The sequence below is a fragment of the Anomaloglossus baeobatrachus genome, chromosome 3 (genome assembly GCF_048569485.1).
Source record: "Anomaloglossus baeobatrachus isolate aAnoBae1 chromosome 3, aAnoBae1.hap1, whole genome shotgun sequence".
NCBI lineage: Eukaryota > Metazoa > Chordata > Amphibia > Anura > Aromobatidae > Anomaloglossus > Anomaloglossus baeobatrachus.
The window spans coordinates 506022651-506166829 of NC_134355.1; the positions used below are offsets into that span (position 1 = coordinate 506022651).

Below are 144179 nucleotides of genomic sequence, written 5' to 3' on the forward strand. Positions count from 1 at the left end.
CAGTATTCAGCTCAGTATAAATCTCCTACACCACTGATTGACAGCTCTGTGCAAATGAAGAAAGCAGCGAATACGTGGTGGGGGGTGGATTTATACAACCAATGAATATGGAGGTTTGCTAGTCCTCGGTGATAAGACAATGCATGATCAGTGGGAGATCAGAACTACACCAAGCAGCTCATTGAGTGACACACGGCTGGGATCAGGGCCCCTACAGCAGGCTGCCCTCAGATGGCACAGCAAAGACCTGGGGACACTCTTTTTAAAGGGTTATTTCCATAATAGCAAGTTATCCCCTATCCACAGGATAAAAGAGTACTTGTTTACAGAAGGGGGTCTCAATGTCAGCCCCCAACTATCCTGAGAACAGGGCTCTGTGGAGACCCGTCTTGAAGGAAGCAGAGATGTGAATGCTCGACCTCCGCTCCATTCACTCCCTATGGCACTGCCGGAAAAAGTAAAGACGCGCTCAGCTATTTTCTCGTGCACCACCGCTTTATTCAACACTGGCTCCTAAGGATAAGGAATAACTTCTGACTTCTCTTAGCGTATTGTATCAGATTAGAAAAATTCATTTCCTTTTGCCAGAACCGTTTCATTCTTGAACACGGCCAAATCCTGTACTGTACATCAGCATAATTCAGTTTAAAGTAATACATAATCTGAAGCCAGTAGGCTGTAAGGGTTAACAAATAGAATTTAGCAATGCTCTCCAATCACACAGTGTGTTGCCGTTTACCTGCAATGATTGTTTTACCACTAGTAACTTATTGCTATGACTAGCTGGGCACTCGCACTTTCCAGCACACTCCCTGCTGTGATGTGCAGATGTGAATACACTTTGTAGATACAGAGGGTGTGTGGGCAGGGGCAGTTTTCCCAGCTTTGCAAAAACCAAAAACTGTCACAACTGCTGCACCCATTAATCAAAGTGACACATTGTTGAACTCTGGATCTCTTTGCCTAAATCAAGCTGTATACAGATGAGGTATCAAAAACCTGCTGATAGATTCTCTTTAAAAAGGTGTTGTCCAGGACTTTTACATTGATGGCCTATCCATATTTGATTGCTAGGGGTGCGACATAGCACTCCCACCGAGCAACTATTCCCAGTGCATGTGGCTGGATGTGCTGAATTACAGCTCTGTGTAGCTCCATCAATGGCATAGTGGCTGCAGCCGGGTACCGCAGATATACCCTTTATTCCAATCAATAGTACGCAGATATGCAGTACCTGGCCACAACCACTATGCAGTGACAAAGCTGTGAAGCTCAGCACATCTGACCACTGCTGGCACTGGGTTAACAGTGGTTATACCACATCGATCACATTAACAACCTATCCTAAGAAGAGGTCATCAATATAAAAGTCTCGGACAAGCCCTTTAATACCAGGGGCCAGCCATGGACTAGCTTAATGCAGTTTCTGGGGGTGGGAAGAGGAGGAATTTGTTTTTTCATCTTCTGATGAGTTAAGCCTAGGTCACACGTAGCGACGCAGAAGCGATCACGATGACGATCTGACCTTATCAGGATCGCTGCTGCGCCGTTACATGGTCGCTGGTGAGCTGTCAAACAGGCAGATCTCACCAGTGACCAGCCCCCAGCGACGCGTGGAAGCGATGCTGCACTTGGTAACTAAGGTAAATATCGGGTAACCAAGCAAAGTGCTTCGCTTGGTTACCCGATATTTACCTTGGTTACCAGCGCACACCGCTTAGCGCTGGCTCCCTGCACTCGTAGCCAGAGTACACATCGGGTTAATAAGCAAACCGCTTTGCTTATAGTTACCCGATTTGTACCTTGGCTACGTGTACAGGGAGCAGGGAGCTTCAAGAAGCTGCGGACGCTGGTAACGAAGGTAAATATCGGGTAACCAAGCCTTTGCTTGGTTACCCGATATTTACCTTGGTTACCAGCATCCGCAGAAGCCGGCTCCCTGCACATTCAGTTGTTGCTCTGTCACTGTCACACACAGCGATATGTGCTTCACAGCGGCAGAGCAACAACTAAAAAATGGTCCAGGACATTCAGCAACAACCAGCGACCTCACAGCAGGGGCCAGGTCGTTGCTGGATGTCACACACAGCGACATCGCTAGCAAGATCGCTGCTACGTCACAGAAAATGGTGACTTAGCAGCGACGTCGTCGTCGTCGTTGTGTGACATGACAATTAGGCCTTGATCAGATAGCCATGTTTAGAACACAATGAATATGTACATTTTAGAATCTATAATCTTTGTATTCGACTAAAACAGATGCCAGATTGATGGTAAAGAGACAAAAAAAATATATGAAAATCAGATCTAGCACACTGATGGAAAACGATTAGGGATGATCGAATATCCCAAATATTCGGCTACCCCCATATTCGACAAATAGGTCGCCACTATTCGCGAATATTCGATGCACAATGTAAGTCAATGGGAAACCCGAATAGTTGCCGAATAGCAACTATTCGGGCTTCCCATAGACTTATGTTGCACATTGAATATTGGCATAGCGGCGACCTATTCGTCGAATATTCACAAAGCCGAATATTTGAGGTATTCGATCATCCCTAAAAACGATCCATTTTTTTAGTATGCAAAAAAAACCAAAAAAACCATAATATATGTATGTATGAAGCCTTTCAGCAGGAGATAGCACGCACTAAATATGATACTAGCCCACTATCTACATGGTTTTTGGTTTTTTTTATTCTGACAAGTGACTACACTTTTAAACATCTGCTAAAAAAATACATGACATTTGATCCCCTGCTGCCTATCAAGACTGATTTATTGCAGATTAAAAGGGATTTTCTCAATATCAGTAGGTTCAAATGTGGCCAAGTTTTAGGATTTTTGGACTTGAAATCCAGGCATTTTTTTTTTTACTACATAAGGTTGGAGATTTGTGTTTTCAGTATGAAGACTCATTTTACCAGAAAAGAAAAAATACCATAGTCTACAGTCTGTTTGGGATTTTAACTAAATTTGCAACGGAACTGGGCACACACAGATAGTAGACCCATGGCTCGGCCGCCAGCTCTCCCGAAACACCAGCACATGCTCCACTACTTGTACAAGTGTTCTGTAGGGGCAGAGTGAATCACTGCCGGACATCCATGGTGGAGGCATATCAACCGGAGAACAGAAAGGTGGAGTGAATCAACGCGCCCCATCCTCCAATCCCCAGTATCTCCCAAGGGGGTCTCTGGGTCCTGTACATACTGGATGGTTGTCATGTTCCACCGGCTGCAGTGTCAGGGGTCATCGCTTCTATATAACGGGGCACCGCCTGCAGTGTCAGGGGTCATCGCTTCTATATAACGGGGCACCGCCTGCAGTGTTGGGGGTCATCACTTCTCTATAATAGGGTACTGCCTGTAGTATTGGGGTCATCACTTCTCTATAATAGGGCACTGCCTGCATCGTTGGGGGAAGGGGGGGTCATCGCTTCTCGATAACGGTGCACCGGCCTCTCACCTCATGCATCTGCGCGATCCGCCCAGTATAGTACAGGATACGCTCCGTCACCGTGGTTTTGCCGGAATCGATGTGGGCAGAGATCCCGATGTTGCGAATCTTTTCATTGGGGACGAAGCCTGACGAGCAATGTCTGTAGATGGTCAGAGGCAGCTGCAACACAATAAAACAGATTTAAGGCCAGAAAAAGTACCACACACATGCTCAGACACGAGCCCCAGCATGACATGAGCCACACTGTGCTGAGACTTATAGTTCTACAGCCCCACAGTCCCCATAGATATTACGAGCGTCTCACCTGACACCCGGCTGTCACCCCCACGTGACGTGGTACCCGGGGCCCGATCACTGAGGCTGCCCGCAGGAGACTCATAGCTGCCAGGCTCCCTGTGAAAGTCACGCTGATCTCTGGCAGCGGAAGAAAACCACTTCCGGGTGTCCGATGCCGGCAAAGGTCAAACCGCGACAACTTCCGGCAGGTGGAACGCACACTACTATCCCGGAAGTGATGCACAGCGTGAGGCGACTCTCCAGCACTCCTCCTGTTGCTCCTTGTGCTGTGTCCTTGCTGGCGGCCACTACTAATCTGCTGCTCATGGAGACGCTGCTGCAGAAAGGACCTTGTTCTCGGAACCCCGGCAGTGAGGGGGGTTTATTCTGTTCTGAGAGAGCGCCCCCTAGCGAGGAGGCTGCAGAAGACTAGAGCAGCCCCGGGGCTGTGTGCATGGGAAGCTCTGGCGAGCTGGGCCAGTCACATCAGCTCCTTCACTTTCTTTGCACTTATTTAGGCTGCTTTCACACATCCGGTTTTTTCTGTGCGGCACAATCCGGCGCTTTGCAGAAAAAGCGCAACAGTTTTTTTTTTTGCCGCCGGTTGCGGGTTTTTTTTGCATAGACTTACATTAGTGCCGCATTGTGCCGCATGGGCTTGCATTCCGTCCGTTTTTTGCCGCATGCGGCAGATTTAGCCGATGCGGCGGCCGGATGGAACGTTGCCTGGCACGTTTTTTTGTCCGGCAAAAAAAAACCGCATCCTGCCGATGCGGCACGATTTGCAATGCATGCCTATGGACGCCGGATGCGTTTTTTGGAAGTATTGGAAGAGCTTAGGGGCACTGAAGCTGATCCAACGTTCTTGCCAGCTTCAGAGGAGTGCTTCTATGCTGTATAGCAAAGAGATTTCAAGAATTGCTCTCTTTTCTCTGTAAAATGGCCACCGCTGATAGACCTATTAGATTAAAATGTCCTTCGTTTTACAATCACTTTGCAATTTTAACAATTTGTGAGGATGAGACAATTCCTATAAGGATTATAATGAAGGTAAACATGTTGTATCATTTTCTTATCTTAGCAGCTCACACCCAGTGAAGCTCTGGAACCTAACATGAACAACATGAATGATGATCAAAGCACCAGTATTGGTAAGTTACTACTTTTCTTTGTCCAGATAGAAAAAGTGGGGTTATATGTAATGATGATTTTATGCAATAAATATACAGGGTATTCTATTTATATGGTCTTATTTTGCAGGGTACTTCTCTTACTGCTTTCCAGGTGTCGTCCCCCCCTTTTAGCCTCTCTTGTACTGTCTCAGTATTAAAGGGGTTGTCCACTACTTGGACAATTCTTGGTTAATTACCATATTTTTCGTTTTATAAGACACACTGGATTATATGACGCACCCCAAATTTAGAGATATAAAAGGTAAAAAAAAAATAATGGTGTCGTCATATACTCCGGTGTTATCTTACCAGAGGGGTGCGGCAGTGGTGGTAGAGCGGGGTCACAGGAGGCAGAGGCTGTGCGGCAGCGGTGGCGGATCTGTGCTGGCAGAGGCAGTATGTCAGTGCTGGCACCAGAAGCTTCGGTAGTTGTGTGGTTGAGCAGGCCAGTGCGGCAGGTGTCCCAGATGCTCTGTTGGCGGTTCGGGCTTCAAAACTCCATCTGTGCACGTGCTGACTCCGGGCGCCATCATTTGAAGCCCGGACTGCAGACAGACCATCTGGGACTCCTGCCACACAGCCATCGCTGCCAGCAAGGCCGCCTGCAGAGAGTGGTAGCCAGCAGGGCGCCGACCACCTGCTCAGAGAGTCAGCCAGCCGCTGGCACAGACAGGCAGCCGGCCGACGGCACAAAGAGGCAACTGCCCACACTCACCGACAACCGCCCGCACACACCGACAGGCACCCGGCTGCCCTCACAGAAAGCCGCACAGACAGGCCTCGCCAATTCTCCACCTTCCGGTAAGCTATATTCGGATTTTAAGACGTACCCCTCATTTTCCTCCCAAATCTTTGGGAGGAAAAGTGCATCTTAAAATATGGTACTATGTTTCTCTCAGGTAGTATAACACTTTTACTCTCTTCCGGTTCTGGCTTTGTTCCAGGGTTGTCAGCACTTGCTCACACAGGGCTCCCTGTGGCCAATCATTGGCCACTTTCCTGTCCCCTCCGTCAGATGTAATTGACATTTGAAAGTAGTGAGAGCTGCTGCAGCTCTGACTTCCTACTGATGTCTGATTTGTCCAAGGGCAGGGAAAGTGAAGCGGGCACTGATTGGCCACAGGGATTGCGTGACATAATATCATGTGAGTCCCGGCAGAGCCAGTGTTGACACTGCTAGTACAGTACTGTCATCTAAGGTGAGAATGGATGTTATTATTTTATTTGGGGGAAACATAATAATTAAATAGGGGTTGTCCGAGTATTGGACAACCCCTTAACATGTTTATGTCTTAATAAAGCGATTTCCCTTTTCTATTTAGCTTTCATTTTTTTTATTGGTGCTGTAGAAAAAAATGTAGTAGAAAATAACCTGTCATCACCAAATACACTATTTACCTACACTTGTATTGCTAATCTGCAGTGACTACAGTGATTCAAGGAAGTTATAGTCTCCCTGTTACTCAATTCTAATCATCAGGGCATTGGAGAGAACGGTTATAGTCACTGCTAATCATACAGTGAGCGTGCTGTAATCACGCCTCCTGCATCTTGATTGACAGACTTTCCTGCAGAATATGTGTGCAAAGTTGTCCCCTTTAAATTTGATTAAATTAGGAAACGTTCCCAAATCTTCATCTACCACTAGCTACAGTCCCAAATTCAGGTAGGTTCTCCTCTGGTCTCTGCCTGACACATGACACCATTTGCTTTTATGGTCCATGACCACATTTGTTTGGGAAGGTAGCTGTTGGACTCCTCATCTCATTCAATTACTTATCCAGCCCCCTTCTCTGTATATACAGGGGCAAACATACTTATAGTACAACCTGTGCAGTCACACAATGGTCCAAGAGGTAAGAAGGCCCACTTCCACCTCCAATGTAGGAAGCAGCTTCTGTCACAGACACAAAGAGGGGCCAGTCATGCAAATATAATAAGCCAAATATGTTTTCAATTGTCTTAAGAGCTGGCACTGACCCCCCCCCCCCTCCCTCTCAGGAACTTGTAGGCACAACCAAATAGTTTACATGACAGATGTGGAAATGAGAAAAGTTAATTTCTTAATTGTAGTTCTGGACCCCTGCGGTGTTACAACGTTAAGGAAAACATACAACCTGGGCAGAGAACGGGCTTCCTAGTGACTTCAGGGTGCTGTTTTATAAAGATATCCTCAGACATATCAGCAGCAGTGGAAAATATGAAATATTGAGCTGTACATAACTCACACAAATATGGCCTACCTTTCTTAGGCCTCAGGATTTTGAAACGCATGTAATACATATTTTACTTTAATTGTGAGATGTACATTTCAGCCTCAAATTAATAACTAGCCTCTGGAAGACAGTAGACATGTCATATTTCTAGCAATGGACCTGTAAATTCATAATAGGAAATATGACAGCAATTTCTTTTGTGTGGGATTCTCAGGCAAAGATATGAGGAAAGCTGGGATTTCATAATTTTTGGGAATTAAAGGCCCCTACCAAATGCCACCCCACAAAAAGTCACTAGAGGGGAGGTGACTGGGGTTCCATTAAAGGTACACATCACAATTCTGCTGTATATTGGATTGTCCGTGTTTCTTAAGGAGTACCTCCCTCCATATATCAGAGCTATTTCAGTGACCAGGGTGTAGTAATTTTTTTTCATTTACCCATTTTATTTTACGTGTTGTCTATATTGTACTGTATTGCTTCCCTTTTGCAAAATCTTGTATATTTTTATAAACTCTGCCTATTCTTTTGGATTAAATATATAAAATTTAATAGTTTCAATACTCTAACTCTATAACCTATAGCCTCAAATCTCACGTTATTGTGTTATTGTAGTGCTTGTTAATAACTGTACCGAGGTATGTATATATATATATATATATATATATATATATATATATATATATATATATATATATATATATATATATATATATATATATATATATTATATATTCCATGAGCTGAAACCGGTGATATACAGCACAGACCAAAAATCTGGACACACCTTCTCATTCAAAGAGTTTTCTTTATTTTCATGACTCTAAAAATTGTAGATTCACATCGAAGACATCAAAACTATGAATGAAAACATGTGGAATGAAATACTTAAAATAGTGTGAAACAACTGAAAATATGTCTTATATTCTAGGTTTTTCAAAGTAGCCACCTTTTGCTTTGATTACTGCTTTGCACACTCTTTGCATTCTCTTGATGAGCTTCAAGAGGTAGTCACCGGAAATGGTTTTCCAGCAGTCTTGAAGGAGTTCCCAGAAATGCTTAGCACTTGTTGGCCCTTTTGCCTTCACTCTGCGGTCCAGCTCACCCCAAACCATCTCGATTGGGTTCAGGTCTGGTGACTATGGAGGCCAGGTCATCTGGCATAGCATCCCATCACTCTCCTTCTTAGTCAAATGGCCCTTATACAGCCTGGAGGTGTGTTTGGGGTCATTGTCCTGTTGAAAAATAAATGATGATCCAACTAAACGCAAACCGGATAGAATAGCATGCCGCTGCAAGATGCTGTGGTAGCCATGCTGGTGTAGTATGCCTTCAATTTTGAATAAATTCCCAACAGTGTCACCAGAAAAGCACCCCCACACCGTCACACCTCCTCCTCCATGCTTCATGGTAGGAACCAGGCATGTAGAGTCCATCCGTTCACCTTTTCTACAAAGACATGGTGGTTGGATCCAAAGATCTCAAATTTGGACTCATCAGACCAAAGCACAGATTTCCACTGGCCATGAAGGCCTGCTGTACAAAGTCTCTTCTTAATAGTTGTTCTAGAGATGAGAAGGTATGTCCAAACTTTTGGTCTGTACTGTATATACACAATACCTTCACTCCAAGAGCCCCAATAACAATAATCGGTATAATAGCAGAACAGCCACAGCCTCATTTACTTATTGTCTGTCAAGTTCGTAATTGTCCTGACTTTAAAGGGGGCTTTACACGGTAGCGATATCGCTAGCAATTTCTAGCGATATCGAGCATGTAAGTAACCCGCCCCCGTCGCGCATGCGACTGTTTGTGATCGCTGCCGTAGCGAACATTATCGCTACGGCAGCGTCACACGTACTTACCTGGTCGGCGGCGTCGCTGTGACTGCCGAACAATCCCTCCTTCAAGGGGGAGGGATGTTCGGCATCACAGCGACGTCACCGCAACGTCACTAAGCGGACGGCCAATCAAAGCGGAGGGGCGGAGCTGAGCATGATGTAAACATCCCGCCCACCTCTTCCTTCCGCATTGTGGCCGGCAGCAGGTAAGGAGACGTTCCTTGCTCCTGCGGTGTCACACACAGCAATGTGTGCTGCCGCAGGAGCGATGAACCACCTGGATAAACAACCCTTACCGACTTTTGACTTTGAGACGACCTCTCCATGGTGAACGATTTTCACCATTCTGAGGGTATGTGCGCACGTTGCTTTTTACCTGCTTTTTACCTGCTTTTTTGCTGCTTTTTCTTCTGCGCTGTTTAATGCCAAAATGGATGTGTTCTTCTATTCAAGCAAAGTCTATGGGATTTTGGGTTTCTTGTTCACACTATGTTGTTCAAAATGCTGCCTTTTTGTGGCAGAACTTTGGTCAAAAACTCAGCTTTGCAGTGCAAAACCCAAATGGCAAAAACAATTGACATGTTGCTTCTTTGAAAAGCTGAGTTTTTGACCAAAGTTCTGCCACAAAAAGGCAGCATTTTGAACAACATAGTGTGAACAAGAAACCCAAATTCCCATAGACTTTGCTTGAATAGAAGAACACATCCATTTTGGCATTAAACAGCGCAGAAGAAAAAGCAGCAAAAAAGCAGGTAAAAAGCAGGTAAAAAGCAACGTGCGCACATACCCTTAAGGTCGCTGGTAAGTGTCACACGCTGCGATATCGTTAATGACGCTGGATGTGCGTCACTAACAACGTGACCCCGATGATAAAACATTAACGATATCGTAGCGTGTAAAGCCCTCTTAAGGGTGCTCCAGAGGGCTGTTTGTGACAGGGCCTATATACGGTTCTTGCACAGGGGCCGCTTACTTGTTTGTATCCACCACTGACTAGAAGTTACAGAGAAGGAACAAGTTTAGCTAATAAAATAGTTAGGTGGCCTCTTCAGCTCTGGTCACATACTGACACATCACACTGACAATCCTGTACCAGACACAAACTGTAAGAAGACCAATAGGACCCGTTACTGAACATCAGGCATGAAGTACCGGCATGTTAGTAAGTTGCATGAAGTACATGATGCATAGGAAGTTACCAAGTGTTATGAATTTGACACTGAATTTTGAGCCTATTTTGATAAAAAAAAAAAATCTGTAACGTGTCTTATTGTCTGGTTAGTATGTGTCCAATGTTATGGTCCCTAGTAATAGATAGATATAACATTTAAGATAGTCTGTAATTTTTTTTCATAGAACCTGATCAGAATGATGACACCACCAATGATTTGTATGACCTGATTGAATCATTAGATGGAGTTCATCCTACAAGGAAATCAGAAGTTTGTTCTGTAAAAGAAGTGCCCAGTGATGAAAAAGATACTGTCTTCCATCCAGTTTTAGAAGATGAGGACTGGACATACCCTGAGGAGAGTAACAACTACCGGTATATAAACGGAGATCCATATGAAACACAATACCACAATCAGCACATGCATCTATCCAATGTGTTGGAAAGGAACTTAACTGAAATTCATTCGGAACTATGCCAGCTCAGTAGATCCGTGCTTCAATTAGCTTATGGCTTGAAGGAATGTGCCGACACCATGGGATTTTACACAACCAGGATGCTGGCATTCCAGCAGGAAATTAATAACACCACCTCAGATACAAACATTACCCTCAAAACTGGAGTTCACCTACTACAGGATCTCATAGCAAAACATGAACCCTGTCTTGCAAACTATAACAACCGGGATGGCAAATCAGGCCGGCCTGATGAAGGCAATTCCAAACGATGTTATAGGAATATCCAACCAAAATCCTCTAACGCTAATAGTTTACGTTATTCTAAAAGACAGAAAAAGTAGATATGTAATTAACGCTTATTAAAACATTTTTCATCCTTATTGGTTGTCTTTATGGATACATTACTACAATTGATTTATTTTTTTGGTGTTAAAGGGTGATGGGGTTAGGTGATCAGTAGTCGGGGGGGCTTTGCCTTGCTGCATGGCTTCTGTGGGGCATCGGATTTCTCCCACTGCTGGTGCAGTATTGCTCCTGTAATGGTAAACGCATGGCATTGCACCTGTAGGGTTAGGGATCCACTTAGAGGTTTGCCTTAACTTGCAAGTGGACTTCATGCAGTCTGATCAAAATGTTAAATAAAAAAAATTGTGTTCAGGTTTGTAGATTTTTGCTTATCCACAAAAGGTTATAGTTACTTAGGTTGAAAGAAGACCTAGGTCCATCTAGTTCAACCTTCCTCCACCTATTCTTCATTTTGGCCCTAAGTCACTTATAACCATCAATGTTGTGGGTGCTGAGGAAATCATCAAGCCCTTTTTTAAAAGCTGTTATAGTATCTGCCATCACTACCTCTTGTGGTAGGGCATTCCACAGTCTGACTGCTCTAACTGTAAAGAACCCTTTCCTATTTAGCTGCCGGAATTGCTTTTCTTCCACTCGCAGTGTATGCCCCCCGGTCCTTAGTACTGTCTTTGGAAGAAATAAGTCATGTGCCAGTCCTTTATATTGACCACACATGTATTTATACATATAAATGAGATCTCCTCTGAGATGTCTTTTTTCTAAGCTAAACATAGCTAACTTTCAGGTCAATGCATACATTTTTGGATGTCTTTTTCTAGAGTTATGTTAACCCCTTAACGACCTTTGACGTACTGAGTACGTCATGGTGACATGGTGCTAAACGACCCATGACGTACTCAGTACGTCATGGCGAAATCGCGGTCCCGGAGCACCGGTGAGTGAAATTTGTTTACTTAAACGGTAGATTCGGGAAGGAGGGGACCTCTGCCTGACCTCAGGAGGGGTGGTGCCTCCTCCCCGAACCTACAGAGGCTGTGATTGGCTGACGAACGCCGCTCAGCCAATTACAGCCACTGTAATGTTCCAGCCATTGAAAATGGCTGGAACATTGAAATCCAGCCCTGATCAGTGCTGCTGTAGCACTGGCCATTGGCTGGAGCTGGGTGATCGATGCTTCACCCGCCCCCAGCTCTGATTGGAGAGACCGGTCTTGTGACTGCTCTCTCCAATCAATGTGGATCTGCGGCCTGTGACCGTCCCTGGAAGCCGAGGAGAGCGGTAAGTTGCTGTCCCCGCCGCCCGCCCCTGTCCCCGATCGCCCCGCCGCTGCTCCCGCTCCACCGCTGTCCCCGGCGCCACGCTCCTGATCCACCGCTGTCCCCGGCGCCATGCTCCCGCTCCACCGCTGTCCCCGCCGCTGTCTCCGATCGCCCCGGCGCCATGCTCCCGCTCCACCGCTGTCCCCGCCGCTGTCTCCGATCGCCCCGGCGCCATGCTCCCGCTCCACCGCTGTCCCCGCCGCTGTCTCCGATCGCCCCGGCGCCATGCTCCCGCTCCACCGCTGTCCCCGCCGCTGTCTCCGATCGCCCCGGCGCCATGCTCCCGCTCCACCGCTGTCTCCGATCGCCCCGGCGCCATGCTCCCGCTCCACCGCTGTCCCCGACGCTGTCTCCGATCGCCCCGGCGCCATGCTCCCGCTCCACCGCTGTCCCCGCCGCCGCTCCCGCTCCACTGCTGTCCCCGCCGCCGCTCCCGCTCCACCGCTGTCCCCGCCGCCGCTCCCGCTCCACCGCTGTCCCCGCCGCCATGCTCGCCACTGTCCCCACCGCCGTCGCACCCACCTTTTTCAGCCGCTGCTGCCCCCGAATCGGCCCCCACTGTTCCCGATCGGCGGCCGCCTCCTTCATCGGCTGCCCCTTCTCCATCGCCACACCTCCTATCCCTCCATGTGCTGCAAGCCACCCTCCCCCCACGTGGGGGGAGGGTGGCTTGCAGCACATGTGGGGGGAGGGTGGCTGGCTTGCAGCACATGTGGGGGGAGGGTGGCTGGCTTGCAGCACATGTGGGGGGAGGGTGGCTGGCTTGCAGCACATGTGCTGCAAGCCACCCTCCCCCCACATGTGCTGCAAGCCACCCTCCCCCCACATGTGCTGCAAGCCACCCTCCCCCACATGTGCTGCAAGCCACCCTCCCCCCACATGTGCTGCAAGCCACCCTCCCCCTACATGTGCTGCAAGCCACCCTCCCCCCGGGGCCCCCCCTCCTCCATGTGCCATCTCTCTCTCCCATCAGACTCTGCCCCCCTACCCGATCTGCTGCCTGCTCACTCCCATTTTCCATCTACTGCCCCCTCTCACCCTCCTCGATCTGTTGCCTCCTTCATCTGCTGCCTCTTCTGTCTGCTGTGATCCTGCTGCCTAGATCCATCCTGTAAGGTAGGTATCCCCATCTCACCTCTCCCCCCCCATCCTCTGCCGCTCCTCCATCCGCTGCGCCATTTCCCATCCATCCGCTGCGCCATTTCCCATCATCCATCCTCTGCGCCCATACCCATCCTCTGCCGCTCCTCCACCCGCTGCGCCCTTTCCCATCTTCCATCCGCTGCGCCCTTTCTCATCTGCCGCCCCGCCCTCTCGCATCGCATTATCCAGCGCAGTTGCTCGCTTCCAGACTGCAGTGGATGATGCGATGCGAGACTCGTGCATTGCTCTCACGTTTGGCACTGGTCTTAGTGGCAGGCGCTCATTTTTTTTTATTTTTTTTTTTTACTGATGTCTGTATTTTTTATTTCGCCAAACTAATTTTTTTTGTATGGGGGGGTCTAGTTTCCAAAATGGGATCACATGTGGGGGAGCTCCATTGTTTAGGCACCTCAGGGGGTCTCCAAATGAAACATGGCGTCTGCTAATAATTCCAATCAATTTTACTGTGAAATGGCGCTCCTTCTCTTCTGAGCCCCGCCGTACGCCCAAACAATTGATTTCCACCACATATGAGGTATCGTCGTACTCAGGAGAAATTGCACAATACATTTTATGGTGCATTTTTTCCTGATACCCTTGTGGAAAAAAAAGCTACCTGTTTGAAAAAACAATTTTGTGGTAAAAAAAAGAATAAAATATTTTCACGGCTGAACATTACAAACGTTTGTGAAGCCTCCAGGGGTTCAAAGTGCTCACTAAACAGCTAGATAAATTCCATGAGGGGTCTAGTTTCCAAAATGGGGTCAATTGTGGGGGAGCTCCATTGTTTAGGCACTTCAGGGGGGTCTCCAAACGCAACATGGCGTCCGCTAATAATTCCAACCAATTTTGCTGTGAAATGGCGCTCCTTGCCTTCCGAGTCCTGCCGTGCGCCCAAACATTTGATTTCCACCACATATGGGGTATCTGCGTACTCAGGAGAAAATGCACAATACATTTTATGGTGCATTTTTTCCTGATACCCTTGTGATAAAAAAAACTACCTGGTTGAAGCAACAGTTTTGTGGTAAAAAAAATTTTTTTTCTTTTCACGGCTCAACGTTATAAACTTCTGTGAAGCCCCCAGGGGTTCAAAGTCATACCTCCCAACTTTTAAAGAAGGAAAAGAGGGACAAAGTTTGCGGCGCGCGTAGCGCGCCGTAGCAAATTTTTAGGCCACGCCCCCTAACCACACCCATTTCACAGTCACGCCCATATCCACTCCCCATCCACACCCATTCAGCACAAACACGCAGGCAGCCGGCGGGCCTCCAGCACGGACACGCAGGCAGCCGGCGGGCCTCCAGCACGGACACGCAGGCAGCCGGCGGGCCTCCAGCACGGACACGCAGGCAGCCGGCGGGCCTCCAGCACGGACACGCAGGCAGCCGGCGGGCCTCCAGCACGGACACGCAGGCAGCCGGCGGGCCTCCAGCACGGACACGCAGGCAGCCGGCGGGCCTCCAGCACGGACACGCAGGCAGCCGGCGGGCCTCCAGCACGGACACGCAGGCAGCCGGCGGGCCTCCAGCACGGACACGCAGGCACCCACAGTGAGGCGGCCGGTCGCCTTCACAGACAGGCGGCCGGCCGCCTTCACAGACAGGCGGCGGGCCGCCCGCACAGAGAGGCGGCCAGCCGCCCGCAGAGAGAGGCGGCCGGCCGCCCGCACAATGAGGCGGCGGGCCGCCCGCACAGACAGGCGGCGGGGGGCGCCCGCACAGACAGGCGGCAGGGGGGCGCCCGCACAGACAGGCGGCAGGGGGGCGCCCGCACAGACAGGCGGCAGGGGGGCGCCCGCACAGACAGGCGGCAGGGGGGCGCCCGCACAGACAGGCGGCAGGGGGGCGCCCGCACAGACAGGCGGCAGGGGGGCGCCCGCACAGACAGGCGGCAGGGGGGCGCCCGCACAGACAGGCGGCAGGGGGGCGCCCGCACAGACAGGCGGCGGGGGGCGCCCGCACAGACAGGCGACAGGGGGGCGCCCGCACAGACAGGCGGCAGGGGGGCGCCCGCACAGACAGGCGGCAGGGGGGCGCCCGCACAGACAGGCGGCGGGGGGCGCCCGCACAGACAGGTGGCGGGCCGACCGCACAGACAGGCGGCCGGCCGACCGCACAGACAGGCTCCGGCCGGGGGTGAGGGGGGAGGGAGGGAAATCAGCGCTGGGGAGATTAGTTTACTGTACCAGCAGCAGCACAGGCAGCGCTCCTCTCTATGCCACTTCTACTAGGATGGTAGGAGGGAAAAGCAGGGAGGCGGAGAGAGAGTGGGTGGGCGGAGCCCGGGAGCCGGCCGTCCCGCCCGTGGCAACGGGACAAACAACGTAAAGCGTGAAAGTCCCGCTGTATCCGGGACGGTTGGGAGGTATGCAGCATGTTAGAATGTGTACATAAGATCCCGCTGGTGGTGGCCGCAGCTTATAGGCCCCAAATCTGGTGACAGGTTCCCTTTAAAGTGAACCTGTCAGGTGCAATATGCACTCAGAGCCAGGAGCAGTTCTGGGTACATATTGCTAATCCCTGCCTAACCGTCCCTGTATACACTAGCATAGATAAAGAGATCAAGAACAAATATTTTTAAAGATCTTATATCTTATGCTAATGAGCGCGGGGACTAGTCACAAGGGCGTTACTTCACTTGGCTAGTCGGCTCGCATAGCATGTTAGCATGTTATTACGCCCATGTGTGAGTACTAACACGCTATATGAGCCGACTAGCCAAGTGAAGTAACGCCCTTGGGACTAGTCCCCGCGCTAATTAGCATAAGATATAAGCTCTTTAAAAATACTTTTTCTATAGATGCCTTTATCTATGCTAGTGTATACAGGGACAGTTAGGGAGGGATTAGCAATATACACCCAGAACTGCTCCTGGCTCTGAGTGCAGATTGCACCTGATAGGTTCCCTTTAAAGGGAACCTGTCACCAGAAATTTAGCAAAAAAAATAAAAGATTCCCCTCTGCAGCTCCTGGGATGAATTCTGGAAAGGTTCCTGTTGCTATTGTGCCCCCTTTGAGACCTAAAATAATACTTTATGAAGTCTTACCTTTTTGTATGCAAATCTGTTTTTATGGTCACGGGGGCGGGCTGCCTGGCGTCCGTTATTCCCCCTCCTGCCGCTGTACGCCGTCCCCCATTGCTCATTTCCATACATGAGGACGCCTTCCTCATGTAACTGTCCTCCTGAAGTTTTGTGCATGCCCAGTGCCACTCTCGCGGGACTGAGCACTGTGCAAAGTGTGAACGCTTTTGAGGTGATTGCGCAGGCGCGAGATTATGGGCGGCGCTGTGATTGTCATCAGCAGCGTCATCCAAGTACCTGCCCATAATCTCGTGCCCGCGCTTCTCACTCTGCCTCCACCGTTATGCACAAGCACTGTCCATATGAACCACGTTACCTATTACCATGGGCGCGAGATTATGGGCGGCGCTGTGATTGTCATCAGCAGCGTCATCCAAGTACCCGCCCATAATCTCGTGCCCGCGCTTCTCACTCTGCCTCCACCGTTATGCGCAAGCACTGTCCATATGAACCACGTTACCTATTACCATGGGCGCGAGATTATGGGCGGCGCTGTGATTGTCATCAGCAGCGTCATACAAGTACCCGACCATAATCTCGTGCCCGCGCTTCTCACTCTGCCTCCACCGTTATGCGCAAGCACTGGCCATATGAACCATGTTACCTATTACCGTGGGCGCGAGATTATGGGGGCGCTGTGATTGTCATCAGCAGCGTCATCCAAGTACCTGCCCATAATCTCGTGCCCGCGCTTCTCACTCTGCCTCCACCGTTATGCGCAAGCACTGGCCATATGAACCACGTTACCTATTACCATGGGCGCGAGATTATGGGCGGCGCTGTGATTGTCATCAGCAGCGTCATCCAAGTACCTGCCCATAATCTCGTGCCCGCGCTTCTCACTCTGCCTCCACCGTTATGCGCAAGCACTGGCCATATGAACCACGTTACCTATTACCATGGGCGCGAGATTATGGGCGGCGCTGTGATTGTCATCAGCAAAGTCATCCAAGTACCCGCCCATAATCTCGTGCAAGCAGTAATAGGTAACATGGTTCATATGGCCAGCACTTGCGCATAACGGTGGAGTCAGAGGGAAAAGTGCGGGCACGAGATTATGGGCGGGTACTTGGTTAACGCTGCTGATGACAATCACAGCGCCGCCCATAATCTCGTGCCTGCGCAATCACCTGAAAAAGCGTTCACATGCGCAAAACTTCGGGAGGACAGTTACATGAGGAAGGCGTCCTTGTGTATGTAAATGAGCAATGGGGGACTGCGTAAAGCGGCAGGAGGGGGAATAACGGACGCCAGACAGCCCGCCCCCGTGACCATAAAAACACATTTGCATACAAAAAGGTAAGACTTCATAAAGTATTTTTGTAGGTCTCAAAGGGGGCACAATAACAACAGGAACCTTTCTAGAAGCAGCCCAGGAGCTGCAGAAGGGAATCTATTACTTTCATTGTGAAATTTCTGCTGACAGGTTCCCTTTAACTGGTAGAGGAGCCAGGATAAAGCAGAGCTGAAGCTGTTGGGAAGCTAGGACCCAGCAGCTCTGCTCCACAGGCAGGAGACCACTGATCGGTAATAGAAGCCTGCAGATGCCACTCTGCATAGGTTATTGTCACTGCTATCTGCAGGAGATAAGTGCTGATTGCACGGTCTCCTCAGCTTCCTGACTCCCCGCGTGTCTGCAGCAGTGAGAAGCCGCACACAGGGAATCAGAGAACAGCTGCAGACAAACGCAGGCTCCGGGACTGGGGGGGTCGGCTCTGCTGCAGGGGGGGGTCGCTCTGCTGCAGGGGGGTCGCTCTGCTGCAGGGGGTGATTCATACCTCAGCAGCAGTCACAGGAGTAGGTGCGCGCTCGGCTCTGTAGAAGGGAGAAACAGCGAGGCGGGGCTACAGTGGGTGGGTGGAGCCGGGAGAAACAGCCTCACGGGCGGGACCCGGGATCAAAGGCTCAGAAGAGGGACTGTCCCGCTGTATCCGGGACGGTTGGGAGGTATGCAAAGTGCACATCAAACATCTAGAAAAAATATTTGAGGGCTCTAGTTTCCAAAATGGGGTCACTTATGGGGGAGCTCCATTGTTTAGGCACCTCGGGGAGTCTTCAAACCCGACATGGCGTCCGCTAATTAGTGCAGCTAATTTTGCACTCAAAAATTCAAATGGCGCTCCTTGCCTTCCGAGTCCTGCTGTGTGCCCAAACATTTGATTACCACCACATATGGGGTATCTGCGTACTCAGGAGAAAATGCACGATACATTTTATGATGCAATTTTCCTGATACCCTTGTGAAAATACTAATTTTTATGGCTAAAGTAACATTTTTGTGTTTAAAAAAAGTAAAATTTTCATTTTTTCGTCTACATTGCTTTGGTTGCTGTGAAGCTCCTAAAGGGTTAATAAACTTCTTGGATGTGGTTTTGAGCAGAGTGAGGGGTGCAGATTTTAGAATTGGGTCACTTTTGGGTATTTTCTATCGCCTAGGTTTCTCAAATCACTCCAAATATGATGTGGTACCTAAAAAATTTTTTTTTTGTAAATTTTGTTGGAAAAATGAGAAATTGGTGATGAACTTTGAACCCTTCTAACTTCCTAATGGAAATTTTTTTTTTTTTTCAAAAATTGCGCTGGTGTAAAGTAGACATGTGGGAAATGTTATTTAGTAACTTTTTTGTGTGACATATCTCTCAGATTTATGGGCATAAAATTTCAAATTTTGAAAATTGCAAAATTTTCAAAATTTTCGCCAAATTTCCGAAATTTTCACAAATAAATGCAAAACATATCGGCCTAAATTTACCACTGACATGAAGTACAATATGTCACGAAAAAACAATCTCAGAATCGCCAGGATCCGTTGAAGTGTTCCAACGTTATAACCTGTCAAAGTGACACTGGTCAAAATTGCAAAAAATGGCCGGGTCTTTAAGGTGAAAACAGGCTGGGGGCTGAAGGGGTTAACAAATATATTAAAAGTAAATAGTGAGGAAAATAAAATATCACATAAAATTATTCAAAATCCTGTTTAATCAGACAAGGTAGGTCAGTTAAAAAAAAAAACGCGTTTTTGTGCGTTTTTCAAGTGCGTTTTTCTTCACCAGCAAAGTCTATGAGTTTTCATTTTTGCTGTCTGCACACAGCGAGATTTTTTAGCTGTGTTTTTGTGGTGCCTACAAAAACATGTCATGTCAATTATTCCTGCGTTTTTCACCCATTGAGTTCAAGGAAATGTTCAAAAACGCAATGAAAAACGCAAATTGCAAATATAGCTGCGTTTCTATGACTAAAAACTCAGCTATAAACGCAAGGGGTGGGTAGTACTGTGGCGTGTACAAGAAGAGGATTCCTTCTGTTGGTAAACACAGAAGCGTGAATCCTCCCGATACCGCCACCGCTGCTTCCACCTCCCGTCCGGCGCCATGTCCGGACGGGAGGTGGAAGCAGCTACGAAATAAAAGAAAGAGAAAGTGAACAGTAAAAAAAAAATATATATATATCATACTCACCTGTCTGCAGACTTCCAGGACACGTCCGATGGCTGAAGGACCTGCCGGTGATCAGCTGATGCGGTCACCTGATGCGGTCACTTGACGGCATCAGCTGATAGTATAAGGCCAGCTGTGAGGCCGGCTTTTACCGCCCGGATGGCTTAAACTATCAGCTGATGCCGTCAGGTGACCGCATCATCTGATTACCGCTGGGTCCTGCAACGATCGGACGGGAGTCTGCACAGAGGTGTGTAGTTGGTTTTTTTTTTTTTTTCTACTGATGCATCAGCTGATTGTATAAATGCCGTTTATACAATGAGCTGATATGTCATGTGATTCAAATCCTTGAACCTGACACATCATCTGATCGCTTTGCCTTTTTTCCGGCAAAGGTCTAGCCAGGTCTTTCACCGGGAAGGAAAACCACGGGAAGGGCAGTCTCTAGTCAAGGAGACCACCTATGGTATTCATCCACAGACAGCTGTTTTGGGGTATTTGCCCCTCATCAGTGTGGAGTAGGAAACTGGCCAGTGGGAACAATGCCTAGTAGAAGACTACATAGGTAAGGATGGTTGACCTCGGGGAGATCAACATCCAACACCACGGAGACACCATCACGTGTTTATCAACGTTTCCCGGTGAAAGACCTGGCTAGTTTCCTGCCAGCATTGAGAAACATGTGATGGTGTCTCCGCGGCATTCTTGTTTTGCATATTTTCCCAGGGGGCCTTGTTCTAGTGTCACTGCGTTGAGAAACACGTGATTGTGTCTCCGCGGTGTTGGATGTAGATCTCCCCGAGGTCAACCATCCTTACCTATGTAGTCTTCTACTAGGCATTGCTCCCACTAGCCAGTTTCCTACTCCACACTGATGAGGGCCAAATACCCCGAAACAGCTGTCTGTGGATGGATACCATGTTTGGCATAGGTGGTCTCCTTGACTGGAGACTGCCCTTCCCGTGGTTGTTCCTTCCCGGTTAAAGACCTGGCTAGTTTCCTGCCAGCGTTGAGAAACATGTGATGGTGTCTCCGCGGCATTCTAATATTGGTGGGACACCATGAATTTCGGGTTTAGGGCCAGTTGATAATACACAGCTAGCCTAACCTCATTATTACCCAGTGAGCCACCCGGCATCCGGGCAGCTGGAAGAGTTGTAAACAGCGCCAGAAGATGGCGCTTCTATGAAAGCGCCATTTTCTGGGGCGGCTGCGGACGCAATTCTCAGCGGGGGTGCACAGAAAGCTTGGGCACCCTGCACTGCAGATTCCAATCCCCAGCTGCCTATTTGTACCTGGCTGGACACAAAAAAGGGGTGAAGCGCACGTAATTTTTTTTTTTTATTTCATGAAATTCATGAAATAATGAAAAAAAAGGGCTATTCTATATTTTTGGTTCCCAGCCAAGTACAAATAGGCAGCTGAGGGTTGGAGGCAGCCGTACCTGCCTGCTGTACCTGGCTAGCATATAAAAATATGCCAAAGCCCACGTCACTTTTTTTTTTTTTTTTTTTTAACGTTTTTGGGCAAAAAACTCCTGCATACAGTACTGGATGGAGCATGCTGATCCCTGTAGTGCTGCAGCTGCTGTCTTCTCTCCTGCATACACTAGTGGAGAATGAAGGAGAACAGATTGAAGCAGGAAATTACATCAGATCTTTTTTTTTTTTTTCACCAATCTTTAATGGCATTGTTCACTGGTAAAAATAAACGCATAAAAACACAGCATAAAACGCACCAAATCGCCGTAAAAACGCATGCGTTTTGTTATGCGTTTGTGTGTTTTTTAGCGGCCAGAAACACAGCGTTTTTGATGCCACAAAAAAAGTTAGGTGCGCACATACCCTTTATATCCTGTATGTGGTTTGTACAGAAAAATGCTTATCGGGCCTCATTAATCAGAACTGTCTACAGTGAAATTATCTTTTTACCTCAACTTTCATTTTACCAGAGCAGTTTAAGAAACTCATGAGGTCCATGGTATCTCCTTCTTTTCCAGTCAAGTGGTATCCTTGTGTAGGGCAGTAGTGTAGAGTGTGCCAAGCATGGCTTTTTGGCGTGATGAAATCCCTCTACAAGATGGCTCCCAACACACTGCAAGAGAAACAAGCTGTGGGCATGGAGGTAAGGCAGATGCCTGGAGGCACTGACAAACTAGGGTACAAGGGCAGAGTATTGATTATAAACTGCTGGCCAGTGAAGTGGTAGTGTAGCACCCATGGGGCAAGGGGTTAACTTTACTCTTCGCTGGGCTCAGTGATGTCAGATCTGGGGATGTCACAAGTGGCTCTGCCCGGCTTCATGGCTCCGAGGCGTACAATAAAAGGAGGGAAGGATGATGGAGGATGGAAGTAGTAGTTGTAGATGAAAGCTGTCATTACGCCACCTGCGGTACGCGGCCAGGGATTTAGCCGCCGCTGCTGTTGCTGTCTTCCGGGGTTTATGGTAGTAGCAGCTAAGGTGTTTCTGCTCTCCACAGGTGAAGCAGGTCCCGGGGAGGATGATGAGGGGAGTAGTAATGGCAGGCGCCGAAGCGCAGGGCGACGGCAAGGAAAGACGGACACAGTCTCTGCTGGTTCAAGGTCTCTTTACTCACAGTCCTGATTGTTGCCCGGAAGATGCCACCGCCGTGATGGGCCCCGGTCGATCCCGAATCCGTTAAAGGTCAGAACCGGTGCAATGGATGGTGGGCCCTTCCTCCTTGCATGTCTAAATGTGAATCCCCGTGGCTTGAAGCTTCTTGGGCACCCCGGTTCTTGGTAAGTGTCTTTACTCCCATCCCGTATGCAGGTGCCGTGGTTCCGATGTGAGGCCTGCCTCGGATACTTTGTAGCACTGTACTCTGTGAACTGTGGTGGCCGGAGGGACGTGTAATCCCCCTGGCTCACAGATTTTGTTGAACAACCTGAAGTAATGTCCACCCTAGGATTCTGCACCCTGCTGTGTGCCGATCCTGAGGGAGCAATGAAGCTCTCCCCTCGGCGACCGTAAAGACTCCTGCGTCCCACCAGAGCCACTGTTAAACCCGACTGTTCCTGACCTCTCCTGATGGAGAACTCCCTTTAACTGTCGTGTTGACTCCTAACTCCCCCTGGTGGTCGCCCCTCCCCTCCCAGGTTCCCGCCACCAGTGGACCGGGGGCCCCACATGTGGTGGCATCCCATAGACCCAACCATGGTGGTAACCCCTCGACTCAAATCTAGCCCGGTCCTCGGCAGAGGAGGGGGAAACTGGCTGTCTGTATGAATGGTGGGTGTGTTGGAACCGGCACCGACCTCCTCTGGATTCAGGATGAATACCGCACCCTAAATGAGGTGCAGTACCCTGTGGCAACTGAAGCCTCAGGGGCACCACAGTAGCACATCTAGGCCAAGATGTTAGAATGAACCTGTGAGGTCCAATATGCACCCAGAACCACAAGCAGTTCTGGGTTCATATTTCTAATTCCTCCCTTACTGTCCCAGTATTTACTAGCATACATAAAGAAATCTTTAGAAAAAGTTTTTCTAAAGATCTTTTATGATTTTATGATATGCTAATGAGCGCAGGAACCAGTTGCAAGGGCATTATTTCCCTTGACTAGTCTGCCCTCTTAGCATGTTAGCACGCCCGCAGGGTTGTGCTAATGTAGCGCCCCTGAGCCACTCAGGGAACTACTAGGTACTGCATCCCCACAAGGATGCAGGGCCTACCCTCTGGGACCTGGAACACCAGTGCCAGTAACACCTGCACACACCAAAATCCTAGTTCCCACACCACACCAGGGGCATTAACTAGTTAAATAAGTGGAGGGCCACCCAGTAGGCAGAGCCTGACCAGGGAACTACATAAGCAAGAATGGTTGACCTTAGGGAGATCAACATCCAACACCACAGAGACACCATCACGTGTTTCTCAACGCAGTGGTTCTAGAGCAATGCCCCCTGGGAAATATTAAAAACAAGAAAGCCTGTGGAGACACCATCACATGTTTCTCAACGCTGGTAGGAAACTAGCCAGGTCTTTCACCGGGAAGGAACAACCACGGGAAGGGCAGTCTCCAGTCAAGGAGACCACCTATGCCAAACATGGTATCCATCCACAGACAGCTGTTTCGGGGTATTTTCCCCTCATCAGTGTGGAGTAGGAAACTGGCTAGTGGGAGCAATGCCTAGTAGAAGACTACATAAGCAAGGATGGTTGACCTTAGGGAGATCAACATCCAACACCACGGAGACACCATCACGTGTTTCTCAACGCAGTGATTCTAGAGCAATGCCCCCCCGGGAAATATTCAAAACAAGAAAGCCTGCGGAGACACCATCACATGTTTCTCAACACTGGCAGGAAACTAGCCAGGTCTTTCACCGGGAAGGAACAACCACGGGAAGGGCAGTCTCCAGTCAAGGAGACCACCATCACATGTTTCTCAATGCTGGCAAATACCCCGAAACAGCTGTCTGTGGATGGATACCATGTTTGGCATAGGTGGTCTCCTTGACTGGAGACTGCCCTTCCCGTGGTTTTTCCTTCCCAGTGAAAGACATGGCTAGTTTCCTGCCAGCGTTGAAAAACATGTGATGGTGTCTCCGCAGGCTTTCTCGTTTTGACCAGGGAACTAGACAGCCTGGTGGGTGTGGATTGGGAGCAGTCTGCAAGAATGTAGTGAAGAGAGCAGACGTGCCTCTAGCTGGGTCTGTGTAACGGTGACCCGGGAGCACAGGAGTAGGTTACCAGAATAGGAGCAAACGAATACCTCTGGAACAGAGAGGGTCGCCAGGGATGGTACGAGGGAGCACCACTGGAACCTGGGCCCGCGCGGGGCACAGGGCCCTAGGTCAGGCGACAGTTTCATATGGCCTGGCAAATTCCTGCATGGTGAGGGTCTTTCACAGGCCTCACTGACCTACAGATCCGGGCATCAGCAGTAAAGCAAGGATCGGGGTTCGTTTATATACCTCCCCACAGGGTCCACATTGCCAGCCGAACGGACAGACCGCTGTATCACAGCTGGGGGACCCCCAAAGTTCCAAGCTTCGAGGTCTCAACTACACTGAGAGTGCTGGGGACAGAGCAACAGAGTCACTAAACTGGCACTGGAAATACAGGGACCTGAACCAGCCATCCAAGGGTTAAAAGTGAATAAGGACTGTTCATTACAACTTCGGTGTGGTCTCGTTCATTATAAAGTGCAGAAGCTCCCATCCCATACATCTCCCAGACTCTGCCCTACCTGTGGAGGGCCTACCACCACAACTGCCACTACCACCAGCCCTGGGAGTACCCACATCAGCAGCAGTGCTTCCACAATCATAACAGCAACCCGCAGGTGGCGTCACAGGAACATTAACTCTTATCGCCCCTGTAAATACTCCCTTTATAAAAAGCACCCAGGGAAAGGGACCGGGCAACGGCTACTACAGTGACTTCCTGTATATACTGCCCGGGACCGAGTACCCCATTCCCTGGGCGACACACTAACATGCTATTCAATGCCCAACGTCATCGGCGGTGACTAGAGTAACTGCGACCGTTGTCAATGCCTCATACGCTGGGTTTAGGATCAGCGCGCATGTTCAGAAGTCTCGGAACTTCCGGTCATACGCACTATAAAGCCAGATGTACACAATGCCGACACTTCTGATTATGCGCACTGAGCCTATACCCAGCGTCTAAACCCAGAATTGAGTAGCATGTTAATAAGCCCCTGTGGGTATGCTAACATAACATAAATAATGCCCTTTCGACTAGTCCCTGTGCTCATTAACATATCATAAAGTATATTTAGAAATACTTTTTCTAAAGATCGCTTTATGTATCCTAGTAAATGTTGGGACAATTAGGCAGGAATTTCTGCTTGTAGTTCTGGGTGCATATTATACCTGACAGGTTCCTTCTAAAGACTCCTTGGCAGCCAAAGTACAATCCTCCCGAGCAGAGCTGCATCAAACAGTCAGGTGGCATGGTGACAGGCTTATGGATGCTGAACAAAGGATTTTAGAGGCAGAGGACACAGTATTATCACATGAACAACAATTAAATGAGCTAAACAAACTGTTACAAGCAATGAGAGATAAGATGGAAGAGTTGGAAAATTGCTCCAGAAGAAATAATCTGAGGCTAGTTACATAGTTACATAGTTACTTAGGTTGAAAAAAGACCTAGGTCCATCTAGTTCAACCTTCCTCCACCAGTTCTACATTTGGTCACTAAGTCATTTATAACCAAAAATGTTTTGTGTACTGAGAATCATCCAGCCCTTTTTTAAGAGCTGTTATAGTATCGGCCATTACTACCTCTTGTGGTAGGGTATTCCACAGTCTGACTTCTCTAACTGTAAAGAACCCTTTCCTATTTAGCTGTCGGAATCGCTTTTCTTCCACTCACAGTGAGTGCCCCCTGGTCCTTAGTATTGTCTTTGGAAGAAATAAGTCATGCGCCAGTCCTTTATATTGACCACACATGTATTTATACATATAAATGAGATCTCCTCTGAGACGTCTTTTTTCTAAGCTAAACATGGCTAACGTTTTCAACTTGTCATCATATGGCAAGCCTTCCATTCCTTGTAGTAGTCTAGTCGCCTGCCTTTGAAATAACTCTAACTTCTGAATGTCCTTTTTAAAATGTGGAGCCCTAAACTGGATCCCGTATTCCAGATGTGGCCTTACAAGTGATTTATAGAGGGGTAAAAATACGTTGGGATCATGGGATCTAATCTCTCTTTTTATACACCCTAAAATCTTGTTTGCTTTAGCAGCTGCTGCCTGACATTGAGTGCTGCTGCTCAGCTTATTTGTAATGAGAATACCCAAGTCCTTCTCCTGTTTTGTAGTCCCGAGTTTACTTCCATTTAATGTATACGCAGCTATAGGATTACTCCATCCTAGGTGCATTACTTTACATTTATCAACATTAAATCTCATTTGCCAAGTATCTGCCCATTCTGACATCTTATCCAGATCTTTTTGTAATATTGTACTATCAAGGTCAGTTTTTAATATCCTACATAGTTTGGTGTCATCGGCAAAGACTGACACTTTACTATCAATCCCATCCACAAGGTCATTAATAAAGAGATTAAAAAGAATCGGTCCTAGCACAGATCCCTGCGGCACCCCACTGCTGACTATAGCCCATTTAGAGAATGTACCATTTATGACTACTCTTTGTTTCTTATCTTTTAGACAATTCCTTACCCAGTTGCATATAGTTTCCCCTAGTCCTCGCTGCTGGAGCTTTAGTATAAGGCTATTATGTGGTACAGTATCAAATGCCTTTGCAAAGTACAAATAAATCACATCAGCTGCATTACCAATATCCAGATTTGCACTTGCCCCCTCATAGAACCCCAACAGATTGGTTAGACACGACTTATCTTTCATGAATCCATGCTGTTTTGTCAGTTAGCATATTATTTTCTACAATATATATTTGCATGTCATCCCTTAAAATGCCCTCAAAAACTTTGCATACTACTGATGTCAGGCTTACTGGACGGTAGTTGCCTGGATCTACCCTCTTACCTTTCTTAAATATCAGTACCACATCAGCAATCCTCCAATCCTGAGGCACCAACCCTGTTACAAGCGAGTCTAAAAAGATGAGATACAGCGGTCTGTCAATTACGGAACTCAATTCCCTCAATATTCGTGGATGAATGCCATCTGGCCATGGGGATTTGTCAATGTTTAATTTACTCAGACGTAGGTGTACTTCATCTTGTGTTAAATTAATTATATCGGGTGGTGAACTTTGATTTTTCACTTGTTGAATGATCCCTGGTACAGTCAGTTCCTTGGTGAACACAGATGAGAAATGCCTGTTTAATATCTCAGTCTTTTGTTTGTCCTCTATAACTAATATGTTATTATATTTTAAGGGGCTGATGTTTTCCTTTTGGCATTAATGTATTTATAAAATATTTTGGGATTTATATTAATGTCATTGGCGATTTTTGTTTCAGTAGCTAGTTTTGCTTGTTTGATTTCTTTTTTGCGTTTCCTATTGATATCTTTATACTTCTGAAATGCTATTTCTGTATTTTCAGCCTTTAAGATTTTAAACGCCCTTTGTTTTTGTTTATTATACTTTGTACAGTCTTATTTATCCATAGTGCTTTCTTTTTATTCCTGGACATTTTATTACCAGAGGGTATAAGTTTTTTACAGGACTCTAGTAGTATATCCTTAAGGCACCAAACAAATAGAAATAAATTCTACAAAAAAACGATTAAAGGTCAAACAAAACTTCATTTATTAATTACATAGAGTAGAAATATAAAGCGTAAAGCCACAAGGCAGGAAGACCAAGCAAAAATGGTGTCACATGTAGATATAACCATAATGTGAGGGCAAGGACTCCATGTCAACTATACAGTATTATGTGAGCAGGAAAAGAGGAGAACAACATGGTTCAAACAAGCAGTACAGTGTGGGGAATGAGATACCAGTGCCCAAGGTAAAGCATCAAGTGGCAGAAACATATAGGCATCACATCACACCACCCACACTGTAACAAGGTTGTGCATGTAAGGAGAAATGGTTAAATGATTTACCTGATCACTGGGGAGACCTGGCCCGTACATGTGACACCAAAAACCCGACGCGCACGTTTCGGCGTCACCTTCGTCAGGGTTTTCGTCACCTGCACTGGCATCTCATTCCCCACACTGTACTGTATATCTTGATCTCCTTTTGTACTTAGTATATCCTTAAACTTACCCTATTTATGTTCGGTATCCCCAGTTACCATGACTTTGTCCCAATCTACACCTTTAAGCTCTTCCCTTAATTTGTTGAAATCAGCTTTCCTAAAATTCCAGGTTTTAGCATTTCCCCTTTGAAATGTTCTATTGAATATTACGTTGAAGCTTACCATATTATGATCGCTGGTGCCCAAGTGCTCCAGGACCTGTAGATCTGAAATTGTATCCGGTCTATTTGACAGGACCAGATCTAGCAGATTATCTCCCCTTGTCGGTTCATCTACCATCTGAGAGAGGAAATTGTCTTGAATAGTAGATAAGAACTTACAGCTTTTAGCAGAACCAGAAGATTCTATGTCCCACTGTATGTCTGGATAGTTGAAATCCCCCATAATAAGAACCCGATTATTATTATTAGCTGCCTTTTCAATTTGTTCCAGCATTTCACCCTCTATTTGTTGAGGTATGTTAGGAGGCTTATAGCAAACACCAATCAGCATTTTTCCATTATTCCCCTCCCCATGTACATTTACCCATACTGACTCTACATTGTTGCAGTTCCCCCCAATGTCATCATACAACACAGGTTTTAGGTTAGATTTGATAAATATACACACCCCACCAAATTTTTGGCCTTTCCTGTCCTTCCTAAATGTACTATAACCCTGTATGTTTGTCACCCAGTCATAGTTTTCATCCAGCTAGGTTTCCATAATGGCCACCACATGATAATCCATGGTTGACATAAGAGTCTCCAATTCATTCATTTTGTTTGCAAGACTTCTTGCATTTGCCAGTAGACATTTAATACTATTAACACCTTTATTACTCCTAGCCTCCCTACGTTCCTTGCATGTCCCATCCCCCCCTAATCCTTCATTGACCCCTACCGTCTCACTGTCTCTATCTACTCTATCCCCTTATTTGCTCCACTACACTCCCTCCCCCCAGATCCTAGTTTAAAAGCTCCTCCATCCGTCTGACCATTTTCTCTCCCAGCACAGCTGCACCCTCCACATTGAGGTGCAGCCCGTCCCTACCGTAGAACCTGTAGCCGACTGAGAAGTCGGCCCAGTTCTCCATGAACCCGAACCCTTCCTTCCTGCACCAATTTCTAAGCCACATATTTATCTCCCTAAGCTCCCGCTGTCTTTCTAGTGACGCTCGTGGCACCGGTAGTATTTCTGAAAACACCACCTTGGAGGTCCTGGACTTCAGCTTCTCTCCTAGCTCCCTGTAATCATTTTTAAGGACCTTCCACCTGCCTCTAACTTTGTCATTAGTGCCAATGTGCACCATGACCGCTGGGCTTTCCCCAGCCCCCCCAGCAATCTGTCTATCCGATCTGCAATATGCTGAACCCGAGCACCCGGCAGACAACACACTGTTCGGCATTCACGGTCTCGGCGACAGATGACCCTGTCTGTCTGCCTAATTATAAAGTCCCCTACCACCAACATCTGTCTGAGCTTTGCTGCACTCCTAGTTGGCCTGCCTGAATCTATTATCATATCATAAATGAAAGCAAGAGAAACCTTCCACCAACCTAACCAAGGAGAGAAGAAAGGTGTTGAGAAAGTAAAGAAGAAAACACAAAGACAACTGTCTCTGTTTAGCAGGCAAAATCCATTAGTTGCAGGGCTTGATCTTCTTAGCAAACATCTACCAGGAACTATAGCCAGCAAGGAAGGCTGGCACGAGTTTAATAGAAATAGGTTGAAGTGCCTTGTGTGCGCGAAACTGCCGCTGTCCATGTGTGTGCCCCGCATCCTTCCTCCCAATGTTCTATGTGACGTGAAGATAATTTCAATAAAAGTGCTGCATTTCACCGTTGAGTGCCATCCCTTTTGTGTTTTTGTGGATTGTGCTTTTCTACGCTTGGATTTTTGCAACGCTGTCTGTCAGTTGATCTTCATATGTTCCGTCTCCTGCCTATCAGTCAGAAGTCTGGATGTAACGTAGCAGTCCCAGTGCCTTCTGTTTGAATCTCTACAGAAGTAGTGGGGCCCGCTCCTTCCTGACTTCCAAATATTAGTGTATTGCATTGATTACTACTAGTGAAGGGCGGATCTGGACTGTAAAAGTCCGGATCAGCACTGTTTCACACTTACCCGAGTGCCAGGTCTTGCCATCTATTCCCGCTCCTGTCTGCCTGCACTGGAATTAACGTCTATGATGGTGATGAGAGTAGGAAGGCCAGGCAGCAGACAGGGGTGGGAATAGATGGCAAGACCCGACCCACATATTCCCATCCCTGTTACACCTGTCAATCAAATAGCAGCACATTACTGGAACTTTACTTGCATATATTTCTTAAATAAAACATCCAATCTCATATCCCGAAGGTATGCCTGGATTCAGCATCCTAGTGCCAGTATAGCACTGGCTTTACTTTTTATATGAAAATCCTGCTGGTTGGTTCCCTTTAAGCCTCCCCTTAAAATGTTTTAGAGACTCATCCATGCAGATGGTCCTTTGGGGAATGTACACATCAGCAAATTTGTTGCTGAAGTGATCAATGACAGGTCGAATTTTGAAAAGTCAGTCAAAGTTGGGGTCTTCTTCGGTACGATATTGTGCATTATTGTTGAAATGCAAAAATTGCATAATGTGGAAAACTAGAGTGTTATATAAAACATCAACAGTCCCATATTGCCAAACTTTCGGTAACTTCACTAGCCCTATGTGAAAGACAAGGACCCAAAATCTCGTAATTTCCACTGCATCTATAGGAGTCCAGATCGCAAATGATGAAGTGGAGTTTTGGGCCAAAAATTGTTGGGTACAGTGCTGGATTTCCCATTATGTAGGCACTGTCCCTAGGGCCTACAAATGTTTTAGGGCCTACAAACTGTAGAAAAGAAATATCCTGAGGTAAAAAAAATAATGTGAACTAATACATTTTTATGTGATTTTAATTAGAGATGAGCGATGTTCGAGGTTCACCAATTTCATGTTCGAGTGATTTTAGGGGGTGCTCGAGATCGAACTCGAACTCAAGCTTTTTGCTAAAAGCTCGATAGTTCGAGTTACGTTCGAGAACGGCTCGATCAGCAAAAAGCTTAGCTATTTACTAGCTGGCTTTTCACTGTAATAGTGTGAGTCACTGTGATTCACGCGATTACCAAATTTCAGCGTATAGTGTGGGGGGGTGACGCGGTTTAGATCTGTGCTGCAGCTGAGTGCTAAGAAAATGCTGATCGCCATTTTTTTTTTTTTTTTTTTCCTAAGCGCACGTGCAGTTTGGCGGGCCAGGATGTCAGCTAATCACAGACACACACACAGCTAAGTGTACTTTTTGCCAGACATGCAAGGGCATGTGTCATAAGCTGTGAATGTCACATGTCCTTACCTTATAAATACGGCCATTTACCCTCACGCCACCATTATCTGCCTTCTGCGTGTGGGTGACAGTCACCGCTCACGCTGCTGCTGCCGCTGGTCCTGCTGAGTGCACTTTAGACACAGCGCTGTAGAGATTAGGGACTGCTGTTTATTTCAGCCCTTTTCACGGCTGATTTTCAGGTGCTCATGGCCATAGCTGCTAGGCAGGTCCGTGCAAACGCTGTACACAGCTTTAGATAACAGCGTCTGTGTACCTCAGCTCTGGGAATTCCTTGCTGCATTTCATCATTAGGAGGGATAGAAAGTCAGACTTCCTTTCCTGTCCTGGTACCCAGAGAACTCGGGCACTGTACCCACCTGCCCAGTTTTGCCACGCTATTTTATTTGCCCAAAGAGCTGACACTTTTTCTGCCATCCTAAACGTGTCTGCAATACTAAGTTACTGTTCCTTTCCTGTCCACTGACCCACAGAACCCGGGCACTGTACCCACGTGCCCAGTTTTGCCACGCTATTTTATTTGCCCAAAGAGCTGACACTTTTTCTGCCATCCTAAAAGTGTCTGGAATACTAAGTTACTGTTCCTTTCTTGTCCACTGACCCACAGAACCCGGGCACTGTACCCACCTGCCCAGTTTTGCCACGCTATTTTATTTGCCCAAAGAGCTGACACTTTTTCAGCCATCCTAAAAGTATCTGGAATACTAAATTAGTGTTCCTTTCCTGTCCACTGACCCACAAAACCCAGGCACTATACCCTCCTGCCCACTTTTGCTACGCTATTTTTATAGCAAACAGTGCTGAAACTTAGTGGGATCCAAAAAGTGTCTGCTATACTAAATTAGTGTCCCACTGGTGCCAAGCAAGTTCCACCACCTCTGCTTTCTACCCTCCTGCACATTTTTGCCAAGCTATTTTTATAGCAAACAATGCTGAAACTTAGTGGCATCCAAAAAGTGTCTGCTATACTAAATTAGTGTCCCACTGGTGCCAAGCAAGTTCCACCACCTCTGCTTTCTACCCTCTTTCACATTTTAGCTACGTGATTTTTATAGCAAACAGTGCTGAAACTTAGTGGCATCCAAAAAGTGTCTGCTATACTAAATTAGTGTCCCACTGGTGCCAAGCAAGTTCCACCCGTCTCTGCTTTCTTCCCTCCTGCACATTTTAGCTACGCTATTTTTATAGCAAACAGTGCTGAAACTTAGTGGCATCCAAAAAGTGTCTGCTATGCTAAATTAGTGTCCCACTGGTGCCAAGCAAGTTCCACCACCTCTGCTTTCTACCCTCCTGCACATTTTAGCTACGCTATTTTTATAGCAAACAGTGCTGAAACTTAGTGGCATCCAAAAAGTGTCTGCTATACTTAATTAGTGTCCCACTGGTGCCAAGCAAGTTCCACCACCTCTGCCTTCTACCCTCCTGCACATTTTAGCTACGCTATTTTTTAGCAAACAGTGTTGAAACTTAGTGGCATCCAAAAAGTGTCTGCTATACTTAATTAGTGTCCCACTGGTGCCAAGCAAGTTCCACCACCTCTGCTTTCTACCCTCCTGCACATTTTTGCTACCACATTTTAAGTGACCAATCTTATCGCTAACAAAATAAGTGGCAAAAGGACAGATGCTGGTGGAAAGGGGAACAGGCGTTTTGGAAAAGGAAAAAAAGTTTGTGTCCGTGGGGAAGGTGTGAAAGGTACTCTAACATCTGCTGAAGATAGGCCATCTTCGAGCAAAAGTAAGATATCTACTACTTTCTGTGGCCAATCTGATGTGCTCCCTTTTTTACGGAACCAAACATCTGGAACAAAGGTAGATGATGCACAAAAAAAACACATGCTTGAATGGATCTCAAGTGCTACAAAAAGTGGCCTCTCCTCCACCTCAACTTCTAAATCCAAAAAACAACATTCCTTTGAGTTGTCATCCCAATCGCACTTGCTTTCTCCCAGATCTCAAGTCTTCACCCGCCCTGCAGAATATGGTGTAAGAGAGATGGCTGAGTCTGCAGAGCTGTTCAGTCACACTATAGGCTGGGAATCAGAGGTCTGCTCCCAAGCTACAGTGAGTCCAGACCAGGAAATGGTCTGCAGTGATGCCCAGAAGCTTTGTGAGTCAGATTCAGGCCCTGATGACCAAGTTTCTGAGCATAATGTGGCCCTCATTCCCAAACTGTAACACCTGTTGGTGGAGACAATGAGGAACATACAGATGACGATGAGACGCAGATACCAGATTGGGATGATAACTTAACTAATCAGTCAGGGTAGGAAGAGGTTAGGTCTGAGGGCAAGGGGAGTGCAAACACAATGCTTAATGATGAAGTTCTAGATCCCACATACTGTCAACCCTCAGTCGGGCACTGAAGGAGGTCACCAGAGGCTGTGGAGGAGGATGCAACTGACGACGAAGTAACCTTGCGCCTTCCTGGACAGAGTCAGAGTACTGGAAGCACGTCAACAAGTGCATCTTCAGCTACCACTCTGCCCCGGAGCACAAGTCGGGGTGGCTCTGCAGGTCACATGTCCTCTAAGCCTTGCCTAGCCTAGTCCTTTTTTGACCTTGCAAAGGATCTCCCAAATCATGTGATCTGTGAAATTTGTCAGCAATCTATAAGTAGAGGCCAAAACCTTACCAGTTTGACAACTTCTTCCATGAATCGTCACATGAATAACAAGCATAAGTCCCAGTGGGAAGCTCACCGTGCTGCAACGCGGCCTAGTGGAGCGGGCCATCCACCGCCTGCCCCTTCCAGTGCATCCGAGCGCTCTTCATCTTCTATGACTGTAGGGACAGCTGTCAGACCTCTTCTTCCACGCAGACCTTCCACCACTTTAACCACAACATGCAGTTTGCTTGGTAGGTCGTCAGTTGGTTTGGAAGGGGAAACAAGTGCTGGTGTACAGCTCTCTCAGACATCGAGAGCACCAACTTTGGATGAAGGCAACATCATGTCTCCGCCTGCACTTTCCTCACAGACCTGCAGTTTTGCAGCGACACCCTACTCACCACCGTCTCCACACAGCAGCCAGATCTCGGTCCCTCAGATGTGGACAAATAAAAGGCCATAAAGGTTGACTTTATCCCTCTGTAAGTGCTTGGCTACCGAAATGCTGCCTTTCCGCCTGGTGGATACACAGGATTTTCGAGACCTTATGTCCGTCGCAGTGCCCCAGTACCAGATGCCCAGTCGCCACTACTTCTCCAAGAAAGGTGTGCCTGTGCTACACCAGCATGTCTCACACAACATCACCGCTTCCTTGAGAAACTCTGTGTGTGACCGGGTGCATTTCACCACCAATACTTGGACCAGTAAGCATGGACAGGGGCGTTACATGTCGCTGACTGAGCACTGGGTAACTATGGTGAGAGATGGAGAAGGGTCTGCTGAACAAGTCTTGCTGTCCCCAAGATTTGTGCGTCAATCCTCTGTATGTCGAAGTTCCTCCACTGCTTCTGCCTCGTCTGGGTCCTCCACCTCCGCCCCAAGCCTGCCTGGTCAGGCCACCTGCGTTGCAACTGCGCACAGGGAATCCTGCACACCTCCTTACTATGCTGGCAGCAGAGCTCAACGGCATCAGGCGGTCTTTAGCTTGAAATGTCTTGGAAATAAGAGTCACACAGCGGATGAGTTGTGGTCAGCTCTGCGGTCTGAGTTTCGTAAATGGTTGTCTCCACTCAACCTGCAGCCAGGGAAGGCTGTGTGCGACAATGCTGCAAACCTGGGTGCGGCCCTTCGCCGGGGCAAGGTGACACACGTGCATTGTATAGCTCACGAGTTGAACTTGTTGTCCATCAATTTTTAACTCACTATCACAGCCTAGATGGGCTTCTGCACAGGGCACGGTCACTCTCTGTTCACTTCCGCCGTTCAACCGCCGCAGCTGACCGACTTGCATCGCTCCAGAAGTCATTCGGCCTGCCGGTTCATCGCCTGAAATGCGATGTGCCGACACGCTGGAATTCGACTCGCCACATGTTACAGCGACTGTGGCAGCACCGCCGAGCCCTGGTGCAATACGTTATGACGTATAGCCTGGGCCAACAAGATGCAGAGGTGGGGCAGATCACGCTGATGGAGTGGTCTCAGATCAAGGACCTATGCACCCTTCTGCACAGTTTTGACATGGCGACGAGTATGTTTAGCGCTGACAAGGCCATTATCAGCATGACAATTCCAGTCATTTACATGCTGGAGCACACGCTAAACACCATTCGGAGTCATGGGGTGGGACAAGAGGAAGGGGAGGAAGTACAGGAGGATTCATATGCACAAGGGATAACAACATCTACAAGGTCCAGACGTTCATCATCACCAAGGCGGCAGGCATGGGACGGTGGGGGAGAGGGATTAACAAGGACGCATGGTAGCAGCCAAAATGTTGAGGAAGGGGTGCAGGAGACCAGGAAGAAATGGAGGACGAACTCTCGATGGACATAGAAGACTCAGAAGAAGAGGGAGACCTTGGTCAAATTTCGGTTGAACGAGGTTGGGGGGAGATGTCAGAGGAAGAAAGCACGGTTAGCACCTCTATGCCACAAACACAGCGAGGACTTGGTCTGCATGGATGCGCAACACACATGAGCGCCTTCTTGCTGCACTACATACAACATGACCCTCGGATTGTCAAAATTAGAAGTAATGATGACTACTGGGTTGCCACACTATTAAATCCCCGGTACAAGTCCAAATTTTGTGAAATAATTCCAGCCATAGAATGGGACGCACGTATGCAGGAGTATCAGCAGAAGCTGTTAATCAATCTTAGCTCAGCTTTTCCACCAAACACCAGTGGTGCACACAGTGAATCTCCCAGTTGTAACTTGACAAACATGGGACTGTCTCGTCATCAACAGTCTAACCGTATCAGCAGCACCGTATCTGGTGCTGGTAACAGCAATTTTATTGAATCATTTCATAATTTTTTTTAGACCATCCTTTGCAAAGCCACCAGAGACAACAAGTCTGACACATAGTCAACGGCTGGAGAGGATGATACAGGAGTATCTCCAAATGAACATCGATGCCATGACTTTGCAACTGGAGCCTTACTCATTTTGGGCTTCAAATCTTGAAAAATGGCCTGAGCTCGCCACTTACGCCTTGGAGATCTTGTCGTGTCCCGCAGCCAGCGTTGTCTCTGAATGTCTTCAGTGCTGCTGGGTGTGTGCTGACAGATAAGCGCACGCGTCTGTCCAGTGACAATGTGGACAGACTAACGTTCATCAAGATGAACAAGTCATGGATCCGCAAGGACTTTAGTACCCCTGTGTCCTCCTGTGGAGAATAAAGGCTTGTGGATTTGGAATGTGCTTGATGCTAATGTACCTGTCAAATTTGCAACTGGGACACAAGTGCTGCCACTTAAGTGGTGTCTGTGTGGCCCAATTTTTGGAAAAAAGGGAGACTCTGCTTGGAGTCCCCTTGCTGTGTTTTTAAAAATGAGCCAAGATGAACAAGTCATGGTTCAGCAAAGACTTTGCTGGACCTACCCCGGTGTTATCCTGGGGACAGTTAAGGCTGGCGTATTTTTTGAATGTGCTTCATGCAAATCAACATGTCCAGTTTGCAACTGGGGCACAAGTGATGCCACTGAAGTGGTGTGTGTGGCCCAATATTTGGAAAAAAGGGATACTCTGCTTGGAGTCCCCTTGCTGTGTTTTTAAAAATGAGCCAAGATGAACAAGTCATGGTTCAGCAAAGACTTTGCTAGACCTACCCCGGTGTCATCCTGGGGACAGTTAAGGCTGGTGTATTTTTGAATGTGCTTCATGCAAATCAAAACATCCTATTTGCAACTAGGGCACAAGTAATGCCACTGAAGGGGTGTATGTGTGGCCCAATTTTTGGAAAAAAGGGAGACTCTGCTTGTAGTCCGCTTGCTGTGTTTTTAAAAATGAGCCAAAATGAACAAGTCATGGTTCAGCAAGGACTTTGCTACCTGCTACGGTGTCATCCTGGGGACAGTTAAGGCTGGCGTATTTTTGAATGTGCTTCATGCAAATCAAAACATCCTGTTTGCAACTAGGGCACAAGTAATGCCACTGAAGGGGTGTATGTGTGGCCCAATTTTTGGAAAAAAGGGAGACTCTGCTTGTAGTCCGCTTGCTGTGTTTTTAAAAATGAGCCAAAATGAACAAGTCATGGTTCAGCAAGGACTTTGCTACCTGCTACGGTGTCATCCTGGGGACAGTTAAGGCTGGCGTATTTTTGAATGTGCTTCATGCAAATCAAAACATCCTGTTTGCAACTAGGGCACAAGTGCTGACACTGAAATGGTGTCTGTGTGGCCCAATTTTTGGAAAAAAGGGAGACTCTGCTTGGAGTCCCCTTGCTGTGTTTTACATGATTTTAGAAGGGCATGCCATGCCTATATCTGTGTCTCCTCCTCTTTTTCCTCGTCCAGCTGTTTAGTTTTCGCATGAGTATTTGTCCTTGTCACTTTCCCATGTGTTTGTGTTGTTTTGGGAGTTGTTTGTCACCTTTTGGACACCTTTGAGGGTGTTTTCTAGGTGTTTTTATGTGTTTGTGATTGCCTCCCATTGTTTTCAATGGGGTTCGAGAGGTTTCGTCGAACGGTTCGCCGAACTCGAACGCAGCCTCCGTTCGACGAACCAAACCGAACTCGAGCCTCTAGAGGTTCGCTCATCTCTAATTTTAATTGGAGGTTTCAATAAACTAGAATCATACAATATTTGACGACAAATTTATTTCTCTTTCAAACAAGATATTTATTTAGCATTTTCTGTCTAAGCTTTGTTTATATTCTGCATTTGGAAGAAGGTCTTTTGCAGTGTTTCCAAACTCATTGAATTTTTCTTCACTTTGAATATTAGCCAAGTATTGCAAAAGTTCGTCATATAAGTTAGCGATTGTGCATAATTTCATTACAGGTTCTTGAATTGCTTTGCTTGCCAAGTTGATGTTCTAGATATCTTCCCAAATGATGGTCATTAAAACCATTTTAAATCTGTTCCAATGTGTTAAGCCTGCTTTACACGTTGAAATTTCGCATACGATATCTTATGCGATTTGCAACGCCCCCATCGTATGTGCAGCACGTTCAATTTGTTGAACGTGCCGCACATACGATTAACCCCCCGTCACACATACTTACCTACCATACGACCTCGATGTGGGTGGCAAACGTCCACTTCCTGGAGTGGGAGGGACGTTCGGCGTCACATCGACGTCACGCAGCAGCCGGCCAATAGAAGCAGAGGGGCGGAGCTGAGCGGGACGTAAACATCCCGCCCACCTCCTTCCTTCCGCATTGTGGGCCGGTAGCCGCAGTAGGCAGGTGAGATCTGTTCATCGTTCCCGGGGTGTCACACACTGCGATGTGCGCTACCCCGGGTACGATGAACAATCTGACGTTCAATTCGTCAGGAATGAACGACGTGCATGCGATGAACGGTTTTTCATCCAATCGCAATTGCACGTCGCTGTCACACGCTACAACAAAACTTACGATGCCGGATGTGCGTCACTTACGACGTGACCCCGCCGACACATCGTAAGATATCTTGTAGCGTGTAAAGCGGGCTTAAGTAAAGAATTGAGCTCGTGACCAACTGCTGTTTTTGTCCTTCACTGTCAGCAATATGAACTAATACTGTTTGTTAATTTACAGCCTAAAATTCTCTGTTTTTAATTTGTAATTACAATGAAGCATGGAAACTTTCCATACATTTTGTATTTAAGTTGGTGTGCCTTAGCCTACGAAGACCTAAATCCAGCCCTGGTTGGGTGAGTAAACTTGTCTTAGAGAAAAGACTTTCAAAAAGTATTTTTCTGTGAGGCAGTCAGTATCAAATTGTATTCCTTATTGGGCCCCAAAATCAGTAATCTAGGGTTCAATCTTGGGGAGGGTGGTAAGATCCATAGGGGGTCACTAGCTGTTGATGCTGGCTCATTTGCTGATCTGGGGCATCTGCATGGGGGATCGTTATCACGGGAGGAAGAAGAAGAAGAAGAAGAAGAAGAAGAAGAAGAAGAAGAAGAAGAGGAGGAGGAGGAGGAATAGACGCAGATGGGATCCTCTCGCTCACTATCAGTATCGGAGGTAAAGAAGACGTATGGCTCGTCAACTGAATACTGTCTTTGGAACGAGTGGGATGTTGTATTTTTCACGTGTGGTGTGTGTAAAATAAATTTTTACTTGTGTGTGTTTGGTGTAAACTTTATTTATTGGACTAAAGGGAAAAAAAAAAAAGAATAGAAGAAAAATATCTAGAACGATAAAAATAAAATAAAAAGGAGACTAAAAATTTGGTGATATAAAAAAAATTACTAAATGGACGACAGTAAAAACAATTACTGAGCGACTGCAAATAAATTACGCTAACCATAGTTCTATGCAGTATAAAAAAACTGCAGTACAAGTACTTAAAGGGGTTATCCGGCTTATTTTGCTTTTTTTTTTATTTCACTATTGCACTACATAGGGACATGTAGGTAGATAGCAACAACCTACCTGCCCTGTTGTCAGCCCCTCTCCCAGGCTCAGAGTGGTCATATGACCATTCCTGATGCTACTTTTTACTTACTGTGAGGTCACGGCAACAGGGCCAGAAGCTTACGCTCGCCTTTGTTGATGGGCATCACAGCCGACTTCATGTTGCTGCCCTGCTGCTTAGTGGGGCAGGTACAGTGCATCGGAGTCCCGCCGCCTCCTTCCCCCGCATCCTCCCACACATTCCGTAGTGCAGTGGTCTCAAAGATGCAGGCCGCATGAGGCCCCTGATGCTTCTTGCGGCACGTATGCTTTCAGCCCCCTTGATGATTGCTGCCTGTGCTAGGGACCCACACAGTGAGCGCTTTGTTTCAGATGACAGATTTCTGGGTGCTGCGCAGATGCGAACTCTCTATACAGCTACTCCTATAACAGCTATCAGCCAATCAGAGGCCAGCAGTGGATCATTGGAGTAGCTGTATATAGAAAGCTCGTCCCTGCACAGCGTCCGAAAATCTGTCATCTGATATAAAGCTTTGTTTGCAGCGACCCCCTGCACCAGCAGCGATCATCAAGGAGGCTACGGGCCGCATGAAGCGAGGGAACGGAGGAGAAACATTTGTCTCTGTTTTTTGTGTGTGTGTGAAGAATGGCACAATAGGGGACAAGTCTACAAGATGCATTGCTACAAGAAGAGGACCAGGAAAGGGGCATTACCACAGGATGAGCATAAGGATGGGCACATTATTACAGGATGGGCACAAGGATGAGCACATTACTACATTATATGTGCCCATATTGTCCCCTGTAGTAATGTGCCATTATGGTCCTCTTTAGTAATGTGCCCATATTGTGCCCTGTAGTAATGTCCCTATCCTTTAGTAATTTCCTCATTCCGGATCCCTTCTTGTCCCCTATTATGCTGTTGTTCTCACACACACACAAAAAATTATTCCCACCTGTCCTCCATTCCTGTGGTGTCCTCTTACCTGCTTCTTGCGGACCGCAGACACATAGTGCCTCAGTGATTACAGCCAGTACACGGGGCCGCCGCTGTTGTCTTCAGCGCTTTAATTCAGTTGAATGATTTGCGGCGCCGCAAATTTAAGAAAAACAACAAGACAACCAAAGTGTACAAGGAGGTTTATTCGGTTTATTCTGCAATACGTTATAAAGCCTGAAAATAGAAATATGATTAACATATTCTTAGATCAGGAGACCGAGAATTTCGACCAAAATAAAAACGCATTACATACAGCCTTGGTAATAATAGACTAGCTTTTTTCAATTAGCCAAGTTTAGAAAAAACATGGGGAAACAAAGACGAATGAATGAATGATTGATGAATAACTATTGTACCTCTCTCATGTCATACATATGATCACAGTGCACTGGCTTAAGAGTAATAACTTGGTTTACTTTGATTGTGATCAAGTCTAACACTTTATATTTTAATGGTATATATACAGGGATGACTTTACATGAACAGATCTATATACATGAAGATAAAATGTAAATGAGTTTGATAGGCTGTGTTCACATCTGTACATATCCCTCTGTGGTCAGTGTGGCGATAGCAACTTATGTCAATCGTAAAATCACAAATGTAATTTATGCAGCATACTTTTGTTTGCCATGGCCACTGTATGGGAAAATACATCACCCTGATGGAAGCCAAGAGGACAATCATTCAGCCTCAGTTGGGTAATTGGGGACCTATGGCTACCTTTGTCATATGCGCTGGTAGAATCTCCAGCACATATGCTGAACAGGTTTCTTTAACAACATGTGAACAGAGCCCTAAGTGGTCACCTTTCCATTTTCAAAAATGGTAACAAAAATGCTGCAGTAAAACAGTTTTGAAACCCAGTTTCTGGGCTCCTAATCAAGAAGTCAGGAGCTAAGGTTCGAAATGTGCAAGAGTCAAATAGGTTTTTTGTATTTTTGGCTTTTAATATGTTTGAGTAAATGTAATTCTTATTAACATTTTTTGGACATGTCAGACAATTTTGTTTCCTGAACTAACTCTCCAATATGCTCCCTTCACTGACATTATAACCTGACCCTTGGAATTCCATTTAGCAGGGAGTGAGATGAAAGTTTTTGCCTTTTTTTTATAAACTCAGTCAGCACTTGCATATGAATATCATTTGTGTGCATACTTAGTGAGACTAGTTATTTTGTTCTGTGTTATTGCCTTTATAGCAGCAACGTATTTTGTAGTGCTGACCAATACATAGGTTATAAGCATTTTATTGCTGCAGAATTCTGTGGTTAGCTCTGTTCTGTCACCACTGGGTTTCTGGGTCCACAATGAAAAAAAGCAACATCTGCATGGAGATAGTATGTTCTCCTTCCTACTGTGTATGTTTCCTTGAACCTCCCAAAATCTAGGTTGAGGGGAACCTGTCACCAGATTTGGCGACTATAAGCTGCGGCCACCACCACCAAACACTTATATACAGTATTCTGGAATGCTGTATATACAGTAAGAGCCCAAGCCGCACCGTATAACGGAAAAGCACTTATATAATACTCACCCAAAGGGCGGTCTGGTTCTATGAGCATTGCTGCTCTCCGGTCCAGCGCCTCCTCTCTGCGGCGATCGCCATCCTCCTTCTTTGCAGGCTTGTGTGCCTGATGCGTACTAAGTCATCCACACTGGCTGGCATTGAGGCCCTGCACAGGCGCACTTTGATCTGCCCTGCTGAGGGTAGATCAAAGTACTCTAATGCGCAAGCGTGAGGAAAGGTTAAAGACCGCCCATGCATGCACACTACAAAACGTTGATCTGCCCAGAGCTGGGCAGATCAAAGTGCACCTGTGCAGGACGACAATGCCGGCCAGTGTGGATGACTTAGGAAGTGTCATGCACATGGGCCTCAAAAGAATGAGGATGGCGATTGCCACAGAGAGGAGGCTCCGGACCGGAGAGTAGCAACACCCATCGGACTGGACTGCCCCTTAGATGAAAGGGTTTTTTATATTTTAGACAGTGGCCTGGGCTCTTATATAAGGTATTCTAGAATGCTGTATATAAGAGCCCACTGGTGGTGGCCGCAGCTTATAGTCGCAAAATCTGGTGAGAGGTTCCCTTTAACTGACTTTCCGAAAAATGATTTTAGTATGGAGATAAGGATTTAAATTAGAGTTGCACCGCAGACAGGGACTGATGTGAGTTAATACAATCTATGTACAGAGCTCTGCTATAAGCTACTATATAACCAACATGAACCAATATAAATATATATACAGTATGTTATAACCAACATTAAATAATTAAAATGTATATTCTTGCCCAAAGAGGGAAATATTCTTGTAAACAAGCATGGGGACAATTTGCAGATGGCAAGGGGGGCTATTACTGTTAGCTTAAATTTGATCTATTACTAGGATGCTTCATAAATAGGATTCTGTACCTTACCATTACTAATATCACCTGCATGGTTCAATATCTAAAACACACAATGAAAAAGACTCCAAAACAGCCATATTACCATCTATTATCGCCAGTCTTTGCAATGTTTTAATTATTGGAGTCCAAACATTCCTAATCCCTCAGGTATATCCCATACTTTAACCTAATGTACCATGCTTTTCTTCTTTTATCTCTGAGATCTTTTAAGATCTCTAAACACCCAAGTTTTGGCATGAATGGGGTACAATGTCCATGTGTATTAATTCTGGATATCTTTAGATATTCTAAAATATTAGGGCTACAGTATATAGCAAAGTGTCAAGGTGCTCAAAAGAGCTCACAGCTCATAGACCCCCAATGTAGGTCTTGACTCATATGAAAATTAAGTGATGAGCTGTAACTACAGTAATAGTAAAGATGCATTGGACTGCACACTTCACCTATTACATAATTCCTTTTGGTCTCAAATTTGAGGCTAACAGAAAGTAATGATTTCCCCTCATTAACCTAATCACGACACATGACATACTGGGTACGTCATGGATCGTGTCCGGTTAATCCCTACCAGCTGCCGTGGGCAACCGGCAGAGATCCTTGCACATGTTAGCTAATTTGAAAAGCTGACATATGCGGTTATTAGGCACCAGTGGGTCCAGGACCCACTCACACCTGTTAACCCCTTGCATCTCGCCGTCAATATGTGACAATGAGATGAAACCGCGTGCTGTGTTAAGCACTTACCTGGCGCCATCGAAAGTCATGTGATGTGATCACATGACTTCCGATGGTTGCAATTATAGCATAGGGTCATGGTATGACTCCTGTAGCTATCATGAGTCCTTTCCTCTTACACCCGACATACTGCTGTGTGTGAGAGGAGAGCAGTTTTTCAGCAGATCTCAGCTCTGAAGCTGTGATGTTCAGAAAGGAACAAGCAATCAGACTGCTAATCCTTTTAGTCCCTTAGGGGAACTAATAAAATATAAAAAAAACAGTTAAAAAAAGTTTTAAAAAATAAAAAAAAATTAAAAGTTCAAATCACGTCCCATTGAATATTAACGGGTTAAAAAAAACCAAAACATATATTTGGTATTGCCACGTTCAGAAATGCCCGATCTATCAAAATATAGTCAATTAATTTGATTGGTAAACGACGTAGCGGCAAAAAAATTCTGACGCCAATATTACGTTTTTTGGTTGCCACATATTTTGCACAAGATGCGATAACAGGCGATCAAAACATAGCATCTGCGCAAAAAAGGTACCATTAAAAAAATCAGCTTGAGACGCAAAAAATAAGCCATCACTGAGTCATAGTTCCTGAAAAATGAGAACACTACGGATAGCGGAAAATGGTGTAAAAAAGTGCGCTTTTTTTGGGACAAAATTGTGAATTTTTTTTTAACCCCTAGATAAAAGTAAACCTATACATGTTTGTTGTCTACAAACTCGCACCGACCTGAGGCATCACACATACACGTTAGTTTTACCATATAGTGAACATGGTGAATAAAATATCCCAAAAACAATCGGGCAGTCACACTTTTTTCGCACATGGAATTTTTTTGCCATTTTGCAGTACACTATATGGTAAAACTAAATTTCATTCAAAAGTACAAACTTCTCCCACAAAAAACAAGCCCTTATATGGCAAGATTGATGGAAAAATAAAAAAAGTTATGGCTCTCGGAAGAAGGGGAGGAAAAAAATAAAACGGAAAATCACCCGGAGGTGAAGGGGTTAACATGATGCCTGTGATTATTGCCGTAAAAGGTCACCCAACAAATGACTTTTTTTAAGCTTTTATATTAGGATTTATTGCTATAGTGATAAGTCACATTATCTAAAAAATGTTGCAGGTTACAAAATGCATACATCTATGGTCATTGTTCTGACCTTTTGTGTTTTTTTTTTTTTTTTTTTCAAACATCGCCCATTTTATGATCACAGTGAAATGTCACTAATGGTAAAGCCATCCCTGTAACAGGTCTTCATTACGATATATAAAATTCATATTATATGTATATGGAGAATTAGTGAACAATAGAGATATTGACCTTGGTACTAACAATTTAGACACTTCTGATTCACAGTAATAATTACAGTATATTACATTGCTAGCATCTTAATAAAGTAGATAATAAGATTTAGGACAATTGCAAATGCAAAGTATAGCTTTAGTTTAATTTTCTACATCTTTTACTGAACCTGGTAAAGTGCATTTTCAGTTATAAAGTATGACATTGGCAACCATGATAGAGAAGTGCTGATCTGTCCTACACGAAGCTTCGCACAACACTAAGCTGGCACAGGAGAGCAGGCACCATCAGGACTCAATGACCTTTCAAATAAGATGCAGAACCAATCAAATGTGCATGTCTGGTTTATTTAAGAGACCCCGTTACATCTTGCATGTCCCTTCAAATGCTTCCTAGTTGACCTGGAAATATTCTTGTAGTTATTGATGTCATATTCTTCGACAAATCTTCTAGATGACCATTTTTGAGATGCACCGCTCCCTAACATAATATAAAAAAATGTAAAGGTAATGTTATAACTGCAGACAGCGCTTTGTCTATTCATCAAAATATTCAGTTTAGAGAAATGAATAAATACACAAGGATCCAAAATAGAATAATCACTCGACCTCTAAATTATTTGTTATATACATGTATTGAAACACATAAGGCATTAAAAAAAAATAAGCTACGGCGTCATACCCTCCGTTGGTAGGCAGGACTCAGATCCCATAGGGCACTGTATGGATCCCATCTATCTAGTCCATTCCTCCATATTGTTCCCGTTTTTGCACAGGGTGTTGTAATTTTAAATTAAATTAATAAAGAATAAAAATTTTATTAGAACCTGAGGATTTTCAGTACTAGACACTAGACTCAGTTCAATTGTATTGTTCATTGTTTTGTGTCATTATCCATGAACATTTGGACATGAGGAAGCTATCTGCAAAGTGGGACCCCAATGTTTGAAAACAGATCAGAGAAGCATGCGAGTGAAAACTTCCAGGTCCATTTGTCAGCGTTTCCAGACTGATAAGAACTTCCTGGATTGACTGGTCACCATGGATGAGATTGGATTCATTTGTATGACCCTGAAAACAAGGAGCAGTTAAAAGAGTGGAGAAACAGTGGTTTTCCTCGTCCAAAGAAGGTCAGGGTGCAAAAATCAGCCACTAAGGTGATGGCACTGCGATGGGCGCGGCCTGTGCGCCTTCGTACGCCAATTTATTCCTGGGTTTCTGGGAACGGACCATCTTTGGCAACGGAGGCGTGGGGGCCTGCGCCCATGTGCAGTGCTGGCTAAGGTACATTGATGACATTTTGGTAATTTGGCAGGGCACGACGGGGCAGCTTGAGGACTTTATGAGATCATTGATCAGCAATGATTATAACATCAGGCTCACCTTCAGGCATAGCAGCAGTAGCACTGACTTTCTTGACATCAAGATAGAGGTAGGTTTGTCCCTGACAACCCTAATGCCCCCGTCACATTTAACGACTTACCAGCAATCCCGAAAACGATGTGACCTGATAAGGATCGCTGGTAAATCGCTGGGAGGTCGCTGGTGAGATGTCACACATTCAGATCTTACCAACGACGCAGTAACGATCAGCAACCTGTATAACGATCTCGGCGGGCGTTGGGACTGTTAGGAGGTCGTTGGTAGGTGTCAAACATAGCGATACGTCCTGCCCAGCAGGATATCGCCTTTGAAGAAAATGGTCCCAACCATTCAGCAATGACTAGCGATCTCACAGCAGGGGTCTGATCACTGGTAGGTGTCACACATAACGAGATCGCTGCTGCGTCACGAAAACGGTAACGTAGCAACGATCTCGTTGTGTGTGATGGGGCCTTAATACGATTATGTAATTGCTATATTACCATTCCCATGGTATCTATCATGACTCATTGTTCTTACCTGACACATGCACTTTGGTAGATATGATATCCAGTTACATTTTATTCACAGCACTGATTCACCTTTTTTCTATTACATTGTGATTTATTATACTGAATATCTTTGCTTACCTTCCATGGATTTTCAATCTTTTCTGTAACCCCATATCAAGTGTTTTTTCAGGCTTCTCAAGAGTCCCCCAGAATTATTACCCTTTCATGTGGTTTTAACCCTTTTTAATCATGGCCCTGATTGTTTGTGTTTATCAATGCATTTCAATAAACTTTGTCATAATGTTGTACCATATATACTCCTTTCCTCTGGTCTTTTCATGTATTCCATGGAGTAGGTGTTTACCACAGGGCCCCTCACTTGAGGAGGTCTCTGATGGTTATATATAATTATACTGGTTATGAGGGCTTTTGTTTCTCTCACTAAGGTGATGGTGTCTGTGTTCTGGGATAAGGAGAGCATGCTGCTAGTGGACTACCTTCAAAAGGATTCCACCATTAATGCACGGTATTACATTGAACTTTTGGACCAATTGAAGGCAGCTCTGAAGGCCAAAGGAATCTTGTTCCTGGAAGATAACGCCTCCGCTCACACTGCACAAGCAACCACGGCAAAACTGGGAGAGCTGGGCTTCCAGCTGGTTGACTACCCACCTTATTCACCAGATCTAGCTCCCTCCGACTATCATCTGTTTCCAAACCTGAAGAATCACCTCAAAGGTACCAAATTTCACACCATTTCTGATGCCATGGCTACTACGGATGTCTCCTTTGAGGCACAACTGAAAGCCGTCTTTTTGCTAGGCTTACAGAACTTGGAATACCAATGTAAGAAGTGTACTGACATCAGTGGAGAGTATATGGAATAAATGTAAAGTTTCATCATCTTATCTCATTTATTTCTGGGTAAAGCCAAAGACTTATCAGCAGCACCTCGTATATGCATCTCAGAGGGAAGAGACTGTAAAAAATAAATTACATATACAAGTGCCTGTCAAAATGTATGTGGTAGCAAAAACCTAATGGGGTACAGTAACTGAACTGATGCTGAGCCCTGTATAATCCCACCACACACACTGATTGGCAGCTTTCTGTGTACACTGCACATTGACATAAAAATGCTAATTGGTGGTGGGGGTGAGGGTAAACATAAGATGACTAGGAGGCAGGAGGAACCTAGTCCTGTAGAGATAATCTGCCGATAAAACACTAACACAGTAAGTGACACTTCTGTGGAACACACCACCACATTACTGACATTGCACATATTACTGATACTTTTACACAATTGCTTTTCACTCTTACCTTTTAGGCAATTTGGGAAGTCCTATTTTGGTAGAATACTGGACTTTTTGGTGTTTTGGGGCTTCTATGGAGAATAGTCTTTCATGCGGCTTAAAATCTGAAATCACTCGTTCCCATTCATTGTCAAATGATGGTGCATCAGCTGCAACAGAAGAAAGTAGAGTTACAGCCCAACAGCTACACACTGCTCAGTTCTGCTATATAACGTCCTCCATGCAGATGCTGCCTTTGACAGTTTGCTACATAAAGACAGCAGGACTCCATCATGTGTCTATGTGTCGTGGATGGGAGATATCATGGCAGCTTTTCTCCATCCATAAGCTCAGAGACAACTGTAAACTATTAACGATAGAGCCAATAGGAAAAGTTGTTGAAAAATGCAAGCTACAAGTCAGATAATGGCCAGAAATAGAGTATTCCTTAAGCAGCCTAAGGCTATGTGCGCACTAGTGCGTTTTACCCGCAGATTTACCCGCGGATTTGCAGCGGAAATTTCTTGAGAAATGTCTGCAATCTTTGTGCAGACATTTCCCAGCAAATCCTATGTGAAAAAAAATAGCTGTGCGCACACTGCGGATTTTTCTCAAGAAATTTCCTTGAGAAGAATTTCTTGAGAAAATTTCTTGAGAAAATGAGCATGTCAATTCTTTTCCGCAGGTACCCTGCAGATTTCGGCAGTATAGCCTGCAAAATCCGCAGGGAACAACCTTCGGGGAAAATCGCGGCAAATTCGCGGCTAATCCGCGGATTTGGTGCGGATTTTTTCCGGAGGTCCGGAAATCTTCCACTCCCAGAAGTTTCTCAAGAAATTTTCTTGAGAAACTTCACAGTTGTAGTGCGCACATAGCCTAAAGGGTACAGATTCTCTTTGTAAAGTTAGCCAGGTTGGAGAAGGGAGACCCTAGGCCATGCAATGCTTCTCTGGGAATGTAAATATGCAAATAGCCTCTTTAGATAGAAAGAGGACTGCAGCGGTAGTGTCAACTATTGGAAGCAGCAATTCAAAAAGTCAATATCGACCCTTTAAAAAGGGCCTTACCACATGACAAAAAAAACCTCGGTGGGTATGCCGACATCTGAAAGATGTCATTTGTACCTACTCCTAAAAATTAATGTTTTTTCTTTTGGAAAGTGCAGAGTTGGTGGCTTATAGTTTATAATTTTGACCTAGGTGGTGTTCAATGGGTTAATAATGCACGCGGCTTAAAGACCCCCTCCTTCAGATAATCCAGTGAGCCACGCCCCCTGTAATGATCGTACAATTTGTAGTGTATAAATAGTATAGCGCATCACTAGAACTGTATGACAAAATAAAAAATAATAAAAGCAAAACAAAGACAGCACAAAAAACAAACCAAAAACGATCAAAACTGAGTACTCAAGGAAGCAGTAGAAAGAAAACAGGAGCAAAAACATATGCTACAAAGCTATAGAAAGGTCCCTTTGAGAATAAACTTTAACAATGTTCATCGAGTCTACATTGTTAACACTATATTATTTTATGTTCTATAAAAGCCTTGAAATCAGTATTGTCAAGACTAATCTAAATACCAAAAGGTGCAAAATATCTAGAAGGATCTGAAAGAAAACTAGGACTCACATTCATCCATATTTAAAAATTCCTGGTTGAGTTCTTGATCTCCAGTCTTGTTGTTCTTCATTTGCTTGACAATGTGGGCTCGGTCTTTAATGTGATGTCCAACAGCCATTTGTTCCACTCCACTTTCAGAGTCTTTGACAGATTTCTTTGTTTCTTTTATCTGCATGGAAATAGTAGTTTTCATTAGGACTACTATTACAACTCCATTAGGGTAGGTGCACACATTTAGGGGTACTTTGTACACTACGACATCGCAGCTGCGATGTCGGTGGGGTCATGTCGAAAGTGATGCACTTCCTGCGTCGCTCTCGACATCGTAGTGTGTAAAGCCTAGATGATACGATTAAAGAGCTCAAAATCGTCGTAATCGTATCATCGGTATAGCGTCGGCGAATTCCATAATTACGCTGACGCGACGGTCCGATGTTGTTCCTCGCTCCTGCGGCAGCACACATTGCTGTGTGTGAAGTCGCAGGAGCGAGGAACATCTCCTACCTGCGTCCCGGCCAGCAATGCGGAAGGAAGGAGGTGGGTGGGATGTTTACATCCCGCTCATCTCCGTCCCTCTGCTCTCCTATTGGCCACCTGCCGTGTGACGTCGCAGTGATGCCGCACAACCCGCCCCCTTAATAAGGAGGCGGTTCGCCGGCCAGAGCGACGTTGCACGACAGGTGAGTGCATGTGAAGCAGACGTAGCGATAATGTTCGCTACGGCAGCTATCACAATGATATCGCAGCTGCTACGGGGGCGGGGACTATCGCGCTTGGCATCGCAGCATCGGCTTGCGATGTCGTAGTGTGCAAAGTACCCCTTAGAATTTACAGCAGATTTTTTTAAAACCAGAGTGTTGGCAGGAAAAATGCTGTGTAATATACATGCATATTGTGAGTATTTTTAATGCATTTCTACTGTGTTTTTTCCCCATGCATTTGAATTGGTGAAAAACGTTGCAGAAACACTGAAAAAATTGACATTATGCAGAAAACATTTTGAAGGTTCAAACCTGGAAGGAAAAGATAAGCGGCATGTGCGGAGCATGAGATTTCAGAAATCTCATTCACTTTGCTGGTACTATAAAACACTGTGGGGGTTTTTCACGAATTTCCCCCCCCAAAGGCATAGAATAAACACAAAGTGAACAATCCCATAGTGGTGTAAGATTTTTTTTAAAGGTACATCCACCCCTAACACCTACAAGATAAACACCAAAGGTTAGAGAACAATACCCATATCACGTCTATAAATATGATATTGCTAATAATATTGTATAACAATCATAAGATTATAATCAATGTCAGGGTATATTGGACCAATAGGACCATTCGGATTTAAATATAAATCACCAATAGAGAAACCGAACAATGGTCATAAAATATAAAATTTTTATTGATATCCGTTTAAAAACAATTCATGCATATACAAATAATTTGTTTAAAATACACACACAGTAACTGGAAGAACGACGTCACAAAAAATTGTATAAGATAGCATACAAAACAGGGTGTGGGTGAATTGTAAAGAGGTAAGTTTTTATCATTATAGTTAGAATCTAAATATATAAAAAATAACTGCTTATAATTATTGTTATTGTTATAATTATAAGGGTAACAAGCACAAGAAAAGGTGCAGCCAGAGGTCAGGCCACAGAAAGTCCAGCGCCCATTGCCCCAGAATATATCAGAACAATTCACCCAGACCACAGCAAGTGTTTGCAGTTCATAAGGAAAGCAGAACTATAAAAAAGCAAAACATTCAAAGTGTCAGAATCGACACAGGGATACACATGGTAGTGAGATATTTACGCGCGCACGTTTCGTTGCAGTCTTCTTCAGGGGGTCCCCCCTGAACAAGACGGCAACGAAACGTGCGCGCGTCGGGGTGTGGGCGTCACTATCTACTCAGGAAGCAGTTTCCTATTATTTGCTGAGTAAATATCTCACTACCATGTGTATCCCTGTGTCGATTCTGACACTTTGAATGTTTTGCTTTTTTATAGTTCTGCTTTCCTTATGAACTGCAAACACTTGCTGTGGTCTGGGTGAATTGTTCTGATATATTCTGGGGCGATGGGCGCTGGACTTTCTGTGGCCTGACCTCTGGCTGCACCTTTTCTTGTGCTTGTTACCCTTATAATTATAATAATTATAAGCAGTTATTTTTATATATTTACATTCTAACTATAATGATAAAAACTTACCTCTTTACAATTCACCCACACCCTGTTTTGTATGCTATCTTATACAATTTTTTGTGACGTCCTTCTTCCAGTTACGGTGTGTGTATTTTAAATAAATTATTGGTATATGCATGAATTGTTTTTAAACGGATATCAATAAAAACTTTATATTTTATGACCATTGATCGGTTTCTCTTTTTGGTGATCTAACACCTACAAGGTATAGTAGAAATGCAGATCACTAGGTTATGAAGTAAAAAAGAAAAGCACCCATGATGAAGCAGGACCCCTTTGCACGTTAATTACCTGCCTGCTTAACTGCCCACCTGCTCTGCCATAGGAGAATCTCTTCCGGCTCACAGCAGTCACAGATTGTTCTGGCTGGCGATTCTCTGGTTTATTTTAACATCATATCAACAGAGCAACTCCTCCTCTTGCGCTCTGCTCTGTTGATGGTGTGCCACTGCCTATACTGTGCTGATTGATAGCCAGGTCCCAAAACCTAAGGGCTCTTTCAGAGATCCATGATCGGTCCAATCTCAGATCACAATGCATGGACTGACTGCGTGTCTCCTGAACGGAGTGTGATAGCCTCATAAAATATACGAAGCTGTAACGCCCAGGTTGGGAGATGCGCAGCCAGCCTATGCATTGCTATCTGATATAGTGGACTAGACCTGGTCGAACATGCAAAAAAAACGGGACTGGCAGGTCCCTGCTAAATTGAAAAAACCCCCGATCCGCTACGGAATCTGGTACCCATATAAGTCTATGGGGACCAGAATCCAGGTATTTTAAAACGTTGGTGGAAGATATAGGGGGTACGTGCGGTGTACTCACCGAGGCTGTGTCATGGCGGTAAGCCAGTTCCAGGTCACGCATTCCCTTCTGGAGCCACAATTGACCCTCATTGAATATTCGCTGCTTTGCCCGCCCACCAGCGCGTGTAATTGGTTGCAGTTAGACGCATCCCCACCCCAAGTGTCAGCGTGTCAGCTGACCGCAACCAATCACAGGCGCCAGGATGGCTGGTGGGTGGGGAAAGCAGTGCAAGTGTCTGCGGGTCAGTATGGTGGTATAAAAATAAATTAATAAATAAAACAATCGGCGCAGGGTCCCCCATATTCTAATGCCAGTATAGATAAAGCCCACGGCTGCAGCCCTCAGCTGTTGGGCTTTATCTGTGCTGTGTATCAAAATAAGCTCAGAGTCACATGTGCGAGGGACTCGCATAACATCACATCACCTGGCACGGGCTGCCGCTCTCCAAACATGAGCGTGCAGGTACACAGAAGCACATGCGGCCGACCTGCTCCTGTCAGAAGAGTGTGCGGCTGTGCCGAGTGATGTGATACGAGACTCGTGCGAGTCTGACATAACATCACCTGGCAAGGCTTGCCGCTCTCCGAACATGAGCGTGCAGGTACATAGAAACACAACGGCCGACCCACTCCTGTTAGGAAAGTGTGCGGCTGTGCCGGGTGATGTGACGCGAGTCCCTCGCAAGTGTGATCCTGTCCTAAGAGAAACCGCATGAGGCTTTTTTTTTTTATTTATTTAAATAAATAATTTAAAAACAAAACGACATGCGGTTTCCCCCAATTTTGATACTCAGCCAAGATAAAGCCATCTGGTGGCTGGTATTCTCAGCCGCCCTGTATTGCACATACATTAGACATTGTGACAATCCCGGTCCTTTACCGGCTCTTCCTGTTGCTCTGGTGTGGTGGGAATCAGGGTGAAAGCAGGGGTTAATAACAGCGCACAGCTGCTACTAAACCCTAGGTTATGATGGCACAGGCATCTATGAGATTCATGCTTCACTATCCTGTAAATGAAAGTAAATAGGTACAAACACAGAGAAAAAATCCTTTATTTGGAATAAAATACAAAAACACACCCTCTATCACCACTTTATTAACCCCAAACACCCCTCCAGGTCCGGCATAATTCACTCGAGGTCCCACGGTGCTTCCAGCTCTGCTACATCTCACAGCAAGCGGCCACAGAACAAGACCGCTGGCTGTGAATGCATACAATGACTGAGCCGCGATGAGCAATGACTGCAGGCAGACACTGTCACAGGCTGGGGGCGTGTCTAACTGCAACCAATCACAGACGACAGGACAGCCGGCGGGCGGGGAAAGCACAGAAAGCAATGTGTATGCGATGAACATATTGTGCAGTACAGGAAATAAATGCGCGACCCGAAAGTAGTTTGCCGCCATGACACAGTCTCCATAAGTATGAAACACTCGCTTAATTCTTGTTTTCTTTATTTTTCCTTTAATTTCCCCAGTGCTGAATCCAGATCGTACACCCAGAATTCCGGGCACGACATCCGGGCATCTTTGAAACCATGTGGATCCAGACTTTTACAGTCCGGGTACGCTCAGCCCCATAGTGGATGTCTGAAAGACCTCCTAACCCCCAAGAGTCAGCATACAATCGGCATGATGTTGGGGGTGATAATCTGTCAAAAAAGCAGACCGGAAGAGAAAGAACTATTGACATGAGGTGAAAGGAAAGCAAGATAATCGCCGTGTGAGCCACGAGAGATCGTAGCGGAGCAGAACAGGCAGGGAGTTCGTAACTACCTGCTGATAAGTTCTTAGCGTCATGGGAACAAAAAAACAAATCCCAGAAAACCCCTTTAATGATTTTAATTTTATGTTTTATGTTGTTATAGAATACATTTGGAGCCAGACACCTGTCTCATGGTATTGAATGATGGATAAGTATCTGCCTATATTTCTCAGCAATGAGGACACAAATAATCCTGACCAAATCCCCAAATCCATTTTGAAGGAACCTCCTTCATGCTTCACCATTGCCGAGAGACACTCATTGTACCCCTGTTCAACACTTTAGCATGCAAACTCTTCTGTTACAGCCAAATGTTTCAAATTTTAAGTCATTAGTCCAGGATCACAGATTTGATAGATCCTGTATTAATGAAATGCAAAAAATGAAAAATGAGCGCCACGAGCAGAAATACGCATGCTTACACACCTTGGCATGCTATAATTGATGTTATTAATGGTTTTGGAAGGAATTTTCTGCTATTTGGGCATGCAAGTGTCCCAGGAGTCATTTTTCAACACGACAATGCCAGGTATGAATCTTGCTTGTGTTACTGTGGGCAGCCTGCATGGGCTAAATGTGTTACCATGGCTTACAGCATCTCCAGACTTGTCTCCCAACCCACATATGTAGGACATCATTGATTGGTAATTTCAAAGTTAGCAGAGGATCTTGCTGATTTATGTGCCCAAGTGAAATCAGCATGCCAGAACATCCCCATTAATAACCTCACAGGTAGCAGGTCAAAGCATATAAGTGTGTGTGTGTGTACGTGATGCCCAGACTTGATACTGAATAAATTGAGGTGTTTAAAAAAAATTTGTTTCCATTTTGTCAATGTTTGCATATCATTACCATGTCTATCTATCCTGTGATTTTCATAATTCCACAACTTTTCCTTCTTAGTGTTGCAATTTCAATTTTTAGGCGAGTATGTAGTAAAATGGATATATTTATACTAAGAACATATCTAAAGATTATTTTTTTAAAGTGAACAACCCCTTTAATAAACTAAGAAACATAGGTCCAACTGCCCTATGCACTTGCCTTACCCCAGGTTTAGGTACTGCATGAAGTTTTGGGCATGCAAGCTCCAAGTTCTCAGAATACCAGTTCCAGTAGTGCCAGCCTTCAGAGGTGTCAGAGATACACCCTATGCGACTATACACGCAACATACCTTTTAGGCTGGCCTAGTCTATGCTGCAGGATAAATATAGGCTTCCAGAAATTTCTTCATATCATATACAGATATATGTTTTGTGGTGTATTTCATGTCATCTAGTAGGTTTATGATTGTTTTGGGATGGTGATGCTTGGTGGCTGTTATTTTTAGTCAATGATGTGCCACCCTTGGCCTTCCCTAAATATAAACTGTATGGCCTTCAGCACTCTCCTTGACTCACTAGCTAATAATCATGCCTTAATATTTTCTTCACAAAACAGCAACTAATTACTGCACCATGTCGCTGACTGGCAGGAAGCTCCCATGTAATATTCTTAGAGACCTTTGTTGAAGCACATACTTCTTTGACAGATTGCTATTTTCTACTTCCGTCTAGAAGGGGACATGTGCTCGCTTTAGGGTTCAAATTCATATTTCTTAGTGGCATTAGGTACAGCAGCTGCAAAGGAGCCACTGAAAGGCCAGAGTTAAATTAGTCATCCAAGTACCAAAGTAAAATTACTCAATGCTATCCATCAAGAAGAGCAGGAAGCAAATTATACACACATGAGCTAATGTTCAATGTAGCTCCATATCTCACCATTCACTGCAGATTAGAATGTGAGACTACCTTACTTTTATACACAATCATCTTGGCTATCTTATGCATAAATTTGACTTGTAACTATTTAGCATATGATTAGTTATACAAATTCCTGTAATGTCACTGCATGGTACCTGTTTTACTCCTAAAAATCTAAATTTTATTTTTTATTATTTTGTTAGTATTTGGAAAATCCACCTTTGGCTTTCAACACTGCCTGAATCCTTCTGGGCATGCGCTCAATCAGATTCAAGCATGTCTTGAACAGAATCTCATCCCAGGTCTTTTCTACACGTTCCCAATGTTGGTGCATACTGGTCGACTCACTTGGTTATGTATACAGCCTTTTCTTCAACTCTACCCATAAGTTTGATTGGGTTGTGGTCTGGGGACTGTGGGGGCCAACCAGCCCCTTTACTTCATTGTCATTGAACCATTTCCTTGCAAATCTCAACATATGCTTCGGGTCATTGTCCTGCTGGAACACTATCTCGTCCTTTTCATACCCATAGTACGCGAGTATATGAAATAACTTGTCTTGTGGGATACTCACATATGCCGTAGCTCAGCATTGATGCTGGTTAAGTATCTAACACCTTTGGCTATGAAACAACCCCATATCATACTTCATCCACCAAATATGACAGTTCCTTCAATCTGTTAGCCTCTTTTTCTTTGTTTCTTTCAGACCTATTTGCACCCATGAGAGCCTAGTCTATTGACTTTTGTCTCATCACTCCAAATCACCAGTTTCCAGTCTTCTACTGTCTACTTTTCTTACTTTTTTGCAAACTCAATCCGACACTTATGACGATATTGAAGTCGAGGCTTCTTTACCTTTTATCAGGCCAACATACCAGACTTGTGTGTTGAACAATGCTTGCATAGACGTCTGATCTCCCTATCATGAAGCATACGAGCCACCTCCACTGCCATGTTTGTCACTCCAGAATTGATAGACCTTGTGATAAGTTCACTTGTTCACTCATATTTGCCTGGACGTTCACCTCTTGATTTTGAATGGATGGATGGATTTCTTCCAACTGTTATGGCACAAACATAATGCAGTTTGCCAATTTTATTGGCCGAGAAACCACTACCGATGAGCTGGATGATGCTGTTCCTCTTTTCTTGGGAAAGCTTCTTTATAAATGCTTTTCGATTCTAACCAATTACCTTTCGCTTGGGAATCAACCTAATGACACACTGTAACACACTAATAACTATTAGGGAATGTGAGAACAGTTTGTAATTTATAGTATTTAAGAAGAAAAATATTTTTCCACCACCAGAAGCAAAACAATAAAGTGACATGACAAGAATCTGCATTTGCTAAATATTTTATATGCTAAATAGTTTCATATCAAATTTATGTACGAGATAGCCAAGATGATTGTCTATAAAATGAAGGTAGTTTTACACTCAATGCTGTAGTGGATGGTGAGATATGGAGCCTGAAAGTCAAAAGATCAAAACTTTGTCACTCTTTTGCTCATCAGTGTACACCATGGTACATTTTAAGAGTTCAAAGTTAGACTTCTATGTGAGTCAACTTTATTTTATAGCCCTCACATCACTTTATAGCTTTGACGTCAAATAATTATTCTGGTTTATAAAATTCAGAGCTTGTTATAGACATAAAACTAATGTGTCACTTACACCACCAGGAGCTTTACGGGTTTGACTTGTTGCTTGGAAAATCTTAGGAGGTTCGTCACCAGTCTTGGAATATGTCATCACAGAGGAAGACTTAAATGAGTGAACGTCGGGTCTGTCTGCCAATCCTTCCTGCAAAGAACAAGATAAATCGTGTGTAATAAATGATGGTGAAAACAGTAGACAGTACGAGGTATGACGATATAAGGTCTTACTGGCATAATACAGTATCATGAAGTTCAGCAGAGGGCAGTACCACTTGTTACTCTGATGTACAAAGACATGTAAATTACAATTGAAGTTCTGCCCTATAGCTGGTGTTTGGACTCCAAATCAGTGAGACATCAGAGTTCTGGGGGGTTTTTGTACTCTCCATTCTCAGTGTGCCTAATCCAATTTTCATCCATTTTTGGTATGTGTATCCATTTTCACCATAAGAGTGAAACATTTTATTTTTGTAAGCAACATGAACTTAGCACTGCGCACGCGCCTATTTCCTATTTTGTTAGGAACTTAGAAGGGTTCAAAGTTTATCAGCAATTTCTCATTTTTCCAAGAAAATTTACAAAACCATTTTTATTTAGGGACCACATCACACTTGAAGTGACTGAGAGGCCTAGGTGACAGAAAATACCCAAAAGTAACACTATTCTACAATCTGCACTCCTCAAATTGCTCAAAATCAAATTCAAGAAGCTTAACCCTTTAGGTGCTTAACAGGAGCTAAAGCAATGTGGAAGGAAAACATGAACATATTACTTTTTTCCCCACAAAAATCTTACTTTAGCCCCAAATTTTGCCTTTTCACAAGGGTAACAAGAAAAAATGCACCATTTAATTTATGGTGCAATTTCTCCTGAGTATGCTGACACCTCATATGTGGTGGAAATCTACTGTTTGGGCACACAGCAGAGCTCGGAAGGGAAGGAGCACCATTTGAATTCTACAGCGCAAAATTAGCTGGAATAGATAGCGGACGTAATGTCACATTTGGCGAGCCCCTGAGGTGCCTAAACAGTGGAGCTTCCCCACAAGTGACCATATTTTGGAAACTAGACCCCTCAAGGAATTTGTTTAGATGTTTGGTGAGCACCTTGAGCGCCTAGGTGCTTCACAGAATTTTAAAACGCTGAGCCGTGAAAATGAAAAAAATACATTTTTAAATACAAAAATATTGCTTGAACCCCAAATTTGAGTTCACCTATACCCCATATGTGGTCGAAAACTACTTTTGAGGCAAAGTGAAGAAGGGAACAAGCGCCATATTTGAATTCAGATTTAGTTGGAATGGTTTGGGGGTTCTCTCAGCCAGTGTTCACAGGAAGAGCATCATGACAGACCCAGGGGTCATCAGCTGACCTGCAACTGTCATAACACATCGGGGCACTGCGATCACATCACGGGGCCGCCGATGGAACCGGAGAATGACACGCTCCCTTCCTGTGTGTGTAGAATCCCGCTGTCAGAGAATGACAGTGGGATTTAACTAGTTAACAGGCACTGGTGGATCGCTGATCCACTAGAGCCTGTAAGAGGTGTATGTCAGCTGATGTTAGCCAATAGGTACAAGGAAAGGTGTGGGCTCAACGTGTCAGCCCGCATCAAAGGAAGGGGCACACATAGGACATACCGGTATGTCCCATGTCAGTAAGGGGCTAGAAACAACACCCCTCAACATATTAAAAAGTGCGGTCAGTTTATTAACCCTTCAGCTGTTTTTCAGGAATTAATGCAAAGTGGCATGACAGGAAAGAAAAATATTATTTTTTACCACCTAAATGTTGCTAACTTCTGAACAGTTAAGACTGTAAGGGCATAATTTGGCCGTGAATTACCACGGCAACATCAGGATCACACAATCATGATCTCAGGATGCTGATGGGGTTATAGATGAAGCCCCCATACTGTGTTAACCACCTAGATGCCGAAGTCACTGTTGATAGGATCATCTAAGGGGTTAAACTGCCATGGTCAGTGTCAACACCAATCATGACTGATGCAGCACAGATTCAGCTATAGTGTACAGCTGACAGATAACGCATGTTCACCCCTCAGGGGATGCTATTCACTTATCTCTCAGGTAAGTATAAAAGGGAACCTGTCACCAGATTTGGGGTCTATAGGCTGCGGCCACCACCAGTGGGTTCTTATATACAGCATTCTAACATCCTGTATATAAGAGCCCTGGCCGCTGTGTAGAACATAAAAAACACTTTATAATACTCACCTAGGAGGTCGCTCCGGTGCAGACAGGTCAAATAGGTGGCACCATTCTCCGGGATTGGCGCCTCCTCTTTCGGCCATCTTTGTCTTCCTTTTTCTAAAGCCTGGGTGCATGATGCGTCCTACATCATACACACTCGCCGGCAGTGAGGTCCTGTGCACGTGCACGTGCCTGCTGAGAGCAGATTAAAGTATTGTAGTGTGCCTGCGCAGGACCTCAATGCCGGCGAGTGTGGATGACGTAGGACGCGTCATGCATGCCGGCTTCAGAAGAAGGAAGACCAACATGGCCGAAAGGGGAGGCGTCGGCACTGGAGAATGGTGCCACCCATTTGACCATTCTCCACCGGAGAGACCTCCTTGGTGAGTATTATAAAGTGTTTTTTATGTTCTACACAGCAGCCTGGGCTCTTATATATAGCATGTTAGAATGCTGCATATAAGAGCCCACTGGTGGTGGCCGCAGCTTATAGGCCCCAAATCTGGTGATAGGTTCCCTTTAAGTCACAAAGGTGTAAACCATCCTCTAAAAGAAACTTCTCCCAACAATAAAAGAGAAATGTGGTGATGAAGCGTCTAGAATGGTACTTTCCTCAGTTTTTGACAATGGACTACAGGTTTTCAATAGGATTGAGATCTGGGGAACTTCCTGGCCATGAGCCCAAACAATTTAGGATTTGTTCACTGAGCCACCTTTTGCTTTGTAACATGGACAAACACAATTATCAAGAATTTTGATAAAATACGAATACTGATTACACAAGAGTGGGCTGTCATCAGACAGGATTTGGCTCAGAAACTGAGATCCAGAATGTCAGGGCGAACTGCAAAAATCTTGAAAAATAAGGGACGACACTGTAAATATTGAGTTTTTATATAAACTTGATGCCCGTGTCAATATAAAAACTTAAGAATTGCAGATAATTATATTTCAGTAACCCTAGCAACATCTTACTAAAATATCTAAAAACAATGAAGCAGAAAATTTTGTGAAAACCAAAATTTAGCAGTCTCAAAACTTTTGCCCATGACTGTACATTATCAGGATAAATTTCTTTTGCTGACAAAAAGCAGAGCTTAGTAAAAAGGTGAAGATCGTTAGGCACAAACTATGGTAGAAAGCTGCAATACCTTGTGTTATAAGCGGGCTTTACACACAGTGACATCGCTAGTGATGTCGCTGGTGAAAGCACCCGGCCCCGTCGGTTGTACGTCACGGGCAAATCACACATACTTACCTGCCTAGCGACTTCACTGTGGCCGGCGAACCACCTCCTTTCTAAGGGGGCGGTTCGCTCGGCGTCACAGCGGCGTCGCTAAGCGGCCGCCCAATAGAAGCGGAGATGAGTGGGCCGAACATCCCGCTCACCGCCTTCGTTCCTCATTGCGGGCGGCCACAGGTACGGTGATATTCCTTGTTCCTGTGGTGTCATACGTAGCGCTGTGTGCTGCCTCAGGAACGACGAACAACCTGCGTCCTGCAGCAGCAACGATAATCAGGATAGGATCGACTAGACAACGATCAACAATTTGGTAAGTAATTTTGATCGTTAACAGGTCGTTCCTGCATTTCACACGCAACGACGTTGCTAACGAGGCCGGATGTGCGTCACAAATTCCGTGACCCCAACAACATCTCGTTAGTGATGTCGTTGCGTGTAAAGCCCGCTATATACTTTTCTAATACACAACATATTGTTTTTGTTTTGGAACTGGAGAAAACAAAAAAAACATTATAAAGCAAGTGCAGAATACAAAGCGAAAATGAAAAGATTATTATACAGTGTTTACTAATGGAAAAAAATAAAGTATATCAGTGAATGTAACACATGTGACATATAGCTGCCAGCATGAGGATGACTTTTCCTGTCACAGGATAAGGTAGCGGCTGATATTCACAAGCTCGGCTGGAACTGGTGTGCTATGTTTTTGGAAGAGCAAATGTGAGATTGCGAGCCGATAGCACGATTATAGCACTATGATCCCAGGGCTTGAGTGTCTCGTGTGCGAGAGAAGATTAGAATTTTTTTTAACACTGGAGATGCAGCCTTAGAGGGGAGATAATATTACTACATTAAAGTATGAATCACTCATATATAGACTTGGCTGATACACTGTACACATAAGCAAGTCTGTGTAGCCTTCCACCCTGACCAAACATGGTAGACAGTTACAATAGAGTGTATGTGAAGGGAAAGGTTATATATAGCAAGAACGAGGATATATAAAATGGGGCATTAAATCAAGTCTAGGTATAAAGCAGGCATTTTTTTGGAAAGACTAAACAGATCTTAGTCTGGCAAAAGAAAAGTATTCCAAAAGGCTTGAAAAGCTTCTATTAATCGCCATCAGGACTGGTGAATGAAGATTCTGTCAAGGCACAGAGAACATCTTCTTGGCAGCCATTGTGCAGGGGTGGAAACTGTATCATAACCGGATCACATGCACCCTTATGACCTGGATCACCATAATTTTGTAACAGAAAACCCAGACACCAATATGATATGAAAGTTTCTTCCTCTAGAACTGCCTCTGCTTGCTTTATTTTAGGCTGACCTCACAGGACTCCAAGAAAGAAAATCAGCAGATGATGAAGGCTAATTAATATAACTCTATAAAAGTGGTGAGTAATGGTAATGTTTCAAATTGATTATGAAAGGGATGACAAATCGGAATTAAACCGATCTCACGAAAACAACCAATTTTAAAAAAGAAGCTTCTCCTAATGTAGGACGAGCCAGGTCCACCAGGGCAGCTCAGTGTTCTGCAAAAATAGAATACCTACCAATAGTCTGGGGCCCTCATTTTGATAAGAGAGTAGGCGGCACCAGACTAATAATTTCTTAGCTTTATTGAGTAAACTTTAGTAAATACTGATAATGTAACCCTAAAGCCATCCCTCCCATACAGTCCACAAGCCGGAGTTTCAGGATTGGGGGATCCCGGCATGAAGATTAGAATCCCACAAACCCGGATCATCTTTCAGTTGATGAGTGGAATCTCACTGACCCAGAGCTGCTGCATACTTTGCAAAGCTGTTATTGATCGATAATCACTGTAATGTTCCCTTCCTGTCACCCCTTAGTAAACTATGCAGTAGCGATGGGTTAGCGTAAAGAGTAAGGCCGGCGTCACACGGGATGATCTATTGTGCGATCGCTTGAGCGACCGTACCCGCCCCCGTCGTTTGTGCGACACAGGCAATTAGTTGCCCGTGGCGCACAAAGTCGTTAACACCCTGTCACATGCACTTACCTCCCGGACGACGTCGCTGTGGGCGGAGAACATCCTCTTCCTGAAGCCAATAGAAGGGAGGGGCGGAGATGAGCGGGACGTAACATCCCGCCCACCTCCTTCCTTCTGTATTGCCGGCGGGACGCAGGTAAGCTGTTGTTAATCGTTCCCGGGGTGTCACACGGAGCGATGTGTGCTGCCTCGGGAACAATGCACAACCGGAGCATAGAAAGGAGGACCGACATTTTAAAAATGAACGACGTGTCAACAGCAACGATAAGGTGAGTATTTTTGCTCGTTCACAGTCGTTCGTAGCTGTCACACGCTACGATATGTCTAAGGCTATGTGCGCACTAGGCTTTTTTTTCACGCTGCGTTTTTTGTGCGTTTTTGTCCGCAAAAACGCACAAAAAACGCACCCTCGTTTTTACCGCGGGTGCGGTTTTTGTGTGTTTTTACCGCGTTTTTGTGCATTGCATTCAATGAGTGAAAACCGCTGTGAAAAACGCAGAAATAATCGACATGCTGCATTTTTGTGGTCACCACAAAAACGCAGCTACAAAAAAACGTGTGCAGTGTGCAGACAACACTTCTGAAAACCCATAGACATTGCTGGGCAAACAATGTCACAGCGTTTTCTGCACAAAAACGCCGCAAAAAACGCAGCGAAAATGTCTAGTGTGCACAGGGCCTAACGATGCCGGATGTGCGTCACGGAATCAGTGACCCCGACGACATATCGCCCGATATATCGTAGCATGTGACGCCGCCCTAAGATGTTGCTGTTTCACTGTTAGAGGGGCCGCAGAGGTTTGTGGGATCCCACTCTGCATGCCAGGATTCCACGACCCAGAAGTTCAGATTTAACTTTTGTTACAAAGTTTTTCCTTTCGGGGGCATTAGGGTGCGTGCCTACGATCAGTGTTTGCAGCATTTTGGACGCTGCATGCTTCAGCTGCGTCCAAACCGCTGCGGTGTACAGTACAAGCATAGTGGACGGGATTTCTCGAAATCCCATGCCGACTGTGCTTGTTTTTTCCGCAGCAAACACTGACCTGCGGTGTGGTTTTCCAAGCCGCAACATGTCAATTGTTTGCTGCGGATTAGCATGCGTCCTCCATAGGGAGAACACAAATGAAAGACCGCAGCGCACTGAACCCTGATCGTGGGTACAAGCAGCTGCGGTCTCCTGCGGATGTGCGGCCCCGCAGATCAGGACCCGGTGTGTCCAGGACGCAGTGAGTCCTGATCATGGGCACATACCCTTAGGGTTCATTAGGAGCACTTTTGACAATAACTTGTATTTAGTAAAATCACCAGTCAATATTCTGGCCCTTATAATAGAAAGCCATGCGTACTGTGATTTTTTTTCCAGCTAATTGGACCATGTGCACTTGACTACAATTGGTCTGTCGCGTATATGGACAGCACATGGACCGAAAATACGCCCATGTGAATGAGCCTCAAGTGTATATTCCACATGGTCAAGTAGTAATAAATGGAGGTTAGACATGAGGAAGGTTCCCTGCGAGATCGGCTTTTGCTTTTCAAAATGGTAGTATGTGGCAAAAACAATAAAAAATAATGAGGATATGATAGTAAATGTTGGTAATATTTTGTTTTTGATATATTTTGAGCTTTAGTTTACATTTTGTAAATTGGATGTGCGTGCGAATGAGATAATGACTGGCATTGTCCAATATTTTGTAATCTCTGGGAGGCTCCTTGGTGTGTCTTAGCCTACATACTCTGAGTACAGAGACATTCTCATAGCAACAGCCCAAATATTAGCTGCATCCGAGACAATATATATTTAGAACAGTGTACACTGTAATTATCAGGTTACCGCATCCCATCACTAGTGACACTGGAGTAAATTAATTTTCTGACCAGTGAATACCATAAAAATGCACCAGTACTAAAAGATCAGTGAATTCCAGTGTGGCATTAGACTATTTTTGAAAGTAAAAATGTCACTTCAACAGACTAACACACCAAGAAATGAAGGGTTTGAGGATTATTGACCACCCCCTTCCAATACTTTGTAGTCTGTGGAGAATGGCAGACTTTTAAAAGCAGTAGCCGGTGGGGATCTTCCTATAACTAGTCATCCGAGACACACGGTCCCTGACCGGCTTTTCAATGTATGCTTTGAGAAAAATACACAAAGCTCCAACAGTGCAGCTAAGGCTGATGCATGCTGTCAGTAGATCGGGCAGCATCAATCGGAGGACATGTTCCTTAAAAGGTCATTTACAGTACCTAATACTGATGAAGTCAACAAACTGACAAAGCAAAATGACGGAAGGAAAGTCAAGAAATACCAATCACTAATGGAAGCTAGTTTCATTGGAATCATAATTAAATATTATTATAATAATAATCATTTTAATATTATTCGTCAGAAATCGTGATCAGAATTGGAATAAAAACTTACAAACTGTTTGTGCATGTCTATCATCCTGTTCCTCATGTTTGTCATCATACTATCAATGGAATGAAAACCATCCTTGATATCGGGGACCTACAATAGCACATAATTCAAGAAAACATTAGGTTTATCAAGGTAACCATCATAGTTCCATACTATAAGAATACTTTGCATTTTATTGTCAAATATCTTAAAAGTAATAAATGGAATACAGTGCGTAAAACATTGCAGTAAACAATACAGTAAGTAAAACTTTTTTTGCAACCAGTATGATATGTGCAAAACTACATGCAGAAAAATTAGTAAGAAGTACATGCCCTTATCCATGCTCAGGCCTAAACTACAATATATGGTACTTGAGAAGATAAAGGGGGTATTTAATAAATTCATAACTCACAATCAAAAAAAGTCACTTTAAAATATAATTCATATTTTTTGGATTGTGCAATGGATGTCTTTATTCTGGGGGCTGTGGATTTGTCTGTAATACACATGGTAATACATGCTAAAGAAGCAAAAAGAAGACGCAACGGTAGAATAGAAGATCTATACATGTCCATGGAAATAGTCATGGCAGTGACCAGGAACTCAACTCAAAGGTGGGAGAGCAGCGCAAAATCAAAAGATTGTTTATGTTGTAAAGTGCTTTCTCTTTCACTATAATATGGTACTTTAATAACTTTGAGACCCCTCTTTTAATAAGGCTGTTACATAACCACTAGATAATTCCATAATTATAATCATTAACTCAAAAAGAAGTGTCCCTCAAACTGAAAGCTTTGTAATAGAGCAACTGGCAGTGATTTATAGCATAAAGTATTGTGAGTAGATTATCTTTTACATGACAATTACTGCCCATTCATGAGTCTAACAACACTAAAAAATATCATCTAGCCAACATCATACAGTGCTATGCAGAAGTTTGAGCACCACTGGTCAAAATTACTGTTATTGTGAACAGTTAATCAAGTTGAAAATGAAATTATCTCTAAAAGGCATAAAGTTAAAGATGACACATTTCCTTTATATTTTAGGTAAGAACAAAAAAAAATATTTTCATCTTTAACATTTTAAAAACTACAAAAATGTAAATGGGCCAATGCAAAGGTTTGAACACCCTTGGAGATTTGTGTGCTCAGATAACTTTGACTATCATTTCAGACCTTAATTAGCCTGTTAGGTTTGTGGCTTCTTCATTATCATAGTTAGGAAAGGGCAAGTGATGCAAATTTCACAGCTTTATAAAAACCCAGCTTCCTCTAACCTTGTGCAAATAAAACAACAGCCATGGGTGTTTCAAAGCAGCTGCCTAGCACTCTGAAAATCAAAATGGTAAAGGCCCACAAAGCAGAAGAAAGCTAGAAGAAAATAGCAAAGCATTTTCAAGTTGCCCTTTCCTCAGTAAAAGTAATTCAGAAATGGCACTTACAGAAACAGTGGAGGTCAGGATAAGGTCTGGAAAACCAAGCAAAATTTCTGTGAGAGCTGCTCGTAGGATTACTAGAGTGGCAAATCAGAACCTTCACTTCACTGCAAAAGTCCTTCAGAAGATTTAGCCGACTCTGGAGTTGTGGTACATTGTTGTACTGTTCAGAGACACCTACAGAAAATGGCCTTCATGGAAGAGTCAACTGAAGAAAACGTCTCCTGCGTCCTAACCATAAAATTTAGCATCAGAAGTATGCAAAATAACATCTAAACAAGACTGATGTATTTTGGAAACAAGTCGTGTTAACTGATTAGGTTAAAATAGAACTCCTTGGCCACAATGATCAAACCAAATGTTTGGGAAAAAAAGGAGACAGAATGTCATGACAAGAATATCTCACCAACCATTAAGCATGGGGGTGGATTAATCATGCTTTGGGTTGTGTTCTATCCAATGGCACTGGGAACAGTTCACGGGTAGAGGGAAGAATGGATTCAATTAAAGTTTAACAAATTCTTCAAGCAAACATAACACCATCTGTAAAAAAGCTGAAGTTGAAAATAGGATGTCTTCTACAAATGGATAAGGATCCTAAACACAATTCAAAATCCACATTAGCCTATGTCAAAAGGTACAAGCTGAAGGTTTTACAATGGCCCTCACAGTCCCCTGATCTGAACATCATTGAAAATCTGTGGTTAGACCGCAAAAGAGCAGTGCATGCAAGAGGACCCAGGAATCTTACAGCACAAGAAGACTTTTCCAAGGAAGAAAGCATGAAAATCCCTCAAACAAAAATTGAAAGACTCTTGGCTGGCTACAAAAAAACATTTACAAGCTTTGATACTTGCCAAAGGGGGTGCTGCAGGGTACTAACCATGCAGGATACTCAATATTTTGCATTGGCCAACTTTATTTTTTGTTGTGAATTTAAAAATTTTAAAAATATATATATATTTTTTTATTGTCTAAAATGCAGAGGATATGTGTTATCCTTAACTGTATGGCTTTTACAGATAATTTCATCTTCAGCTTGCTTAATTGTTCAGAATATCAGTAAACTTGACCAGGGGTGCTCAAACTTTTGCATGCCGCTGTAAATAATGTATGAATCAGGTCATGTAACACATACAACTTTTTGTTAAAGGTAGTCTGTCAACACAAAATGACTGTTCAAACCAAGCACAGTGGTTTGTTTTTTTAAAATCGATCTACAATGAAGAACCTTGGATTTTAGCCATCGTCTGGATGTGCTGTCCCTCATCTCCTATTCTACTACAGCTGTTTGGCACCAGTGGGACTCTGACACCCATTGACATGAATGTGTTGGCCTTTAATATTTGTCAAACGTGGTGAACCCTATGTGCACCCTTGCATGGACAAACAGATTTCCCTCTATCTAAGTCCTTCTCTGGCTCCTAAAGCCAAAGCTGTCTATCAAGGCAGAGGAGGTTGAGGTATAACAAGTAGCTGAGAAAGTGCACTGAACTGTATGGCAATGCCAAGCCTGCACTGAGCAGCTCTGCTTTGTTTGAACAGTCATTTTGTTCTGACAGATTCCTTTTAACGTGAAATTAAATGTACTACATCACCTGATGCTACAAACTTCAACTTGTAATTTTTAAAGTATTGTAATGTGTTAAACGTGAAGTCAAAGTCTGCTACATTAGTACTATAAGTGCACAGTTAGGATCTGATCACATTCTTTTAGAAGTCAATGGGAAGCCATGTTGCAAACTAAACATCATGGATTTTTTTTTGAAAAACTTTAAAAAACCCAGAAAAAATGCTTTAGAAATATAGGTGAAGATTTTGATAATAATAATAACCTGGGGGACTGATGTAAAAATCCAACCTGTCTCTTCCTTGTCACCCACAAAGTCACTATACGTAGGACTGTCCCACCCTCATAGACATTACATTTTGGTGGGTCTGGGATCTAAAACTCAAGTCTAAAGTAGCTCAGTCTGCACCAAAGTCATAGGTGAAAGCTAATATATAATGAAACAGTGACACTTGTGGGTCATAGGGTAAATGTGGAGGATACCTCAAATAAAGCAAGTCTGACCATCACCACTGCCTGCTAGAATATCAGACATATATAACTACAGTCCTGGAGGGACACCTGACACCAATGAGAAAATAGGTTGTGAGAATTTTCTTTAATTAACATAGCAAGTGAGGCTTCTAGGGTTGCATTCCTGATTTGCATGTTTTGAAATATCTAATTGGTTTGTACAGTACATGGTCATTTATGGGCAACTTCGTGATCAGTTAAGGAACAAATATATTCCCTCCATTTACCATACGGCTGCACATAAAGGGTTTGTCATTTGGCTCCTGCGATGATGAGCTGTTCACACTGGGTCTGCTCTTGACACCCTTTGGTTATCTACTGATTTTGCCAAAAGTTTTGGTCTTTCAGGCAATGTAGTATTAGATGGAAGTGGTTCAAAAGACTCAAGTCAGATGTCTCGAGTCCACCAAAAAGAAAGCCACTCAGAGAGCTTCTCATTTCTGGTTCATACAGGTGGATCATGAGTGAAGGAATCCCTACAATATCATCAAGTGTAGATTCAAAAGAAAAGTAACTTTAAACATAAAAAAATGAGTGTTTGCCTTGCCCCCTGGGTAAAGATGAGCGAGTCTGAAGTTCGGTGCGAACTCAGACTTTTCCAAGAAAACAAAGTTTGGGTTTGGCGTTCAGATGCTTTACGAATGCAAACCACTTGCGTGAGCATTGCTGTGTTCTGGTACACTCGGTGCTCAGCCTAGTGCGATCTACTTGCAGTGTTTGATCGGCTCGCACTGGGGGTAACAACAGCGTTACCGGACGTAGTGTGCACCAAACAAAATAAACAAAAAAATGGATAAAGAAGTGCTATGTTTATGGCTGGCTGCATGCAGGTGGAGATCTAAGCTGTTCAATCAGTGACTTCAAATGAAGTTCTGGTCAAGTCCAGGTCCAAAACCAAACTTTAAAAAAATTCAGCTGGACCAGCAGAACACGAACTTCCACAGGTCCGCTCATCTCTACTCCTGGGTCAACGAAGCAGATCTGCCCACACTCATGGTAAAATGGGGGAAAAGGCCAGAACTATTTCAAGGAAAAGTGTTAGAAACTTTAAATCCCCTCCCACAAAGCATTAATATGACTGTGTGGTCCTATAAAAGAGAATACGTTTTATCCTATCCAGACTAAAGCAGTACTTTGGGGTCTTGAAGTGCATTGGGGCATGGGGATGCACTTACAGCTCCTCAGCCTCCGCTATATTCCCAAACTAGCAGAATACTCTCCTTGTTGGTTGCCAGGCCACTGGCCAATGTACTACAACAAACAATCTTTTAATTAGCCAGGGGAGCATTCTGCTAGCTAGAGAATACAGCAGATGTTGGGGAGCTGTAATTGCATCATCATGCCACAATGCACTTCAAGACTAAAGGCTGCTTTACACCAGACAATCTATCGTGCGATAGATCGTCGGGGTCACGGTTTTTGTGACGCACATCCGGCATCGCTGGCGATGCCGGCCTGTGTGACACCTCCTAGCGACGCAGTATCGCTCACAAATCGTGAGTCGGGTACTGCTCGTTAGGTTCCATAATATCGTTTAATTTGGTTGATCATCGTTTCCGTGGTAGCACACGCCGCTCCGTGTGACACCACGGGAACGATGACCAGCTCACCTGCCTCCCGCGGCCGCCGCCGGCTCTATGTGGAAGGAAGGAGGTGGGCGGGATGTTTACATCCTGCTCATCTCCGCCCCTCCGCTTCTATTGGCCGGCGGCCGTGTGACGTCGCTGTGACGCCGAACGTCCCTCCCACTTCAGGAAGTGGACGTTCGCCGCCCACAGCGAGGTCGCACGAGAGGTAAGTATGTGTGACGGGGGTTACTGACTTTGTGCGACACGGGCAGCGATTTGCCCGTGACGCAGAAAGGACGGGGGCGGGTACGATCGATTGTGAAATCGCACAATCGATCGTACCATGTAAAGCAGGCTTAAGTTTCAAAACACAAATTCCCTTTAGGATCATAAAGGGATTGAATTACTTATTGTTTAAAGGGCTACACAGTCATACTAATGGTTTGGGTGGTTACTGGGGGGTTGGTAAACATTTCTGAAAGGTTCTTTTTAAAGCCATCCTTAATATGCATTTCCACTTTAGATCTACATTGCAGAGGCTGGTCAACAAAACCTTTATTATTTTTTATTAATAAATATATAATCAATCTCTGATAGAGGTGTCCCATGTTCCCCATCTGAAAGGAGTAATGGTCACAGATGCACTGTAAATCCATTCCTGGTCTCTGGGGGTGACAGATATAGATGAAAGCACCACTCCTATAAATAAGTTAGAATTTTTTTCTGGGCCAACTCCTGTTAATAATGTGTGCAATTTTTCAACACATATGGCCAATAATACATGCAGTGTACAATGATATTCATTTACGTCAAATCCAAACCCAATGTTAGAGGAACGCATCATGCCTTCAAACAGGACCTCAAACCAGAAGCAGTCACAGACTACTGACCATACTAGAAAAGGAAGCACTGGGCATATGACACAAACTTGAGGCCTGGAAGAAAAGTAGCATTGTCAAGAGAAATTTCCTGGATAGCACATATTTAAAGACTGGTTCCTCAGTATAAAACCTTCCTGATTGTAGAATAGTGTGAAATCTAATGTTACTTTATGAAGTATAAAGTGATGTGACAATTCATTAAGACACAACGAAGACTACAAACAAAAAATAGGGCATAGGTGGTTAGACAGTCCGCCGTCTTAAACGTGGAGAATTTACAATAAATTGACAACTGGGTTTTACCAGTTGAGGGTGTGTCCTTGCACATTGATACTGTCCAATCACTGCTGTGCTAGACTATACATGGACCCACCCCATTGAAAAAGAAAATGGCAAAACCCAGCTGTCAATATCTTCATAAATTTCTAGTAGGAGTAGCAGGGGAACGACACAATGTAGAGTTAATAGAAAAGAGGCTCCAAAAGTGTAATTTCATAGAAAGTGCAAGTGCTTACTAAGAAAGACCAGTCTCTAAAGCTCATAGCTCTGGAGCTCCTTTATTGAGCTGCTGGTATCAAAGTTCAGCTTACAGTGTGTGAACTTGGCAGAACGCCAGGGACTCCTGCGGTGGCTTTATACTTGGTGTCACATTCCTGGGGGTTCAGATAGTACTGCCTTTGTGATTAACCTATTACTTGCTACATGTCTTATATGTTGGACTTTTTAAGACAGAAATTCATGTGAGACAGAGGGCCGATTTCAGGGGACGGAGCTGACATTCTATATATAGCAGATGGAAGAATGCCAGGCTTGCTTTTATCAGCTACAGAGTGAGCAGTATAGAAAGTGACATCTGTTGTAGGGGCTCAACAGTACTAAACCGGTACATCAGTGCCCGTAAGTGTAATTACTGGCCTCGCTAGGTAGATGAAACTGTTAATAGAACAGTATTAATGAGTGTTACACTATAATAGGAACAGTACTGCCGGGGAACAGCTGGGGATTATATCATAGGAAAAGAGAGGTTAAAACCTGGGCGGCTATAGGCGGGCAACACAGATCCTGCGCCTATGGGAACAATCAGCTCTTTGAAATGAATCTGCCTATAAAATCTCAGCTGATGACAGCAGTGTGAACCGAGGAACTTCCAGAGCGCTTACCCTGTGATCTTCTCTCAGAGCCACCTGGGAACCTTGCTGCCCTCTCCGGCCATAAGATCTGCCATCTGTCAGACTGAAAAAGGGATCCCGGCCAAAGGGATCAGAGAAACTTCTCATCATCTGTCTCACATGTTCTTGGTGTGCGGTGAATGGATCCCTATAAAAACGGCAATATTATCGTCAGTGATCAGCGTGGTTTTATATTTGATAATACAATTAGTAATGTTTTATTAAGAAATTACTTTTGCTTATGTACAGATACGTGGAACAAAAATCAGAAATAATAACATTTATAAAAGGTAAAAAAATAGATTATGGTGGAATAAAAAAGCTAATGCAAACAAAAACACTTGTGTGTCCCATATAGCGGCAACATAATCCATAGCGCTGAGCAGACATTTCCATCATTTTCTCTCCCCATTCGAATGCACGGTGTAGCTGAATAATTTATAGTAACCCCAAGTAAATGTTTTTGTATTGTGGGATGAAAACAAACTCAGGACCATAGTCCTGCAGGGGAAGAGTAAAGGCCGCTTTACACGCTGCGATATCGTGACCGATATCGCTAGCATGCATACCCGCCCCCATCGGTTGTGCGACACGGGCAAATCGCTGCCCATGGCGCACAACACCGCGCGGACCCGTCACATTACTTACCTGCCTACCGACGTCGCTATGACCGGCGAACCGCCTCCATTCCAAGGGGCAGTTCGTTCAGCGTCACAGCGACGTCACAGCAGCGTCACTGAACCACCGCCCAATAGAAGCGGAGGGGCGGAGATGAGCAGGACGTAACATGCCGCCCACCTTCTTCCTTCCTCATTGCGGGTGGCTGCAGGTAAGGTGAGGTTCCTTGTTCCTGCGGTGTCACACATAGCGATGTGTGCTGCCGCAGGAGCGACGAACTACTTCGTACACCGAGCAGCAGCGATAATCGAGAATAGGGGGGCATGTCACCGATGAGCGATTTCGAACGTTTTTGCGACGATTCAAAATCGCTCATAGGAGTCACACACAACGACATTGCTAAAGCGGCCGGATGTGAGTCACAAATTCCATGACCCCAACGAGATCGCTTGAGCGATGTCGCAGCGTGTAAAGCCCACTTAACCACTGTGGGGATTTGTTGGCTCCAACTATGCAGAATAGTGTATATTTTCCTTTATAAGGTCTTGTTCACATGCTGTGTTTTCTCCTTGCGTTTTTCAACGGTAAAAAAGGCTGCAGTTTACATTCCTAGCAAAGTGAATGAGATTTCTGAAATCTCATGCATGTGCTGCTTATTCTTTCTTTGGGGATACAAAGCATCAAATCGTTCTTTCAAATTTGCAGCATGTCACTTTTTTCAACCTTTTTTCATAAACTCAAATTAATTGGGGAAAAACGCAAGTAAGAAAAACCCGCACATTTTACACTTTTTCCTGCAAACACTGAGTATTTGCACAAGATTTATCTGCACTAAAAAGCAATGTGTGCACATACCCAAAACACACAAATGGTGCAGTTCAGTTGCTCAGCTTAAAGACCATATGGCTACATGAGAAAGCAATCCCGTTGGGGCGCATCATTTGCCAGGAAACCCTCTACCAAGTAGCTTATTCATAACCTCAACACCTTCTTAAAATATATTTGTTACTATAGTCAGACAGTTCAATATTTGGAATACCAAAACACAGACAAACTGCTGTATGTTTCAAACACTTCAAACACAACAAATATAAAAATATAGTGTCACAATGACTATGGGATAGCAGGGATCCAGGGCTCCTAAGCTGTCCCTCAAGCTAGGGGGCCCTAAGCTACTCCTATTCTCAGGGATACTGGTGGAGAGGTTTGAGTCTCCTTCCTGGTCCTCACCAGTCCTGATCTGATTTCCCCTCCCCAGGGTGAGATGGGACAGAAGTATGTTGAAACCCACAAATAAAGACAGACAAGGGAAAACCAAAACTCTGTCACACAGCACACACAAAAGGTAAAGACAATAAGATGTCCAGGAGGAAAAACAAGAGCAGGAAGGAAGTTACAGAACACCAGAGCTAAACTCTACAATCACACCAAGCAAAGAGCACAACTTTCACCAGTAAAGGGGGCTTTACACGCAACGACATCGCTAATGAGATGTCGTTGGGGTCACGGAATTCGGGACGCACATCCGGCCTCATTAGCGACATTGTTGCGTGTTACACATACGAGCGACCGCTAACAATCAAAAATACTCACCTAATTGTTGATCGTTGACACGTCGTTCATTTCCCAAATGTCGTTGCCGCTTTTGGACGCAGGTCGTTCGTCGTTCCTGAGGCAGCACACATCGCTACGTGTGACACCTCAGGAACGACAAACACTGTACATGCATCCTCCGGCAACGAGGTGGGCGTGTCTTCCATGCGGCTGCTCTCCGCCCCTCCACTTTTATTGGACGCCTGCCGTGTGACGTCGCTGTGACACCGCACGAACCGCCCCCTTAGAAAAGAGGCTGTTCGCCGGCCACAGCGATGTCGCTTGGAAGGTAAGTACGTGTGACGGGTATTAGCGATATTGTGCGCCATGGGCAGCGATTTGCCCGTGACGCACAAACGACGGGGGCAGGTACGATCGGTAGCGACATCGCTAGCGATGTCGCTGCATGTAAAGTGGCCTTAAGTCTGAGACACCACACCTCACAGACCAACATAGAATAAAGTATACCTGGCATGGGTGGAAGGTTTCATCCAGCATAAATAGGAGGATAGCAGATGTGATAGGCTTCCCCTCAACATGTGACCAAAGGAGCAAGCAGACCAGCAGAGATTAACTCTTGCTAGCCTGTTTATGAATCAGCACACAGCCAGAGTCTGCCTATGTTGATCCCAGACATCAGAGAAATCATTGAGCGGAGTGTCAGAATCTGCAATCTGAACAGAGCCTGACACCGCCATGACAGTCGGCGAAGTTTGTGCAAAACTCTGAGTGACATATACAGTGCCTACAAGTAGTATTCAACCCCCTGCAGATTTAGCAAGTTTGATAAGATGCAAATAAGTTAGAGTCTGCAAACTTCAAACAAGAGCAGGATTTATTAACAGATGCAAAAATCTTACAAACCAACAAGTTATGTTGCTCAGTTAAATTTTAATACATTTTCAACATAAAAGTGTGGGTCAATTATTATTCAACCCCTAGGTTTAATATTTTGTGGAATAACCCTTGTTTGCAATTACAGCTAATAATCGTCTTTTATAAGACCTGATCAGGCCGGCAAAGGTCTCTGGAGTTATCTTGGCCCACTCCTCCATGCAGATCTTCTCCAAGTTATCTAGGTTCTTTGGGTGTCTCATGTGGACTTTAATCTTGAGCTCCTTCCACAAGTTTTCAATTGGGTTAAGGTCAGGAGACTGACTAGGCCACTGCAACACCACCTTGATTTTTTTCCCTCTTGGACCAGGCCTTGGTTTTCTTGGCTGTGTGCTTTGGGTCGTTGTCTTGTTGGAAGATGAAATGACGACCCATCTTAAGATCCTTGATGGAGGAGCGGAGGTTCTTGGCCAAAATCTCCAGGTAGGCCGTGCTATCCATCTTCCCATGGATGCAGACCAGATGGCCAAGCCCCTTGGCTGAGAAACAGCCCCACAGCATGATGCTGCTACCACCATGCTTGACTGTAGGGATGGTATTCTTGGGGTCGTATGCAGTGCCATCCAGTCTCCAAACGTCACGTGTGTGGTTGGCACCAAAGATCTCGATCTTGGTCTCATCAGACCAAAGAACCTTGAACCAGTCTGTCTCAGAGTCCTCCAAGTGATCATGAGCAAACTGTAGACGAGCCTTGACATGACGCTTTGAAAGTAAAGGTACCTTACGGGCTCGTCTGGAACGGAGACCATTGCGGTGGAGTACGTTACTTATGGTATTGACTGAAACCAATGTCCCCACTGCCATGAGATCTTCCCGGAGCTCCTTCCTTGTTGTCCTTGGGTTAGCCTTGACTCTTCGGACAAGCCTGGCCTCGGCACGGGTGGAAACTTTCAAAGGCTGTCCAGGCCGTGGAAGGCTAACAGTAGTTCCATAAGCCTTCCACTTCCGGATGATGCTCCCAACAGTGGAGACAGGTAGGCCCAACTCCTTGGAAAGGGTTTTGTACCCCTTGCCAGCCTTGTGACCCTCCACGATCTTGTCTCTGATGGCCTTGGAATGCTCCTTTGTCTTTCCCATGTTGACCAAGTATGAGTGCTGTTCACAAGTTTGGGAAGGGTCTTAATTAGTCAGAAAAGGCTGGAAAAAGAGATAATTAATCCAAACATGTGAAGCTCATTGTTCTTTGTGCCTGAAATACTTCTTAATACTTTAGGGGAACCAAACAGAATTCTGGTGGTTTGAGGGGTTGAATAATAAATGACCCTCTGAATAAACTTTTCACAATTTAAAAAAAAAAAAAAGAAATAACATTCTTTTTTGCTGCAGTGCATTTCACACTTCCGGGCTGATCTACAGTCCAAATGTCACAATGCCAAGTTAATTCTGAATGTGTAAACCTGCTAAATCTGCAGGGGGTTGAATACTACTTGTAGGCACTGTAGATGTTCTATTAATATACAAATTGATTATCCTCAAGATTTACTAAAAACCACAATAAAGATTTTAACAAAAAAAAAAAGATAAAGCATGTAACGAGGAGGAGGGATGGAGGGGGAAAAAAAAATTAATGGACAACTGTCCACTGAATTGCATTAGTATCTATAATGAACATGCAATAAAAGATGTAAGTACCAAACACCATTACTATGCAAAACCATACACATGTATGAATGTCAGTATATGTTCTGGCAGAGAATATACTAATAATGCAAGCTAATATTGATTGGTGTCCCAACAGATATACAATATACCAGATTGATATAACAAATGTAAGTAGAAGTGATGAAAGGTCAAAGGCACTGTGCGCAATACTTCATAAAACTATACAGACCCAAATTACTTGGTGTAATGTTCCACTGCTCCTCCGCTTCACACTCTTACTTGCGTTTCGCAGAGTGCTCCCTCAGGGAGTGACATCACCTTTCTGCTGCATGTGTGATTTTTTACAAATCCTATTCAGATATGGCAAAAGGATTTTCTCAGTTTAGAAATATCTGTAACTAATCTGCCGTGTATGAACATACCCTATAAACTTTTTTTTTTACATTTGTCAATGTGTTTCATTAAAAAAAGAAAAGCCTTTTATGGAACAAAAAAATATCACTGGAAATCCCAGATGTAAGAAAATACTGAACAAACATGTGGCGGCTCTATATTAGATTACAGCGTTGCTTTTCTCAGACAAGCGATAATTAAAGAATTGTGACAAATATATTTTTAGTACATGCAGACTCATGCTTCCAAGAACCTGTGACAAACACGTCCAGACATGAAATCTGATTTATTTTAAGGTAAACACTAATTTAATTTCTAAAACCATATAAAACCTGGCCCTAATACAGCTTAACTTTATCATACACTATAACTATGCTCACAAGAATAATATTAGGATTGTACGCAGGATGGGCTCTGGGCTAAAAATATCAGCTTTGATTCAAAATATTTAATATTCAAGTGATATACACTGCTCAAAAAATTAGAGGGAACACTTAACCAACCGGATATAACTCCAAGTTAATCAAACTTCTGTGATATCAAACTGTCCAATTAGGACATGCTGTTGTGTAAGGCTAGGTTCACACTTCCGTTAAATTGTATCAGTCACAATCCGCTGCTCTGGTAAACAACGGAATCCGTTTAGCGGATTCCGTTGTTCCCTTAGACTTGTATGAGCGGCGGATTGTGACTGATGATGCTGCATTGCACCCTCCGCCCGACTGATCAGTCGTGGAACGACTGACCGCGGCGGAAGGAACGCAGCCTGTAACGTTTTTTGAGCAGCGCAATCCATAGGATTTCGCTGCGCATGCTCTCTCTGGCTCCCTGCACACGTAACCAGGATACACATCGGGTTACTAAGCAATGCGCTTTGGTTAGTTACTCGATATTTACACTGGTTACGTGTGCAGGGAGCCAGCACTAAGCGGTGCACGCTGGTAACCAGTGTAAATATCGGGTAACCAAGCAAAAAGTGCTTTGCTTTTAGTTACCCGATATTTACCCTGGATACGTGTGCAGGGAGCCCGACACTTCCCCGCTCGGCTCCGCCCCCTCCAGCACTCCGCATGTATACATACACACACACAGTCACCTGTCCCCAGCCCTGCAGTCCCCGCGGCACTGACGTCCTCAGCGACACGGCCCCGCTTGGCTCCACCCACCCCAAACTCTGCCCCCTCGCGCTCCGCCCCCGAACACAACGGAGTCCGACAATGAATTCTGTTCTTTGTCATCCGTTGTACAACGCATCAGTCACATGCGTCAAGCAACGCATGTGACTGATGCAAAACAACGGAAATGTGAACCTAGCCTAAATGGAATAGACATCAGATGGAAATTATCGACAATTATCAAGACACACTCAATAAAGGAGTGTTTCTACAGGTGGGGACCACAGACTACTTCTCAGTACCAATGCTTTCTGGCTGATGTTTTGGTCACTTTTGAATGTTGGTTGTGCTTTCACACTCGGTAGCATGAGACAGACAATACAGCCCACACAAGTGGCACAGGTAGTGCAGCTTATCCAGGATGGCACATCAATGCGAGCTGTGGGAAGGTTTGCTGTGTCTGTCAGCGTAGTGTCCAGATGATGGAGGCGCTTCCAGGAGACAAACCAGTACACCAGGAGACATGGAAGGGGCCGTCGGAGGGCAACAACCCAGCAGCAGGACCTCTGCCTTTGCACAAGGAGGAACAGGAGGAGCACTGCCAGAGCCCTGCAAAATGACCTCCAGCAGGCCACAAATGTGAATGTGTCTGCACAAACTGTCAGAAACCGACTCCATGAGGATGGCCCAACATCATGCAGGACGCTTGGCATTTGCCACAGAATATTAGGATTGGCAAATTCTCAGGTTCCCACTGAGCACATGTGGCAGACGTGACAGAGTCTGGAGACGCTGTGGAAAGTGATCTGCTGCCTGCAACATCCTTCAGCATGACCGGTTTGGCAGTGGGTCAGTAATGGTGTTCGGTGGCATTTCTTTGGAGGGCTGCACAATCCTCCATGTGCTCGCCAGAGGTAGCCTAACTGCCATTAGGTACAGAGATGAGATCCTCAGACCCCTTATGAGACCATATGCTATTGCGGTTGGCCCTGGGTTCCTCCTAATGCAGGACAATGCCAGACCTCATGTGGCTGTAGTGTGTCAGCAGTTCCTGCAAGATGAAGGCATTGAAGCTATGGACTGGCTCCAGACCTGAATCCAATTGAGCACATCTGGGACATCATGTCTCGCTTCATCCACCAACGTCATGTTGCACCACAGAGTGTCCAGGAGTTGGCGGGTGCTTTAGACCAGGTCTGGGAGGCGATCCCTCAGGAGACCATCCACAACCTCATCAGGAGCATGCCCAGGTGTCGTAGGGAGGTCATACAGGCACGTGGAGGCCACACACAATACTGAGCCTCATTTTGACTTGTTTCCACTTTCATTTTGTGTGTGTCTTCAAATCCAGGCCTACATTGGTTAAAACGTTTGATTTCCATTGATGATTTGTGTGTGATTTTGTTGTCAGCACATTCAACTTCGTACAGAACAAAGTATTCAATGAGAATATTTCTTTCTTTCAGATCTAGGATGTGTTATTTGAGAGTTCCCTTTAATTTTTTTGAGCAGTGTATTTTGGTTGCCAAATTAAAAAAAAACAAAGCATTATTACATGTAAAATAAAGTAAGCATTAGCACTAATTAAAACACATAGGAGCAAAATTATATTTTTTTGTTAACTAAAATTATCTGGCGCTCTGTCAGGCATGTCTGAATACGACAGGAGGTACAGGGAAAAATTATTTTGGGGGTGACCAAAACACAAGGTGAAATACGGTATGTAACTTAAAGTGGTTCCAAAAAACAGTGACACTTCTTAAATAATGACAAATGGATGAGATATTAAATGATGGATGCTCAACCTTACACTCATGCATTATGCAAGGAGTTGTGCCAGAATCTAGTATGTAAAGCCAAAGATAGAAGACCGAGCAGAGGCTTTACCATAGAAAATATTTATTCCCGCTAATACTTGCATGAACTTTTGAAAGTCTACAAAGATGTTTAACAAAGTGAATATTTACATAAAAACACTAATGTTACAGCAAAGCCTGAAACAAAATCTTACATAAGTAGACAGTGTGGCAAAACGATTAGCTACAAACAACATATCAAAGAGTAATTTCATATGATCGGTCACATATTGTATCATTCCTTCATAAAAAGATGGCTGGCAGAAACTGTACATTAAAGCTGTCCAAGAGATTTCACACAGCGCTGGCCAATTTTCCAACATATCTCTGAAAGAATAATGAGATTCCGACACAGACATGAAACAAAATCAATTTTAAGGAACACTCATCCAGCCGGTGAGGTCATGAAGCCATCAATGCAGAATATGTTCCAGGGCTCAATTCCCTATTATTGGCCAAAGAAATGCAACTACTATAGGCAACCCGAACCTGGACCGACCACAGAGCCACTAAATAAGGAAAACTGAAACAAAAAAAGCCTGCACGGTGGAAATGTTTTCCTATTATTATCAAATATAATTGCAATGTACCTTAAACCTATGGCTGCTTTCCCAGAGATGTTGCTAGGTTTTCCACCTCTTGGGGAAAATATTCAATTCACTATGCTGTTCCTATATAAATACCCTTGCCAAGCAACATGATTTGTAGGTAAACCTCTTGGCACTACCCTTTCCCCACCAGAAATGTCCTTAATCCCTTCGCGACATTCGCCGTATATGCAAGGTGCCACAGGAGGTGCGTTCCCGCAAACAGCTGTATATGTGGTGCAGGCAAGATCATCAGCGGGCGTCAGCTATGTATCATCATATGTACCATCGCGATCGTGTTGTGCTCATGGTCTCCAAGGCGACTCCAGCCGAATAATGGCCGCGGGGTCACCCAGGTACAGAAGAGACCTGTGAGTAAAGACGAGCGGACCTGTGGAAGTTCAGCTCGGTGGGTTCAGCCAGTTTTAGATAAAGTTCAGTTTGGGACCCAGACTTGACCTGAGTCCCAATGGAAGTCACTAATTGGCAGTCCACGTCTCCACCTACATGCAGCCAGCCATGAATAAAACACTTCCAGGGGAGGGTAGGCGGGGTTGTTCCTTTTTTTGTGCACACTACATTCAATCACACTGTCGTTAGCCCCAGTGTAAGCTAATGCAAGCGTCTCGCATTGGACCAAGCACTAAGCGTACCCGAGCACAGCGATGGTTGCGCGAGTGGTATTCATACGAAAAGCACCCAAACTGTTCTTTTTGTAAAGTCTGTGTTCGGTATAAACAACTACGAACACCGAACCTTGGGTTCGCTCATCTCTACCTGTGAGGTCCTGCCTTAAGCATTATCTGACAAACCACCTGCCTGTGTGGCACAGATCTAATGCCCTGCAATGTAAAAACATTGCAGAGCCTTACAACAGCGATCAGACCAGAGGATTATGCTCCATCCTGGAACTAGGTAAAAAGTTTAAAAATACAAAACAAAGATCAAAAAAAAAAAAAAAAAAGAGAAAACTATCAATAAATACATATATTTATGTAAAAATGAACAAAACAAAAAAAAATACACATTTGGTTTCCGCACATTGAGAACAACCCATTCTATAAAACTGTTACACTAGTTAACCCCGTCAATGAATATTGTAAAAGAAAAAAAAAGGCAAAAAATAATGTTTTTTCATCATACCGCCGAAAAAAAAAATGGAATAAAGTGCAATCAAAAAGTTGCATGTAAATATAAATGAGATGGCTGAAATAATCATCTTATCCTGGAAAAAATAACCTCCTACCCTCAGTCTGCAGAAAAATAAAAAAAGCTGTAGATTTATCTCCCTCTCTCCTCCGTAGCAGGCTATTGCGATTCTCGCCCTGCACTCACAGTACACAGGTGTACCGTGAGTGCAGTGCGATCTTTCTCTCGCCCATAGACTTGAATGGGTGCGAGAGAGTCTCGCATTACAATCGCAGCATGCTGCGATTGTTTTCTTGGTCCGATTGGGGCCTAGAAAATAATTGTTCATGGGTGCTGGCACATAGGCTAATATTGGTCCGAGTGGAAAACGATGTGTTATCGTATTCCACTCGGTCCAATTTTCATGCCGTGTGTTTTAAGCGGGCTTTACACGCTACGATATATCATACGATATGTCGTCGGGGTCATGTCGTAAGTGACGCACATCCGGCATCATTTGACATATCGTAGCGTGTGACAGCTACGACCGAGTGTGAACGAGCAAAAATACTGACCTTATCGTTGCTCGTTGACACGTCGCTCATTTTCAAAATATCGAACGTCCTTCTGTGCTCCGGTTGTTCATTGTTCCCGAGGCAGCACACATCGCTCCGTGTGACACCCCGGGAACGATGAACTGCAGCTTACCTGCGCCCGCCGCCAATGCGGAAGGAAGGAGGTGGGCGGGATGTTTACGTCCCGCTCATCTCTGCCCCTCCGCTTCTATTGGCCGGCCACTGTGTGACGTCGCTGTGATGCCGAACGTCCCTTCCCCTTCAGGAAGTGGATGTTTGCCGCCCACAGCAAGGTCGTTTGGAAGGTAAGTCCGTGTGACGGGGGGTTACAACATTGTGTGGCACGGGCAACAAATTGCCGGTGCCGCACAAACGATGGGGGCGGGTGTGATCGCAAATGCGATCGCACGATTAATTGCAGCATGTAAAGCAGGATTTAGGCCTAAAGATCTGTCTCGTCATACAGTTTCACGACATCAAAGAACATTTGGACTGAAAGCCCACTCTGCAGTGACTAAACGTCTCATTAGCAGAAAGAATCAAAAGGCTAGACTCACCTTTGATGAGGACCATGTTGTGTGGACAGAGAAGAAGTGGTCCACAGTTCATTTTACTGATGAAAGCAAGTTTAATTTATGTGGGTCTGATGGGAAACATTATGTTCATAGACAAACTGGGGAAAGACTGAACACAAAGTGTGTTAAGAAGTCAGTGAAAGGTGGTGGATGAAGTGTCATGGTTTGGGGAATGTTTTCTGCAGCAGGAGTTGGACCTCTCATACAGCTAAATAGCAGAGTGAATGCAAGTATGTATCAGAACCTTCTTCAACAACACGTGGTTCCTTACTTGCACTCATCACTCAATCACCTAGCAATTTTCATGCAGGAAAATGTCCCGTCACACAGCAAAATGGGTAAAGCAGTTCTTTGAAACAGAAAACATTGAAACAAAGAAATAGCCGGCCTAGAGTCCTGATCTAAGCCCAATAGAAAACCTCTGGAAAATACTTGGTGACAAAGTTATGGCCATGAAACCCACAACAGTCAAAAGAACTGTGGAAGAGACTGAAAGAAGAGTGGTCTAAAAAAAAAAAAATCACACCAGAGCAGTGTGAGAGACTAGTGATGTCCTGTGGCCGCAGATATGCTGAGTCTATAAAGCAAAGGCCTGTACACGTCCTACTGATTGGTGACTGTTACCTTCAGAAAATTTAGACATAATCTTTCTCTGTGCTACATTCTTCATTGTTGTTCTCCAATTATGATCATCACATTTTATGTTGATAAACTTTGGATCTTTTGTAAAACACTGTTCTAGTGGCATGGTGCACCCCTTACATAAAACCTTCAAATGTTGATCAATGTAGATTACATTATTTCTGAAAAAAAGCAAGTGATCATACGTTCTCTAATTTTGATCTCCAGTGCATATCTATCTATCTCTATAGCATTCACTGGTGGCCAAAAATGCTACAAAAATGCAGGTGAAAAACGCATGTAAAAACATGGTAAAATGTGCATTTTTGCAGCTGCATTTTTCCTACCAAGAGATCCAGAAATTTCAACGTGTGCACATACCTTAAAAGGGAACCTGTCACCAGATTTGTACCTAATAAACTAAAAGAATCACCTTCTGCAGCTCCTGGGCTGCATTCTATGACTGTGCACCTTGGCCCTGTCTCCCCTTCCAGACCCCAAAAATAAAACTTTATAAAACGTGGCCGTTAGGTATGCTAATTACCTTGGTTGGCCAGATGGGCGGGCTCATTTTCTGCTCCTGTCCCCCCTCCTGCCGATAATCCCCGTCCTCCTTCCTTGATTGACGGGATGACGCCCTCAGTCATCCTCCTCGTCGCATTTGCAAATCTCGTGCCTGTGCAGTTAGGTCTGCTCGCGCAGGCGCAGTTCGCTCTGCCATATCGTGGCCAGAGCAGAAAACATAGCTGCCCTAGCTTGCGCTGGTGAGCTAAATGCGCAGGTGCGAGATTATGGGCGGGTACAAGCATGGCGCTGGTGAGGTCGGCGCTGTGCATGACCTCACCAGTGCCATGCTCGTATCCGCCCATAATCTCACGCCTGCGCATTTAGCTCACCGAAATATAGGGGGTCTCCAAGTTGCTGGTAGCATAAAGGCTCTGGAAATGCAACATGCCTCCCACCAAACAAAAACTCAAGCAAAATCTGAGCTCCTAAATCCAAATGCCTTCCTCCCTTCTGAGGTCCACAATAAGCCTAAACTGCAATTAGCATCCACATGTTTGATATTAACGTAGTCAGGGAGCCCACTTATTTTATGTGTGCGTGGCTCCAGAAGCAGAAGCTGAGCAGAATGTATTGGGCACTACAATGCATATTTGCAATTTTCACTCTGCAACTTCCATTGCATGTTTGTTTCTGGAAAACGCCCATAACATAAAAATAGTTACTATACCCATAGATGAATTCCCAGATTGGTGTTGATTCTAAGAAGGGGTCACTTCAGGGGGGCTTCCACTGTTTAGGCACATCAGTGGGTCTGTAAATGGAATGCACAAACTATTGTAGAAAATTCTGTGATGCAAAAGTCAAATAGCGTTCCTCTCCTCTAGAGCCAAGCCGTGTAGCCAAACAGTACTGTATGGCATTTTATGGGGCCGGAGGTGTAGATTGGCGCAGGAATATGGTGTAAAAATTTCAGTACCAAATCTACATCTCTTGGCAAAAAAAACCCACTGTTTTCTGTCAGGCGATGCAGGTCTCCTCTGAGGTGAGGTCACTAAGTTTACTGAGGTCACCTGAGGCCAGGTTACCTGCAATCACAGGTGGAGGACCATGGGAACCTCCAGCTCTGACCACAACTAACCTGAGTAACGTCAACGGTCATCACGCTGCTCATTCTCTGCCTGAAGTTAGAGCAGGCAGTCATGTTCTATGGCCGCTCGCTGTGACTTCAGATGTAGCAGAGCTGGAATCGTCGTGGGACCTCGTGTGGATTACATTGGACCTGGTTGTTTTGGTTGGTTAATAAAGGAGTGAAAGAGGATCTTTTTTGTATTTTATTCCAAATAAAGGATTTTTGTGGTGTTTGTGTTTATTTCTTTTCAATTACAGATTAGTAATGGGGCGGTCTCATAGACGCTTCCCATTACTAATCTAGATCTTAATCATCAATAATCTCACACTTTTTTTTGTTTTGTTTGCAACTGACAAATAGAATAAAAAAATAATACCTTTAAAAGAAAAGGGATTGAAACTATACAACTTCAACAATAAAAACTGAATTTTTTATTTTAATAAAAGTAAAAATGCAAAATATTGATTTACTATTCCATTCTGACAGAGTGCCTACCTATGCAATCGAGGATGCAAAGCCCTGGTCAAAAATTATTAGATGACCCCCTACATTTTATTGGTAATTTAAGTGACTTAATAGTACAAAAATTATTACTAATTTAAAAAACGTCAATAGACTTCAATAAAATAAATATGAAATTAAATTATTAATATCCTTTCTATAAACAGAGCCACCAAATACTACCCTTTACAAAACTCTAAAATCAATAACAATAAATTACCAGTGTGTGACTATGCTGCATACAATAATTTTAATAGAATAAAATAAATTAATTCATATTGATACACATATTATTCAGGGGGGAAAAATAACACTAGAATCACTATTGCACTTTTTACATATATTATTTAGGGGATAAATGACACAAGAATCAATATTGCACATTTAACACATGTATGAGGTATCTCCGTAAATATCACAGGATCAGTGTCCAACTTAACCAACAAGATAGACAATAAATAATAGCTTATCAATACCTGTGCATGCCGGTGTTTCTGCGTGCCTCGCGCTCCGACGTGCATTTCGTATGTCACTTCATCAGGGAGCGGTCCAAAGTGCAATAGTGATTCCTGTGTAATTTATCCCCTAAATTATATATGTAAAAAGTGCAATAGTGATTCCAGTGTTATTTATTCCCTGAATAATATGTGTATCAATATGAATTAATTTATTATATTAAAATTATTGTATGTAGCATAGTCACACACTGGTAATTAATTGTTATTGATTTTAAAGTTTTGTAAAGGGTAGTATTTGGTGGCTCTCTTTATAGAAAGGATATTGATAATTTAAATCATTTAATATTTATTTATTGAATTCTATTAAAGGTTTTTAAATTAGTAATCATTTTTATATCTATTTAAGTCATTACATTACCAATAAAACTTATGGGTCATCTAATAATTTTTTTACCTGGGTTTTGCATCCTCGATTGCATAGGTAGGCACTCTGTCAGAATGGAATAGTAAATTAATATTTTGTATTTTTAATTTCATTAAAATAAAAAAAATAGTTTTTATCGTTGAAGTTGTGTAGTTTCAATTCCTTTGTTTTAAAGGTATTGTTGTTGATTCTATTAATCTAGAGCTTAGTGTCAGCGGTGAGCTGGTATTAATCCCTTATTACCCAGATAACCATTGCACCAGGGAAATCGGCAAGAGCAGGGTAAAGTGCCAGGATTGTCACATCTAATGGATGCCACAATTCCAGGTGGCTGCAGGCTGTAATTTTTAAGCTGTCAGGGCCCAATAAGCATGGGTCTCCCCAGCCTGAGAATACCAGCCGCCAGCTGTTGGGCTCTATCATGGCTGGGTATCAAAATTGGGGGCACCGCATGCTGGTTTTTAAAATTATTTATTTGAATAGTTGTTTTTTTTTTAAAAAAAAAGCCTCATGCGGTTCCTGTTAGTTTGATATTCAGCCAAGATATGCGCACGGCTGGGGGCTGCAACCTGTAGCCATATGCTTAATCTGTGCTGTGTATCATAATACGGGGGGACCCTACACCAATTTCTTTATTTTTATACCTCAATAGTGACTTGCAGACAGGGTCTGTGATCGCAAGCAGTCAGACACTGTCACACAGGCTGGGGGTGCATCTGATTGCAACCAATCACAGACGCCAGGACTGCCATTGGATGGGGGGGGAACAGTGAATATGTTTGAGCAATAATGAGCAGCCACGAAAGAAGAATGAGTGGCCTGGAAGCAGTTTCAGCCGCGCCTGAGACTCAGTAAGTATGAAGCGATTGCTCCAATTCCCCTATCTCTTCTACCACCATTTTTACGCACTGGATTCTGGTCCCCATAGATTGATATGAGGACTGGCGTCTGGCCAGATATCTGGGCCGGAACCAGATTTTCTTTTTTAATCCGGTTAGATCCGCCATTCCCAGTTATCTGCGAGTCTGCCCATCACTACTACTGACAGAACTTTGTGTAACTGAGCCATGTTTGTAGGTCACCTTGCTCGCACCAGCCTTTTCAGCTTTGTCCATAAATTACGAATAGGATTGAGATCAGGCATTGTGATGGCCACTCCAAAACACTGACTTTGTTATCTTTAAGCCACTTTGTAACCAGTCTGACAGTTTGCTTTGGGTCATTGTCCATTTGGAAGACCCATTTCCCAAGCTTCAAGTTCCTGGCTAATGTCTGGAGATGTTGCTTCAGTACTGGCACATGATCTTCTTGCCTCATGATGCCATCTATTTTGTGAAGTGCACCAGTCTCTCCTGCAGCAAAACAACCCCACAACATGATGCTGCAACCCCCGTGTTTCACAGTTGGGATGGTGTTCTTAGGCTTTAAAGTGTCTCCCTTTTTCCTCCAAACATAACGATGGTCATTATGGCCTAACAGTTCAATTTTAGTTTTGTCAGACCACAGGACATGTCTCCAAAAATGAAGGTCTTTCTTCCTGTGTGCATTTGCAAACATTAATCTGGCTTTTTATGTTTCTTTTGGACTAATGGCTTCTTCCTGGCAGATGAACTTTCAGCCCATGTTGATACAGTTACTTGTTTCACTGTGGATAATGTCACAATCTTACCAACTTCTGGCAGCATCTTTTCAAAGTGTTTAGCTTTTGGCTCTTGGGTTGATATGCACATATGTCTGACCAAAGCACGTTCATCTCTAGTACAGAGACCCCGTCTCCTTCCTGAGTGGTATGATGGCTGGACATTTCCATCTTGTTTGCACTTGCGTATAATTGTTTGTACAGATGAACGAGGCACCTTCAGGTATCTGGAAATTGCATCCAAGGATGAACCAGATTTGTGCAAGTCCACAATTCTCTTCCTGAGATCTTAGCTGATTTATTTTGACTTTCCCATAAAACAACATTAAAGCGGGCTTTACACGCAACGACATAGCTAACGAGATGTTGTTGGGGTCACGGAATTCGTGACGCACATCCGGCCTTGTTAGCGACGTCATTGCGTGTGAAACGCAGGAACGACCGTTAACGATTGAAATTACTTACCTAATCGTTGATCGTTGACACGTCGTTCCTTTCCCGAATATCGTTGCTGTTTTAGGACGCAGGTTGTTCGTCGTTCCTGCGGCAGCACACATCGCTATGTGTGACACCGCAGGAACGAGGAACATCACCGTACAGCGGCTGCCCGCAATGAGGAAGGGAGGAGGTGGGCGGGATGTTCGGCCCGCTGATCTCCGCCCCTACACTTCTATTGGGCGGCCGCTTAGTGACGCCGCTGTGACGCCTAACAAACTGCCCCCTTAGAAAGGAGGCGGTTCGCTGGCCACAGCGACGTCGCTAGGCAGGTAAGTATGTGTGACAGGTGTTAGCGATGTTGTGCGCCATGGGCAGCGATTTGCCCATGACGCACAACCGACGGGGGTGGGTGCTTTCACTAGCGATATCGCTAGCGATGTTGCTGTGTGTAAAGTGTCCTTTAGAAGCAATGTGTTTCAGGTGTGAATTAAAATACAGCCACAGTTGTGTCTCTAATTAACTCAGATGTTGCCAATAAACCAGAAGCTTCCAAAGGCATGATTATATGGGATGTCTGTCCCATATTGTTTAAAGGCATAGCAGTCTTAGGTAATGTAAACTTCTTGTTTTAATTGTATGTCATGCAATAAAATACAAATTACTTAAAAAAAAAAAAATAAATATCACAAAATTACTTTTTGAATTGTTTTTTTTAAGTCTGTCTGTCACAGTTGAAATGTACCTATTCTAAAAATTACAGACCTCTCCATTCTTTGGGAAAACTTGCAAAATCAGCAGTGTATCAAACACTTATTTCCCCCACTGTGTAATATGTATGTATGTATATATATATATCATAATTCAAATCACACCATTTTACCTCTTACCCACTTCCCCCAAGTTAAAAAAAACAAAAAACCCTATCCATTATGGCCAGTATATGTAATAGTCTTATCGATCAAATTATAAAATTGTTTAAAATATAAAACTGACTCCGTCCTTGAGAGGTTAAAGGGGTATTCCCGTGTCCAATATCCTATCCAAATATGTAGTAGATGTAATAATATTAGCAAATACCTACAATTAAAATGTAGTATAGTTCTTCTGATTAACTGTTGCTCACCTCATGTTCAGGGCATTGCAGGACCTTAGGTATCCGTGATTATGACCATTAGCAACTAACTGGCTGTGACTATATGCGTGGTCGTAACTATGGATACTTAAGGTCCTGCAATGTCCTGAACAAGAGGTAAGCGACAGTGAATCAAGAGAGCTATACTACATTTATAATTGTAGCTATTCGCTAATACATATTATTACACCTACTACATATTTGAATAGAATCTTGCAGATAGGAATACCCTTTTAAGCAAATTATGAATGTAACATTCATCTAAAGGCCACTTTACACACTGCAATATCAGTACCGATATCGCCAGCGTGCGTACCCGCCCCCATCTGTTGTGCGACACAGGCAAATCGCTGCCCGTGTCGCACAACATCGCCCGGATCCGTCACACGGACTTACCTTCCCTGCGACGTCGCTGTGACCAGCGAACCGCCTCCTCTCTAAGGGGGCGGTTTGTTCGACGTCACAGCAGCGTCACTGAACTGCCGCCCAATAGAAGAGGAGGGGCGGAGATGAGCGGGACGAACATCCAGCCCACCTCCTTCCTTCCGCATTGTGGCCAGGAGGCAGGTAAGGAGAGTTTCCTCGTTCCTGCGGTGTCACACGGAGCGATGTGTGCTGCCGCAGGAACGAGGAACAACTTCGTTACTGCTGCATTAACAATATTTGAGAATGGACTCCCATGTCACCGATGAGCGATTTTGCACGTTTTTGCGACGATGCAAAATTGCTCATAGGTGTCACACGCAACGGCATTGCTAATGCTGCCGGATGTGCGTCACAAAATCCGTGACCCCAACGAGATCACTTGAGAGATGTCGTAGCGTGTAAAGCCCGCTTAAGTCGAAGGTAAACACACAGCACAAATGTTCGTAATAGTAATAATAATTACAACTGTTGCAGTATTATCACGTAGGTAACATGACATTACCGATTTCACACTGAGACCATTTCACCATGTGTTAATAGTGTAATGCAGGTTATCCCAGACAAATCTTCAATGAAAGTGCAACGCTAATATTATGCATTAAAGAAAGTGCAAGTATATCCGGCTGTCATGGTGCACAACTAGATTTCTAGGTACTGTACTCTGTTCTTCTTGCAAATGTTATCAGATTAGAAGGGGGCTTTACATGGATTTAGTCAACAGACGATCTCGCATGCGAGTCCAAAAAACATACAGTACACTGCTCCAACTCTTCTATCAACACGCTCAATCCGCTTTATACTTAGAACACATCTCCTTTCACTTCTAAGGTTACTCTGAGGCCACGGTGACCTCCCGCCAGGCTTTGGTATATTTACTCCTTTCTACACCAGTGTCCTCCTCCATTGCAATTAAAATGTCTGTATTTCAGCACCATGCTGGTTAAAAAATGCAATATCGGGTTCACATAATTTATCAGGTAAAATAATGTTCATAAACAGTAGACATTGACAGGGAAGAGCTTGGACAGATCCATTAGCCCAAAGTGGAAGCCACAGTGAATCTAAGCACAATATATTTAGAAAAGATACTTTTCCTTTACAGGGCATCTGTTCTTCCTACTGTGTTTCCCCGAAAATAAGACAGGCTCCAAAAGATGCGCTAGGGCTTATTTTCAGGGTAGGTATTACTTTTTGGGGACACACCATGCTTATAACCACTTATAATGCCAGGTTGTCTTGGTACACAACTTTTGGCAAGATACTCGTTTCAACATTGATATAGCAACATCAAACAGGAAAAGTTATGGAGTTATAGAAATCCCACGATCAGTAGCCATGTAAAGAATTTGAAAATTATGAAATAATGGAAACAATTTTAAAACTTTTTAAATTTATTGAGTCTGAGCGCCACATGCAGAAATACACACACACACACACACACACACACCTTGGCTGCTATCACTCAGGTAATTAATGGCTGCCTAAATAATGTTGTGCCACGTTGAATGCACTTGGGCATACAAATCATCTAGATGTGCTGCTGGCAGCTCCCATGAAAATGACCAATTAGACAATGCAGGTTATAGTAGCATGTTAAAGGGTGCTTTACACGTTGCGACATCGCTAGCGTGGCACCCCCGTCGGTGCCACGAAATGTGGTGATCGCTGCCGTAGCGAACATGATCGCTACGGCAGCGGCGCACGCACATACCTGTGCAGCGACGTCGCTGTGACTGCCGAACAATCCCTCCCTCAAGGGGGAGGTGCATTCGGCGTCACAGCGACGTCACTAAGCGGCCGGCCAATAGAAGCGGAGGGGCGGAGATGAGAAGGACGTAACATCCCGCCCACTTCCTTCCGCATTGACGGTGGAGGTAGGTAAGGAGATGTTCGTCGTTCCTGCGGCGTCACACACAGCAATGTGTGCTACCACAGGAACGACGAACAACATCGTACCTGCTGCAGCAACGATATTAAGGAAATGAGCGACATGTCAACGAGCAACGATTTTTCACGTTTTTGTGCTCGTTGATCGTCGCTCATTTGTGTTACACGCTGCGATGTCGGTAACGGCGCCAGATGTGCGTCACTAACGACGTGATCCCGACGATATATTGTTAGCGATGTCGCAGCGTGTAAAGCCCCCTTTAGGCCACGCCGCTGTTCACACTATCACAAACGTATGGGCTGGCATTGTCATGTGAAAAAAATGGTTCCTGGGACACAGAATAGTCATACCACTGGTTGCCGTAAAAATAATCAATGTAACGTCAAGCTGTTACTTTACATTAAATTAAAACAAGAAAGGTCTGAGCTGATCGGCTACTGAACATTATTAGGAATAGGCCCAGTGTGACAGTCCTTCATGATGGCCTTTTCATGGCAATGCCCATATGGTTTGCAGGTGGAGATTGAAGGTTGCAATGAAGCAATAGAGGCTGGAATGGAGGAGATCTATCCATCTTCAGCAATGAGTCTCGCTATCGTATTAGACAAAATGATAGCTGGGAATTGGTCTGGAAACCATGTGAACAACGTCATAAAAAGGCCTTCACAAGGGAACATCACACCAGTCCTACTACTGAGATTATGGCGTGGGGTGGCATAATGTATGGTAGCTGGACCCCTCTAGTCCTCATTCCATGTACACTAACAGCTTGGTGTTATACTGATTTGGTTGAGGAACCAGTGGTCTGGCCATTTCTCCAAAGTGTCTTAAAAGCCATTTCTCAACAAGACGACACCACATGTTGCTAATGCTATTGTAAGCATCCTGTGTGGCCTAAGCATGCTACAATGACATGCAACAACTCCAGACTTCGCCTGCACTGAGCACACCTGGCACGTCATTAATTGACAATTGCAAAAGGGGCTACCAGCGTGTATATGTGTCTATTTCTGCACGTGGCGCTCAAACAAAACTGAATAAATGGAGAAGCTTTAAAGTTTGGTTTCTATTTCTCTATCATTTGCTTCTCATTAGATCTATCGATCATCTTCAATGTTTCATCATGTGGAATGCATGTGTTGGGAAAATTATACCACAAATACAAATGAAACAACTTCAAGGGCACTCTGTATGTGTGTGTGTGTATATATGTGTGTGTGTGTATATGTGTGTGTGTATGCGTGTGTGTGTGTGTGTACGTGTGTGTATATATGTGTGTGTGTATATATATGTGTGTATGTATGTGTATGTATGTGTATGTATGTGTGCGCATATGTGCGCATATGTGTGCGCATATGTGTGTGCGTGTGTGTGTGTGTGTTTTGTTCGGAGTTTGTTCAAACTTTGATCAGAGTGTGTGGTCCAAGTGTCATCGTTTTGTTTTTTTTTGTACATGGAGAAAAGAAAATAATTCTCCACCTTCTCATTTCTGTCAGTCCTTGAAAATCGAACGCACTCGGATGACATCAGAGTGCGGTTTGATTCTTTCATGAACCCATAGACATGTATTATGCTTTTGATCCAACCCCTGCATCAAAATCAGACAGGTCTCTGCGATTTCCGTTGAGCACTTGGTCTACAAAACATCACAGACATGGAAGTGACCCCTAAGTCGGTGTTCCAAAATTACCTTTTTTTAGCAAATTTTCTAAACTGTGCACTTTCGCAGCATCAAAAATGTAGCATCTTATAGTTCCAGCAAAGATTTATAGAAATATCATGCCCCCTGTGGGTTTTTTTTAACCAAAATATTTTTATTGAAAATATCAAAATATAATTAAAGCTGCTTTCACACTACGTTTTTTTAGCATGCGTCATGAACGTTTTTTGCTGTAAAAGTGGATCCTGTTTTTACAAAGAAAAACGCATGCAACCGCATGTGTTATTTTGCAGGATCGGGTCACTTGAAGTTTATGGGCGGGCATTGGAGTCATGTGATCGGGAGTGAGGGGAACTGAACGTGATAGACTGGGAGCCGGCATCTGAAAGCTGCGGACGCTGGTAACCAAGGTAAACATCAGGTAACTAAGCAAAGTGCTTTCCTTAGATACCCGATATTTACCTTGGTTATGAGCGTCCGCATCTGCTAGGAGCTGGGCTGCCTGCTCCCTGCACACGTAACCAAGGTAAACATCGGGTAACTAAGCGAAGCGCTTTGTTTGGTTACCCGATATTTACCTTGGTTACGAGTGTCCGCCGCTCTCAGGCGGGGGAGAGAGAGAGGGGGGGAGAGAGAGGGAGGGGGAGAGAGGGACTGATCACGCCAGGCTGGTTTCTGGGCATGCTCAGTGGAGCAAGCAGGATCCTGTATATCAGCATGCCAGCGTTCACATGCGTTTGCGTGCAGTTTAGTCAGGATCCAGTGAAAAACAGTATTTGGACGCAGCTTAAAAACGCTACAAGTAGTGTTTTTGAAAAAAGTTAAAACACTGCAAGTCGCTGGATCCTCACTATAACGCACGCAAACACATGTGAACGCATGTTGACGCAAGTCCATTGCAAATGCATTGAAATGAAAACGCATTTGCACTGGATCCATTTTTGCGTTAAAAAACGTTCATGACGCATGTTAAAAAAACGTAGTGTGAAAGCAGCCTAACACACACATATGGGGTTACCAAACCCCAAAACGCCCATCCCACCCACCCAGCAAACATTCAATAAGTACTCAAGACATGTATTGAAGAGTCGCAGCTCTTTTGAAAGAGAAAGATATATTATGTAAACAAACAAATGGAGGTTAATATTCCTACAATATCGGCTATTTGTTATGCACAGTGCTAGCAATGGAGGAGCTTCAAGCAAATGATTCACTATAACATTTTGCGAATACATCCAACAGGGTTCAATTCCCAGCTTTAAACAGGCCAAGGCAAAATCTAAACAGGTCCCTAGACGCTAAACCCGAAGCGGTGCATGTTTCAAATCCGTTAAGGCGCTTTCACACTTGCGTTGAACGGCATCCGTTGCATTGCGTTGTGTGACGGATGCAACGGATGCATTGCATGTAGTGGCGCAACGGATCGTACAAAATAACGCAATCAGTTATAGTTTTTTTTTTCTTGACTTTACACACCTGGGCATGCGCAGTTGTGTAAAGACGGTTGCGTTAACGGAATCCGTCAAATGATGGATTGTAATGGTGCGCAGTGCGATTCTGTGGGCTGTCTGCAGGACTTCAATATAATGGCGCCGGCCGAGATTTTAGCTCAATGACCTCTTCATTAGGTCGAAATAAGGCAAATCAAAGTGCGCATGCGCAGGAGTGCAATGGAGGCCTCTGTGTGGATGATGCAGGACACCTCAGCCCCATGGAGCTGAGAAGGATGACGACGATGGAAAGAAGAGAGGCGGAGCCGGACCGAGATCAGCAGTGCCCATTGGACCGGACCTCCCCTAGGTGAGTATAATAAAAGGTCTTTTTTACGTTATACAGAGCAGCCTGGGCTCTTATATACAATATTCTGGAATGCTGTATATAAAGGCTCACTGATGGACAGATTATAAGGGAAAATCCTGGTGACAGGTTCCCTTTAACATGTGCATATATTTTGCAGCTGAAAGTTGAGATGTGTTGAAGAAAAAAAATAAAGAGCAAACATTACATGTATTAAAGGTATTATCTGGGATATTTTATTGTTTTAACCATGGGCTTAAGAACTTACAGACAGGTTGCTAACTACCAACCTATTCTGCCAATGCAGCTCTCTGCAGGCACAGAGAAGTCACAGATCACTCCTGCCGGTGATTCTGCTGCGGCCACCACTGGTGTCATATCGACAGAGCAGCAGCTTCTCTTCCGCTCTATTGATGGTGCGCAATTGCGGACATTATACTGATTGACAGCCGGCTCTGTATTGCCTAACTGTGGGCAGCCAGCTATCAATCAGCATGACGTCGGCACTCACGTTCCATCAACAAAGGAGCTTGTAAGAGGAAGAGCTGCTCTGTAAAGGGTCAGTCACTGGTAGAACAGGCAGGTAATAAGCAACTACTTGCCTGTCAGTTCTTAAGCTCATAGTTAAAAAAAAATAAAATTATCTGGGACCACCCCTCTAATATACACTTCTAGGTTTGTTCTGATAAATAATGGGAGTTTCCCACTTTTTGCATGTTAGCCCTAGAACGCATACCTGGTGCCTCGCAGGCCTGCTAGGTTATTTGTTTTCTATGGTTGCACGTTCTAGGGTTAAACATCAGTAGAGATGAGAGGACCTGTGGAAGTTCGGTTCGGTAGGTTTAGATAAAGTTTGATTTGGGACTTGACTTGACCTGAACCCCAATGGAAGTCATTAATTGGGCAGTTCGGCTCTCCGCGCACCTGCAGCCAGCTATAAAGAGATCACTTCAGGGTGCGGAGTGTTTTTTTTGTTTGGTGTGCACTACACCCAATCACACTGTTGTTACCCCCAGTGTGCGCTGTTCAAAGGCTAAGTTCACACACTGCGTTTTTTTGACGCTGCGTTTTTGGCCGCTAAAAAACGCACAAAAACGCACCCACGTCAAAAAAACGCGATTTGGTGCGTTTTTGGCTGCGTTTTGCTGCGTTTTTGATCTCTGCGTTTTGCTGCGTTTTTCCAATGCATTGCATGGGGGGAAAACGCAGAAAAACGGAGGAAAGAATTGACATGTCCATTTTTGTTTTCAAGCTCAAAAACAGCAACAGCGGACAGCAAAAATGAAAACTCATAGACTTTGCTGGGGAAGCAAAGTCATGCAATTTTGAGGCCAAAAACGCACCCGAAAAACGCACTGTGCGCACATAGCCAAACACTGCAAGCGGCTCATGCTGAGCTGAGCACCGAGTGTACCCGAGCACAGTGTACCCGAGCACAGTGTACCCGAGCACAGTGTACCCAAAGTTCGAACTCAAACTCTGTTTCTTTTGTAAACTCTGTGTTTGGTATGAACAACGAACCTCGGGTTCACTCATCTCTAAACGTGAGTAGTCACTTGCTTGGAGGAGACTGGTCGTCAACTAGCTGAGCTATCACAATGAGCCAGACAGCCAGCCACTTGCCCCTTTCACACAGCGCTGGTCATGTGCCAACAAAGAGAGGAAGTGGCGTTCTCCTATGTCAGAATAGACCTGAAAGAGAAGCTGGCCCTACATGGAGGACATCAGGAAAGTTCTCAGAATACTGAAAGCCAATCAATAAGTTTAAAGAGGTTGTCCAGCACCACTCCCACAATGGGTGGATAGCGGCAACAATGGCGGCTCATCTGGCGTTGTGGAGCTGGAATACCTCTTTAATTAATTTACATTTCCTGTGACTGGACAACCTATACAATGTAGGCCCAGTATGGCTCACTTGGATTCTGTTGCATACTGTGATATTTTTAGGTTTATTTTTCACCTTAGTGCTGTAAGTAAAAGCAGTCATTATAAACACATAAGAGTTATTAGAGCACAATAATACGACGGTCAGGCTGAAAATGAGATCAGAGAATTTATAACCCATTCTGGATTGATTATCAAGAAAATAATCCATTCTGGAGCAGTTTGGCAGAATGGATAATATCGTAGATCAGAATTTGGAGGTTGAGGTGTATGAGCAGCTGTAATAGAAGCCTTCACAATATGTATACACTCAACTACTAACAATATTGTTATTAGAGAAGAGCAAATCAATTTGCAGGGTCTTAGTCCAGCGACCACCGGTCGGGAGCTGTGGGAACCACCTCCTTGCTTGGTGCTTCTGTTTATGTTTAGGCCAGATACAAAGTCACAATAATGTGCTGGGCCTACTGATAAGAAGTACCAGTATTCCAAGCCTGTAAGGAAATCTACAGGCTATCAACATGGCTACTGGACTCATCTCTAATAAATGTTATAGTAAAAAATGAATGGGGGAACTGCACATTAGACTGATGCTTGGCAGTGCCATCCACTTGGAACATTTATGTTCCTGCAATGCAAGGACTGACTGCAACGTCAAGCAAAAGCCAATAATACCATCAACTGTAATAGGGTATATGTGTTATGGATCTGTTCATTTGCACACTCCCGACGGCCATCATGGAGAAAAAGTCTGCAGAACACTTCATTGGTATCACTTATGGAAACATCCGGGGCCAAAAATAACTACAATGCAAAAGCCAGTGTATCAAGAAGAGGACCTGTGACCAGGTCAGAAGGGGACAGGTTTTTTTTCCCATACAGTTCCAGAGATCTGGGCCTTTTTATTTAGAGCTAACTTTTATGGTCTTTATTAAGGATCATGACTTGCAGGGTAATAATACAAAACAGCCTAAAGACACGGCCCACACTATACACTTAGTAAAGACCTTGAATATGAGCTCTAAATAAAGAAGTCCCATATCTCCGGAAGCAAATGGCAATTAAAAAAAAAAAAAAAAAGAGAAACAAAACTGGAATACTTGGGAGAGTAGCAAGAATAAGAGCAAAAACTGGCCTCTTTTGGCATAATGACACATCCTCTTTAGACTAGAAGTCCCAGAAATTTCGAGCTCCCCCCTGAAGTCCCGAAAGAGGGTCAAATGACCCTTAGTCCAAACTGAATAGAACTAACTAGAAACTAAATGGCTAAACTCAATGGAAAACAACAACCTCCTGTGGTGTGACAGTAATGGCCTTAATTACAGAAAAAAAGACAGGGATTATAGGATGTTATCTAAAATCCTTCAGGTCATTCAACCCGTCTCTGGGTTCCAAAGGTAGAAATGTTAAATGACCCCTCTCTGGAACTTCTAGTGTTAAAGGGATCCTGGCAGGCGACTCATGCCAACCAAACCACGACCAGCATGGATCACATCTTGGCAGAATGATTGTGTTCATGTATAGAGTGTGTCCACCGCCATTAACTTGAGAATGGCGGCAGCTATAGGCATAGAAGTGGTGTCTAGGTATAGTAAAGTAGCCATGCGCTACGCAATGAAACCACTTATAGCGCCACCTGGTGGAAAACAACGGAGTTAGCATTTTTATCTTGAAAACGGAACGAGAGAGAAAAAAAGTGAATTACACAGATGTAGGGCATCATCAATTCAATACGATTCGACACCTTGCATACAGAAATGCTATAATTAAAACTCACAAGGCTGCGGACGTGAAGCGATACCTCATGGAGACCTTCCTACAAGTCATTGGGTATGGTGGCTGCGTGGAGTGGTCTCCACGCTCACCTGACCTGACCCAATTGGACTTCTTTCTGTGAGGTCACATCAAACAGCAGGTGTATGCGACCCCTCCACCAACATTGCAGGACCTACGACGACGTATTACAGATGCTTGTACAAACGTGTCACCTACCATATTGCACAAAGTGCAGCAAGATACAGTATAGTGTCCGGAGTATAGGATGTGCATTGCAGCTGACGGTGGCCGCTTTGAGCATCAAAGTTAAATGAGCGCCATATGCGTGACCAGCATTCACTGTCATGGGTTTCATATCATAGTAATGATGTATGCAAGGTGCCGATTCATATTGAATTAATGATGCCCTAATTCACTTTTTTTCTCTATCTCGTTCAATTTTCGAGATAAAAATGCTAGCTCCATTGTTTTCCACCAGGTGGTGCTATAGGTGGTTTCATTGCGTAGCACATGGCTACTTTACTATACCTAGACACCACTTCTATGCCTATAGCTGCCGCCGTTCTCAAGTTAATGGTGGTGGACAGGATATGGGTGGACACACTGTACAGTATATGCTCTAGTGTCTCAGAAAACAAGGTTTGATGATCCGGCCAGGGCCCATATAGAGAGGCGTGACTAGTCAGGTGCCGTCCCTGGATGGCTTCTCCCAGCACCACTCTAGTCCATTGATTGGTCTCAGAGTGACCTGTCAGTAAACTACAGTGGTGCAGGGAGCACTCAGCCGGGAGTCAATCTACTCATGTCGCTCCCTATGGTCCGGCTCTGTAAACTATGCGTCATCTGAAACGCTGAAGCAATTCACAGAAAAACATACATGCAGCCAGTATCAGAATCATGCTGACCGTAGTTTGGGCAGCATGAAGTGACTGACAGATTCCCAGAGTATACCTGGTGTTAGGTTTAAGGGGTATTTCCATCTATAAGAGCCTATCCCAAAATGTAGTAAGTGAAATAATAAGATTAGCAAATACCTCCAATTAGAAATGTAGTATAGTTCTCCTGATACAGAAATGTATCTTACCTCATGCGCAGGGTATTGCAGCTTAGGTATCCATGGTTACGACCACTCATATAGCGACAGTAATTTACTTGCTCGTAGTTTAACCATGGATACCTAAGCTATTGTAACGCCCTGCACATGAGGTAAGGGACATAGCTAATCAGGAGAACTATACTACATTTCTAGTTGGAGGTATTTGCTAATATTATTACTACACCTATTACATTTTGGGATAGGGTCTTAGAGCTGGGAATACACCTTTAAGGCTGAGCTCAAGAGTTAGGAATTCCATTTTTATGATCGGTATTAGTATGTGTCAGCAGATAAGGAGATTATACAGTCCCCTCCAGGCATTTTGCATCTTAGGCTAGTTTCACACTACGTCTTTTTAACATCCGCTGAAAACGTTTTTTTAGCGGAAGTACGGATCCTGCTTTTACAGCAAATAACGTATGCAAACGCATATGTTATTTTGCAGGATCCTGCACTGGATGTTAGGGGCGGGCAAAGGAGTCATGTGATCGGGATTGAGGGGAGGTAGACTGGGAGGAGGCTTCTGACAGCTGCATACGCTGGTAACCAAGGTAAACATCGGCCTTGGATACCCGATATTTACCTTGGTTACGAGTGTCTACAGCTGCTAGGAGCCGGGCTGCGTGCACATAGCAGAGCCGGGCTGCGTGCACATAGCAGAGCCGGGCTGCGTGCACATAGCAGAGCCGGGCAGCGTGCACATAGCAGAGCCGGGCAGCGTGCACATAGCAGAGCCGGGCAGCGTGCACATAGCAGAGCCGGGCAGCGTGCACATAGCAGAGCCGGGCAGCGTGCACATAGCAGAGCCGGGCTGCGTGTGTGGCGCCCCTGACCTGGTCAGGCACCACTGAGTACTGCACCCATGCTGGGGACAGTACAATACAGGTAATCCAGATGGCTGACAGGGGTGTGGAACACAGGCGCATAGTGATCAGGTCTCACGCATGTACCTAAGAGAGGACCCCTGGGGATCCCAGGAGGGGGCAGAGCCTACGCCTTCACTGGAATAGTGGAGGGGGCGAGAGCCTCCATCTCCTCTCAAGGGGTGTGGTGGAGAGTCTGGTTGCTAGGTGGCGTAGGCAGACACAAGTGGGGAAGGAAAGAGAGATAGGAGGAGTTAGTTAGAGCTGGGAGCTCGGACTGAGGAGATGTCAGCAGAAAGAGCAGAGATGGAAAAACCCACCAGTGAGTCGGTTAGAGCAGAACTCCAGAGGGCTCAGTGAGGAGCAGACCTGTGGGGCTGATGCTGTCTAACAGCGCCCGCGCAGTGACTACAGACGGGGGAGAACGGTCAACTAGAAGTGCTGCCTGAAAGCCAGCTTCAGCTAGAGAGTGCACGGAGTGGGAAGTAAGGAGACTTCTAGAGAGCACCAGGCCCAACCGGGCGGCAGATCCCGAAGCGAGGATAGATTCACCTTTCCCTGCTAAACCTGCCGGTGTGGGGCTCTTACAGCCCACACCACTACAACCAAAAGCCGCAGCCACGTAACCGCAAGTAGGGCCCATAGGTCACAGGAGGCAAGAGGCTGGAGTGGCCTGGCCCGGGGAACAAGCACACGGCAAAACAACAAGGGGAGAGAGGCTTGGAGCATCTTCCCTGGGTGACCCCCATAGGGACTCAAAGTCGGGGTCACCCCAAACCACCAAGGGCTAAGGAAGGCGAGTTTGTAGTCACCCTCATACAGTCAGCCGGAAGGATACCTGGTTCCCACCTGGTTCATCCCAGCTACGCCCGGGTTACTCACCCTGCCACCTGAAGTGAGTAAAAACCCTGAAAGACACTCTGCCTGTGTGTGGTCATTCTGCGACTTGTGGTACTACAGCTTTACAAAGGGCCCTGGGGCTTGCCTCACTCTCAGGAGGCTACTACACCCGACTGCACCCACCATCAGCCCCAGGTGCCTCCTAATCTGCAGTGGCGGTCCCCTCTGACCGCAAATCTGAGAGTGGCGTCACGATCAAAACAAGAAGATTTCCTACCAGTGACGGAGATCCAGCAACGTGGAGTCCCTGAAGGTAATGCACCGACACCGACACAACACCTGTGGGGCTTCACATCTGGCGTCACGAACAGGATAAGGACTAGACCTGTTCAGACAGGTGACCATGTGCCTGGGCGGTCCGCTTGAAAAATTGGAAGCGCCGCCATATTGCCACCATGGAAAGCGCGCTGAAAAACAACAGCAGCCCGCGCTGGAAGAAGTTACCGCCCACGAAGAGGTGTGGCTACCCAGAGATCCCCTGCAGAGTTCTGACCTTGCCAGCTATGAGAGTGGAAGCGTCGAGAGACGGCGGGAAGGAAAGGAAGCCACAAGCCTGCTGCTGGGAGAGGAGCTGCTGAAAGAGGCAGAGCAGAAACTGGACAGCTTGTTACAGGAGGCAGCGAAGAGTCCACTGCTGGGAGACCGTGCAGAAGACGGCGCAGAAGAAATGGCGTCTGACCGCAGGAACCCAGAACCAGGCTCCGCTGCCTGGTGGTACCGAGAGCTGGCCCAGTTTTGCAACCGGCTGGAGACCCGGGTCGTGGAGCAGATTCGGGAGGAACGGATGGAACTGCAGGAGCTGACCGCGGCGGTTCGGGCCTATGAAGGGAGAGCTGCATGCCGGGTGTCAGGCGGGACGGCGACGACGCAGACCCCAGTGCTACCAACAACGGGTGAGTCGAATGATGCCCCGGCCCGCGCAAGTGCCCCGACCCCTGCTGCCACGTCCGCGGTCCCTGAAGAGGCGTCCGGTGCGGCGACGCTGAAGCAGGCCGCAGCCACGCCAGGTGCGGCCCTCCAAGCCCCAGCGGCTGCAGCGATGCCCTGCTCGGCCCACCAAGACCCAGTCCCTGCAGCGATGCCCTGCCCGGCCCGCCAGGACCAGGCCGCCGCCATCCTGGGCGCGGCCCGCCAAGACCAGGCCGCTGCCAAACAGGGCGCGGCCCGCCAAGACCAGGCCGCCGCCAAACAGGGCGCGGCCCGCCAAGACCAGGCCGCCGCCATGCCGGGCGCGGCCCGCCAAGACCAGGCCGCCGCCATGCCGGGCGCGGCCCGCCAAGACCAGGCCGCCGCCAAACAGGGCGCGGCCCGCCAAGACCAGGCCGCCGCCATGCCAGGCGCGGCCCGCCAAGAAAAGACTACCTCAGCATTTACCCCGGCCTGTAAGGCCAGAGCAGATACTGCTCCCCAGTCCCCGGAGGTCTCTGATAGGAAGCCCACGCTGGAGGAAGAATACTGGCAGATGAGGGCTGACATGGAGGCCAAGTTTCCCCAGTGGTTGGTGGATCTGTACCTGCGCCCCCCATGCACCCCTGAGGAGATTCAGGTAACCCCTGCAGCTACACCAGAGAGTCCCCCGCCTGGGCCAGCAGGAGAAAGTCCATCCCCAGTCCTGCCATCAGAGGAGTGCCAGGAAGAACTAAGGGGGAGAGGAGGCCAGGAGGCAGAAGGGTTAACTCCGACGCCAGCCGCAGCAGACTCCTACTCAGAGCCGGAAATGCTGCCATACTCCCGCTGGGACGAGGAGGACCTGACCCCCTCTGCGGAAGAAGAGCTGCCTAAGAGCCTCACCTGGGAGTTTGTGAGCTGCCCGCTACAGGATCCAGCCCGCAAGACACGGCGCAGAAGAACACAGTTTGCTCCAGCACCACAGTCTCCTGAACAGAGAGCAGTCACCGCCAGAGACCTAAAGGAGAAGCGTATGTTGAGAGAGTCCAAAGCCCAGGCTAGAGGACCCCTGTGTTATGGCATAGTGGAAGACTTTAATCTGAGAAGTGGCTATGGATTTATCGTAGCACCAGGAATAAAAGAAGGGATATTTGTAAACCGCAGAGATGTGAACGCTCATCTGCCAAGAGGACACCCTTGCAGAAATCTGAAAATGGGAGATTCGGTACAGTTTACCATGCACCAAGGTGAAAGGGGATTGTACGCACTTGACGTAACGCTATGTCCCAACAAACCCTACAGCCATCCCATGCAACAAGAAAGACAAGAAAGACAAGAAAGACAAGAAAGACAAGAAAGACAAGAAAGACAAGATAGAGATAAAGAACCAGATGTAGAAACAGATGAAGACCAAGAACGGAAAGATAAAGATCCTACAGATGAAGAAAGAGACAAAGAGCAAGAAAGTCACAGGTGCCAGTGCCCAACGTGCCCTCGCCCTAGTGAAAAAGAGGAGTAAAGAAAAGTAAAGTAAAGTAAGAAGTTTTGACCAGTTAAAGTTTTGAAAAGTTTTGTTTTGCAACGTTTAAGCATGTGCCCACAAAAACTATTGTGAGAAATAAACTTTAAGGCTATGAACTTGCTATAGCCACAAACTCTCGCAGTGTAAATAGTTACACCAGTGGCACCACCACCAGGGCCAGCCTGTTTAGGGGCTTGGCTCGTCTGCAACCAGGGGGGCCCGTCCGTAGAAAAGGGCCTTGGCTCACCTGCGACCAGAGAGCACGCCTGTTTATGGGGCCTTGGCTCACCACCACAAAGAGGGTACCTGGTCAGCACCAACTGTGGAGGCCGCCTCTGAATCCTGCCAGAAGAGGTTGACGGCGCGGATCCACCAGGCCAGGTATACCCTGAAACCACCAGCCCATGAAAGCCGCCTCTACATCCTGCCAGAAGTGGCTGAAGTCGCGGCCAACGGGAGAGGAAGATTGGAGGAAAGGTCTGGGGAAACGGATGGCCCAGATCTGGTTACCAAAAGGACCGGTGACCTGCCTCCTGAGAGGGTTTTGGGTGGGTTAACGGACTTGTGGGTGGAGGGAGGTGATGTCTGATACCTGGTGGTTTTAAAAATGTTTTACATGTTTTAATGTTTTATGCATTTTAAAATGTTGTCTTGCAGCCCGAGGACGTGCTGGTGATAACTAAGGGGGAATGTGGCGCCCCTGACCTGGTCAGGCACCACTGAGTACTGCACCCATGCTGGGGACAGTACAATACAGGTAATCCAGATGGCTGACAGGGGTGTGGAACACAGGCGCATAGTGATCAGGTCTCACGCATGTACCTAAGAGAGGACCCCTGGGGATCCCAGGAGGGGGCAGAGCCTACGCCTTCACTGGAATAGTGGAGGGGGCGAGAGCCTCCATCTCCTCTCAAGGGGTGTGGTGGAGAGTCTGGTTGCTAGGTGGCGTAGGCAGACACAAGTGGGGAAGGAAAGAGAGATAGGAGGAGTTAGTTAGAGCTGGGAGCTCGGACTGAGGAGATGTCAGCAGAAAGAGCAGAGATGGAAAAACCCACCAGTGAGTCGGTTAGAGCAGAACTCCAGAGGGCTCAGTGAGGAGCAGACCTGTGGGGCTGATGCTGTCTAACAGCGCCCGCGCAGTGACTACAGACGGGGGAGAACGGTCAACTAGAAGTGCTGCCTGAAAGCCAGCTTCAGCTAGAGAGTGCACGGAGTGGGAAGTAAGGAGACTTCTAGAGAGCACCAGGCCCAACCGGGCGGCAGATCCCGAAGCGAGGATAGATTCACCTTTCCCTGCTAAACCTGCCGGTGTGGGGCTCTTACAGCCCACACCACTACAACCAAAAGCCGCAGCCACGTAACCGCAAGTAGGGCCCATAGGTCACAGGAGGCAAGAGGCTGGAGTGGCCTGGCCCGGGGAACAAGCACACGGCAAAACAACAAGGGGAGAGAGGCTTGGAGCATCTTCCCTGGGTGACCCCCATAGGGACTCAAAGTCGGGGTCACCCCAAACCACCAAGGGCTAAGGAAGGCGAGTTTGTAGTCACCCTCATACAGTCAGCCGGAAGGATACCTGGTTCCCACCTGGTTCATCCCAGCTACGCCCGGGTTACTCACCCTGCCACCTGAAGTGAGTAAAAACCCTGAAAGACACTCTGCCTGTGTGTGGTCATTCTGCGACTTGTGGTACTACAGCTTTACAAAGGGCCCTGGGGCTTGCCTCACTCTCAGGAGGCTACTACACCCGACTGCACCCACCATCAGCCCCAGGTGCCTCCTAATCTGCAGTGGCGGTCCCCTCTGACCGCAAATCTGAGAGTGGCGTCACGATCAAAACAAGAAGATTTCCTACCAGTGACGGAGATCCAGCAACGTGGAGTCCCTGAAGGTAATGCACCGACACCGACACAACACCTGTGGGGCTTCACATCTGCACATAGCAGAGCCGGGCTGCGTGCACATAGCAGAGCCGGGCAGCGTGCACATAGCAGAGCCGGGCAGCGTGCACATAGCAGAGCCGGGCAGCGTGCACATAGCAGAGCCGGGCAGCGTGCACATAGCAGAGCCGGGCAGCGTGCACATAGCAGAGCCGGGCAGCGTGCACATAGCAGAGCCGGGCAGCGTGCACATAGCAGAGCCGGGCAGCGTGCACATAGCAGAGCCGGGCAGCGTGCACATAGCAGAGCCGGGCAGCGTGCACATGAGAGAGAGAGAGAGAGAGAGAGAGACCGACCGACCGACCCTGTCCCTGTACCGGGCATGCTCAGTAGAGAATCAGGATCCTGTTATAACGCAACTGAACGACTTTTGGTAGGCAGGATCCAGCACTCATTGACATGCATTGCAGCTCGCGGCGCAATGTCAAGGATCCTGTGACATACGTTAATTTGACAAAGCCAAAAAACGCTACATGTTGCGTTTTTGAAACATGTTAAATTAACGCAAAATGACGGATCCTGCATCTAACGGACGCAAACGAATGCAAACGGAAGTGGACGTGAGTCCATTGAAAATGCATTAAACACAAAACGGATTTGCACAGGATCCGTACTTCCGTTAAAAAAACGTTTTCAACGGATGTTAAAAAGACGTAGTGTGAAACCAGCCTTATAGTGGAGACAGTCAGCACGTTGGGGCCAGATCTGCTTGCTCACCTCCTATATTACTGCAGGGGGAGCACAGTCCGGCCCCAGATGTGACATCTACACAGCACACAAGTAAGAACAACCAATAGTGGCAGCACAGACTGACACAGCCATAGATTTCTGCTCTGAAGCCTGTAGGAATGTGAATGCAGCTTTGGGGGGGGGAGTTGCTGAATTTTTCACCTGCATCAGTTCTGTGCTATCCGGTGATGACAGGACAAACACATTCTTACTATAGTGTGACTACTGTAATCCAGCCCACTACAGAGCATGCCTGGACTATAACCCAACCTCTGCTGAGCCTTGTAGTCCCCCAGCCCGGGCAGATGCTTCCAGCTGTCGGTTCTGCACTGGCCACGCATCACGTCCGTACAACCAGTAGTGGGCGCTATGGTGAAAACACTGAGGAGTCTCCTCACATGACAAAAGGGAACTCACGAGAAAAACGGATCCTCCTCGAAGTCTCTGAGCAGGCTCCCAAACATCGTGCCCGCGGCGACCGACGGCGAGTCCAGCAGAGCGCAGCGCCGAACTGAGCGGGCGAGCCGGAGAGCCGGTAATATAAAGCTGCCTGTCACGTGACCCGCCGCGACGCCTCTCATTGGTTCTCAACCTGCCGAAATCTCTGGGGACGGAGAGACCTCTTGTCTCCATGGTAACCACTGTCAACATTGTCACTGCCAAGTGGCCGGGATGGAAATAGCTGGAACATAATTGCATATGGGCTTATGTTATACAGCGTGGTGGCCAGTGGCCACCAGACACAGGCGTATGCATCCCGGCACACACATTACTCACCAGCAACAATTATGGATGGCACTCACTGGCCTGGTTTCTCTGCCCTGTCTATAATCACCTGATTTACATGACGGAATTACCATAATTGCTGCAGAAGTAGAGCACGCCACGTTAGATAGATGAGGAGAGAGATAGAAAGAAAGAAGGAAGGAAATAAAGAAAGAAAGAAAGAAAATAGAGAGAGGGGGAGAAAGAAAGGAGAGAAAGAAAGGAGAGAAAGAAAGGAGAGAAAGAAAGGAGAGAAAGAAAGGAGAGAAAGAAAGGAGAGAAAGAAGGGAGAGAAAGAAGTCAGAGAAAAAAAGGAGAGAAAGAAGGGAGAGAAAGAAGGGAGAGAAAGAAGGGAGAGAAAGAAAGGAGAGAAAGAAAGGAGAGAAAGAAGGGAGAGAAAGAAGGGAGAGAAAGAAAGGAGAGAAAGAAAGGAGAGAAAGAAAGGAGAGAAAGAAAGGAGAGAAAGAAGGGAGAGAAAGAAGGGAGAGAAAGAAGGGAGAGAAAGAAGGGAGAGAAAGAAGGGAGAGAAAGAAGGGAGAGAAAGAAGGGAGAGAAAGAAAGGAGAGAAAGAAAGGAGAGAAAGAAGGGAGAGAAAGAAGGGAGAGAAAGAAAGGAGAGAAAGAAAGGAGAGAAAGAAAGGAGAGAAAGAAAGGAGAGAAAGAAAGGAGAGAAAGAAGGGAGAGAAAGAAGGGAGAGAAAAAAAGGAGAGAAAGAAGGGAGAGAAAGAAGGGAGAGAAAGAAGGGAGAGAAAGAAAGGAGAGAAAGAAGGGAGAGAAAGAAGGGAGAGAAAGAAGGGAGAGAAAGAAAGGAAAGAAAGAAAGAAAGAAAGGAGAGAAAGAAAGGAGAGAAAGAAAGGAGAGAAAGAAAGAAAGAGAAGTGAGAGAGAGGGAAAGAGAGAGAAAGAAAGAAAGAGAAAGAGAGAGAGAGGGAAAGAGAGAGAAAGAGAGAAAGAGAAAGAGAGAGAGAGAAAGAGAGAGAGAGAAAGAGAGAGGGAGAAAGAAAGAGAAGTGAGAGAGAGGGAAAGAGAGAGAAAGAAAGAAAGAGAAGTGAGAGAGAGGGAAAGAGAGAGAAAGAAAGAAAGAGAAGTGAGAGAGAGGGAAAGAGAGAGAAAGAGAGAAAGAGAAAGAGAGAGAGAGAAAGAGAGAGAGAGAAAGAGAGAGAGAAAGAGAGAGAGAGAGAAAGAGAGAGAGAGCGAGAGAAAGAGAAAGAGAGAGAAAGAGAGAGGGAGAAAGAGAGAGAAAGAAAGAAAGAGTGAGAGAAAGAGAGAGAAAGAGAGAGAGAAAGAGTGAGAGAGAGAGAGAGAAACTTGTGACAATTATTTGCATTTCTCTGAGGAATTACACCGTATAGGGAGAGAGAAAAAAAACAAAACAAAACAAAGAACGGATCCGGATCGTGCACCCGGAATCCCGCGTCCGGGTTGGACTCGGATCTGCGCTCAAACCGTACGGATCCAGATTTTGCCGATCCGGGTCCGCTCAACACTACTAATGTCAGCCTAAAGGGCTTGTCTGGGACTTTAACCCCTTCACCTCCCAGTGATTTTCCGTTTTCCGTTTTTTTCCTCCCCTTCTTTTAAGAGCCATAACTTTTTAATTTGTCAATCAATACAGCCATATGAGGGCTTGTTATTTGCGAGACGCGTTGTATTTTGAATGACACCATTCATTCTACCCCATATTGTACTGGAAATGGGAACAAAAATTCCAAGTGCAGTGAAATTGCAAAAAAAAAAAAAGTTGTTTTTTATTTACCATATTCACAATATAGTAAAACTTCCCTGGGAATATTATTCTCCATGTCAGTACGGGTTCGTAAATACCAAACATGAAAAAAATTCAGAAATATGTTAAAAATTAGCATTGCAATTTTGTCGCCATTTTCCGAGACCCGTAGTGTTCTCATTTTTTTGGATCTGGTGCTCAGTCACAACTTACTTTTTGCGCCCGGAGCTGATGTTCTTAACTATACCATTTTTGTGTAGATACGATGTTTTGATTTCCTGTCACTGCATTTAATGCAATGTTGTAGCAAGCAAAAAAGGGGGGTGATTTGAACTTTAAGGTTTGTTTTATTTTTTTTCATATATTTAAAAACTTTTTTTCTACATTTTTATTGATTTTACTTGTTCCCTTAGGGGACTTTTTGCCTACACAGACCGATCTCTTGTGCTGTTCAGAGAGATTCTTCAGCATCGCTCAGAACAGTAGAAATGCTGATCTCCTGTATAATACGAGAAAATCATTTATGAAATACTGATGGTAAAAACTGACAAACTGACCTAACCCTGCTGAAATCTGATCTAAAACACTAAGAAAATTAGACCGTTTTTCCCACATGAAAACAGTTATTGATGTCTAAATGAGGCCTAAGACTACGAGCACACAATGACAATTTGGTGATTTTTTTACCTCAGTATTTGTAAGCTAAAATCATGAGTGGAACAATCAGAGGAAAAGTATAATAGAAACACGTCACCACGTCTGTATTTTTTACCCACTTCTGGTTTTGGCTACAAATACTGAGGTAAAAAACTCACCAATACTCAACGTGTGCACGTGACCATTCATTAGATGTGACAATGCCGGCACTTTATCTGGCTCATCCTGATTGCCCTGGTGCGGTGGCAATCAGGGTAATATAAGGGGTTAATGACAACTGTGATTTGTCAGCTGCCATCAAGCCCTGGATTAGTAATGGGGAGGGGTGTATGAGATCCCCCATTACTAATCCTGTAAGTGAAAAGAAATAAAAGCACAAACACCGGAAAAATCTTTTATGTGCAATACAATACACATCCTCTTTCATCCCTTTATTAACTCCAAAAACATTTGCAGATCCGACGTTAACGTAAACACCCACTGCTCAGGCAGACACTGACGGAGCCCCACGTGTGACCACAAGTAAACTCACCTCAGTTGAACTCATTGAACTGAGTGACCTCACCTCAGATGAACTCAGTGCGATTAGATGAGTTTTTTGCCAGATGATGTAAATTTGGTGGAGGAATTTGGTGTATACATTCCAGCTCCAAATCTGCCTCTCTTGGCAAAAAAACCCCAGCAGTTTTATGCCAGGAGATGCAGGTCTCATTGAACTCAATGAGTTCACCTGAGGTGAGTTTACCTGTGGTCACAGGTGGGGACCTCGGGAACCATAGGTAAACTCATGGACTTCACCACTCACAGCTGCGGCTCAGTCAGTGACTGTCTGAAGCTGCATCAGGCCCACATTCTAGAATTTGTATGTATTGTATGTAGCAGAGCCAGGATCATCATAGGACTTTGTATGGATTACGTCAGAGTATGCCAGCCCTCAGCTGTTGACTATCTTGGTTGGGTATCAAAATTTTGGGTCCCTCTTATTTTAATACACAGCCAAGTTATCATGCAGCCTTTTTTTAAATGTATTTATTTTTACACTTTACTCGGGCAGACATCCTCTGTGAGGGCAAAAAATTAGAGATTCAGGCACTCCAGAAGTCTGACTGCAGCCAATCATAGACGCTGTCACGGACAGTGGGAGGGGGAAGCAGTGAATATGCATGAGATGTAATGAGTAGACACATAAGCAGTGTTACAGCCGTGCCGCGGGGACTGGTAAGTATGTCCTGCTTTAACCATTTTGCTTAATTCTTTTTTTTTTTTTTTTTACAGTGATTTTCCTGACCAATCACAGCCATGCCAATATTTGGGTTAGCTGCGATGGCTCCAATGTGCCCACAGCCTAAAACCTTGCTGATTAGCTGCTCTGCAACCTTTCAAAAAGCTTTATTTGGGTGACAAACGCAAACAGGAGGCGGACGTACAGTCAAAAGTCTGTGTTCAGCACCAATCACAAGGTGTTCGGTATGGACACCGAACTTTACAGTTCGGGTTTGCTCATCCCTAGATCCAGGTCCTAAGACCTCCATTGATCACAGAATTATCCCTGAGAGGAGTGCAGCTCAGCAGGCAGTAATGCACAGATTGTGAGTGAGCACGAAGACTGAAGCAAAAATTGAATAGCATAGGCTTATTTTGGTTACAGCTTCAACACACTGGATGGCAATTACATCCACACTGCTTTCTCCACCTATTATCCAATAGAAAACCCCCCTTATCAAGACATTACAGTATGGGATCATAAGTAATTATTTTTGTGAGGTAAAACATATCCCTGCTTGCTTTTTAAAAATGTTTTACCTCAAAGACAAAATTATTTGCGACCCCATGCTGTAATACTTGTATACTTTTGTGAGAGTGCTGATATTGCAAATACTTCAGCTGCAGTGTCTCCTTCTGTCCAGCAGAGGGAGATCTGCTCAGGCTTAGGCTATGTGCGCACTAGAGCTTTTTACCTGCGGATTTACCCGCGGATTTGCCCCGGAAATTTCTTGAGAAATGTCTGCAATCTTTGTGCAGACATTTCCCATGAAATTCAATGAGAAAAAAAAATAGCTGTGCGCACTGTGCGGATTTTTCTCAAGAAAATTTCTTGAGAAAATTTTCTCGAGAAACTTTCTTGAGAAAATGTGCATGTCCATTAATTTCCGCAGGTACCTGCGGTATTCCGGGGGTATTCCGCAGGTAGCAATGATGTGCGGTATACCACCGGAATAGCCGCGAATTACCTGCGGGAATGCTCATCGCTGCCTGCGGTTTTGCAGGAAGCGATGTCATTATGCCAGGAAGAGGAAGCGGAGCAGAGTAAACACAGACGTCACACTCCCTGGACGCCACACAGAAGCGCTTCTGTGCGACCTCCAGGTCTGTCCCGTGCAGTCTGTGTCCTGCTCCGGCCTCGCGGCTGCTTGCACTGCAGGGTGTCAGTGTCTGCCCGCAGTGTCAGCAGCTTGTCACGCGGCAGCGCAGGCAGACACTGACATCCTGCAGTGCTGGGAGCCGTGGGGATGACGATCGCTGCTGTCAGGAGGTGAGATCATTACCTGCTGTGACGATCTCCTGCCTCCTGACGTCACCGCGGTCACTGCTGTCTATGCCCGTCTCGCGAGCGGCCCGAGACTGTCACTAGCGGTGACGTCACGGGCTCTCGCGATACTTCTGACAACGCGGCGGGCATAGAAGTCAGTGACAGCGCTGACATCAGCAGTACAGGAGATGATCACAGAAGGTAATGATCTCATCTATGCTCCTGATGGCAGCGCTCGTCATCCCCTGCAGTGACCTGAGCTGACCTATTGATGTTAGCTCAGGTCACTGCATTGCTCTCCCAGCCAATGGGGAACATTCTGTTCTTCATTGACTGGGACAGTGACTATGGTATGGATCGCCGTGGGACCCCCCCCTTATTGGATTACGCCGGACGTGGATTGATTGTTCTTTTCAATAAATTGGTTAAAGAGGCTATGTGGGGAGTGTTTTTTCAAATAAAACTTTTTTTGTTGTCTATTTTTTAATTATTACTGACTGGGTTGGTGATGTCGGGTATCTGATAGACGCCTGACCTCACCAACCCCAGGGCTTGATGCCAGGTGACATTACACATCTGGCATCAACCCCATATATTACCCCGTTTGCCAACGCACCAGGGCGCGGGATGAGCTGGGGCAAAGCGCCAGGATTGGCACGTCTAATGGATGCGCCACTTCTGGGGCGGCTGCGGCCTGCTATTTTTAGGCTGGGGAGTGTCCAATAACAGTGGACCTCCCTAGTCTGAGAATATCAGACCCCAGCTGTCCGCTTTACCTTGGCTGGTGATCCAATATGGGGGGGACCGCACGTTTTTTGTTTTAAATTATTTATATAATTTAAAATAACAGCGTGGGGTGCCCACTGTTTTGGATTATCAGCCAAGGTGAAGCTGCCAGCGGTGGTCTGCAGGCTGCAGCCGTCTGCTTTACCCAAGCTGGCTACAAAATATGGGGGGACCTCACGTCGTTTTTTTTAATTATTTATTTATTTTATGGCTAAATACAAGGCTAAGCACCCTTTAGTGCCACATGAAAGTCACTAAAGGGTGCCAGCTTAGAAAATGCAGGGAGGTGGAACATTATATAGGTTTTTCTCATCTATCTATCTATCTATCTATCTATCCCTCTATCTATCTATCCCTCTATCTATCTATCCCTCTATCTATCTATCCCTCTATCTATCTATCTATCTATCTATCTATCTATCCATCTATCCCTCTATCTATCTATCCATCTATCCCTCTATCTATCTATCTATTCATCTATTCATCTATCTATCCCTCTATCTATCTATCTATCTATTCATCTATTCATCTATCTATCTATCCCTCTATCTATCTATCTATTCATCTATCCATCTTTCCCTCTATCCATTATCTGTCTATCGATTATCTTTATTATTTATTGCAGGGACAAACCTGCGGTAAATCCGCGGCAAATCCGCGGCAAAACCGCATGCGGATTTGGTGCGGATTTTTTCCGCAGGTCCGGAAATCTTTCACTGGCAGAAGTTTCTCAAGAAATTTTCTTGAGAAACTTCACATTTCTAGTGCGCACATAGCCTTAGAGGAGAATGCTCTGAGGAGAAAAGACAGGAAGTGGGAAGGAAAGAGGAGAGACTCAGAGCAGAGAGACTGGAGAGAGAGGTGGCTGCCAGTGTCATGGTCTGTGCTAGCAGGCCTGGAGTGAGAGAGAGAGGCCGCTGACTGCTGTATGAGCAGAGTCCACTCAGCTGCTTGTGAGTGGATATAAATGGCTGCCAGAGAGAGACAGTGGCTGCAGAAGCAAACTCAGAGAAGATCTTTTTCTGAGACCTTGCTATCGGTCTGTGACTTCAGCCCTAGGAGAACTGTCCCTGGTGATTGTTGGTGCCATATAGAACCGTTGCAGAGCCAGACACGGAATGGATATCCCTTTGCCTGGAGACCCCACTGTGTAACAATGAGTTCTGAGCTCAGGCCTTACCTCTATCTTTTTGTTTTTGCGGACAAGTGTGCACTCTGACGCAATAGTGGGTTTGGTGCCAGACCAGGTCTAATACAGTGCCTTGCGAAAGTATTCGGCCCCTTTCAATTTTTCAACCTTTTCTCACATTTCAGGCTTCAAACATAAAGATAAAAAAAATAAATTTTATGGTGAAGAATCAATAACAAGTGGGACACAATTGTGAAGTTGAACAAAATTTATTGCTTATTTTAAACTCTTATAAAAAAATAAACTGAAAATTGGGGCGTGATATATTATTCGGCCCCTGTAAGTTAATACTTTGAAGTACCATCTTTTGCTGCGATTACAGCTGCAAGTCGCTTGGGGTATGTGTCTCAGTTTTGCACATTGAGAGACTGAAATTCTTGCCCATTCTTCCTTTGCAAACAGCTGGAGCTGAGTGAGGTTGGATGGAGAGCGTTTGTGAACAGCAGTTTTCAGCCCTTTCCACAGATTCAGGTCTGGACTTTGACTTGGCCATTCTAACACCTGGATATGTTTATTTGTGAACCATTCCATTGTAGATTTGGCTTTATGTTTTGGATCATTGTCTTGTTGAATATCAAAAATAGCAACAAGAAGAGGAGATAAAAACTCTCCTCTTCTTGTTGCTATTTTTGATATTTATCAGTGTAGGGACCCGCAAGCGTGAGGATCCGTGATGAGGATTGTGGGCTTACGTACATTGGCCAATTTACAAACTAATACCTCACATATATTTTATATGTATTTTTTGCACTTTGATTATGCGGGGTGCAGCCGGGCCTCTTAATACGGCCGTGCATAGTGGAATTTCTGTCCCTTACGTGCTGCAGTGAGTAGTGTCCGAGTAGCCCGCCTAATCTAATAGTAAGGGCGTGGTAATAGGTTGCTGGCTGGACACCATGCACATACAAGTGTGAACAGTGCCCTATGCGCGCCACTAGTGTGAAATTTACCTTGCACCTGTGAAGTGTCCATCATGTTGAGAGGCTTGTCTGCATCCTGTTTGTGCATTAGATGTGTTGGCCTGGGCTAACTGGACTGGTTGCCCTTTTTTTGCTGTGAGTTCATTGTCTTGTTGGAAGACAAATCTCCGTCCCAGTCTCAGATCTTTTGCAGACTCCATCAGGTTTTCTTCAAAAATGGTCCTGTATTTGGCTCCATCCATCTTACCATCAATTTTAACCATCTTGCCTGTCCCTGCTAAAGAAAAGCAGGCCGAAACCATGATGCTGCCACCACCATGTTTGACAGTGGGGATGGTGTGTTCAGAGTGATGAGCTATGTTGCTTTTACGCCAAACATATCGTTTGGCATTGTGCCCAAAAAGTTCGATTTTGGTTTCATCTGACCAGAGCACCTTCTTCCACATGTTTGTTGTGTCTCCCAGGTGGCTTGTGGCAAACTTTAAATTACACTTTTTATGGATATCTTTGAACAGAAAAAAGCTGTGGAAATAAAAGCGTAGATAGGGTATTACCCCAATATATGCGGGGTGAGGAGAGGGGAGTAATAATACTCACCAGATGCAGTTGTGACAGTCACAACTACTTTACTTGCGTGTATAACTTTGATCAAGGCTGCAGCCACCCAAACGGCAGATAACAGAGAGGGGTAGAGAGGTTCGCGTGTATAACTTTGATAAAGGCTGCAGCCACCCAAGCGGCAGATAACAGAGTCATAACAGATAACATAATCACCCCTCTCTACCCCTCTCTGTTATATGGATATCTTTGAGAAATGGCTTTCTTCTTGCCACTCTTCCATAAAGGCCAGATTTGTGCAGTGTACAACTGATTGTTGTCCTATGGACAAAATCTCTCACCTCAGCTGTAGATCTCTGCAGTTCAACCAGAGTGATCATGGGCCTCTTGGCTGCATCTCTGATCAGTCTTCTGCTTGTTTGAGATGAAATTTTTGAGGGACGGCCGGGTCTTGGTAGATTTGCAGTGGTATGATACTCCTTCCATTTCAATATGATCGCTTGCACAGTGCTTCTTGGGATGTTTAAAGTTGCGGAAATCTTTTTCCAACCAAATCCAGCTTTAAACTTCTCCACAACAGTATCACGGACCTGCCTGTTGTGTTCCTTGGTCTTCATGATGCTCTCTGTGCTTTAAACAGAACACTGAGACTATCATAGAGCAGGTGCATTTATACGGAGACTTGATTACACACAGCTGGCTTATATTTATCATCATCAGTCATTTATGACAAGATTGGATCATTCAGAGATCCTCAATGAACTTGTAGCGCCCCTGAGACTGGTTGCTACAGAGTATATCATTATATCCTTCACTGGGCAGGTGAAGCTGTTAATCTGGTAAGTTTTACACACACCACCATACAGCAGGGAGAAGCAGTCACTAGGAAAGAGTTAACAATGTTTCTACAAACACAGTCAGTAAGTGACACACTCAGTTAGCCGGCCTAGGTTGCCATAGCAACTTGGGAAAGTGGTGGGGGCATGAGCAGATAGTTTCACTTTAGCCAGGCAGAACAAGCTTGGACATGAGACAGAGCAGATGTATGCAGCTCCCTGAAGACTGTCAGGCCTTCAGGGAGGCAGAACAGAGCTGTCTGGATGTAACACCGAGCAGACAGCACCACCAAGCTGGGGGCCAGTAACATCTATAGAGACAGGACCCGGTACCTGTAATCGTGGACCAGAAGAGAGTAGTCGCCAGAGAATGGGACTGAGCACAAGAGAGAGGTACTGAGCCCTAGTCACGATGGCTGCGGCGCGACAGCAGAGAGGGAGCCTGGGGAAAGGGATAGGAGTCCGACCCACGAGAGGCTCAGGCTGCCGGCCGTTCAGGCCAGGACCGGGGGAGAGTACAGAGTTGTGCATGGAGGAGAGAGGTCACAGATTATCAAATCGGATCCAGCCTCTGACCTGCCCGGGAAGCGACCGGAGTCTCTGATGGCGAGGACCAGCACCCGGGGTGCGATACCACCTGAACCAGTGAGTAAAGTGACTGGAACCCGCACCTGGTGACTCTGTGAGTAACTGCCTCCGCCCTGCGCTCCGGCTCTCCCGTGGACTGCTGCCCCCGTTCTCACCAACCTCCTGGAGTTCCCCCTGCTCCGACCGTGGGGAGTGATACCATCCCGGCTGCACCTAAGATCTGCCCCGGAGAGAGACTGTGCAGCGGCAGCTAGTTCTTGGCCGCATACCGCGGGTGGCGCTGCGAAGGATCCCCATTCCCCATCCAGTACTGCCCCTGGGAAAGGACTAGTCGCAGGAAGGGTCGGCGGCGGAGGAGGCCAAGACCCCAGTCACCGCTGCAACCGGTGACACGCTTCCCAGGGGCCCGTCACCCTCCTTACATCCCCATCTGTATTGAACACTTGTCCGTTTGCTGGTTTTCTTTTTCATATAGCCGATGGGGTCATGGAGCCGGGTCAGGCCAGTCACAGCTACCCCAAGGAACCACTGGCCCGGTGATGAGTACCCTAAGGCCCCGTGAACGCTACAAACTTCTGGAGTGAGTTTGCTGCACTGAAGGTAAAGCAGCCGAGTAATATTGCACGCCCCAATTTTCAGTTTATTCTTTTTTACAAAAGTTTAAAATAAGCAATAAATTTCGTTCAACTTCAGAATTGTGTCCCACTTTGTAATACTTTCGCAAGGCACTATTTATACCACGCAGCCGCCATTGCTGCAGTACTGTTGGTGTATCTCTACTTGCAATTGGTTAACTCTGGGGTACGTTCCTGTGTTACTTATATGTGTGGGAGGAGGGAGGGGAATTAAAGTTTCTCCTAAGATTAATAATTGATGTACTGGTCCAGGGACAGCTCCTTCATACACCCAGTGATTTACATCTTGTAGTGTTTCCAGAAGTTTCTGGCTAGGTAAACTGTTTCTGTTGGTTCCTGTCCTATTGGAGTCAGTCCTTAGCCCAGCACGCTGATCCTGGTTCAGTAACCCGGTACCTGTACTTTTCTTTGTGTTTATATTTGCTTTACATCCCCATTGCCTTTATCGAGTTATAAAAAGTTTGCATTTAAACCTAGTCTGGTTTTATTCCTCATTCGTGACCTGCTGTATCCTGGGAGTAACCTCTCGGTTGCACACTTTGGTGTAGTCAGCAGGATACAACGTAGTCATCGCCAGGAGTGAGGAGGGAAGCGGTCCCTCTGTATCAACAGAACCACTGGCAGTAGTGAATCTGCGCAGTTGTGGCTATGGCTCCTGGGGAATAAATCCCGGTGGGGGCGCTTTTACGACATCTGCCCAAGTATGACGGGAAAAACATGACGCTAGCGGACTGGACAGAAAGGGTGTGGAGTGTATTGAAAATGTGTAATTTAGCTCCCAAACTGAGAGCTTAGGTAGCGTTGAGTGCTTTAGAGGGAAATGCCAGACGGACTGTAGTGGTACGGCAAGAGTCAGAGAGGGACACGTTAGAGAAGGTTCTGAAATTGCTAGAAGGGAACCTGAGAAGCCACTCCAGAGTGGCACAATTTCGTGCCCTCTTCTTTAATCATCTCCAGAGAGAGCACGAGTCCCTGATGCAGTACTCCACCACCCTGCAGGAAACTCTGAATGAAGTGCGGCGCTTGGACCCGGAGGCCAAAGAGTTGTTCCAGGATGTGGATCGGTTATTACTGGACCAGTTCATCGCCATGCTGGCCATTAGATTCCTCCAAGATAAACTACAGGAACTGGTCAAGTCCATGCCAGAGATTACATTATGGGATGTCTATCGGGCCGCCATCGACAGGGAGGAGGAGTCTATGCCTGTGGTTGAGAGGGCCGTAGATAGTGCCCAAACAGCTGGAAGCACGGGTCCCGCCCTCGACACCGGAACTTTAACAGAAGTGGTTCTAGCCCTGAGAAAGGAACTGAGTGATCTGCGGTTGGAAGTCTCTAGGATCCAGAGTGGATGGAGGCCACCTGCTGTGCCTGTCAGTTCTATGCCTGACCAAGCTCATGAGTCACGTGGTGAAGCAAAGGTGACTCTTGGTCTTCCTTTCCTGGGGCGGTCCTCATGTGATCCAGTGTCTTTGTAGCGTTTGATGGCTTTTGCCACTGCACTTTGGGACACTTTCAAAGTTTTCCCAATTTTTCGGACTGACTGACCTTCATTTCTTAAAGTAATGATGGCCACTCGTTTTTCTTTACTTAGAATTTATATTATGGCAAGAAAAAGCAGCTAACAGTCTATTCAGTAGGACTATCAGCTGTGTATCCACCAGACTTCTGCACAACACAACTGATGGTCCCAACCCCATTTATAAGGCAAGAAATCCCACTTATTAAACTGACAGGGCACACCTGTGAAGTGAAAACCATTTCCGTTGACTACCTCTTGAAGCTCATCAAGAGAATGCCAAGAGTGTGTAAAGCAGTAATCAAAGCAAAAGGTGGCTACTTTGAAGAACCTAGAATATAAGACATATTTTCAGTTGTTTCACACTTTTTTGTTAAGTATTTCATTCCACATGTGTTAATTCATAGTTTTGATGCCTTCAATGTGAATGTACAATTTTCAGAGTCATGAAAATAAAGAAAACTCTTTGAATGAGAAGGTGTCTCCAAATGTTTGATCTGTACTGTATATACCAGAATGGGAGCATATATTCCAGTATGAGAGAAAGATATATCAGGATGGGGGACATGTATATCAGAAAGGGGACCAGGATAAGGGACATTTCTCCATAATGAAGGGGGAGAGGGGCAACTCATATTTTTATAGGATTTAGAATGCAACAATGGTCCATACATCTGACCAACATGCAGGGGGGTGGGGGTCAGTTCCAAACTGGGGCTCATTGGACTCTAGTTATGCCACTGGTGTGGGGGTCATTATACAGCATGTGCGCTAATGTGAGGGCTGTCAGAAACTGTGGGGACTACTTTGGGGGTCAATATACAGCTTGGCGGCTACTTTAGGAAAACTCATACAGTGTTGGGGTTACTATAGAGGTCATAATATAATGAGGGGGCTACTTTGGGGACCATTAAACACTCTGATCCTGGTGCAGCGAAGAGTGCCCTAATACCGGCGGGTTGAAATGACTTGAATACCGCTTGGTGCAAACAGCTCTATTATTGCCTGGTACATACAGCGCTAATACAGCCTGGTGCATTCTGCTCTAATCTAGCCTCTTGCATACAGCCCTAATACAACCTCTTCTCTACTTTAAAAAAATATTTGTAGGGTAAAACCATGAGGAGAGAATTAAACAGGGGACATGGACGTGGCCATGGAGCTAGAGGTGTTGGTGAGTAGTTGCTGCAGGGAGGAGACGTGGTTGATCTGTGCTTGCTATGTTCCCAAAATAAATACCTCCCTCTGCACGCAGGCCACAGGGTATTCTGCATCATTTCATAGGCCCGAGTACCGCTGGACAAATGGTGAGCTCAGCACATGTAGAGGATTTTTTAGATTGAATGGCTGAAAGTTCTTACAATTCCTTTTTGTTTTTTTCCACCCGGTCCTCTGCTGAAAGCGCAGAGTTGGCACCTGAGGACCATGATCTCTCTTTCACATCACCCCCTTGCAAATCAGCCAAGCAGTGTGAGCCTCAAGTTATGCAGCAGTCACTTTAGCTTTTGGAGGATTCCACTGACTGAGGTCCATGGCCTTTCCCAGCCCCAGAGGTGGAAGAGAATGAGTGTACTGATACCCAACCACTTCTTGTGTTGGAGGATGAGTACGTGGGAGTGTGTGCCGCCCTGTGGCCTCGTTACCTTCAGGTCGTCTCAGGGTCTTCAGGGACAGCGCGTACTGGGTCCTTCTGGTCACAGGTAGGTTGACTTCTATAGGATTCGTGACGCCACTCTCGGTATTGTGGTCAGGGCGACCGCTACTGCAGATTAGGGGACGCCCGGGGCTGATGTTGAATGCAGTTAGATGTAGTGGCCTCCCGAGAGTGAGGCTGGCCCCAGGGCCCAGTTTGGGTGTGTGGAGCCACAGGTCGCAGAATGACTCACACGCACAATAAGAATGTCTTTCAGGGTTTTTACTCACTTCAGGTGGCAGGGTTGAGTAACCCGGTCGATGCTGTGATGCTCCAAGTGGAAACCAGGCTCTTTCAGGCTGACTTATGAGGGTGGCTACTGACTCGCCTTCCTAGTCCTCTTGTGTTTGTGGTGAGCCAGACTTGTAGTCCTACAGGGTCAGCCAGGGAAGTTGCTTCTGCCTGTTCTCCCCTTTTTCGGCCCGTCTGCTTGTAGCCTGGACCAGGTCACTCCGGCTGCTTGCCTCCTGTGAACTATGGGCCCTCTCATTGCTACGTGGCTGCAGACTCTGTGGTGTTTTGGTGGAGGGTATGAAGTACCCTCACCTGCAGGTTGAGCAGGCCAACTGAATGGGCCCCTGTTCTGGGGACCTGTACCCCGTGCGGGCCTGGTCCTCGCCTGGCAGTCCCCGTACTCAGCCACCTCTCTACACTCCGGCCTTAGGTGGATTTCGGACGGCACTACCAGGTGACCGTTCTCCCAAGTCAGTAACCACTGCACTTGCGGTGTCTGACTAGTGACAGCCTCCAGTTTTCCTCTTTGCGACTGCTCTCCCTGAGCTTCACTGACTGACTGGCTCACTACTCCCTCCCCTCTGTGCCTGCCTCCGCAACTTAGCAACCAGACTCTCTACCACACCCCTTGAGTGGAGATGGAGGGCACGCCCCCTCATGGATTCCCCAGGGGTCCCTTCAAAGGTCAATGTGGGAGACCTGGTTACTATGCGCCTGTGTAACCACACTCCGGTCAGCCTTCTGGATTACCGGTGTTGTACTGCCCCCAGCATGGGTGCAGTACTCAGTGGTGCCTTACCAGGTCAGGGGTGCCACATTCCCCCTTAGTTATCAACATCATGAACTCGGGCTGTGAGAACAAACATTTTAAAATGCATAAAACAGTAAAACATGTAAAAGCATCATAAAACACTGTAAAACCACCAGGTACCATACATCACCTCCCTCCACCCACAAGTCCGTTACCCACCCAAAACCCTCTCAGGAGGCAGGTCACCGGTCCTTTTAGCAACCAGGTCTGGGCCATCTGTTTCCCCAGACCTTTCCTCCAATCTTCCTCTCCTGGGGCTGGTGGTTGAAGGCAAGCCCCTTCCCGTCGAGCCGCGTCTTCGGACTCTTCTGGCAGGAATGTAGAGGCGACATCCACAGTCGATACAGACAGGGTACCCTCTTTCTGGTGGAGAGCCCGGCCCCATAAACAGGCGTGCTCTCTGGTCACAGATGAGCCAGGCCCCTAAACAGGCATGGCCAGGTGGTTGTACCTCATGTAACTATTAACACTGCGAGAGTTTGTGGCTATAGACAGTTCATAGCCTAATGGTCCTTGTAAAACTGCACAAACTAGGTGCAGCTGCTTGGTGAAACAGGGTTCTCACATTAGTTCATGTGGGCGCATTCTTGAAACTGGAACGTTGCAAACTTCAAAACTGTAACTTTGCTGTACTCTTTCTTTGCTTTACACAGATTCTTCACCAGGGCTTTGGCCTGTAGGGCTGTGGCACCTGACAATGCTTGTATCTCTGTCGTCGTCTGTAGTCGTATCTGCATCTTGTTCTTTGTCTTTGTCTGTTTCTGTTCTTTTCTCTGTTTATCTTGTTCTGTTGACCTTGGGGTAGGCTGGGTAGGGACTGTTGAACTGCTGTAGGAATTCCTGGGGCATGGTGTGACATCTAGCGCATACCACCACGTTCTCCTTGATGCTTGGTGAATTCCACCAGGTCTCCCATATGCAGGTCTCGTCCAGGATGTCCTCTAGGCAAGTGTGATCTTACATCTCTCCTGCTTTCGAATATGCCTTCCTTGACACCGGGTGCTACGATAAAGCCGTATCCAGATTTGAGGCTAAACTCTTCAACCACTCCACGGAAAAGAGGTCCTCTCACCTGGTGGCGGGCTTTTCTCAGAAGCTGCCTCTCCTCCAGTCCCGGGCTGCAACGTCTTCCTTCTGCCGATCGGGAGACTGCTGTACTCTAGTTTGTTTTGCTCGGGCGCGGCGCCGTGCTCTGCTCGTGGGGCTCTTCTGGACTGCGGGTTCCCAAGCTACATACATTCTGGGTATTGTGATGGCTAACGCTTCATCCTCAGCGGGGGACGTCGGGCTCTCCTCATCCCAGCGGGAGTACGGTAGAATTTCTGGCTCCGGGCCCCCCTCAACCACACAAGGTGCTGCGTCCTCCTCCGATGGTTCTGGGGTCGGCTCCTCAGCCTCCAGGCCTCCCCTCCCCCTTAGGGCTTCCGAGCACTCCTCGGGTGACTCCAGCAGCGGTGCTGGGAATGGACGGCCATCAGAGGGCCAGGGTTGTGGGCTCATCTTAGCCAGGGCTGCTGCTGGGACCACTCCGTGTCCGGGTAAATTCCTGGGGACGACGTATCGGTCCACCAGCTTCTTGGGGTAGTGGGCACTTAGCTCCTCCTTCAGCTTCAGGAAAACTGGGTCTTCTCCCAGCGGGGACGCAGAACTTGATTCTTTGGGCGGTGGCTGAGGTGCGATCACTATTTCTGCCTTGCTGGCTGGGGTAGATGGCCTTGCGGCCTGGTCTTGGCGGGCCGAGCCTAGCGTGGCGGTGGCCTGGTCTTGGCGGGCCGAGCCTAGCGTGGCGGCGGCCTGGTCTTGGCGGGCTGGGTGTCGCTGCTGCGGCTTAGGGTACTTTCACACCTCCGTTTTTTCTTCTGCGGCACAATCCGGCACTTTGCAGGAAAATCGCAACCGTTTTTTTTTGCTGCCGGTTGCGATTTTCCTGCATAGACTTTAATTAGTGCCGCATTGTGCCGCAAGGCCTTGCGTTCCATCCGGTTTTTGCCGCATGCGGCAGATTTAGCCGATGCGGCGGCCGGATGGAACGTTGCCTGGCACGTTTTTTCGTGCGGCAAAAAAACCCGCATCGCGCCGCATTCGGCCGATGCGGCGCATCTCTCAATGCATGCCTATGGCGGCCGGATGCGGCGCGATGCGGCAAATACCGCATTCGGCCGCCGCATGCGGTTTTTGCCACTGCGCATGCTCAGTAGCATGCCGCAAGCGGCAAAAACCGGGCGGGCCGCATGGGAAAAACTTATGCAAAGGATGCGGTGTTTTCACCGCATCCGTTGCATAGCTTGCACAGCCGGATTGAGCCGCAGGGCTCAAGCCGGATGTGTGAAAGTAGCCTTAGTCTTGGTGGGCCGGGCTGGGCGTCGCTGCTGCGGCTTGGTCTTGGTGGCCCGGGCTGGGCGTCACTGCTGCGGCTTGATCTTGGTGGGCTGGGCGTCATTGCTCCAGGCGTCTCTGCAGGGACCGCGGGCTTCACAACGTGGGCCGTGGCGGGCATCGCCTCCGGGGTTACAGCAGGGATCTTCATGGGCGTCGCAGCGTGGCGCGCCGCGGGCAGGGCAGTGGCCTCACATTGGGACAGCGCCGGCGGGGTCGGTGCTCTCACGAGGGCAGGGGTTACACTGGACTCACCCATAAGTACCATCATCGGAGTCTGGGTGGTCGCCGCCTGGTGTGGCACTTGTCGCGCGGTCCACCTCTCGTAGGCCCGAACTGCTGTAGCCATCTCCCGGAGCTCGGTGCATCCTTCCCTGATCTGCCGCACGATCCTGGCCTCCAGCCGGTCACCGAACTTGGCAAGCTCCCAGTCCCACCAGGCAGCGGAGCCTGGCTCTGGATCTCTGCGTTCAGACGCCATCTTCCCTTTTCTCTCTGCACGACCGTCCACCTTCACTTCCTGTAGCAGACCCATGACTCCTTCTTCCCGCCGTCTCAAGACAGACCCACCTCCATCACTTGCGAGGTCAGAACTCTGCAGGGGTTCTCTGGGTAGCCACACCTCTTTGTGGGCGGCTACTTCTTCTAGCGCGGGCTGCTGTTGTTCCTTGGCGTGCTTTTCATGGTGGCAATATGGCGGCGCTTCAAACTTTTTAAGCGGACCGCCAAGGCACATGGTCACCTGTCTTAACAGGTCTAGTCCTTATCCTGTTCGTGACTCCAGAGTTGTGCCGCCCCGTTACCTTCAGGTCGTCTCAAGGTCTTCAGGGACAGTGCGTACTGGGTCCTTCTGGTTACAGGTAGGTTGACTTCTATAGGATTCATGACGCCACTCGGTATTGCGGTCAGGGCGACCGCCACCGCAGATTAGGGGACACCCGGGGCTGATGTTGAATGCAGTTAGATGTAGTGGCCTCTTGAGAGTGAGGCTGGCCCTAGGGCCCAGTTTGGGTGTGTGGAACCATAGGTCACAGAATGACTCACACGCACAACAAGAATGTCTTTCAGGGTTTTTACTCACTTCAGGTGGCAGGGGTAAGTAACCCGGGCGATGCTGTGATGCTCCAAGTGGAAACCAGGCTCCTTCAGGCTGACTTATGAGGGTGGCTACTGACTCGCCTTCCTAGCCCTCTTGTGTTTGTGGTGACCCAGACTTGTAGTCCTACGGGGTCACCCAGGGAAGTTGCTTCTGCCTGTTCTCCCCTTTTTCGGCCCGTCTGCTTGTAGCCTGGACCAGGTCACTCCGGCTACTTGCCTCTTGTGAACTATGGGCCCTCTCGTTTCTACGTGGCTGCGGACTCTGTGGTGTTTTGATGGAGGGTATGAAGTACCTCCACCTGCAGGTTGAGCAGGCCAACTGAATGGGCCCCTGCTCTGAGGACCTGTACCCCGTGCGGGCCTGGTCCTCGCCTGGCAGTTCCCGTACTCAGCCACTTCTCTGCACTCCGGCCTTAGGTGGATTTCGGATGGCACTACCAGGTGACCGTTCTCCCCGTCAGTAACCACTGCACTTGCGGTGTCTGACTAGTGACAGCCTCCAGGTTTCCTCCTTGCGACTGCTCTCCCTGAGCTTCACTGACTGACTGGCTCACTACTCCCTCCCCTCTGTGCCTGCCGCCGCAACTTAGCAACCAGACTCTCTACCACACCCCTTGAGTGGAGATGATGGCCGCGCCCCCTACTGGATTCCCCAGGTGTCCCATCAAAAGGTCAATGTAGGAGACCTGGTTACTATGCGCCTGTGTAACCACACCCCGGTCAGCCTTCTGGATTACCTGTGTTGTACTGCCCCCAGCATGGGTGCAGTACTCAGTGGTGCCTGACCAGGTCAGGGGCGCCACAAGTGCACACGGTCAGTGGCTCACCACAGCACACCTGAGGATGAGGAAACAAATGTGCCAACTACTGCTGTTTTCGGCAGCGTGCAGATCGGCAAAGAGGGCAGTGGTGAGGAGTGGATGGACGATAATGCAGTGTCCTAGACCCCATAAGGAGCGAAGGCCATCCTACTAATGTGCACAGTTGAAAGGAAGAGGAGGTGGTCATTCTTTCCCAGCAGTACTGCAAAAGAGGAAGCAGGGAGTAAAAGCACAGCAACCAATCCCTAGCCAGTGTTGGCTTTTACCGCCCACCGTTCCGAGGAAATGTGCACACCAAAGCCAGCTCTAAGAAAATTCCTGGAGTTGCATTTCTTCAGTGTACTGACAAGAGATAAGTGGTTTGCATGCTGTGTCATCAGAGCCTGAAGCGAGGCATAAATGTTCTGAACCTGAGCACCACCTGTATGGCGAGGCATCTGAATTCAAAGCACAAGCAACAGTGGAGTAGACACATGAAAAAACAGCAAAGATTTGAGGCTCCTGCTGCTCCATCTTCAGCTGCCATCTTGGCCTCTTCCTCCTACTCATGATTGACAGGACCTACTGCCCCCCCACAAAGAGAGGATGTGGCAGCACCACCACCACCACCACCAGCAGTGTCACCAAGCATCTCCACATCGTCCCATGGAAGTCTTCAGCTCTCCATCCCCAAGCCCTGGAGAGAAAGAAGTAATACCCCCTATCCACATATGAGTCCTGGCCCTGCATGACAGCATTTCAAAATTCCTGGTCTTTCAAATACTTTCATTCCGGCTGATGGAGATGGACAGTTTTGAAAAACTGATGTTGGTGGCTGTCCTGCAGTATGTTGTTCCTAGCTGCCATGTTGTTCCCAGCTGCCTCTACTTTTCCAGGTAGGCCATCCCTGCCCTGCACACACATCATGCGGATCACATCAGGTGTTCACCTCGCAATGCCATCAGTGGAAAGGTCGACATAACCAGATACGTGGACCAGTAAGCATAGGTAGTGATGTTATATCTCCCTAACTACCAACTGGGTAAATATAATAGGGCCATGTTTTCTCCTCCTCTACTTCCTTCATCGCCTCCTCATCCGGTCAGAGTAAGACCTGCATCACCTACTTCAGCACAGCTAGAGGGAAATGACAGCAGGCTGTTCTGAACTCATTAGAGAAGTTGTGGACCAAAACAACAGAAAGATGAGTCGTTGCTCACTGCCTCATATGCAACGTACCAACAAGGTGGAACTCCACCTTGAATATGCTGTAGAGACTTTGCAAGCAGCAGGCAATAGTGGAGTTGCAGCTGCATCACTGCTGATATGAAGGTGGAGGAGGGGGGTGAGAAATTGGATAACTGACTACCTATCAGATCAGCAACTGAAGACAGCCGCGCGATCAGCTGAGCTGTCACTGAGGTTACCTGGTGGCCGCGGGTAACCTTAGTGACAGCTCAGCTGATCGTGCTACTCACCTCAGTTGCTGCGTGGAGCTGACAGGAGCGGCGGTGTCTTCTGCAGCTCCGGTCACCTTCTTGCAGCAGAGCTGGAAGCGACGCTGGAGGTCCGTGGATTACGCCGGACATGGAGGGCTTTTTGGGGCTTATTAAATTTGTGATGAGGGAATTTGTTAGTGTTTTTTATGTCTAATAAATGATTTTTTCAGGTGTGTGTGTTTATTTACTTTAACTTACAGATTAATCATGGAAGGTGTCTCGTGGAGACGCCTGACATGATTAATCTAGGATTTAGTGGCAGCTATGGGCTGCCATTAACTCCTTATTACCCCGATTTGCCAACGCACCAGGGCAAATCGGGAAGAGCCGGGTACAGTGCCAGAACTGTCGCATCTAATGTATGCGGCAATTCTGGGCGGCTGCTGACTGATATTGTTAGGCTGGGGGGCTCCCCATAACGTGGAGCTCCCCATCCTGAGAATACCAGCCTTCAGCCGTATGGCTTTATCTGGCTGGTATTAAAATTGGGGGGACCGCATGCCATTTTTTTTAATTATTTAATTAATTATTTCACTGCACAGTATAGACACGCCCACCGGCTGCTGTGATTGGGTGCAGTGAGACACCTGTCACTCAGCGTGGGGGCGTGTCTCACTGCAACCAATCATAGGCGCCGGTGGGTGGGGAAAGCAGGGAATACGAGATTGTTTAATGAGCGTCCGGCTTTTTCAAAATAGTAAAAGCCGCCGCAGCAGTGTGAATGCCGTGCAGCGCCGCGCCGGAGATCGGGTATCGGTGAGTATGAGAGAGGGCTGCTAACTTCAGTCACTCAGGGAATTAGCGGTCACCGGTGAGTCCTTCACAGGTGACCGCTAATCAGGACGCGGCAGAGACAGAGCCGCAGCATTACAATGAAGTCGGGTGAAGTTCACCCGAGTTCATTCTGATCGTGCGGCTTTCTGTGTCTGCTGTCATCTGCCATTCAGCTCTGCTACATGGCTGTCTGTGTCTGCTGTCAACAGCCATGTAGCAGAACTGAATGGCAGATGACATAGTAAAAATACGCATTACACACGCATTACACGCGCTAGTAAAATCATTAATTTATTCAGAAAAAGCATCACAGTTACGTTGCACTCGGACCTAACGTGAACTAAAATCAGCCGTGTTTTTTTCAGCCCAGTCGAACCGATTTTACTCGCATAGATGTGTTTCCAGCCTAAGGGAAGCATTAGAGCGTGCCTGGTGGGATACAGAGGACCCAGCCCACACACCTCCGACAGAGGCATGTCGTTGCCTCTGGGCAGCCTTTCTCATGGCTGCTCCTTGATTTGAACCAGTGACCTTTTGCTGGGGAACCAACACATTGAGCTATTAGGGAATGTGAGAACAATTTGTAGTATATGTGTCACCCCTGAATACATCAGGGTGCCACAGGGAACTGTATCCTTAACCAGGGTGCAGGGCCTACCCCCATGGTTCCAGGTGCCCAAGAAACCGATGTCACTCACATCTGCACCACAAAACCCAATCACCTCACAGCAGACACTACAGACACACCAGTGGGTTGGACTAACTGGAAATGGGCCAGCCACTGGGGGACTGAGCAGACTGAAAGAGGGAGATGGAGAGAAGGGAAGTAGGCTCCAGAGAGAGAGGCGCTGGGAGAGTGAGCTCGTGGGGAGCTAGGGACACTGGTTGGGTCGCAAGCGGTGATTCGGGTCCAGAGGAGTCAGGGACCAGTAGCAGTGACATTGGACAGTGGTGTGACGGACGTACTGTTTGAGGACTGTCGGCACCAGAAGAGCCCAACAGAACTGACCGGTACCAAACACGACGGGGTACAGGACCCTATGTCAGGAACCGATTCAACGTCCAGGCAATTCACCTGAAAGGGAGAGGATCTTCAAGGACTTCCCTACGAATTCAAAGGTTCAGGGCATCAGCACAACAAAGGGGACAGGGCTGTTTCCAGACACATTAACCCACTAAAGTCCCAAGTGCCAGCCCTCAAGAGCACGGCTACATTACAAATAGTGAGGAGGGCCCCCAACAGCTTCACACCACGGGGACCACCAACGGACAATAAATTGTGCACGGAGGCAGGCTCCGGATCACTAAGTGACATCAGTGGGACCGGGTACTTGGACGGGCTCCCGGCAGCGAAAGCTGTACACAGAGACTTTAGTTTACCTACAGTGTGTGTGTCTCCTTTCTAAACCTCATCCAGCATCACGACTGACTACCCACAGTGAGTACCCTGGTCCCCTGCACCCTGTCCTCCCAAACCTACCTACCAACACTCTGAGTACGGGGCCTTCCCTACCTACGGAGGGGCTGACACTTTGCTGCTTTCCACCATCTGCCCCGGGATTCCTTCTGCAGCGGCGGTACTCCCATTACCGCAACCTGCAGGTGACATCACGAATTAATCCCCTGTAAATACCCACCTTTTACGGATCAAAATGTCCGCCAAGCTGGGTCCGGATCCCTCGAGCCACGACGATCCCGGATCCGAGCAGCCTGACTAACACCAGGGCGGTCCATATACAAGGAAAAAAAAGGTTCCACCACCAGGAGCAAAACAGTAAAAATGTAGTGATATAGCAAGAATCTGCATAACTAATCGTATGCTAAGTAGTTGCAAGTCAAATTTATGTATGAGAAAGCCAAGATGATTGTCTATAAAATGACGGTAGTCTCACATTTTAACCTGTAGTGAATGGTGAGATATGGAGCCTATAATTAAAAAGTTAAAAACATTGTTACCCTTTTGCTCATCAATGTATATCCAGGTCTGTGGAGAAGATTAAGATGTTATCAAGATAAACTAACACATACTGGTACAGGACATCATGAAAGATTTAATTAAAGTGCTGAAACACAGCTGGTGTATTGCATAATTCAAAAGGTATTACAAGATATTCATAATGACCATCACAGTTGTGAATGCAGTCTTTCATATAATGTGGATTAGACGATAAGCTCCACTTAGATCTAATTTGGTTAAGATGCTAGCATTATTCTTCAAATAGATCAGTGATGAGGGGTAATGGATAATGGCCTTTCAACATGGTTTTATTCAGACCCCAATAGTCTATGCATGGTCTCAGAGAATCGTATTATTTCTTTAACACTAGAAGTCCCAGAGAGGGGTCATTTAACATTTTTACCTTTGGAACCCAGAGACGGGTCGAATGACCTGAAGGATTTTAGCTAACATCCTATAATCACCGTTGTTATGATCCGGAACCATGGAAGACCACCACAAATCATTGGCAAAAGGTGACAAGAGCATTGGCAACTAATCTGGCCGCCATCCCCTTACTAACCATCACAACTAGAAGTAGCCGAGGGGTGAACTAACATCCTGTGCACCGCGAACCCAGCTGGAGAACTAACTATCCTAAAGGTAGGAAAGATGAATAACTCTCTGCCTCAGAAAATAGACAAGAATAGCTAGCCCCCCACATTCAAAGACTGCGGTGATATAGGAAAAACACAATACACAGGTAGATGACAGAATTAGCAAAAGGTGAGGCCCCCGCTGACTAACATAGGAAAGGACAGGAAAGGGACTGATGGTGGCTAGAGAAAAACCCTGCAAAATACCAACTTCCTGATAGTACAAAAAGGCCCTCAGATCGCACGATCTGAACTCCGTCCTATACCAGGTGCCCTTGTCATACCAATGAACAGAAAACAAGAATCATAACAAAGTCAACAAGCCACAAACACATGGACCCAAAGGAGCTATACTCCACACAGAACTGCAGGGAGTTCCTCAACAATCCACTAAGGGGGAAAATCCCTGCAAGCAAATAAACTGAAACCAACCACAGCAAATGACAAACCCAGATAAACAAAAGAACCAGACAATAAATAAAGAGCAAGCACTTATCTGGGGAAGATGTGGTGTAGAGCAGGATTAAGCAGGCTGGAGATACAAAGAACAACTGACATCCGGCAACAGCCTGCAATCAGACCAGGATTTAAATAAGCAGAGAGTTAGCAAAGGAAACACCCACTGCACAACCCACCTGGTCCAAGTCCAAACCATTCCTGGCCACCAGAGGGAGCCTCCCAGCAGCCAAAACATAACTAACATTCACAACAGTACCCCCCCTTGAGGAGGGGTCACCGAACCCTCACCCATGCCACCGGGTCGCTCGGGATAAGCATGATGGAAGGCGCGAACCAACCTGTCCGCATGAATGTCAGAAGCCACAACCCAAGAGTTATCCTCCTGCCCATAACCCTTCCATTTCACAAGGTACTGAAGCTGACGCCTACTGCGACGGGAATCCAGAATTTTTTCAACCTCATACTCCAGATCCCCTTGTACCAAAACAGGGTCAGGAGGCGCTGGCTGCAGGAGCTGCTGGCTCCACATGTTTCTTCAACAAGGACTTATGGAAGACATTGTGAATCTTAAATGACGCAGGCAGAGTCAAACGGAAAGATACAGGGTTAATAATCTCCGAAATCTTATAAGGTCCAATAAATCTGGGCTTAAATTTAGGAGACGGAACTCTCATAGGAATATGTTTAGAGGACAACCACACCATGTCCCCTACTTTAAACCGGGGACCAACAGTCCGACGCCGGTTGGCAAACTTTTGGGCAGTTTCATGGGACTGAAACAATTTATCCACTACCTGCCCCCAAATCTTCTGCATTCTGTTGACCACCGAATCCACCCCCGGACAGTCAGACGCCTCAAGCTGCCCTGAGAGGAACCTAGGGTGATACCCAAAATTGCAGAAAAAGGGGGACACCAACGTGGTAGAGCTAGCTCTATTGTTAAGGGCAAATTCAGCCAAAGGCAAAAACGAAACCCAGTCATCCTGATCTGCAGAAATAAAACACCGTAAATAGGTCTCCAGGGTCTGGTTAGCCCTTTCAGTCTGACCGTTGGTCTGAGGATGAAACGCCGAGGAAAAAGAAAGCTGAACATCCAATTTGGAGCAAAAAATCCTCCAAAACCTGGATACAAACTGCACCCCTCTGTCAGAAACAATGTTTTCAGGAATACCATGCAAACGAACAACACGTTGGAAAAACAAAGGCACCAACTCTGATGAAGACGGCAACTTAGATAGGGGAACCAAGTGGACCATCTTGGAGAATCTGTCACAGATCACCCAAAACACAGTCATTTTCTGAGAGACGGGAAGCTCTGAAATAAAATCCATAGAGATGTGCGTCCAAGGTTTCTTAGGTACAGGCAAAGGCAATAATAGCCCACTAGAACGTGAACAACAGGGCTTGGACCTAGAACAAACTCCACACGACTGCACAAAACGACGGACATCTCAGGACAGGGAAGGCCACCAAAAAGAGCGTCTCACAAGATCTCGAGTACCAAAAATGCCAGGATGACCCGCCAAAACAGAGCAATGAATCTCAGAGACAACTCGGTCTCTCCATTGGTCTGGGACAAACAGTTTCCCTGTAGGACATCTTTCAGGTTTATCCCCCTGAAATTCCGCCAGTGCCAACCGCAGATCAGGCGAAATAGCCGAGAAAACTACACCATCATTCAGGATAGTAGACGGTTCGACAACCTCCAAAGAGTCAGCGCAGAAACTCCTGGAAAGGGCCTCGGCCTTAACATTCTTGGTGCCCGGCAAAAAGGAGACCACAAAATTAAACCGGGTAAAAAACAAAGCCCACCTGGCCTGCCGACAGTGCCGAGGGTTCAACCTCTTGGCCGATTCCAGATAGATGAGATTCTTGTGGTCCGTAAGCACCACAACTTGATGCCTAGCCCCCTCCAACCAATGCCTCCACTCTTCAAATGCCCACTTCATAGCCAATAATTCCCGGTTCCCCACATAATAATTCCGTTCAGAAGGAGTAAACTTCCGAGAGAAAAAGGCACAGGGCTTAAGTTTACCCGAAGTAGCGTCTCGTTGAGACAGAACAGCACCTGGTCCGATCTCCGAGGCATCGATCTCAACTTGAAATGGGCGAGACACATCAGGCTGCTGCAGAACTGGGGCAGAAGTGAATCGCCTTTTAAGCTCCTGGAAGGCCACAATAGCCTCAGGGGTCCAATGCTCAGCATCAGCTCCCTTCTTTGTCAAATCTGTCAGAGGTTTGACAATGGCAGAAAAATTGGCTATAAATTTACGGTAAAAATTAGCAAACCCCAAAAACCGCTGCAGGGATTTTAGAGAAGTTGGTTGCACCCAGTCATAAATAGCCTGAACCTTAACCGGCTCCATTTCGATAGCGGAGGAAGACAGGATGAAGCCAAAAAAGGAAATCCTTTGCACCCCAAAGAGGCACTTTGACCCCTTAACATACAGTGCATTATCCTTAAGTATCTGAAAAACATCCCGTACTTGCCCAACATGAGAGTCCCAATCATCAGAAAAAATCAAGATGTCATCCAAATACACAATCAAAAATTTACCAATAAGGTCCCGAAAAATATCATTCATGAAGGCCTGGAAGACGGAGGGTGCATTAGTGAGCCCAAAAGGCATCACTAGGTACTCAAAATGCCCCTCAGGAGTATTAAAAGCCGTCTTCTATTCATCATCCTCCTTAATACGGATGAGATTATACGCACCCTTGATATCCAGTTTCGTAAACCATTTGGCACTCTTCACTCTAGAGGACAGATCAGACATCAGAGGCAAAGGGTACTGATATTTGACCGTAATTTTATTAAGAAGGCGATAATCAATACAAAGCCTCAACGAACCATCTTTCTCACCAACAAAGAAGAAGCCGGCACCCAAAGGAGAAGATGAGGGCCGAATGTGCCCCTTCTCCAATGATTCCCTGATGTATAACCGCATGGCATCATGTTCGGGCACAGACAAGTTGAAAATCCGCCCAATGGGAAATTTACAACCGGGCACCAACTCAATGGCACAGTCACAGTCCCGGTGTGGGGGCAGAGAATCAGATTCCTGGTCATTAAATACATCACGGAAATCAGACAAGAAGGCCGGAACATCAACTGCCTGAGCAGACGTGGAGGACACTGAAAGGTCCTGATGCACACCTTGACAACCCCAACTAGCTACCGACAAGGATCTCCACTCAAGAACCGGATTATGGGTCTGCAACCACGGAAATCCCAGTACCAAGGTATCCTGTAGATTATGCAATACTAAAAATGTACAAGTTTCCTGATGCGCTGGTGCAACTCTCATAGGCACCTGGGTCCAAAATTGGGGTTTATGTTCTGCCAAAGGGGTAGCATCAATGCCCCTTAAAGGAATAGGAGTTTGCAAAGGAACCATGGGAAAACCACAATCCCTAGCAAACCAAAAATCCATCAAATTGAGCGCTGCCCCTGTGTCCACAAAGGCAAATGCAGAAAAGGAAGACAATGAGCAAATCAATGTGACAGACAAAAGAAACTTTGGTTGCAAAGAACCCACAGTAACAAGTAGCCAATCTCCTTTCACGTTTAGGGCAGACAGAGATGTTATGAGAAGCGTCTCCACAATAGAAGCACAGTCTATTCTTCCCTCTGAACCCCTGCCGACTAGCATTAGAAAGGACCCTATCACTCTCCATAGGGTCCAAAGGCTGTTCCACAGGCACAAAACCAGCAGGTTTCTTCCTGCACTCACGTAAACGCCTATCAATCTGAATGGCCAAGGTCATAGAGGCATCAAGACCAGAAGGGACGGGGAATCCTACCATTACATCCTTCACAGCATCAGCAATACCCTTCCGAAAAAGAGCCGCAAGCGCATCATCATTCCATTTGGTAAGGACCGCCCACTTTTGAAATTTCTGACAAAACGTTTCTGCAGAATCCAAACCCTGAATTAAGGACAACAAGACCTTTTCTGCTTGGTCCACAATATTGGGTTCGTCATATAATAAACCCAAGGCCTGAAAAAAGGAGTCCACATCACTGAGAATCGGATCATCAGACGCTAAAGAGAAGGCCCAGTCCTGAGGGTCACCACGCAGCAAGGAGATGACAATCTTAACCTGCTGTAGGGCGCAGGTCAAAAAATAATTTACAATTATTTTTGAAGCTCAAAAATCTCGACCTATCTCCCGAAAAAAATTCAGGTACAGGAATCTTAGGCTCTGCAAGGGGAGTCTGTGCAAGATAAGACTCTATACGACGAACCTTAGCATCAAGATGAGCAACACGCTCACCCAATTCATCCATGCTAGAAAAAGAAATCTTCCACAGAACCCAAAGAAGAAGAGGAAAAATACCAAAAAAAAAAAATGTTTTCTCAGCAGCTTTTTTTTTTTCCTTCTTAAGAGTACCCTTTAAATTTGTTGGCCGGATGTACTGTTATGATCCGGAACCATGGAAGACCACCACAAATCATTGGCAAAAGGTGACAAGAGCATTGGCAACTAATCTGGCCGCCATCCCCTTACTAACCATCACAACTAGAAGTGGCCGAGGGGTGAACTAACATCCTGTGCACCGCGAACCCAGCTGGAGAACTAACTATCCTAAAGGTAGGAAAGATGAATAACTCTCTGCCTCAGAAAATAGACAAGAATAGCTAGCCCCCCACATTCAAAGACTGCGGTGATATAGGAAAAACACAATACACAGGTAGATGACAGGATTAGCAAAAGGTGAGGCCCCCGCTGACTAAAATAGGAAAGGAAAGGAAAGGGACTGATGGTGGCTAGAGAAAAACCCTGCAAAATACCAACTTCCTGATAGTACAAAAAGGCCCTCAGATCGCATGATCTGAACTCCTTCCTATACCAGGTGCCCTTGTCATACCAATGAACAGAAAACAAGAATCATAACAAAGTCAACAAGCCACAAACACATGGACCCAAAGGAGCTATACTCCACACAGAACTGCAGGGAGTTCCTCAACAATCCACTAAGGGGGAAAATCCCTGCAAGCAAATAAACTGAAACTAACCACAGCAAATGACAAACCCAGATAAACAAAAGAACTAGACAATAAATAAAGAGCAAGCACTTATCTGGGGAAGATGTGGTGTAGAGCAGGATTAAGCAGGCTGGAGATACAAAGAACAACTGACATCCGGCAACAGCCTGCAATCAGACCAGGATTTAAATAAGCAGATAGTTAGCAAAGGAAACACCCACTGCACAACACACCTGGTCCAAGTCCAAACTATTCATGGCCACCAAAGGGAGCCTCCCAGCAGCCAAAACATAACTAACATTCACAACACACCGTCTTTTGTTCTGTAATTAAGGCCATTACTGTCGCACCACAGGAGGTTGTTGTTTTCCATTGAGTTTAGCCATTTAGCTTCTAGTTAGTTCTATTCAGTTTGGACTAAAGGCTGCTTTACACCAGACAATCTATCGTGCGATAGATCGTCGGGGTCACGGTTTTTGTGACGCACATCCAGCATCGCTGGCGATGCCGGCCTGTGTGACACCTCCTAGCGACGCAGTATCGCTCACAAATCGTGAGTCGTGTACTGGTCGCTAGGTTCCATAATATCGTTTAATTTAGTTGTTCATCGTTTCCGTGGTAGCACACGCCGCTCCGTGTGACACCCCGGGAACGATGAACAGCAGCTCACCTGCGTCACACGGCCGCCGCCGGCTATGTGAAGGAAGGAGTTGGGCGGGATGTTTACGTCCCGCTCATCTCCGCCCCTCCGCTTCCATTGGCCGGCGGCCGTGTGACGTCGCTGTGACGCCGAACGTCCCTCTCACTCCAGGAAGTGGACGTTCGCCGCCCACAGCGTGGTCGCACGAGAGGTAAGTATGTGTGACGGGGGTTACCGACTTTGTGCGACACGGGCAGCGATTTGCCCGTGACTCAAAAAGGACAGGGGCGGGTACGATCGATTGTGAAATTGCACAATCAGTCGTACCATGTAAAGCAGCCTTCAGGGTCATTTGACCCTCTTTCGGGACTTCAGGGGGGAGCTCAAAATTTCTGTGACTGCTAGGGTTAAAAAGCAGATGCCTACTCTGGGCCTAGACATAGACTTTTGGATAAACTCCCTTTCCGGATTCTATTTAGGCTGGAGTCACATTAGCGTATAGCATTGGATGCGATAGGCTAATGACCCTCGGCACAGGCTTTCCTTCGAGCGTGAGCCGAGTGTCATGCAACTGCGATCTTATCTTGAGCTCAGATCACAGCTGCGGAGGAGAGATTAATAACTCCATCATCTCCATTGTTAGTCTCTGCGTATATCGCACTGAAGTCGGATGACATCCGAGGGCAGTCCAATGTTTTACACGCACCCTTACATTTGTACGAGTGTGAGTGAACCGAGGTTTGCAGACAATAGCAACATGCTGCATTTTTTCCTGAGTTCAATTAGGGCTGAGAAAAATATCGTAGATCTGAGCTGCATTATTTACTAACATTGGGCAGAGTGCAACGAAAGATTTTCTCAAATTGCACTTGTGCGAATCATACCCCAGTGTGAGTCCAGCCTAAGATAAGTCGTAGGGATGAGCGAACCCAAACTGTGTCCAGAACTCAAACTCAAACATGGACTGTGTCCGAGTTTGGGTGCTGTTAGTGTGTTAATAAAGTTTTTTGAAAGGCTGCAGCCAATAAGCAAGCTTTATTGTATGCGGAAGATGCCTGTATGCTGCTGTGAACAAAATAAATAAATAAATAAAAAAAATGACATGGGGTCCCACCTATTTTTGATAAGTAGCATAGGTAAAGTAGAGAGCTGGGGGCTGTAGCCCTCAGTTGTCTGCTTTACCTATGCTAGTTATCAAAAATAGAGAGGACTCCATGCTGTTTTTTTAATGATTTATTCAATAATTAAAAATAAAAAATGGCATGAGGTCCTCCCTTTTTTTTGATAACCATCCAAAGTAAAGCAGACAGATGAGGGCTGGTATTATCAGGCTGGGAAGGCCCATGGTTATTTGGCCCTTTCCAGCCTAAAAATAGCAACCCGCAGCCACCTCAGAAAAATAGCAACCCGCACCCATTAGATGAGCCAATACTGGCCCTTTGCCTGACTCTTCTTGATTACCCTTGTGCAGTGGCAATCATCGTAATACTTTTGGAGTTGATGTCAGCTGTGAACTTGCAGCTGGCATCAAGTCAAGGGGTTAGTAAAGGATGAGCATCTATTAGACACTTCCAATACTGACCCATTAAGTGTATAGTTAAAAGAAAAAACTAAATACACATAGGAAAAATAAAAAGTTTATTTGAATAAAGACTCTCCCACACTCCCTTATTCACCAATTTATTAATTAATGAGAAATCCTTGAAGTTCCAACATAATCCAGTGGTTTAATGTCCTACGACGCCCATCAATTCCTATAAGACTTTGTTCTGAGATATTTGTGAGAACAAGACACCATGGGTCACTCCTGGACAGTGGCAGGCACGAATTTCTCACCAGCGAGAGAAATTCCGTACTGATCGTTTACTGCTAGTGACCTATGGAGCCTTGTTCTGAGAACAAAGGTCTACAGGAATTGATGGACATTGTGGGACAATACACCATTGGATTACGATGGAACTTCGAAAAGTTTGTTCTAAGAAATTGGTGAACAAGGGAGTGTGGTGGATTTTTAATTCACAATTGGATTATGTCTGAATTTCGAGGATTTTTTTTTAATTTATAAATTTTGAACACGGAAGGGAGTGTGGTGGAGTCTATATTCAAATTTTTTTCCCTGTGTGTGTTTTTTAACAATGATGGACGAGCGTGCTTGCCACAGCTTGATACTCGATAAAGCATCGGGTACACAGCCGAGTATCACTGCAGTACACTGCAGATGCGATCAGAGCAGTGAAAGACTATGTCCCATATAGGGACTAAGTAAAAAGTAAAAAAAATATATATATATTTTTTAAAAAAATCAGTAAGTAAAGAACAAAAAATAAAAAAAATATTCGAATAGTTATATTTGTGTACAAAAAAAAAACAAACGAAAAACAGTACACATATTTCATATTGCCACGTGTGTAACAACCCAATCTATAAAGCCAAATTTCCGTTTTTTTTAGCAAATAAATGCAAACAATATCACCATAACTTTACCAGTACATGAAGTCAAATATGTCATGAAAACTAAAATATTGGAATCATTGAGATCTGTTGAAGTGTTCCAGAGTTATAACCACATAAATTGAGACTGGTCAGAATTGAAAAACTTGGCTGGGTCATGAAGGTAAAAACAGGCTGGGTGGTAAAGGGGTTAAAAAAACATTGTGGGGTTCCCTCTATTTTTGATAATTAGCTGAGGTAAAGCAGACAGCTGAGAGGTCCAGACCCCAGCTATTTACTTTACCTGTGCAAGCTGTCAAAAATAGGAGGGAGCCCACTTAATTTTTTTTTTCATTTATTCCCTACCCACATTTGTTTCTTGCATTTGCTTCCCCCTAACACTTACTATGACCATTTTACAGTACCAAAGTTCGGGGCCCCATTGACATATATAGGGTTTGGGGTCTGAGATCAAGTTCAGGTCCTGAACCAAACTTTTAACTAAAATCAGGCCGAACCCATCCCGCAACAAGCCTTCATACAGCTATTTAAATTGAAAAAGAAAAAGGTTGTGGTTCTTGGAAGAAGTGGATGAGGAAAGTGCAAAAAAAGAAAATCGCCTGGTCATAAAGAGGTTATGGATAATGATGAGTGAGCACTACCATGCTTGGTTGCTTGGTGCTCTTTTTTTTTTAAATCAGATCTTTTTTTATTAAACGACTAAGAATCAACACAGAGAAAATATATTGCATCCTATATAACCAGTAAAAGCGTACATTGAAAAAACATATGTTGTCTATAAATCAGGTTCTTCCTCTGTATATAAAAAAAAAAAAAAAAGAAAAAAGGATTCTTAGATCAGTTATATAAATTGAGCCTACAAACAATATGGCTCCACAGATAAACAAAAGTTTAAATTATGCAATAATACCTCAGTCTAATAGAAAAGTCTCCTCCATCAGCCGTGTCGCTCCGCATCATATTTCCATACCCGCTTGCCTCTCTCTCCCCGTTTAATCATCAATCACACCCTTCCGGTTCCCTCCCACAGCACCGCTCAAAGGCCACTTCGCCAAGTAAAACACTAGTTTTAACTTTTATTCCCCAAACGTTCCATTCAATGCAAGCACAACAGTAACTGGTCCAACATTGCATCCTGCACTAGTGCCCCAGAGGGGAGACCCGGCGACTCCATCCATGGCTGCCAAATTTTGTAAAACTTTCTCAGTGTTTTTCTCTTTAAATAAACTCCCCTTTCCAATCTAATGATGTTATTTAATTTATTTTTAATGTCCAGTAATGTTGGTGGTAGAGGATCTAACCAATGGTATGCCAGTATCTTCCTTGCTTGATACAGGATACGTGCTATTCCCAGGGCTGTTGGAGAGTCCGGGTCTACTCCTCCCTCCCACAGACTCAACAAACATAAACGAGGTGACAGCTGTATTGTGATATGATATATTTGGTCTATGAGTCCCAGGGTTTGTTTCCAGAAATCACCAATGTGTCCACACTCCCACATAACATGCATCAAATGGGCATCATCCTGTCCACAGCTAACACATTGTGCATTTGGTCTAAGTCCCATCCTGAATAATAGGCTGGGAGTTTTATATACCCTGTGGATGAGATATATTTGAGAAAGCCTTTGGCACTCAGAGACCGCCAGTTTAGGGACCTGTTCTAGAATGTCGGACCACTGGTCTTCCATCAGAGGACCAACGTCCCGTTCCCATTTACTTTTAACAGTCAGTGGGTATGTCTCCAGATGGGCAGGTAGTAATCTTTTGTATAGTTCAGAAATAAGGCCTTTAGAGGACTCAGATGTAAGTAGCATATGTAATGTTTGATTATGTGTCACTGTCATCGGATTTGTCCTCCCCTGTCTTTCCAGTGCATGCCTCAGCTGTAAGTATTGATAAAAGAAGACATGCGGGAGGTGAAACTCCGTTCTCAATTGCTCAAAACTCTTAAGAATATTATTTTGTAGTACTTGTGACATTAAATGGATCCCTTTATCTTCCCATTCTCTGAACCCCACTAATTTTTTAATTTCTGGCAAATTCGGGTTCCGTCACAGTGGCCAAAACTCCGTAGGCCCATTT

At 45.7% G+C, this 144179-nt stretch overlaps 3 protein-coding genes across 10 annotated transcripts in view; 1 reads left to right on the forward strand and 2 right to left on the reverse strand.

Moving 5' to 3' along the window:
• Nucleotides 1–3908, reverse strand: part of GFM1 (G elongation factor mitochondrial 1) — a 102653-nt gene extending 98745 nt beyond the window's left edge. Inside the window, exons 1-2 of the mRNA XM_075340680.1 lie at nucleotides 3770–3908; nucleotides 3472–3624 (exon numbers count right to left, since the gene is read on the reverse strand). Coding sequence (XP_075196795.1) covers nucleotides 3472–3624; nucleotides 3770–3844 — 228 coding nt within the window. The 5' untranslated portion in view covers nucleotides 3845–3908. The remainder of the gene's footprint in view (nucleotides 1–3471; nucleotides 3625–3769) is intronic.
• Nucleotides 1–10979, forward strand: part of LOC142296730 (uncharacterized) — a 14693-nt gene extending 3714 nt beyond the window's left edge. For 2 of the 7 annotated variants that reach the window (XM_075340686.1, XM_075340681.1), the window contains 2 exons: nucleotides 4823–4892; nucleotides 10327–10979. In XM_075340686.1, coding sequence (XP_075196801.1) covers nucleotides 4823–4892; nucleotides 10327–10940 — 684 coding nt within the window. In that variant the 3' untranslated portion in view covers nucleotides 10941–10979. Of the gene's footprint in view, nucleotides 1–3984; nucleotides 4113–4822; nucleotides 4893–10326 lie in introns of those variants that run through there. The other 5 variants (XM_075340687.1, XM_075340688.1, XM_075340683.1 and 2 more) reach the window with 5 other exon arrangements.
• Nucleotides 10980–45687: 34708 nt separating this feature from the next.
• On the reverse strand, nucleotides 45688–109496 carry MLF1 (myeloid leukemia factor 1). Of its 2 annotated transcripts, XM_075340690.1 has the most exons (8): nucleotides 109390–109496; nucleotides 73813–73969; nucleotides 72662–72706; nucleotides 66704–66790; nucleotides 58813–58941; nucleotides 50627–50786; nucleotides 49027–49168; nucleotides 45688–46310 (listed from the first exon to the last, which is right to left on the reverse strand). In XM_075340690.1, exons 1-8 carry the CDS (start codon nucleotides 109434–109436, stop codon nucleotides 46280–46282), a joined length of 798 nt encoding a protein of 265 aa, XP_075196805.1. In that variant the 5' UTR covers nucleotides 109437–109496; the 3' UTR covers nucleotides 45688–46279. The 2 variants fall into 2 exon arrangements, with proteins under 2 accessions (XP_075196805.1, XP_075196806.1); XM_075340691.1 differs by lacking the exon at nucleotides 72662–72706.
• Nucleotides 109497–144179: the final 34683 nt, after the last annotated feature.

Bases quoted from the DNA above. Each gene is read 5' to 3' on its own strand.
- MLF1 (XM_075340690.1), bottom strand. From the start codon at position 109,436: ATGTTTGGGAGCCTGCTCAGAGACTTCGAGGAGGATCCGTTTTTCTC. The intron at 72,707-73,812 runs GTAAGCGCTCTG...CTTTTCTTCCAG, and splicing joins CTCTGAGAGAAGATCACAGG to GCCTCAAGTTTGTGTCATAT. The intron at 58,942-66,703 runs GTAAGTTTTTAT...TGTTCTTTGCAG, and splicing joins TAGACATGCACAAACAGTTT to GAAGGATTGGCAGACAGACC.